The sequence below is a fragment of the Temnothorax americanus genome, unplaced genomic scaffold (assembly GCF_048541705.1).
Source record: "Temnothorax americanus isolate GAGA-0224 unplaced genomic scaffold, ASM4854170v1 Scaffold25, whole genome shotgun sequence".
NCBI lineage: Eukaryota > Metazoa > Arthropoda > Insecta > Hymenoptera > Formicidae > Temnothorax > Temnothorax americanus.
This window is the reverse complement of record NW_027509391.1, coordinates 13,814-157,992: the sequence shown is the minus strand read 5'-3', so window position 1 is coordinate 157,992 and position 144,179 is coordinate 13,814. Positions and strand designations below refer to the sequence as shown.

Genomic DNA, 144,179 nt, shown 5'->3' with positions numbered 1-144,179 from the left:
AAAATAGCATGATGATTTATGTGCCGAGAACGAATTACTGGTTAAATGTACTTATACTACACGCGATACGTACGAATATTTTGATCGATGAGATCAGTAAAAGTCGAAGAATTCAAATATTCAATCGATATTTGATCGAGATTTTTTTTTAACCTTTTTATATGAGATTACTTACCGCCGTTGGTGCCATTATCGGAATTTTTGATCGGCGTCGAGGCGTCGACTTCTGGCTGATGTTATTCCGCTCCAACTTCATTTAACAGACGCCAAAGGAAAAGAAAAATGTTCTAAAAAGACTTGAGTACTCGGAAGGAAATCGTTATTAATTACGACCGCGCGTGTTTAATTAACATGTTAGAACGGTAGCCTGAGCACTTTGTTCGATGTTCGAGCACTTATTTTCGCGTTTGGTTCACTTTTGCATAAAAAACAAAAAAACGCGGAGCGATCTCGACTCGACCGCAACACGAATTCAGTAATAATGCCGGCCTGGCGCCACCTGGCGCGGAGTGCGGACCGCAGCCGCGCGTCGCCGCGGGGCGCGAACTGAAAACTGAAACAGATATGGCGGCGCATGCACATACCTGAAATAATTTGAATAAAAATTACAAAATATAAATCTATGTTAAAGATATTAGGCTTTTTTTTATAAAAAGAGAATATACACACAGAGTAACTCGTTACTACTGTATTAAAAATCGATTCTTTAGAAAATCAGAGAAAAATGAAATTTTTCCATGTCTATTTCTAAATACGCAAATTTTTTAATCACTATAATTCAGTCAACTTTCGAATTATAGATAAAAGATTCTTTTAAATGTCACTGTAGCCATAACGTTTTGATATATTAAAAACTTTATCTTCAAATAATCTAATAAAAATCTTTAGATCTGCTTTAAATGCTGACTGGGGATATTTGTATTTTATAGATTCCACGATAGAGTGTCTCTTTTATACATTATTTGATGAGAAAGCGATCTTTGCTTTTATTTCTATATTGATGTATAGCGTTTATCGTAGATATTATTGCACAAATTAGTAAAATCACGAACTAATTTCAGAGCAAGAGGCGTCATCCGATGATAAAAAATCATCGCGATGGCACTTCCACGCGTTCCATAAAGTTATTCGTAGTAATCACTTGCACAGTATCTTATTGTTTGTGTTTTCTGTTTTGTTAAACTGTAGCTACTCGACGAAGCTGCCTCTGGGACTGCTCAGCCTCACGCCAACGGCACAGAGTATGTTGTTTTCTTTTTCCCTTTTTTGTGACGATATCTGTCCATTAGCTTCTTCATGATAGAACTTTATTTAAAGTTCTGTCGTTTGTAAGAAAATGTTGGCTCTCGCGCCACGATCGACGAGACAATCTCATTTAATATTCCATTACTATCTGTTGCAGTGGTGACGAAAGAGACCGGACGGTAGCGGCACGTGGTTATCGCTTCTTAGGACGAGTTCTACGAGTTTCTCTCCCAATCCAAGCGCTGATGCTGATACTGCTTGGCGTCGCATCGCTGGTGCCGTCTGCAGAGGAAGACTACAGTTGTATGCTCTCTAACAATCTCGCGAGGAGCTTCACGCCGATAGCCTCCTATCCGAATGGACCGCCACCGGTGTAACAGTGAACGACGACGTCGACGACATCCTCGTTACGCCGCGTGTCACCTTGCCAAGATTTGAAATTGATACTTCACACGAAACGTTGGCGAGGCAAGCCGATACAAAGCCGATCAAAATTCTTTACTTTTACCCTGCGCAATTAGCATTGAAAGATATGAAATTCAAACTGCCCTGGTGCTTGCTTCGCCAATGTTTCCATTTACTGCAGCCGCTGGAGTGCGCGTATCGCAGGAATCTTTATATAATATACATATATTGTAATTTTACATACGACGAATTTGTACGTAAGTTATGTAACGGACCAAACGGTGACTGAGAATATGTAGCCGACGAGAAAACACACATTCTTTAATTTATTATATAATATATATATATATACATATATATATATAAAATATTGTATATTTCGCTCTATATTCAGCGCGTGCAATATCATTTTTTTTCGCGAAACGTGCACGGTTAAGTGTCTCAATATTATGATGGATAATATCTTGACAAAGTATTTGTTGTAAAAGTGTTGACTGATTCGAAACGTTCGAATGTGTGTACCGACCTTGTATATTAACCCTTCAGTTGCAAGAGACGTATACATACGTCTTGAGAAAGTTGCCTTTCATTTGCGAGGAAAGCATATATATATGTTTGTAGTTGAAGTTTGGAGCATTGGAGCGAAAATTAAAAAATTGCCCAAATTCAACAGGCTTATATAAAAATTAATATATATAACTAAAATAAAACAATAAAATTATATAAAACAAAAAACAAATTTCAAATAAATAAACAATAAAAAAAATATCGCAGAACAAAAATTTATTCGCACGTACTTGCTTATTGTATATACATTTTCTCTCGCTACTTTTATCGCCAATTCTGGTAAGATATGGCTACGGTAAAAGCGACCATTTGGAAGCAGCTCGAGCATCATGATCATATCAGTCAGACTGTCGACAATTTTAAAAATTTTGGTGAGGAGAAAATGTTAGAATTCTACTGAGAAAAGTTCCAATCATCGTCCGGAGCATTAATAGTCGCACAAACGGAAGAATTCAAGTCACTCGATTATCTCGCTAAATGCAAGAAGGCATATTATGATCAAAAAAGAGATGTTACAATAACTTCGGCTATAATCGGCTATTCGAACTCTCAGGTAGCGAGGACGAGCGATCTTTAAATATCTTGGAAAATTCCAATAAAAAATGAAACTGAAAACAATGTATATAACTTCTGAATGTATATTTATTTTTATTTTTTATATAACTTATCGAACACATTATCTAATCAAATAATATACAAATTATAATTTGATATTAGCAATCTACTTCAGTTTTATCCGAAAATATTTGTATGTATGTAGGAAATAATAGAGATGATATCGTATTCTAATCATTTCTATTTCTCTCTCTCTCTCTCTTACATAAAATACAATGTGACTTTTAAGCCAAGGAGTAAATTAATAATTATTGATAAAGACTTTATTGAACATATCAGATAAATAATCTGATATTCGTAAACCAAAATTATGATTAAATTATGCCTTCGACCTTTTATAATTCTATTGAACGGGGATAAGAAAGAACAGGCGACGTCTGTAACGGAAGGATATCGACGCTACTATTAGCAACTCAGTGTGGTCCTGCAAAAAAGGATGGACGTCTTTCTCGCCTACACGCCTAGCAGAGACCTGTCGGATGTCGAAAGTGCATTTGCATTAGATCGGAGTGTCCCTGGCTAGTAACTGAACGGCTGCAACGCGTTCGCGGACGGTCCTTGCACTCCACGAACGTGTGAGTGCTCGCCAAGAACATCGCGCGTTAATATATTAAGAAATAAAAATATGTTATAATATAAGAAACACGATATGTGTTTTTCAGAAAATAATTTTTATATATAGAATTAGTATCTATTTTATAATTTTATTACGTTGAATTTTAAACATTTGTTTTAAAAAAGTAAAATATATATTTATATACATATATTCTATAGAAAAAAAACATTTATTTTACAGAAATTAATTTTGGCCATGTCAAGTTAAATTTTGTTATATAAAACTAATTTATAATACTTACCATAATCATATAATACATAAAAATATATTCTTGTGTATACACGTTTATTATCTTTTTAAAATATTTATACTATTTTTTTTTTATATATATATATATATATAACATTTTATATTTTAAGTATATTTTTATATCTCACATATAATATTCATCCATAATCTTTTCATATAAGTTTGAATGTGATCTTGAAAAAAATGCATGCGCATGTATTGCCCACGCGTTCGATAAAAACATGCAACGAGATGTTACGGCCACGTAAAGCATATAATATTGGTCATGCACAAGTGCGTGAGAACTGCAACTTTTTCCACGCATTGTTCGTAGATCATTGATGTGTATTTAAAAAGTATCCGCAACAAAATTTGTAACTAACAATTAAAGTTAAGCTCATTATAAATGCAAAATATGTCCACTTTTATTTCAATTCGTATTATAAATATTCCATTATATACCTAACTATAAAACAGTAACATTATGTATTAAAAAAATGGCATGATGTTATTCATCTATTTTTTGTAATTTAAAATTCTTTAAGAGAAATTTCTCGTCGAGGATTCTACTACGTCTGCTTTATCCGACGCAATAGCGCAGTCATAATTTCTTTAAATAGATCGTGGTTGCACCGGTTTATCCTTCGTATTAATGGCGCTTGACAACTTGTTTGAGATTTTTTAGCGACTTTAACCGACGAGACGCAGTCCATTTAATTATCGTGCAAGATAATCGTCGTTCTACACGGTACACCGGTGCCAAATAGCAAATGGTGCGGACTGTATCACGATTATATATGCATGTAATTTCGACGTGGCGATTAAATTTTTTTTTTTTAGATCGAGATATCAAGAAAGCCATGAGTCAGAAGAGTATGTGGAATCGTGATTCGCGTAAATTATTCTCAGAAGATCGACATTTTGAAGGAGTCACAACACGTATACGTACTCGCATTTTAGCATAAAACGCGATCGAGCTACACGGGCATTCCAATCCCACGCACATCGCCATTTCTCTCTAAGTCTGCACATAAAACGTTAAGTATTCGCGAGAACGCCAAACGCGGCGATAGTTTTAACGTTCACAAATCGACATATATATATGTATGCTTTTCATAATATCCTTCCAAAATTTTCTTAGCGATTGTATATTATTTAAGAATTATTAATAAAAATATGAACTTGGATCTTCCCTTGACAAATTTAATATTATATAAACTGCTATTCATTTATTAATTTTATGTGTTTAATCTTTTATATTTACTTTCAAATATTTTTTCTCGTCAAATTATCACAGTTTTCAATCATAAGCTCAGGGAATTGCAATAATTACGACTTGTTAAATTTTATATATAAATATATAAAATTTTATTCTGAATTTTATCACAAATCTAAAGGAGATTTTCTTCTATGAATGGAATTGTGTGTTCTGATCTTAAATATTTAGATTTGCCCGTCAAATTATTCTGTTAGTGCGTAATTGTCTAAAAAACGAAAATTATACTTCTCCGATATATATGTATATATATATACACATGTGCGTGTATTCAAAGTACTTCGACTAGGCGTCGGTATTAGTTCAATCTGCGGCACACTTGCACAATTTACAATCCCTCGAGCGATGCGAAATGACCGATTAGGTTTGCGCAAGCATCGAATAAATTCGACGTGTGATTTACAGGATTAGGTATTCCAGGGAACACAAGGCCTATGACTTAACCCATTATCGTGGTATGGGACGTGGGCGTCGAATGGAGGATTCGAGGCGCGAGACATTTACAATTACGTTGCATTGTGGGGAGATACAAAAGAATGTTAATGCGAGTGTGATGAGATACCGCTATATACGCGCTATTTATAAATCATCGGCCTCATGACAGCTATGTATAATTTTTAAATGCTCGTTTTATTTTCATTCGTTTGTTCTTGACATCGATCAAACTTAATTTTTTTTTTACGTGAAATCTGGTTAGCTTATTACCTGCTTTATTTATTTATACCCACGTTAAAGGAAACGTGTACGATTCCGGTAACTTTCAACAACCGCATAATATTTTGTCACCCCGAATTATCGTTATAAAAAGTAATATATGCGTCTTTGTCCACGTTTCAATCTTTCATAATGAGTATATTTTTATTCGTCTGTTTTATTATGGTATGAATCGAGCCATCCATTGGCTCAATCTCCAATGTGACACGATTAGATATTGCATCATCCGTTTATTTCACAAGCCGAATTCTTTTATTCTACTCTCTTGTTATGTTAATAAGATAATAGATTGGATTTAAACTGGAAAGTATACATCTGTCAAAAAAAAAAAATGACAGTGCATAAAACGTATATTTTAAAAACATAAAGACATTACGAAAAGATACGGAAACTACTTTTCTGAGACAATCTCGTAGACTGAGCGTCACCGCGCTCGCGGATTAACAGACTGCGTACAAGAGGATCCAAGATTATTATCCCCGTTCGCCGTCCTCACGGAAGAAAGAGGATACGCGTTTCCGTTTGCGCTCCGGCAGGAAATCTAATGCGACTGAAATGCAATAATGTACGCGTGCACGCGATATTACCCGGCCAGACTCATCTCTACTACCATGCGATCGTTACGTACCTTGATCCTCTTTTCGCATTATGCGGAGGGCCTTCCATGTCGCAAATGCAGTCATAATACATGGAACTATATCCTATATCGCGTTGCTACATGGGCACGTGCTTACGCGCAAGCCGCTTGGAATGGGTCGTGATTTTTGTATCTGCGACAAACATATATAGATGCAAACTGTTTCATATCGCGCGAGTACAAAAAAATCAGTAATAGATTATCACAAATATCATATAGATTAGGTAAAAATAAATATCATTAATATATTATATATAAACAAATAAAAGAAAATATTGTGCAGGAATGATTAATTATTTATATAAAAAAACAATTTTTGTTTTACACATAATATTTATAAGAAAAGAGCAATCTTTAGTGAAAATTTTCTTTTTGACACTTATATATAGCCTTTTTTATGTCAAGTCCTCACAAATGTTTTCGTCGCTTTCTCCCGATTCTCTTAAGCGTGTCAAATCTTCGAATGAACGGGTGAAACGCCGCGGTCTCTTCGCCCACGCACTAGGTTCTCTAAACCGATATGCCACTTCAGACACGTTGTTCGCGACGTAAGTATTCATTTTCCTTGCGATATGCGTCGTGCAAAGAAGATTCGCGATTCCGTCTGCAGCCGGCGGTCACTTCAATCGTGACCTTTTTGCGGGCGCATGACTCGAGAGGAAAAAACGTTCTAGCGCGGCGAAAAGAAGAAGAATGCGAAAGGAGCACCGGTATATTGGAGCGAGCAACAGGTGTGACTCGTGAACCTGCTGCATTTATACGCGAATAATCTGGCTGTGTTGACGTACGTTAGCACGAGAAACGATGAGGGATGGTGAAAGGAGGACGGTGGTAAATAATATGAATTATCACCGCTTGCGTGTTGTTATTTCATTATACGTGATGTTCAGTGATCAGCCCGTATAAACTGTGAATTTTCGTAGATTTCACCGCGGAAACATCATATTTTCCATAGAAAAATGTTTCTTTATCTCTATGGAAATGTGTCACGACGTGATAAACGTTTTTAATTCTTTCATTATAGCTACGACTATATAAGTACGTATTTAAAATTGTGAAATAAAATATCGCCGCTATTACCATAAAGATTTTGGACTTGTATAGAAAGCGTATACTTCTAAAAAAAGATATTATCTTTTATTTATTACAGTTTAGTAATAGTTATTACAGATAAAAGAGCAAACATTTTATTATGTATAATAACTTTGCAAATTATTATAGGACCATATCATTTTAATTACGTTTCTCCTAAATTACAATTAAGAGCATTTGTGAAATCACGATGTCAAAGATCGGAATCCTATCGATTATCCGTTGAAGAATTATCATTCTTCAGTTAAGCATACAGTCCTTTCTAAGTAAGAATTCGCTTTCGACTGAAGAGCGTCTGCTATTTCCATAATTTTCTCTCGAAATCCTCTACGAGTTTAAAACCTGCTACAGAGAATTTAGAACTTGCTCCATCGTCGGAAATTACATTCGAGTTTCAAGAACGACTGTGGAGAATCCGCTCTTCTAACACAAACGCTCGTTTTATCATTCTATTGCATATCTGCTAGGTAGAGAAGACAGGATATAGACGATAAGAGAAGAAAGAGAAAATTGAGCTAAAGTTGCCGGACGCAAGCGATTTTTCGTGGTCTTTTAATCGAGATCAAGGAATTGCGTAGCGACGTAACGTGCGTAATGAATAATGACATCTGGTCGGCAAAGGGCGGGGCCAACAGGTCTCACATGATCTCCTCGTAGTTGCACGCGTGCACAGCTGCACGCACGGTCCGATCATGGACCATCGACTCGCTTCTGCACATTTAAGCATGCGCATATACACGATTTAATTAAATTGACTGACGTCGATTTTTATATAAAACGAGTTATTTATGGGAATTTGCATTCTAAAAATAATAATCACATACAAATATACACGACGTACGATACGTTTGTGCATTTACATAGTTATTATTATTACTATAAATTTGTAAAAATTATGTACCAAACGATAAGCATTTGGACCATTGCAACGCCAATAATGATCGTTTTTATAGCTTAAAATTCCTCTTACTGAAACACAAGTTCGGATAATCTTAACATCCTATAACGCTGATTGTGAGTCGAAAATATTCTTTATGTTTCTTAAGAGCTAAGAGCGGAGGAATGTCATTCAGTACGGGAACAAGTGCGGCGGCGGATCGTTGATTGCACAACGATAAAAACGCGGAAGTGCCATGGGAGAGGGGACGGTGTACAATAAAATTATAAATTCACTTCGTTCGTTAACAGCGGTAAACAGACGCGCGCATATCGCGTTTACGATTTACGATACGCTTGCATTACGGCATCAGCCAAATATGGAATAAACGTATCTCACGATCATAGGAGCGAACGAACGAGCGAGCGCGCGGCGAGTTTTGTCGCTGACGTCTGAATCGTAATTGCGCACGAAATATTATAGCGTGCGTTCGGGCGAGAGTATGCCTTCTAAGAGAACGATAAACCGACGTTTAGAACGTCTAACGTCTAACGTCTGCTTACAGAAATGAGATCGTTGTGTAACGGTTTAATACGCGCCGATATATATGTATGTAGACTCGGCAACGATGCGATCAAATTTGTTTTTGTGGTTTAAGAACTACCGATTACTATCGCGTGTCTGCAATCCACGTGCACGAAGGATTGCAAGTTGATGTCGATATTGAGATAAAATATCAAATATGAATATATATTTATCAATTTAGAAAGTATTCATATGGATATCGAATAAGTGTATATTAAATAATTTCTAATAAAAAGTAAGAAAAAGACTTCATTATAACGAAGCTCCAAGAATACGAGGGTACAAAAATAATACCATGACATTTATAAGCCTAATATGTTTGCACACGCATTCATACTTTTTCCTTTTCGATTTTGTATCGAATATAGAAAAAAATATCAAATATCGGAATACATTTCCGCATGAGAAATTGCGTTTGCAAAATCGCTGTTATCTTATCGCAGATTTTGCATTTTTACAACAAAAGCGACACGTCAACCCACGTAAAATTACGATTAGTGATGGAAATGCTACATCGCCACAAGCGGTATCTATCTATGCTTCATTGTTTTATTCGGCGGAACGCGCTGTGCCAGTCCGATGTCCGCGATATTTCGTGTGGTAGACGTGGTAGTTTTGCAGTAACCCCCGAGGGGTTATACGCGAACGTCTAGTCGAACAACAGTTCTAACATTTCTCGCACACAGACGGGACAAATCCACGCTTCGGTTGTGGCCTTCTTTGGTGCGACGACGTGGGCGCATTTACCTCGCACGGAATTGCAGTCCACGCTTACTTATTACTTATCTTAAGTCGATCGTTTTGGCGTGAGCAAAACACTATCGCGAACCATCTGGTTTATGTAATTACGCACACGTCGACGGATCTCCGACCGATGCGATGTAATGCGACCGGAAGTGCTACGAAGGATTTACCACTTGGCAACTCGTGACGAGAACTGTCGCTTTCCAGAAAATTACTCGAGATGTAATTTTCTATGAATCAGACGTGTGAAATATACATATATGCTGAAAATACATTGCATAATTCCAAATATTATAAGTAGATAGAAATATACATTACAGGGCTTAAAATAAACACAGCAAAATCTTAACTTTTTAACTGCAAGTATCATATATGTATTCTCTTAAGCAAAATCGATGAAAATTTTACTGATTTCACTGTGACCGGTGAGCGTTTCACTTAACTTCAGCAAACACTTATATTTCGCTTTTCCGTCTTATATCTGACTGATTATGGTCAGTAAATAAGATTTCACTGCAAGATTTCACTATGAAATCAATGGCAATCGTATTTGCAAGGTATGTCTATCGAAATTGTTTATATTTATAGAATTGCTATTTTTTGATGGAGAGATTTCCATTTCTATGCAGTTTATCCACTTAATTAATATTCAAATTTATAGAATTATGTATTAAAATTTGTTGTCGCAACGAAACTATCGCTGCTAGTACACATTCAATGTGAAAGTAACCAAACTTCGTTATTATAAGCAATTCAATATTATTCAATATTATATAGCGGAACCTGTTTCGTTGGCGAAATAGAAAAATCTTGTTAAATAGTTATTCGTGGAAATAACCGTGAATTTTCTATGAAAGCCAATTTTTAACTTTCTGCTGAAGCAAGATAGCGTCACAGTATATAACTGTGATAGCGTAATTCTGGTAATCTTGTTACAGCGAAATAACTCTTGCATCAGATTTTATCAAATCGTTTACAGTAAATAGAAGCAGTATTTTCGACCATCTTTTCATTATTCGTACAATAATTAACAAAATTTGCCTCATTTATGTATTATAAAATATGTGGTACCAATCTGTTTTCTTTTTTTGTATATAATTCAATTATATTTTATATGAAAAATGTACTTCTCTTTGAATCTAATCATTGTGGCTGATCGTTTTGCGATTCCTTAAAATTCCGAAAAATCATTAATATTGCAAATGCGGAGAACGCGGCATGGCATAAGAACAGGTGAGCAGTTTGGCGATCAGACTGGGCGCGGTGCGCATAGTAACTCTTTTGCAATCAATCATACTTTTGATTACATTATCCGTGAATCGAAAGTAGGTTGTGTCTCAGGAAGCCGCGGTATTAACCGCTGCACGTCATTGCTACATTCGAAGGATATAATTGCAGCCTTGCTGATTTATGCTACGTATCGAGCGACGACCAGCGGGTACGCCGATTAACTCATTATCGAGCACTTTTGCGAAACGCGTCTGGAGAACCGGACGAATGCAGCGGCCGCTAATAGCCCGCAAAAAGTTGCGTAAAATACTACTGTTTATGTCTTATTTTTATCTCGATAATTTTTATAGATCCGATACATATGTATTTCTTTGGATTCGACGAGCGACGGAAAAATTCATTCTCTTTCTTGAATTTTCTTAAGGTAGGCGTCTCGCTACGTGCTAGTCACGTGACTGTTTGTAGGTTTTACGTTCAGAAATATATTTCAGGCAATCTTTGCTAAGGGAAAAATAATTTTATGACGTATGGTGTAAAATTTCATACGTGACAAAGTATGTTACTTTTTCCAAATTATGTGATTTTTTTCATATGACTCCGTTTTGATCGGCTGATCGTGCGAGTCGTCGAGAAAGGTTACAAGTGAGAAAAATACTTTTCGATTAAATTTTGACAATTACTGGAAAAGGGTTTCAAAACGCATGACGGGGTGTCAATCACTGTCCAATTCGGCTAAGAAAGACGAGCCCCATAACCTGCAACTACAGTGATTAGCCAGCGGCGTTGCCAAGTCTTTCCAACCTCACCTCGACCAAAAAATGTTTGCCCGATTACCGCATTTTCACTAAAATAAACTAAAAAATTAGCAGCGAAATCTCCGGTAAACTGTATATTTTATGGTTGCATCGGATTCTTCGAAATCTAATGTACAAAAAGCAATGTTTTTTTCTCACTTCATCTAATCAAAAAATGCGAAAATATGTGATTGAAACCGTGATAGAGCCTTCTTTTTCTGGCCGTCTGCGTCTGTAATGTCTGTATGAAGTAATGCCAAATTTGTGATTTTCAAGATCGATTTTCTAGAGTAAATAGTCGGTAAGGAGCCACAGAAAAAATCGACTCCAAAGCTGATCATATAATTTGATATAAAATCCGAAATCGAAAACTTTATCTAATACATGCCCTGACGAGACGACTACCTTAAGTCCGTATTTTAAAAAAATTAAATCCGCGCGTTACAATGCTGTTATATCTCCATGCAAAGTTTTTTATTGTTATTTTTATTATTAGATAGTACTTGTTAAATTCCAGCAATACATACACGTACGAAAATAAAAATATATAACGTGAATAAATTAACATCTACAAACAAAATGGACATCAGAAGTATGGCTTTCTATATGTATTATTATATATCTAATCTCTTATATTTAATTCCTTGTTTTGTAAATCGCGGGGGAAATCGCGAATGGATCGATTGTCATCAATGTTTTTGTTGATTTAGTTTTTCGACATCTCTCAGTAGCCAATGCAAAGTGAAAACGCGTGGAACTGCGGGACGCAGAGAATATCAACCACGTACCTACCACGTCAGGCACGCGAGACGACTCAACTTTCGCCGTAAGTGCATCTCCACGATTTGTGATCGGCAGCATCCGCCAACATCCCGATCCGCCCGCGCACTGGACCCTGGACCGAGCTGCGAGCGTCCCCGGCGTCCCGAGCGAGAGTCGAGACGCGACGCGACGCGACGCGCGACGCGCCGACTGGGCCCGAAAGCCGGCGGAGGCGCACGAGTAATCCGTTCGAACCACGCATCGGCTCGGACGCTCGGCGCGCTCGGCACGACCCGCGTTTCGTTTGCGCGCGCGCTGCGAGATACGTCGTCGAGATCCCATCGGCACAAACCGCATCGCTCCGCCGATCGCGAGCGCGTCGTCTTGGGAATCGATAAGCACGCGATCGTCATCCTCGAGCCGGCTGCGACTGCGCGCGGTCGAAGGGCGCGTTTTCGAAAATACGCGTCCGACTCATCGAGTCGTCGCCGCCGCGCGCGAGCGCGTTTTCAAAAATACGCGCGCTGTCGCGGTTCATCAACGCGAGACGAATCGCGCCGCGATCAGTGAGCAACTTCAAGAGAGTACCATCGAGGCCGGACGTCATCTCGTTGTGTGGAAGAAGGTGTCGCGCGTAAAACCGCTAGAGTGCAAAGTGTTCGCGATTATTAACTATCGAGCGAGCTGTCGCATGAACGGCGCGCGATTTATCGATATTTAAGAGAGCCGGCTGTGTGGGAAGATCCTCGTCGATCCTCGTGCCCGAGGCATCGGATGGACCGACCGCGGGGAAGCGCAAACCCGGGCGCGCAGCATCCCTCGAGAGAGTGTAGGCGCGCGTCGCGACGTCGAGGCTGCACGTCGACGACGACCGAGCCGCCCGTTGAGGACATCAGCTGAAGACAGAGAAGCGCGGACGAGCGGCCTCCGTTCGCAGCCGAGGAATACCTTGACGAAGCTCGTTATGGATTTCCACCCGATGGTGAGCGCTTATTAATATATAAGAATATAATAAACGTCGCGCTCCTCGATTAAGTGTAAACCGCGCGCTCGGTAAACGCGCGTTCACTACATGAGAAGATATTAATTTTCCGGATCTGCATGTGTGCATTAGTATTGCGGTGAGAAACGTGTCGCTGAGAAGTCACTGATTGTGAGTCATAACTCGATCGCGTGGTTCATTCCGCGAAACTCGATCGCGTCGCGGCGTCGGCGTCGGATATCGCGCGAACGCAACGCCGAAAATGTTTCTCGTAAATCGACTTAGATCCATCCACCGCGTCCATTTACTTGGAACAAGTGACGTAGATGATTGAATTATCGCTGTCCGAGAGAACAATATAACATACTAGTCTCAAGTATCGTTAGTAAAGAATTGTCAAATTCAAATACCCGATTCGTTTGCGGGCATCGCCGAAAATTGGTACACAAATTCTGAACCTCGAATCGCCGTGGCTTTACAAAAGACATCGATTATTTTATGAGCTATAGCAATGAAGACATTTGTCATTATCGCGGGCAAGAATTCGATTGAGTCTGTGCAGACGCTATTATGTCATCAAGACTAATACGTACAATGGATACGCAAGTATCAGCCGACGCGCGACGCCGCGCGCCGCCCCGGGTATATCTGTGTGGCTCCCGGTATACTCTCGTCTCTCGTCTCTCGTATAACCGCGGACAGAATGATAATGGCCGCCAGTAATTTACGATCCCTGGAAAAGATCATTGCAGACGGCGCACGAACGCCGCGTTCGTGCGCCGTCTATCGCGATCGATCGACGTTATACGCAAAAACAGCTCGACTCTCGAAAAATTGCCTGTCGGCAGTCTAATCAAACGTGCCACGTTCTTTAATTATTGCGCCGAGACAGAGAGGGAAACGTGAAACAAGACATCGAGAAGATCTCATTGCGTCAGGCTGTTCGAACAGGAAAACGTTGTGTCTCAATTTACTGATTTTAATGTTAAATATATTTTTATAATTAATTCATGACGTAAAAGAAGATTGACACGAGAGGTGATAAATTCTTCTTTCTTATATCTTCTTCAAGTGATTTTTAAAAATATGAACTTTATACTTATTATCTGTGTAATATATTATATATTATATTATAATTTTATAAATATATAAAAAGCAGAAGAACAAAATTCTTACATTGAGATTCACGTCTTTAATTATTTATCTATTTTCCGTGCAGGTGCAAGAAAATAAAGTTGAAGTTTTAGAGTTTGAAAACTCGCAAATATTTGTTAAGACCTATAATCGAGGAATTAATTATGATCCTAAATTATAAATTTATTTAAATAAAGATCTCCATTTTTGAGATTAATTCAAGAATTACCATCGATATCTTTATCGATTGTCTTTTTTCTAAAAATAATTATTACACAATAATTAATCGCACTAGTTTTTTAAATCGTGTCTTTAGCTCGAACGATCTTGAAGATTTATATCGCATTTCTCTCCGTAATAATCGCAAAACGGAACAGGAGAAACGTTCTCAATGATAAATAAATTCGCTCATTATTGCACGATCCACACGCACGAATCATCTTGTAATATACATTCGTTGTATGCAGACAAGATCGTAGCCTATAACGAAGGAACAGCCATCGAGACGGGTGGAAGGTCAAGATCGAGCTTATTCACTTCGAAAATGGAAACTCGCGCTCGTGCAACGCCGCAATTAATCGCTGGGGCTCTGTGGTAACGTCCGCGGGATGGAGCGACGCTCATAATCGCGCAGAAATAACCCGCAGGAATTTAACGCGCGCGCGCGCCGTCCCGGCGCGGCGCGGCGCGGCGGCGTCCGTCCGAGAGACCGCAGCCGAGAGTCGACGATGAGGTCTTTGGGTTAAATATCGCGGATAGTGATCTCTCGACCGTGAGCATTAGCATAATCTTTTAACGCGCGCGCGTTCGTCTCTCGAAGAGGAACTCGCTTGAGCGTTACAGAGTGCCCGCGTCTTCGCAGTTACATATATGTACGTATTCGCATTAACGTGCACCGTCGTCGTCGCTATTATTTCCACCTTACCTTACCGCGCATTCCTCGCCGCGATTACTACCTGGTTTTTGCTCTCTTCTCGCGGCAAAGTCCTTGAAATCGAGGATGAAGTCATTTCGAGGAGGGGAAAAGTGGTACCGGCGAAATCGTTCGCTTTTTTCGACCGTCGATTGCACGCCGTTACTCGGTGCGCGATATGAGTTGTCTCGCACGTATTATACGAACGTAACGATAATCGTAAAGCTCGCGTCAGATCGCGCGTTAAAAATTGAGGTCTTGTAATGTTTTGTATACGTCTTCCCTTTCCTTTTTCTAATTTTTATTTGTATCGATCTCATTTAATATGGATTTATAAAAATATCACAGCATTTTACAAAGCATTAGAATATCTTCTAATTACTTCATTTTTGCCTAATATTTATTGCCTGATATTAATTGTATTGTTTTTATTATTATGCGAATAAAAGTTAGCATAATATTGATTAATAGAGACTGGAGATTAAAAACTTTTAATCTCTCGGACTTTATTTATTTTGTTCTCGTGAATCCAATTTTAATTTTAAAATTGTTTTTGCCATTCTCGATTTAATTTTCAATGCGTATGTTTAATAACTGTTTGAACATGATTCGACGTAAATATCTTCTTTCTTGGACTTCTCAGAAAACACTTAATAATGCGTTTTACGCGCGTATAACTCTTCCACATAAGTTAACGCGGATATATTCTAATTTCCGTGCGTGGGTGGTCAATTATCACTGCATTCTCATTCGTCGCTCCCCGTTGGCGTCGTCTCTCGAAAGCGGGATTCGTTTCTTCGAGCGACGCACGACGCTTGTAGCTGAAAACTTACAACTTACGCTATACGGGACATGTCCAAGTCCCGGGAATAATTTATGATTGCTTTCTTAAAACGATGATCCCGAACGCTGAAGCGTGCGCATAAATGAGAATTGATTATGGCCTCGCGCGCGCGCGCGTAAACACCTGAGAGGAACGAGATTGTTTAAAGTCAGTTTCGCCGGTTGATTGCCGGTCCCGAGATCGCATCCTCGGTATACACGCGACGTCCTCTAAAGATTATACACATAAATACAGACACGCAATGTGATACCTCGCGTGTAGCACCTCGCAGATTTACGACGATCAAAATGACAAGTGGACACGCCAGTGTAATGAGGCTTAAAGTGTCGTTCGATGTAGCCTGACTTTTTAATGAGTGTAATGACCCGAACGAAGATACTTGACTGACAATGAGAAAATGCTTCATGAGAAAATTCTGCAATAAGAATGCGCAATATCACACCTTTAATATTAAATGAAACATTTACGTGATGAGTCAATAATGAAACATTATTGAAATTGAAATTATAAAATGTGTATCGGTTTGTACATTAATTTATTGAATATCTATTAAATCCGTATTTTATCGTTAAAAAATAATTCTTATCTTACGGTACGTTTCTATCGAAACCGCATAGATCTTTATTGATACGAAGAAATTTTAAGTTTTAATACAAATGATAACTTTCTGTTTTGCAATAAAGTATCGATAAAATAATGCAATAAATTTGAATGAACGAAAACAGATATGAACTCTGCTAAATCTTGCATTTGTCCTCCTTTGAAAAGCATATACAATTTCGTGATTGTCACAATCAATTAATCAACTGGAATAAATATGAGTTAACGAAGCAACGATTGGTTTGCGATTTGTGATGCAAAGAATAATATATAAATCGCAAGATCTCCTCATGAACATACAGTCGAATATATTGATCGCTTTAGAAAGTGTAATGTTTCAAAAGGAGGACGGAGGAACAGCGCGGGATAATTGGTGCTGATAAATCAGACTTGGCTCGTGATTGCCCGCGCGCAATCTCGAGTAAACTTGTTAATTTACGAACTTTAACACCTGGAGGAATGTACAAAGTGTTCCTTAATTAAGCCGCGAATCATAATACGCGTTTTAATATGTACATAAAAGTATCGGTCACGTAACCAGTATACCATCTCATTTTCAACGTATTTATGTATACAATTATATTTCACGAATTAAAAATACAAAAATCCTAATAACATTAATAGTAGATTAATTGATTCTATAAATAGAGGATGCAAATTGGTTTTCTTCCCGATTGTCACAAATTATATCCAGATATATGTAATATCTGGATATTTTTAAGGTAAATGGGAATTAAAAATTAATTTTATTTAATAGTAAATTCACTGTAATGACGAGCCGTAACAATAAAGCGCGTGGCAAGCTGATTTAAAACGATGCCACTTCGCTGGCGTTATTCCTCCCGCGAAAAAACGAGTCTTTTTATTGCCCGTCCGGACGCTATACCTTTCCGGCTAGCTTTTTGCTATATTTGAAATTCTCCGGCGATCCTAGACCTAGTCGTACGTGACGGGACTGCAATGGAAATCCTTCGATGAATGAGTCTTTTTTCTGCCGCGACTGACCGTTTCCAATGTGTATTCTACAAGAATTGTATCATAACTGTCATGATAGTGTTACTACACAAGAGAATAGTATGCCAATATCATTGCCGCATGTTTTATTACTTTGATAAAATTTTAAAAATACACAGCTAATTATACTAATATCGAATATGTAGGTACAATCATGAAAAAATATTTGCATTACAAATTGATCGATAATAATAATGCGAGGCAAGAAATAGTATTTAATTCATTAATTTTTTTCGCTATTTACTTAAACTGCATTTCTTTTCGCGATAATTTACACTACGAGAGGGTAATACACATACAAGGAAAAAAATTAAGTCGGAGGTCGATGCGACATTTTTTTAGTAAATTTGTTTAAGAAATGTTAAAAATATTTAATGCATCCGATGTGTGGATCCGTTCAATTCGAAATGAATAAGTGGCATGGTGTGTGAGCGCACTCCTAGACTTATGTCGCGGAACGGATGAATGAGAGCGACTCGTGGGGTTCGTGGGGAGCGCACGTATACGGAGCGCATTGCGCGCATTGCGCGTATACGGTTCCCGGGACGCGCGCGCGACTGGTCGACGCGACGAGCGGCGCAAAAAATGCGGAAGATAAAGCACAGCAGCATCCACCGCAAAGCCGACGGCGAACGTCTTCGCGAGACGATCGACAATGGCGATCACGTGTGCGACGGCGCTTATACACGACACGATACGTATATACGTGCGTGGACGTGTGCGTAACTCTTGTCGCCCGTGTTCCGTGCAGGCGTTCTGTGAACAGTGGCGAGGGGGTTGAAGAGAGCGGGCCCGTATGAATGGGGGCTTCATTCACGTGGCCGCTTCTCGCAACATGATCACGCAGCGCGTCTCGCCTTCCGACTTTATTCGCGTATCTCCCGCGCGAACAATGGCCCGGACTTTACAAAGGGCCGACGCGTCGACATGATCGGGTAATTGGTTTGCACAATCTATAGCGCCTCGAAATAAGCTCGCTATTAGTTGCGTTTAACTTTTTCGCCCGGAATCCTGTAATTCTTGTGAAACAAAATAATAAACGAAACAAAATAAACCAAACTAATATATTTATAAAATCTTTTCAGTATTAAAAAAATACAGTATTTTTACTGTAAATTTTCTAATAATAAATTTATAAAAAAGAGGATTTTTTTCGACAATCTAATATTACAGCCTTGTAGATTTTATATTTTTAGCCCTATTTTTCACATTTTTCTACACGTTTCTTTCCTGCCGAGAGTTTTCGTGCGAGCTACGCTCTCCGCTCAAATCAGGCGATCGATACGGTAGATAAAATCATCGCGGTCTCTTTTCCGCGATGGCGAGGATGTACCACGATATGGCGTACCATCAGACATAACATAAATACTCGATCGCGGGCCCTCGATTTTATATCGGATCTCGATCCGTCCGTCCGGTCGTTATTCCTCGCTCGAAGGCTCGTCTTTATAAGGAGTAAGGGCAGTTTACGCGCCGGCATGTAACGCAGGTATTCATATCGGATCGTTTTCTCTCTAGCATTTATCTCGACCGACCGGTCGTTGGGCGAGACCTAAGTACCGGATCGGTTTGATGAATAGCTCGCACGACGTACGTAAGCCACGTGGGTGGAATTACGGGCGATTTGCCGCATCGATTTCTTGCAATGTACGATACAGGAAACGCGCGCGTGTGATCCACATTTTACGATTTGCCCTTTTCCCGTCCCTTTCTCTCGGTCTATAAGATGGAGAATTCTACATTGGCTCGAACAAATCCATTTAACGAAATCCGAGTCCGATCGAGAGATCCAACGATCGTTCGGCCGATTGTTCGACGGATCCGTCTAGACTTATATATGCCGATCTATAAATTTAGGTTTCAGGTGATAAAAACTCGTGAACATCGCGTCGTAGATAAAGAAAGTTATGCTGTATTTCATTGTGAATTTGGTTTTGTGTTCGGCAAAGGGAGTAACTCAATTCAAGATAACGTGCATACCTCATGAAAGATCACGTAAAAGGTATGTTTTGCGTAGAGTTAAGAAATTGTAGAGAAATTACAACGATTCCGTCAGATTTAACGTAACGTAAAGAGAAAAAAGTTATCAGACATATAAGTTTAAACGGAGTAAACTTTGTATGAGTTGCCATTTCTTTTAACGATTGCGCAACGATATCCTTATTCCATTAATTCCATACACTTTCTTGTGTTTTTTTTTTTGAAAAAAATTAGTTTAGTTTGTTAACGTAAAGGATGTGAGACTATATGAGTTAATGATATCGCGCAATTATCGTCCGTTTTATTTAAAAATTACAAAATTCTTCGAAATTTTAAAGCGTTTGGCACGTTGGTACCTGATGAATGAACGCGAAAAAGATACAAGAGATCAGCGAAGCAAGACGAGAAGTAGCTCCCCCTCAATGGGACCAGTTCATCCAGTGTCTTTCGAAGGCGGGTCTCGTATCGGCTCGAGTAATTCATTTTAGCACTCAGATCCGTATATGGACTAGCAACAGGCTCGACCACTCGTATCAATTCGTTCTTCTCCACCGTCCGAGTGTAATTCCGCCACTAGTGCTCCGTAATCCGTCGAAGACGGCGAATGTCGAAAATGAGCTGTTCCATTGCAAGCATGGGCGGTATAACGCGATAATTTGGGGAAAATATTTAAACATTATATAAAAAACTCATCACGCATGTAAGAAATCAATAAATATTATCTATATAAAACAAAATAATAAACTAATATATGAAAAAAATTACAAATATTATATTAACATTATTAAATATTGATAACAATTGATTACGTGTTACATCATATTTATAATAATTGTAGTAATATAATATATGTAAAATGCACCATCAGAATAACGTTATCGAAAATGTATCGTAATAAGATATCTTTTGAAATCCTGAACCGGAAATCTTCGAATAACGAGTGTTAGTCCCTCACTTTGTAGACGCAAACGGCATCTTGTTACGTCTACGTGTGAACAACACGACGGGTTTGCTCCCGAAAATAAAGCTAAAATAGGTGTGGTCAACTTAGAAATAGAATAGACAAGTTCGCGGATTGGCGTGAGACAACGCCCGGTTTCGTAATTCCCGACAGTTCATGGAAAACGTTTCGAGCCAAGCGGAATGCACATAGCCGATATGTAATTTTATCGGATTTGCATGCATGGAAATCGATTTACAAAGATCGCTATTTTACTAGATCTTGAAAATTCTTCCCGATATATATCTTTGATCGGGGAACAATGGTTTAATTCAGTTTGAAATAAATTTTCTGATCTGAAAATAATGACATGATCACAGAGTATCACGAGAGTGTGTTAGTTGATATCGTTACATATATGTGTGACTTGAAAAATTGAACGACAGTGTATCGACCGCGGGTGGGCGAACACGTTACGTCGACCCATTAGTCATCGCCGGAGAAAAATCAGTTGGTCGTTGTCGAATCGGGAACCAGGAGGGAATTTCGTCTTTCCCAATGTCTCGTCGAAACAGCCGTAAGTTTACTCGCTTCGCCTCGCCTCGTCTTGCCTCGATTCGCGGTTACGTAAAGTCGTTTCGGCTGGTTTAACGACAGGCCCGCGCGCCAGGAAGAAACGGCGATGTTTAATCATAATAATTATTTCATCGGTCTCGTCGATATCGTCGATATCGCTGTATCGAGATCACCCGCGATGCTAATTGATCCCCCTATCAGTTTTGCGCAAACGGCACACCATTTGATGGATAATAATTCGGTTAATAATTCGGTAAGCGCTCGGTGGCCGTCCACAAATTGTTTTCTGCCTCTCGTTTTGATTAATGGCACGGCCAATTCGCCCCCTCTTGTCCGCAATATCGTCGCTAATTGCGACCGTTCTTCCCAAGCGGGCTTCGAGTACAAAATAATGAGATACGGCGAGAGCGTCGAAAGTCGTTTACAGATCCAATGATCGATGACATCGGTGCACGCTTATCCGCGCGCTTGTCTTAAGGCCCCCGCTCCATCATTTTTAATTAAGAGAGCCGAGCTTATTTGCTTATCGCCAAGGCGTCTTACGGGGAGGTGGAATTCGTAATTACGTCGACGAGTCATTAATCTCTCTCTTTCTCTCCCCCCCTTATTTCTCCCCTTCCCCTTGTTGTCTGTGTTTTGTAAAACGTGCAGCGAACTTAGAAATCTGCTGCTACAATTATTTCATACGATAAGAAAACGTACTGTCGTACATATTTTTGATACAAGTTTTAGTGCAAACAAAGGATTTGAATTTGGATTTCATTTCTTATGTAACGCTTCCAACGCAAGCGTGAACGCTAAGACGGGTAAGAATTCAGCAATAAATGAATATAAAAAATATACACGGAGACCGGAGAGCGTCATCGACGTGGGTGCAGGTATTTTCGTTCCAACCTAATTCAGTAGTTCTAGAATTACATCCCATGGTACCGGCCTAAATATAAAATCTAGCGCGCGCCTGCCTGTAATGCTGTAACGCCTCGGTTAGTCGATACACAGCCGATACACGCAGTCATTAGTAATCGTCTGATCGCGATGATTGACAAGGAATGATATTTTAATCGAACGTGGGTTCCAAGACGCTTTTGCCCATCGAAAGAATTAATTAAATCTGATATCTGCGAGCGCGATTGATCAGGATCGATCTCGCTATCGTTGCATCAGATGATGGCGCGGTCGGACATGATCCAATCGGCTAACGATCCAGACAGCCATATTTTCTCGAATTAGCGAATATGGCAATCGGAGGAGGGTTTTCTGCTCGATCTCGATCGGTGCAGGTCAGCACGAGGAAAGAGGGGATCGCCACGCACCGCACACGCGAGAAAACGAAAGAGAGGAGGTCTTCGTTGCCGAGTGGGAGAATTTTCACATCAGCAAAACTGCCAATCGCGATTGTCGTACATTACCCGCGAATGTGATTACTGGCACGAGCAATTAAATCATATGATTAAATTGTTAAATTAATAACTGACAGCGATTAGATTTTCAGAATATTTATACGTTTAATCTATCAATTTACAGGATGTTTATACATTTAATCGTTCATTTTAACTTTATGTTAGTTAAACCTGAAATGGAATTTTTTTTATCAAACCTACTTCAGCTATAAATTGAATTATTTAGCGAAGTAAACTGAGTAATAAGATAAAAAAATTTTCACGTCTTAGCGGTAACGTACTGCCAATCACGATTGCCGGTTGTTGTAGCGATGGCGATGGCGATGGCGATGGCAGGATAGGAGGGGAATAACGGGCGAGCGTGTTCTCCATTACGGTAAAGCGCGCTGTTTCGTATTCGGACGCATTAGCTGAGAAAAGTTTTATGACTAGTCGGTCCTCGACCAATCAAAGTTCCAGAGAGACGATTGACGAGAGAGAAAAACGTAATATGTATACGCGCCGTGTTTGTTGAACTGCTTCTTGCGAGCATTTCTTCGGTGCGAGATTATTATTGGCGTCCGACCGAGCGATTCGCTTTCAATTAACGATCTTCTTTTTCACTCTCGGATTCGTGAGCTAGAAAAATATGTAACCGCGCGCAAAAGGCGCCACGTTCTCATTACACATGCACGCGATTGCGCAGCATCTTTGACTCGCACGGGTAACTTCTTCTACTCACTTGTAATCGTGCGCTCGTTGCATGCAGGTGGTGTTGCGAAACGACTGCCAGGTGTCATTGAGAATTTTAATTTATGCAGGGTGTTTTGTTAGATATCTTTTTATTCATAATCTCTACGATCAGTTGGAAAATAACTTTTTGTTAGCAAAAATATCAAAAAAGTTATTTGTTGCACTCTTTGGATTTAATATCGAAGATTGCAAACATCTATATAATTAATTATAATTTAAATTAAAATTTTATTGTAACTTGCTTGAAATTAATTGTAAGTGAAAAATAAAATCTTTCTCAATTTTCTGTTTTTAATATTAGTTTTTCTCAAAACATCTTTTATATATTTCTTATATATATATATATATATATAATATATAATATATATTAGTTAATTAAATTTTTTTATATTATATATTATATTAAAAACTATGAGTCTATCTTGATATTTTATCTTTTAGGAAAAAGATTGGTCCATGTTTACAAATCTGTAGCTACAGAGACATTAGGTTGACACAAGATACGAGAACACGTGTCACTAAAACTGTTGAACTTTACGTTTGTCAATTCTTAATCGGTAGAAAGCAAAAGACATTTAGGAATGAATTTAAACGCATCTCTCTCTCTCTCTCTCTCTCTCTCTCTCTCTCTCGATGAAAAACGCCCACGGAGCTACTTAAAAAATTGTGAGTTGCTCTATTGCCAAATTAAAGGCGACGTACATCAAATAATTCGTATGTAAAAGAACATTAGGCAATTTAACGTTATCAGCGGACAGCCTTATATACCTCCTTTCAGATTTCTACCACGTGGGCGATCCAATTGGACTAGCTGTAAGGTGGCCCATCATCGCCTCGAGAAATCTTTCTCGTTTTCTCTTCTTCAGATGCCTCCACGAGGACTGCACTAGTCTTCAGTTTTAGCTGAATCACATTACTTTGCGTTCATATTTCGAAAGCGAACAACGTATGCTCCGTCGAAGGCTCTCACAGGTGTCGGAGCTCTCACATTATGCAGCGAGATCGCGAGCTGCGTATTTTGTAATTATTTATCGCCTACTACGGGCGCAACGACAGTGATTAACGACCCTATAAAAGCAACGATGTTAACGATGCTGCGGTTGCTGGATGAAAATGAATTTCGAAGTGGATCAGGTTTCGGATAAACCGGGAAAAAGTCATTATCGTTGGACATTCAAGTACCAATAAGCGTTCGGTCAAATTGTGATTTTGTTTCTTTCTCAACCTTGTTAAGTGCTGATAATCAATTCGCTTTTGGTTTTATTGTCGATTTTACCATCACGGTGATATTCCACGAGTAGGGCTTACATCTACGTACGATCAGGCGTCAACGACTAATCGTTCTATTATATATTCGCGAGATACACAAACGCGACTTTTAGTATTTCGTGCTTGTTCTATCTGGCAAATATCTTTCGGATTCGCTATACGGTCTTGCATGGAGCTCGCTCTCGACGTCTAAGGTAACTAACGCTCAGCACCAAAATTGTCACCCACGCGCGGCAGCACGTTTCGTCAGCATCGTCGAAGCGTACTTCCGCTCGCGCCTGGTTTGAGAATCAGGTGGCTGTTCCCAGACATACATATCTAGGTCGCGTTACGCAAGACGTACAGCTGGCATTTGCACTGTTGATGATTGTACGTAAATCGACAAAAGCCAATGTACAAACGTTAGGTTTTAAATAACGAACAAAGTTGGGTAATCGGAGCTGCTGTACGGCCCATTGTGTCGAAATTCTCTCTGCGTGAGTGCGTGGACGACACGTTGATATTTTATACGACTGTCATCTCCGGCGTCGATTCTGTGGAGGTGTATATTATATTCCGTATAGGTTAAACTACCCCGCCTACTTGCCCGATGTGTCCCAATACCTGGCAGCGATATGTCAACAACTACTTTCAACTCCGCGTTCCATCAGCTCGCGTATTTTACCCGGCGCGTTCGTGGAATAGCATTTAAATCCCGACGATCGGACCGCGCGCTCGCCAACAATACATTGTTTTTACTACACGGCAATAATGACATTTTCAGTAACGCTAATAATTCCCCAGATCAATCGTAAAATGTTTAATTTAATGTTTAATTTTAATACGAAAAAATTCAAAGGTTCCATGTTTTTCGTCTAAAATTGATTCACCTAACCCACGGCCGATTATCTTACAGAATAATTATAATTTAAATCTTTGAAAGCGTACGCATTAAAAAGAGAGACGTGTAATCAGTTCCGGGAAAAAGTGCCAAATAACCTCTCGTTATAATATAATATCAACTTTTCGCTCCGCAATCTCATTAATGTAGTCCGCGCCTGAATCCCAGGTTCCAGTACATACACACATCCTTCGAGTCGCGTTGAATCGCATCGGGATGTATATATATGGTGCAATGATCCGGCCGGCGCGGCGGCGGCGGTCGAAATGCGTTTGCCATTTTGTGCAACGCAGACCGGCAGACGCGTAATAAATTACGTACATTACGAGATGGACGGGGAGGCCCCGGGCACCGGACGTCATCCTGCATGCCACTGTGGGAAACCTGAAGCCTCCTCCGGTAACAGAGAGGAGCCTTCAAGGCTCATTAACCGAGAGATAACGCGTTATTCCAGATTACGATGTCTCTTCGTTAGCTCACTTATTGGTCTGGTGCCGTTGGCCGCGTGAATGTCGCATGTATCAGTTCTGCCAGCTGTTATTCGGAATGCACGTGTGATAAGCGATTCGATGTAACTGGTTAATATCACAAGATGTCTCGGAGACGATTTCTTTTGGGCTTGTATTCGATTAATAAAGCCATTTATTTCAAACTCTATCAGTAAAACGGAAAACAATGCACTCCGAAGAATATTGTAGAATAACCATACCGCTAGGATTATATCATCACGTCATACTATTCATGAGTACAAACAAAAACAATTTTGTTGGATTATCAAGATAATTATGTAGAACACTCCAACTAATTTCTAGAATGTCAATATTTTTTGCAGTATTGTCATCATACTTGAGCATCCTACTATAATTATTTTAAGATGTGGCAACAAAATTATTTTTAGATCTGTATCTATAGCTAAATTTTTCAATACTTTAGCGTTTAGCAAAAGGGTTTTTTCCATACACAAATAAAAAATACACCTAGGAGAAAGATCGTGAAATTGATTAGATTAGAATGTCATTTGTCTAATAATACTTAATTGTACTCGATACCATTTATGGCACCTATATGCATCATCATGAAACGAAATTTAATTTAGGATCCACTAGTGTGAAGAGAGGGGACATCACTCCGTTAGTCGAAATGTCTTAAAGTAAGCCCAAAGTAAAGCTTTTCTTTTCCATTTAATTTTTTGAATAAAATAATTCTTGTTAATTCTCCGAAGAGCCATAACACTTTAAATTTGTTAATTAAGCGGAAAAATATATTTCTGAAATAATAAGAAAGAGTTTAGTAACTATCAAAAGAAGTTTCTTCGATTATTCGACAACGAAGAATAAAAAGAGAAGGACCAAGTACGAGAAGTGGCTTGTGCGCGGCTCGATTCCTCGTTGGTAGTTCGCGGGGTTAAATATACCCTCGTTGTGGTCTCATCATACAGAGAGAGGGAAGAAAGAGGAGGAACGAGAAAGAGAAAATGGAGCGAGAAAGATAAAGACAGTCGCTCGGGCATGCATACACACATTTATACGTCAAAGTGAGAACGGGAGGGAATACGAAAGAGGGAGAAGAAGAAGAAGAAGAAGAAGTTACAGAAGAAGGGAAGGAAGAAGAAGAGAGAAGCTGAGGGGCGAGAAAGAGAGGGAAGAACTCGAGTTCTGCTATTACAGAGCACCTCCGTGGCGCACAGCCCAATATGGAGCAATCTCAGATTTCCATCCGCCCAAATCGAGAATATACGCCCGCGCCTCCGCTCGCTTTTCTTGGCCTGCGGAGGGTTGGTCGTTGTCGCGGTTGTCGTCTTCGTCGTCGTCGTCGTCGTCGCTAACGTTTCTCCCCTCGTCCTCCTTTGACGGAGGTGTAGACGTTGCTCTCGGTAGAGTTGTCGCTTGTCCACTTCACTCTCGCTCGTAACAGTGCCAAAAGTGCTTCAAAACACTCCGCTTCGTTCTGTCGATCCCATTTTCTTTTCTTTGCTCCTTTTCTTTCTCCTTATTTACTTGCCATTTTCCTATTTTTCTCGTGATCAATACAGTTCCTCTTTTTATCTTTTTATCCAAGTGGAAGTTTATCCACGTGTTATCACGTTTTCTTTTTTCTTTTATATCTTATTCTTTCCTTGGAAATATCTCTCGATATCTCACTCTGTGCCTGCCAAGGGATCGTACGAGGCAGAGCCGATCGCGTGGGCGACCACGATGCATTGAAAGGCTCGGGCGAAGGTGATTAATCGCGGCTTGTGATTTGTGCGATTGATCGTGTTCAACCGACAATGACCATCGCGTCATTTAGTTTGGCGGGAAATCAATCGTGCGTGAAAATTAAGTAACGTGTATCGTAGTAACGTAGAAACGTCTGCGGCGCGCGCGAAGCTATAGTTGCCGGTCGTGGTTTTTCAAGAAGAAGATTCGACGAGAACGATACGTTCATGTTGCCAGAAAGCAACTTTCCCGTTACAGGTAATCGGCAGCGTGATTTCGAGTGATCGTGGGTCTTTTTTTAGTTTCTACCAAGTCTACAAGTCTATTTTGAAGAGTTTATCGCTGCTACGCCATAGAATAAAGCGATAATCTCAAATCATCGAAATTCTATGTCTTTGATTCGTAAAGTAGATCGACAACCGACAACCGACAACCGACAACCGACGGAAAATGAAGGATTATTCTGATCGAACAGCCACATAATGAGTTACTGTTCTCCATGTGGGATGTCGTCGCTGCGCTGCGCGGTTTGCGCGGGTGTTACGCGTAATTACGGATCCATAACGGCGTCGTAATCAGGCCAATGGATCACGGTCTGTCCTACTAGTGGGTCACAATATGTGAGCAAATCGATCTTTGTGACTTTAAAGACATTTTGACGATCGGTTATCGCATGTGAAAAGGAATCTTTTCCAAAAGATTTCTTTTTTCCGGCCGTTGCATCACCTTGACATGTTCGCGAGCACCACGGCTGACTTTCCGTTTTTAACCTAGTTGCGCTTCTGCCATTAGTGCGGAAGACCACATGTTTTCTCGCGGAACAAACGTCTGCTCCGATTCGTCCACTTGTTGCCTGTGAATAAATCAAATTTGACGTCCATCGTAATATTATTGAAGAATTGAGAAAAAAACGAAAATAATCATTATGTTTATGTTTATTTCCTCACCTATCATGAATATCGAGTTATAAAAGAGAAAATTGGATGAAGTATGATATATTCTTGAAATATCTTTTATAGACAGTTAGTTGCGTCTATAATTTTTTAGAGCGAGGTCGTCATTTATTATGATCTTTTAATCATTTACATAAACATTTTGAATAAAATTAGACATGCAACGGTATAATATGTACGCTTTAGCAATCATAAATGCCTAGTGCGGCGCGATACCATCAGCCATAATCCTAAATATGGAGTGAGAAATTTGAGAGAACCGAAAATAGTGGCGCTACGCCAAACACTAAAAATAGCCAAAAAATAAATTGTAGTTACGCGCCCGCCCCTGCATCATTCTATAACTGGTCTTCAATGAAAACGAGCCACCTCCTCCCGCATATATCGATATTAATATCTTCCACTGATCTCGCTTTTTGGCGCACGTTTATATATACAATTTTGTACATCTTAAAATTATTAAAAATTGAAGTAACAATACTTAAAAACTTGGGATATTTGATATTTTACAAATTAAAGTCTAAAGAAATTTGGAACTTTGTTGAATCTTGAAATTTTAATTATATAATTTCAGAATCCTAAATTTTTGAAGTTTGTAGAAAACTTGAAGTGTTGATTCTTTCACATTTTAAAACTTATATTGATAAAAGAAGAGATCTTTTATTTCCAATTTTGTATTTGTCATATCTATATCTATATTTTTGCTGGAACTTTGTTCTAAAATGTTACGCTTACGATAGCTTAAATACGTCTCAATTGTGTTTCCGATTGTTTTCGAGATCTTAATGGCTTAGCTTTGTATCGAGATCTTATCCCGAAGTACCCAAATGACAGTCGACACATATTCGATATAGGCGGATTCTCGCGAGACGTTGAAACCCGATCAAGTAGGCCAAATATGGCTCAGGAATTGCGGGTTTTCGGTGGGCTGTGCCGGCTGTGACTGTTGTCGGTTCTATTTTCGCGCAGGAATATTTTTATCCGACGGTGCTGCGCAAAGTCACAGTATGTATAATACGCTTCTTCGTCTTTTGCGCGTCTGCTCTTTCTCCGTTTTAGCCTCTTTCGTGCGCGTCGTATTCCGACATCACCGTGCCGCGCCGGTCGCTGACACTTTTGCTTCTCTCGTCGATCCTTCATTAAATTTTTCTCTCTCTTTCTCTCTCTCTCTCTCTCTCTCTCTCTCTCTCTCTCTCTCTTTCTCTCTTTTTATATTAGTAAAAGTATGAACTGATTTAATGTAAAACTTAGAAAAATATTTGTTATTAATATATTTCATTAAACTTATATATTTCATTAAAGTTAAAACATATACATTTTTACATATACATTTTATTAATTGTAAGATGTCATTGTATTTCATAAATGTTGTTATTATGAATATCAGATTAATAAATAAAAACTCGATATATTTATTATATTGTGGCTTACGTATACATACATGAAAATTAAAGTGACAATGTCTTATAAAAATTTAAAAGCCGGCTCCAGAATTCGACAATGAATTACTTGCCTCTAACAAGTGACTGTCGTGAATATGGTGAACTGTCTCACACGAGATGTTTCCAAGCGGATCTTTAACTTCTAACGTGTAACGTTGACGATGCTCGCAGTTCACCATTGTGCGATTTCGAAGCCTTGAACGGACCGCGGTCGCCTACGCGGTTCGCTCGATGGTGCAACGATGGCAATAGGTGCGCTTGATCGTTTATCCATTTGCGTGTCGGACATTCGTTTAATTTCTGCCATTTCTCACGCCCGTCAAATCCACGCAACGCAACTCACCGCGCTGCGCGCAGCATTAATCAGCTCGTTAATACGGTGGTTATGAATATTCCGCAATTCGCACACCGGCAACGGATCTCCGGCTTCGACGGCTCACAACGGCCCACGCTCGACCTTTCGCGCGGCTCTCGCGCACACCGAAATAAGAAAGTGGAAGCTGTTTGTATGGTGGCTACTTCCGACCTTGTTTTTTTTTTTTTTTATTAATTGAGAGTGGCCGAATGTTACGGTTATCCAATAACTAATGACTAATTAGATGAATGCTTAACATGGAGCGGCCTTTAAAACTTGAGTCAAATTGAGTAAACATCAGCTTTCGAATTACAATACACTTTAGGCGTGTCTAGTTCTTTTTCGGCTATCAATTGAAAACAGTCATATATACACAGCATTGTTAATGCCTTAACATACACAAATTTATGCACAATATCGAAACCTTCAGTGAAAATTGAATTAGTGTTTAGCTGTTAGCTAGAAAGATTATACAGGATTCCAGACCTTTGATGATAATCGTTAATGGCATATTCCTACGGTCATTTTGAGATGAAAAAAACTGTAATAATTTTTGAATGCAAAATATTTAAAATTGACCAGTCAAATTGTTCAATATTTGGTCAGATGTATAATAGAGCACAATAAGATTTACGTTTCTGCGTTTGAAATCTTGTTATCTAAAAAGTATAGTATAATATATTGAAAGGATGTAATGATACGAGGAGGAATCAACTTTATAATAGCAATCCGTGATGTTTAAATTTCTAGGGGGCACTATGCAGACCGAGGAAGTCGTGCCGCGTACACAGTCTATTGGCATAGACAGTGGTCTCATCGACGGCGCTGGTTTACAGCATCATTTGCATCATTCGGCACATTTACGTTGCCCGCTATCACCTCTAATCCACATGGCCGTCAAGCAGGAGCCTCAGGAGGAAGAAGAGCAAAGTCGCGATGTTGGCACATTGAGGTGAGTTATGAATATCTCTTAATTTGAACCTTGTGAGATACGCACGAAGAAAAAAGTTTTGCTGACACTGCATATTTTACGTTGATGTAACAAATGTCATCAATTAATATTTCTTATGTTAATTACTATTATATATAAGACAGCAAACGGATTTATTAAAAATATTAATTTTAAAATTAGCATTAATAAATAAATTATAAAAATAATTTTGCTCTACAATCTACAAATTGTTCTACCGCAGCGGAAAGATATATTTCTTATGAATAGATTTTCTTTCGTTTTAGCAGCAAATTAAATTTACTTTAATAAGAAATCCATATTTTTGTAGACAAATTTGTTTGACAAAAGAATTTTTACAAAAACAAGGTAATGTAAAACAATTAATTATGATGACAAAATTTTTACATTGAATCTATAATAATCACACTAGCAAAATCTTTTTTTTTCCTAGTGCATCTATATCATCTATATCATTAATTGTCAAAGTCAATAAATCGAGTTATATCACTCAAGGAATTTTTTTCCGTCTATTAATCGTTAAATAATATAATTTTGGATGTACCATATCTTTTTCCGTAGTTGGAAATTGATAGAGAAAAGATATATATCAGAACTGACGCAAGCACCGGTGAACGAAAGTCTCTTTTGTCGCTTTTGATAGCCCGCAAGTGGACGTAGGCAACGTGGCGGGTTCGGTGGACAGCAAGCATGGACAACAGGTTGATAATCAAATTCAAGGATTGGAGGAAAATCCAGTACTAACTGCTCCGGATTCTAGCAACCGAGGACGAACCAGGTAATATATTTGTCTTTCTTCGATGTATTTTATGCGCAAGGTTCTATCAGTAATTAAATAGAATACAGCGATAAAAAATTTGAAGCTTTTTTTATATACAAACATATATATATTTTCTTAAGTGATTTTCGCATTAATCTATTTAAATTAAATAGTTTTGCAACGAGAGAAAAATAGATACAACATTTTTGTCAAATAAAACGCTATCTTCTTAAATTGGATAAATCTCGTATCATTTGAAGCGTTTGAAGAGTGTGATGAGTATGTCTCGCGACGGTTTACATTGTCAGGTAGCGCGATCCGCGGCAGCAACGCGACTCGGGTTATCTCTCTTATCTTTTTTTGTCATGTCTCTAACGATGTCTTTAACGTAAAACCGGCCGATGTCCAGGAAAGTGCTTTAAGTGCGGTCGTCGCGTCGACAAGAAAGATAGGCGCCAGGAAACTGGTTCGTGCCGAGCGAGTCTTCTAAAGCGATGCGTGCGCGCGCACGAGTACGTGAAGAAAAAAAAATTGCAGATATATACGTCAGCGAAACGCGCGTCGCAAGAGAGTCGATTACCGTTATTATTGAATTTCATTAAAGGCCCGGTCGCGACTAGAGAAGAAGAAGCGCGACACACGTTCTCTGCATACGAGCGAAGGCGCCATACCGCGCGGCACAAAACGCTATTAAGGTGTGGCTCGGAATGCAGTTACTGGCGTTAATGAAAGAGCGATATCACCGACATAAGAGCTACAACTGCACGCTAGTTCAAATACTTTTCTTCCCAGATAATATGTTAATGTAACATCGGTCTACGAACAAAGAAACCGCCAATAAGAGTACATTCTTTATTTCCTCCCCTTACTTTAACGGATAATTAACTAGGTAACAAATTTTCTTTTGTTGGAAAATTATTTTTCTCTTATTTTATTTTAATTTCTTATTTATTTCAATTCTGTAAATAATTTTGGATTAAAATCAAAAATTTTTTTTTCAATAAGCAATCGAATAATTTAACAAACAAAGAAATATAAAGAGAGAAAAAAAGAATAATTATTTTTTGTAATTTTCTTGATGCTCAGTCAGTATAACTTTTGTCATAAAAATGCTCTATCATGGAAAAAAAACGTGTGGTCTACCAGTCTAAGTATTGTCGAACTATGAAATCTCGTATATTCCAGTCGTGGCCGCAGGAAATCACGATGGAAGCTCAAATTCCATCATCAAGCATTACCACCGGAATATTTGGATCACTACGAAGCATCCCTGGCCCAGGAAAATCTGAATTCGTCGCCGCCGCGTATCATTGAGCCAGCAGCATCCAGTCCAGCACCGACAAACTCGACGTCTACCCCAAGTCCCGTCGCTGACGTTCATGGCTGGCTGCAACGAATCGCGGCGATGCAACAGGAGCTCTGTCCACAGATCGCGCCGCCTCAATGCCCAACGACCCTTGGCCATAATCAAGTTACCGGTACTAGAAGATCCGTCATCACGTCTGTATCTTCGCAGACTTATCCTAATCATCATATCCAGCAGACACAGTCGCAGACATCTAGCAGGCCCCCCATGAAATATTCCGATCTGCCATACATGGGTGAAATCACTCTGGACAACAGTAAACCTAGACGTGGCCGGAAACCGAAGAAGGCCGACATATGTCATTTGATCTACAAGAATTATGGCACGATATTACCGGGCACGCCTAGTCACGAGGAGAGGAGACTGTCGCCTCGGGATAAGCAGGATCATCGGGAACGTGTGTCACCTCAAGTACCTTTCCAAAGGACTGATGTTCAGAACAGAATCAGCAGTTTATTGGAAAAACGGCTGACTCAGGAGACCCGGCGGAGCTTTGCCTTATCTGAGAATTCGCGGGAGCAGGACGAGCCATTGAATCTCTGCATCAGGGATCTCAATCAGCTGAAAATTCGATTATTGCGTAAACACGGGAACGTGTACGAGTCTGGCCAGGTGAAGAGCGAAACGTCTAGCGACGGTGAAGAAGTAGAGTGTCTGGGAACGAACTTTTTGTCGGAACCAGTGAATTACTCGGAAGCAGTTGGTCATCGGTCAAATAACAGTTTCGTCAATCATAATAATAATGTGATCGATCCTATGGTCGGTCACAACAACTCTGGCTTCGTGTACTGGCCGAATGCTGGCGTGTTTATTCACCCAATGGCGTTGCAATCCCAGTTGCTATATTATCAAAAAGTCGCCCAAGGTGACAAGTGCCCACCGCCGACAACGGATCAACCACCGAGAGAGCAAAAGATCGTGCCCAAATCGATATACTCAATGATGGAGACAAAGAATGCGGCCCAAGTGTCGCCGATATCTACAGCTCAAGCGATACCAGTGTCGACTGCCACGTCCACTTCGCCAAGACCGAAGAGAAATGCGCCCCTAGGCCAGCAGCAGAGTCAACCAACCAAACGGAAACGCTCCGCCATATTTATACCGCCGATGCCAACCGAAAATAATAATAATCCGGCGACAGAAGTGAGCATATGTAAGTTCAAATTTACCGGTGGCGCCAAGCCCAGTTTACAAGAGAAGAAGAGCCTCTCTGTGGACTCAGGTGGTAATTTTCGCTATTACAGCGGTACCGGTGATAAGAGCATGCGCGGTTACGAGTTCTTTCCCAGAGAGGCTCTCCAGCAACCGGCGTGTCAATCTGGTAGCACTTCCGCCGCCGGGGCCTTTCTGAATGCCGCCGGTGAAAGGATTCAACCGCCGATGGCGTGTCAGAGAAGTCCGACCGGTCAGGATGACGGCCGGCGAAAGAGAAAAACCAGAAAATCACTGCAACGCGAAAAGTTGGAGCAGACTTTCAAGGAAAAGGGTTTCCTCATTCAGACGCAACAGTTAGAATCTGCGGAGGGTGCTACCTATTGCAAGTTCCGGCAGCTCAGAAAATTCACCAGATATCTGTTCAGAAGCTGGAAAGACTATTTGCCCGGTAACGTACGCGAATTGAGCGGCTGTGGCAGTGGTGCTCCCGTTGCGATAGATAGCGACGTGGCTGATGTTGAAGTCGATGGTGACGCCGCTCTCGTTCCCTCGCCGCTTCCTCGCAGCAATTTGTTAGACGTGCCGAACAGCTTCGTGGAGGATCATCGGACTTTACCTCTCACGTGAGGCCCAGCATTCGCGATGAACGAAAGTCATGACACGATACGATTCAATTTGTTGTTAACAACTTTTCGGCTGTTAATTTCCTGTTTTACGGAAATCTATATCGCCTGCATTGATAAAATCAACAAAAATTTTTTTATGTGCAAATTAAAGATCTATCCCCTAAATCCATATTTTAAAACAGCAAAAATCATGCTTGGAGCTATAGATAGTAATGGATAGTATGAAAAAGTTGATTTCTATTTAATTTTTCCATTTATTTTAAGTATTTTAGTATTTTATTAATTTTCAATAATTTTCATTTTTAATTCTAGATTTAAAGCTGGAGACAAAGCTATCATATGAAATGTATCGTACACAAATAAGTTCTTTCAAACGCTTCTCATTAAAAAAAAATTATTACAGCATCGAAATTTTTGATATTAGAATCATCTCCAAATGACCTCAGACGTCTGGCATTAAGAATTATCACGGGAGATTTAGGATGTGTGTGCGTGCACATGCGTATGCGTATGTGTGTGTAAAATCATTACCAGTATATTTATTATTATGATAAAAATACATTTTAATCACAACAGTATCGTGTCATGACGTGCCTCACAAGAATAAGATAATAAACTCGATCATAGCTTAGTGCCAAAGATGAGAGACTGGAATGTACATGAAATCACAATGGAGAACGGGTTAACCAAAGAGGGATTTTGCTCTCGCCATACTGGAAATAGAATTGTGCAGTGGTTTTTAGCTATCGGACTACGATGCATTTGGGATGGTATCAGAGTGAGACTTGTAACGATACCGTCTTTCTAAGCAAAATATTATTTAACGAAATCTAGTCTTATTTATACTCTTTTTAAATTGTAAATACGTTTTTTTTGTTTTACGTCTGATGGATATTTATATGGAGCTACTGTGCGCCATAATTTGGATAAGGTATGGAAAAGAAACGCAAATATCTTGACGCATTTGTGCCATCAATCTTATAAAAACGTGACCTGTTTGTATATTAAAGTGCAATAATGGAATTAAAAGTAAGACATTTATTTTTACAGATTATGGAATCTTCCATCTTATTTTCAATTAACGCAATTGCTATTTAATTCAATTCCTGACCCCCAAGTGCTAAAACATGCGATTCTTTTGTCGAACTGAATATCTCGTCATATCTATACCTAATATGCTCCATTAAGCGGAACAACTGCAAGTTGAAAACCGTCCTATATTCGTGCTGTTATCTTTCTTCATGCGGCGACAAATAAAATTATTTTATACCTATATGCTCATTGTAACGAAAAATCTTTATATAGTCTGTAATAATAAAAAAATAAATTGTTTGTGATGTTTGCGCATGGTACAGAGATTCAGCGAGATAGTTTTTCACATTGATTTTGATAGCATCAATAAAAAGTATAACTGCGTTTTTTATATATATTATATACATATGTATTTTAAATATATTTACATACGTACAAAATAGAAAAATCTATACGAGTATACATGTATATAAACACTTTAATGAGATAATAAAAACTTCGAGATAATTTTCAACTTAATGAGATAATAAAATTTTATGCTTATATTAGGTTGGTGAAAAAATAATCCATTATTTTTAAGCCTTAAAATAAACGAAAAAATAATGGATTACTTTTTCCCCAACCTAATATATTAATTAGAATTAAATTCCGGATTCTCACACAAATCTATTTTTAGGAAAAAAACTGTACATAAAATTGTACATAACTCCAAAAAATTTCACAGTTACAATACTTTCTGTTGATGCGATCGATTTGATTTTTTCTTCTCATCAAAGTAACCTTTTGTGAAAGCTGTATATTGCAGGAAATCATAAGCCGCGCAGTCATAAAGGGACGCGCCGTCGAAATGATATTCAACATGCGCAAGATGAATTTTATTGAACGACTTCGGCTGTGCCCAGACACGTCGTTCATTAACGAGCACCATGCTCGTGAATATTGCATTTGTGATTTTTTACCAAATTCGCGTTTTATTAAAAAAAAGCCGCTTTATGAGGAATCTTAATTAAAACCTTTGAGAGGTACTTCTTCCCGTTCGGCTTCATTGATGCGATACCAGCGGCGCGCGGGACGTTGCGATCGCGGATCACGTTTGTGAGCTCGCTGCACGGGACGGAAAAAGAGACGCACGTAGGCCACATAATACAACATACACACGTATACGTACGTACAAGGTGTCGCACAACTGACGATTATAATTCAAACTTTAAATAAGGTAGATGCCTTATTTAAAAATTAATTTTTCGTTAACGAAAATGTTGAAAAAAGTTTACATTTAATTACTAATCAAACAAGCAAACTAGTAAAAGGCACAGCTAATTAATAATTAGATTTCTGCGCGGATTTTGGTTGATCTAATGATTATCGAGAATTTTTTTCATTTAATTTTGTTTGTACTAATTTTATATTACAAGATATGTAGCAATTCGTACAAACATAATCAATGAGAGAATCTGTCGTTAAAATTAAGTTGTGGGACACCCAGTATATATGCACTAGCCGAACACATAACAAGCACAGCATCCACCGGTTAGTCCCTCCGGAGTGCGTACAGCCACCCATTCATGCATACGGCCATTCATATGTCGGCCCGGCTCACCTTGAAAGCTTTTTATCATCGATCGATGTATCTGTGCGATGCACGCACAGGCACACGCATTTACACGCGTGCGTGCATTCACGTATGCTTGAAAAAAAAAAAAAAAATTACTCACGTTGTTCGCGAAGGCGTTTATTGTCACATCGAAAATTCGCTGATCCTTTTTGCGCCTGTTTAAAAAATCTTTCTTTGTTTGCGTTTAACATATATAAAAGTTGGATTTATTAAGAAAATATGCGGTACCGTTCTTATACTCTAAAACAGAAAAATATATTCGGCGAAAAAAAATCATACGGAATCAAGATTTTCATATTTTGTCAGTTTTACAATTGCATTGTTGCTACCAATTGCAAAAAGCGAAAGGGGAGGAGGGAACAGAGCGCTCATTGCTTCGTCGTCATCGTTGTTCGTTCGTTGTCGGGAGAGTCAGACACAATCGACACAATGTGCCTGCAAGTTTCCTAATACGGGCACAGGCGCGATGCATGCCGAAAAAAAGAGGAATTTTGGCAAGCACGAGGAGAAGCCTGAGAAGAAACGGGAAGGATGTGCGTTAGATTCGATACAATTTAATAGCCGCATACGGCAGGATTGATTGTAATCGAAATTTATGGGAAAAGATAATTATATCACCCGCAAATGTACTTAATATCTCAATACAATTTGAATCCGCGAGATTCGTATCGAATTTTCGTTTCTTTTTTGCTCTCTCGCGCGCCTACGCGCTCTATCTTCTCTTACCACGTGACTGCAAGTTTCCTAATATAGTCTCAGCATATGCTTCGATGAAAAAAGACGATGTTCACCACCGAGCGTCCGGCAAACTGGTTGCCATCTCGTATCCGGAAAAGACAGGCGAACTACGTGTGTAATGCTAAAATCACGAAACACTGACGATCTTTGGATGAGAAGACGCTATAATAATCTTGACGAAGGCAAATTTACTGAAATCATTGGTATACGTTGCGGTCTCTATCAAAAATTGATCATTTTAGCATTCAGGAGAAAAATATATAATAACTTCAGAAAAATGAGCTTTATATTTAAGGATGAGATAATTTTCTCAAATATATTGTGTGTCACATAATTTCTATTAACACTTTAACGTATAGATATAGATTTCATCTAATTTCTCACCGTGATTCAAAACTAAAAGTATCGCAATTTGATACTTTTTATAATAAAATTGCGAACTCTGTTATGCTCTGCTCTTTATTAGTCCCTTTGTTAACGCAAGAATTATTTTTTCGCAGAAAGAAGAAATTGTTAGTAATTAAAAAACTAAGATTGACAGAGGGATATCAAGTTTTTCCTTATCAATTGGCAATTCTTTTCATGTAAGAGATTAAATTGCATTTGCTATTTGCTACAAAGCACGAGGTGAGTAAACAGGATCGAGTGGTCCCCGTCGTTTCTACATATATATAGGAGCCACTTAAAGCGAAGGAAGACGGGTTCGCGGTGGTCTACGGACAGGTTCGTTCGCGAAAAACTTCAATTTGTCTCGCGCGAGCCTGTATCGCGTCAGGATCTGCTTGCGTCGGATAATCCTTGCGCGGACTAAACTTGTACCCGTCGAGAATTATATATTTCACGAAACAGTCACTAAAACAACTAAAATTGGCGCTTAATTCCTTTCGTATAGGAGCCATACAATTAATACGAGCGATTACACAATTGATATAATTAACGGCATTCCTGATCGTTCGTTGCCTTCCGTCTGACCGCAGGTAGAGCGGTTCTTTCATCAGACGTGCAATTTCGCGCAAGAACGACTTCATGAATGAACCGCGACGCGATCCCGGTAAGATCTCCTTCGGACGAAGTCTGGACAATGCAGATGAAATACCCGATTGTTTCTAAGCAGCCCGTAACCGTTTCAATTTCAATGTTAGAGATAAAAAAGAAACGCCACTGGAAATCAATATTCTCGGTGAGAATTCTAATGAAAAGAAAACCGAAGTGCAGTCGTTTATGGACAAATAATTAATTAAACTAGAAATCCATGGCATTTTAATGTGCACATACAGGTACTAAAATGCATATAATGTATATTTCGAAACCCCACCGAATATTCTTGTTATCCCAGAGTCCTCGACCAATTCAAGATCAATTTTTTTCAAAAATTTGTTTCCTAGGTAGGTAATATAAAACTTTTGATGTATTAAACCTCAAAGAAGAAAATAGAAACCAAAATTATATATTGTATATAGCATGTATATATTCAATCGACTTAAAGAAAATGGCTATAAAAATCTGTTTGGAATATTGTTGCTAAAAATTCTAAATTAAGTTAAACAAATACAATTAAAAAAAGCATTGGGCTATTTCAAATTTTTGTATATTCTATATATACACATACACCTAAGTTAAAAGAAATAGAAAATTAAGTTTCTAATTTTTAAGTGTTCAGCCTTCAGACTCAAACATGTCCACAATTTATCGCATCAACATCTATATTACAATTGCAACTCGATGTTAAGAGATAAAACGTGGACATGAAATATCCCAAATATTCCAAAGCTCAATAGACATTTAAACAGAAAATTTGAATTTTGAAAACGTCGAGTATTAATCCAATATCGTGAATCTGATCGTTCTCGATACGTTTCATTGTATTGCGCTCGGCACCAGCTGGTCCAGGTTTCTTGTTCACCGCCAACAGCTGCGACGAAGACGAAAAATCTGATTTGGACAAGAGTAAGAACCAGCGAGCAAAAGAGCGGCGCATTGGACGGAAGGATAAAAGATAAAAGAGAGGAAAGAGAGATCGCGAGCGTGGAGTGGACGAGCGGCTGACCGGATGTTAGACGCAAGAAACGCATAACTATCTCATGAACATCTTTTCTCGTTCCATCAATCTGTTTGTCAGTCTTTTAAACAGTTTTTGAAAGTTTGAAACTGCAGTCTTTCAGATTTAAACTAATCGAAATATTGCTTATTGCAACAAAAGATTGAAATAATTTACACAAAAGTTTAACCAACAATAGATTTAAAGCAGTAAAGCTTAATGAAAATCAAATCTTGTTTAATTAAAATATTTAACGAAGCGATCAAGACCTCATGGCAACAATGTATAAATGTCTTAAATGTCTCTGAAATAATTATATTTTATTGTTCCTGCGATACAATTTCTGCATTTTTTAGTTTTAAATTTTTGAGATAAAATCTTTTAAATAAAAAGTGAATTCTCTACCAAATTTAAATACGTATTATTCATAGTAGTTTTTATACTCTTGTTGCATTCTTATTTTATTAGATATTCTATTCTTTTTATACCTTCTAGGCCAGTCATATTAGACATCAAACCTTCCAATTACTCTTTTCAGGTTGCAACCACCATGAATCGCTTTGATTTAAGGTGCTGTAAGTGGGATTAATTTTGCTTTGCATAATTAATGCACATTAAAAAGTTATTAACAATATTATCAACAAAAAACGCGATTTTTCTTATTTTTTATCAAATATCTCGAAAAATAAGCAAGATAGGGTAACTAACTATACGTACCTTTTTTGTAGAACGTAAAATTATCTACAATAATGATCTGAGCAACATTTATCGTCAAGTCAGTCGTTTAGCTTGCACACGCCGTCAAAGTCCGAGACTCGGATCTCGAAAACCCTAGATTTCATCGTTTTTTTGATGTTGCGTCGATGATTTTTTTCAGTCATTTAAAATAGAATTAAAAATTCCCAAAAAATCACACATCATCTGAGAACTACAAAAAATACTTTTCAGGGTGTAACCGATTTTTTAGACCCTTTTTCTTTAGTTTGTAGCTATGTAAGCAAAAAATTTTGATTTTTTGGACTACTCTTAGTTTTTCGCTGTTTTCAGACCTTAGAATTTATTTGAGATAAATTTTATTGTATGCATCTTGTTGTGGACAAAATTTGCAACAAAAAAGGACTTTTGTATTTTCTTCGTACGACGAACGCTGATTTTGTTATTGACACGCAAAGTTATCTAATATTGCGCATAGGTCGGATAACGCTTGTTTTACACTAAAATAATTATTTTTTATTAAAATTTACGTAATTTTTCGCATTATTATTGAACCATATTGCAACCTGAAAAGAGTAATTGGAAGGTTACCCCCCTAAATTAGTCTAATATGACTGGCCTATTCTCTCTCTTTTTTATTGCAGCTTTGTGGTCAGATGTCATCGAATTTAAATATAGTCAGATATTCAAATTTAGATATTTTTTATACCAAATCCAAATCCACGTCCATTCTTAGACTTCTCTCTGCCTTCTACCTGAAGAACCTGAACTTATATATTCATCTGAAGATAAGGTAGGACTCGTTAAGCAAAGTATAAATTACAAGATTTGGTCAGAGAGAAACCTGAGAGAGGCCATTCCGATCCCGGCCTTTTTCGTGGGACCATATCGAAAGCCCCATGTATACACTACCGCCAGTACATCCATTTTCGGAATTGGTACTACGTATAGCCACTGCCGATAAAACATCATTTTGGTGCGCGTCCGGTAGTGTCGGAAAGAGAAGAAGTATAATAATTATAAGATAACATTGTGCTGTCTGGGAAGCGTGAAGGTGAAAAAAGAGAAAAAGTGAGAGATGAGGGAGAGAAGGGCTATTAGAGATATATATATATATATTTAACATATAATATAAATATATAAAATAAGTTAATATTTATCGATACATGTAAGATATAAATATTAAACTGATCCTCAACCAATTTTACAATTGAGAATATTTATATCTTACATGTATCGATAAATATTAACTTATTTTACATATTTATATTATATATAAAATATTAATATAAATATTTTTAATATTTATATTTTTTATATTTGTAATATTTATATTAATATAATATATATATATATATATATATATATTAATATATAAATATATAATATTTAATATAAATATTAAACTGATCCTCAACCAATTTTATAATTGAAAATATTTATACCTTACATATATCGATAAATATTATTAACAATACATATATTAACTTATTTTATATATTTATATTATATGTTAAATATATATATCTCTAAAATAACTCTTCTCTCCCTCATCTCTCACTTTTTCTCTTTTTTCACCTTCACGCTTCCCAGACAGCACAAATATGTCCCGCTTTTGGACATGTGTGTTGTCTAGGTTATTTCAAATAAAAAATATGTATCTATTGTCAATTTAAAAATCCGAATACGAGACAATAGGCCGTTATAAAAAATTTTGTAAGCAAAATGAATAATATTTGAAGAACAAGCAACGGAGAACGTTTTATAATTTTTAAGTATCTTGACAACGACGGTTTATTGTCTTTTAATTATGATATGCGCGATCACCGCGCTGCAAAAACGATCGCGACGAAATTTTTACAAACGATACAATTTAATGTTAATTTTCTATAAAGTAAAGATTAGGAGGAATAAAAAAGCATGCATACAAATAAGTTTAAAATATTTGTAAACGTAACGAACTACGTGTGTTTTTGAACGAAAAACGGAATTGTATTTGTGGATGCATATTTCAGCTTATTCGCACTCTCGATATTCATACGCATTTCGAAGCAAAAGCTTGCTCCCGCCTCGTTCGCAATCGCGACAAGCAAAGTGCAAAACATCAAACGCGTGATCGTTCTCTTCAATAACTTAATTAAACTTGAAAATGTTTAGAGAAATCTGTATTAGGTATTTCTTTTAAAATATTTTTGATAATTTTCAGCTGCAAGTTCCAAAAAAAATAACGAAAATGTCTTAAACAAGAAGAGGCACGAGAACTGCGCTTGTTTGTATATTTTTAAATTTTTATGCGTTTAAGTTTAGGTAAAGGTAAAGGTAACCAAACGGCCGGCCCCGAGAATCGCTAGATTTCGCTGCAAGATTGTATTTGAATCGTCAACGGTTGTGCGAGATGCGGTATTACGCAAACAACTTCTATATAAACGCTAAGAAGAGTTGCGGAATAAATATACGCGGTTACGAGATACATACATATATCATTGATGGATCTATACGAATTAACGATAAGTTTATTCTGACATATATGTGTCTAACGTGTTTATGTGTACATGAGAAAATACGCTGTATCGAATAAATGAGCTGAATAATCTCCAAACTGTTTTTTTCCCCAACAATTAACGGCTTTGCTAATTAAATTTTGTGGATTGGCCTGATGAAATATTTAGCAATCAATGACAAGTCACGATAGAAAAAAAGTTACTCACCGACCGATGCGCAACGGGCGGAGTTAGTCAGCCACGTAGCTCCGATGATTCTGTAACACAAAAATGAAAGATTCATATTAAATAGACGCTCAAAATAATCAATGTTTCAAAAAATAATTTTTACACACACGTCGTCTTTTAATTAGATTTACTAATATATAATTTACTTATTTCCTGAGAAAAACCTTTATAAGAATAAACTTTTATAAACTTTTAAATAAAATTTCGGTTTCTCAAATTATTTCTTGCTTATCCGAGATAAATCTACGCGAATAAATAGAAAAAAACTATTAATTTTAAAAATAAGAAATAACACTTACCCCAAGGATTCTGTTTGTAGAGATTTGGGTACGTTCCTCAGAAAAAAAAACGTTTTGTAAACCCTACGGGGATAGACAATAAACCAATACAATACAATATACACTTACCCCAATAGTAGAGGAGCCCAGAGGGCTAAATGGCGATTTACTCGAGCGTCGTAGGAACCTATTGGATTTTGAAGATTAGATGGTAGAAAGAAAAAATGTTATATAATGTACACTCTTTCACCGGTGGGGGAAGCGTCTACAGGTTTTCAAAAATGTAAAAAAAAAAAATAGTCACATGAAAATACTCGAGCGCGTCAGATATTGATAGTGTATATGCCCCACGTGTCTCTGATATTGGAGGTATGTTAATCTGCCGGTTTGCATGATGAGAGTGACTGTACGGAACGGTTAAAAACGGGAAAAAAAATTTATTCGAGCGCGTCAGATATTCGGAGGGGATGTTAAGTGAACCCGAAAGAAGCTCCCATTCAAAAGACTGACGATTCAGACATGACGCAAGCTCATGGCGGCTTCTTGATAATGCAAAAAAAAATCGCTATTTTGAAATACTCGACCGCGTCAGATTATTATACAGGTGATTCAGCTTGATGTCCTAGTCGCGCTGACCCATAATCTGACGATTATTTGGAGGAATTTTCTTAATCTGACAAATTAAAAAAGAAATTTTTTAATTAAAAAAAAAAATTTTTTTTTAAATTACTAAGTGTGACAAGTAAAATGCATGGAAAATAGAATGCAAATAAAAAAAATCTATTTCTTTTAATTATAATATATAGGTACAGAAAAAAATAGTAAAATAAAAAAAAAACTTTAAAAATATTTTTTTAAATCTTCATCTTCATCTTCTTCTTTCGTGGAATTATCGTCGTACTGCAAGTCTGGTTCGATTTGTTCATCAATTTCATCTTCAGCTTGCATATCTGTAACAAGAAATCGTTATAATACTTAATATTTTATTTATTTCTGAAAAGCGTGTTATCAAAGTTTTGAAAAGAAAATATACCTGAATCTGGAGTATCTCCTAGAATATCAGGTGTTGACTACATCGTCGTACGCTTCTAGTAATTGATTACCAACGAACCAAGTCATTTCCAATTTGCCTTTTACATCAGTCCATCCGTAATCTGTTGGTGACATGTCGATGCTGTTTGGATTATGTGCATTCCTCCACAAGCATGCAATATATCTTGTTCGTAATAATTGCTGCAGTAACTCCGATTGACATGGTGGCAAGCAACAAGCATCGTAATTACGAACATTCAACAAGAAAGGCTGTGATGTATCTGATACCTTGTATGTCGTATTGAAGATTTCAATTCTAGCTCTGTTGACATCATCTAATTTTTTTAAGCCATACAAGTGGCAGATAAAAGATTGTATGATGTTAAAAGATTCATTTATATTATAATCTTTAGATCCCAAATCTGCAAATTCTTTTTAAAAAATTTCGGAATTCATATTAGAATATCTAGAGGTTTTTTCTTGCCTCGTCTATAAAGTGCCGGGTTGAAATCACATCCTGTTAGCGCATGAAGAGCTGGTAGCGCTCACGAAACTATTGGGCCTAGCTTAATAAAGAGTGCGGAAACGTCGATATATCGGCGTGCATTACTTACTTCGAGATCCATCCATATTTTCACTGATGCTTGAAGATGTTCCATATTGGCCAACATGATAACAACAATATCTGTATCAGAAGTTCTGATTGTAACAGTGGAATCTTCTTTTAGCTGACATGCAAGAAATACTGTTTTTGTATCCGCTTCTTCGTGATCAGGACATGACAGTTCATGATCGATGGTTCGCATTACTTTATTATTGGTAACTGAATATACGTAACACAAATCATGACTCAGATATATTGTTTTGTTACCGATAATCGTAGCCATTTCCTGATCAGCCCAATGATCGATAAAAAACTTGACAAGAGCTTCTTTAAACTTGATGTTTTTCAATTCTTTCGCAAAATCTGCTGTTCTCCTTTGTTGAGGGCCGGAGATGTAGAAATTCTTGTCATCCACATTACTTCGAAGAGTGTGCTCATAATCTTTGATAGAAGGTGTGAAGTAGCGATCAAATACAATGGCTACTCGACTTGCTGAGTTATTAACAAGACATTGCAAAATCTTCTTTGAAACATCCCAAAAACTGCGGCGCGGCATTTCTTTGAAAGTAGGTAAAAAGAAGAAGCCATCTACAATTACAAAATCTACATTAGATGGCAGTAGTTCCATTTCTTCAATTTTTTTTCCAACTCTTTAATCAGTGCCGATTTAACAGTCTTGTTAAGAGAACCATCTATATGGCACAGTGATAGCGGAACTGGAGTTATTGGAGAAAACAGAGTATCTTTTTTCAAGATCTATATTTGTGTCTAGCGATAAAGCCAATAACCAACCAAACAAATCCCGCTGCAATTTAACTTCATGTACTTTCTGGCCAATTTTCATTTTCTTTTTCTTCTTCAAACTTGCAAAAGTTAGCACCGAATTTTTTTTTATGGTTGGTGAAATCTATCTGAGTTTATATTACATTCCGTTATGAATTGATCTCGCAGAAATATTCCGGCTGACACTGCGTTCAACAAGCTATTTGCTATTTCTGGAGTGGTAGCCTGCCCAGTTGAAATATTGTACAGTTGATTTTTATCTATTGAAAAAGAGAATGGGTTGATGGTCTGTTGGATACTGTCCAAGAAAGCTTCAATTTGTTTACAATGTTTTTTTATTCGATCAGAGTGTAGGTCAGCGGCGATGTCTTAGTGGCTCCTGTTAACGAGCCTGTCCTGTACGAGTTAACACATGTGATATTATTCGCGTTCTGGCCCCATGATTTCTTGCCCAACGTTGTCTAGCGGCGATGGAGTTTGTCAGATTAACGATTCCAGTGAATCGACGTGCTGCATCACCATTTATCGTCTGCTCTAACGTTAAATCTACCGGAATCCGCAAAAAAGGTTTAACCGTTCTTCTAATACCAAACGAGCCCTTAGCAATTTCGGCTCGGAGGCCCGGATGTGTCTTGTCTACGTGTTGCAGTTGATTTATATAGTATACCAGCCATCGACTGTAGTTTTGCTGGTTGTAGTAGAAAAATAAATTGACGATTTTTTCAAGTGCATTCAAGTATAAATCTAAATCTCCTACTCTAATACTTTTAATAAATATGTGATAAAGATTTATAAAATCGATATAGATCGTGTAAAATTGCGTCGTTTTTCCGTGCTTGCCTTCCAAATAAGTGTCTGCTGATGTATATTGATCATAAGATTGAATTAGATGTTGTGTTTCTGTATGCTGTACTTGTGGAGAAATATCTTTATGCTGCATAAATGTGGTAAGATATTCTAATACTGATTCTTGGATAGTCAAATGTTTGTTTTCCAAAAATGATTTAAAGTGTAATTGCTGCAGTACTAATGCTATTTGAGAATGTAACCGTTTGCACTTGTTATAATTTTTTCCGGCAATAAAACCTGCAATTGAACCGTTAGCAATTAGGTTACAATCGGACATAATATAGCATACTCCACATTCATCAATGAAGGTGCCAACTGCTTTGAAAAAAGCCATCTCGATATGAAAGGCCCCCAAGTGAATAAAAATGTTGTCAAATTTCGGGGATTCTTGAGCTTGAATACAATAACTTATTCGAGCGATAGCTAGATCATACGTGATCTAGATGTATATAGAGTTTGACATTCACTTGCAACAGCTTGACTCAATTCTAGAGTTTTTAAAACAGTCGAATTATTGGTGGGAGAATCGTTTATTGGTGTAAGATAAGAAACTTTTTGGACTGGTGAATCGTCAATCAAAATCTTACTATGATATCCTACCCACATTGGAACTTCTGATATTCTATGCATATGCAACAACATCCACGCAACATCCAATTGTTTTGACATCATCAAACTGTCTGGAGTTTGATTGAGTTCGGAGATGTCTAGCTGATTCCAGGTTGTAATTTTTAATTTTTTTGTAAATGGATGCATGTCGAAAGTTATTTCATTGAAGGATCGACGTTTTTGCTTTCTCTTTGTAGTGATCATAGATGATTCCGAAAAATTGCCATGTACAGTCTCATTGGTAGTTGAATTTTCATTTTCACAGACATTTAAAGATACTACAGACATCGTATCTTCATTCTGAATAACATCTTGATAAATTATCCCCACCGTGTCGTGTAGAGTGTCTTTACCATTCAGTGTTTCAACAAAGCGATCGAAATTGTCAAAAGCTACTCCAGTATTCAAATCCGGGCGACGTAAAATATCTTCAGGACACACGTATGTACTGTTTGCCGTCGAAAATGTCATTTCAGTCTCTAACTCTTCCAATGTAGTATAAGAGCAACAGTGTCCATATTTGGACAGTATATTGATGATTTTCTTGCTGTTACACAAGTTCTTCACTGCCAAACCCAGAGTAATATGTTTTGATATTTTAATTTTGTGGCTGGAAGCAGCGTAGATCAGATCTTGTCTAAGGAAAAAAATTGCAAGTTCTTTATTCAATTTTTTTTTCACGTTCTTTTTTTGATCGATGAGAAACATCACCCCAAATTAATGTTTCTAAGAAGCATGTTTCTAAGAAGCTCTGGCACGTAAATCGCACTCTCCTGTAATCAAATCTTCAGCAGTACAGTTTTCAGCCAATTTTTTTCGGGTGAAGTTAAGAATTTCTTCTCGGAGTTGTATTGCAACTGAACGAATTGTTTCTTTCATTGCCATTGTTTTGAACAAATCTTTGTAGTTTAAAATACAGGCGGAAAATGGAGTAAGAAACTTTTTCTTTTCAGAAATGTATGTAACTCTAAACATAACAGCTATATTTCTATTATTATTATTGTCTTAATATCTGTATATGTGTGGTAATATTACTATATATTTTAATAAGTTTGCGACAAATTTTATTATTAAGCATATTTGGATATTTGCATAGTATTAAAATATAATGCTGTATTAATAACATAACTTTGTTTTTTCATTAGATACTATTTAGTTGTAAAAATATGCTGTGCAAGAAAATAACTATGTTAGATACATGATATATATATAATTTTAACTTATGGTTAAAATAAATTATTATAAGTACTATCATATTACTGTGTTCACAGTACTTATTATATGTCAGAAAAAAGTGTATGCACAAACAATTAATCTATACTCAATATATATCCAATTGTTTACTAAATATATTGGGTAGATTAATTTCTTTTTCCACGTTGAAATTAAATTAATGTAATATCTGACACAAAAAATTTCTCTTTTCTTCACTTTCAGCTCTATCTGCTCTATCATTATTTCTATAACTTTCTTCAAAATTGTTCTCAATATTTTGAAACTGTTTATCCACTTCCTCAAATAAATCATCTATAGTTTATCGTTATGAAGAATACATAAATTATGTAATGCACAACAAGCTATAATAAATTTACAGCAACGTTGAACAGTATGAAAGTCTAATCTAATCAGTTGTCTGAATCGTGCTTTTAATAAGCCAAAGGCATTTTCAATTTTTACTCGACAAACAGAAAATTTGTAATTAAAATTTCGTTGCTTTTCTGTTAAATTCCCATAATCTCTATAAGAAGTAATGAAATATTTTTTAAGAGGATAGGCAGCATCGCCTAATATATGCCATTCATCCCCACATATACCTGGCAACATAGTATTTATAAAAGATAATTTGAAAATACGTGCATCATGAATTTTACTAAATGGCCCTGTAAAAACATCAAGAAATCTCTTCTTCGCATCACATATTGCTTGCAACGTCAAAGAAGGCATATCATGTCGATTTACGTATGTAGATTTTATTTTGTGAGCAGGTGTACGTATCATAATGTAAATACCATCGATACATCCTAGAATTTCATGAAAAATATTAATCTGTAAAAGTACACATCTACGAATTACCTTATTAATATTAAAGTAATTGAGAAAGCATTATTAATTTGTTTTAATTTTACTTAAATATTTTTTAATCAAACATTGAGCATCTATCTACTAGCTGTTTAACGAATAACAATTAAATAGGAAAATATCTTTTTAAAACATGTATTGCAACTAGAAGAAATCAAGGATTCAGGGGATCCATTATATATCTTGAAACGAGATAAAAATTACAAAAGTAAGGAAATTCACTAGATACTCATACGATTTTATTTGTCATTTAGTAAATCTGCTCACTTTCGGAATTTTCATCTTGTTTCAAGATGAAATCGACCGTCCAGTGGTATGTCTTATAAGTCTAGCAAGTTTATCTTGCTTAAAATACTGCATTTAATATATAATTCATAAAAGTGTTTGTTTCTTATTTACATTTTCAAATTGTCTCGAAACCTCTGTCTTTTCTTCAATTGTGTCAGGAAATTTTATTATGGACTTTGCTAAGTTATTTAGAAAATCCATAATATTATCACAAACTGCCTGAAATGTAGATTCTGCCATATCAAATCTGTCTGCTACATCTCTAATAGTACTTTTGTTACCTGCAAATCTTTAATAAAAATACTAATAAATAAGTATAGGTACATATATACGTTTAATAAATATATATTTCTCTGTTGTACTTATTATATATAAACAGAATAATAAATTTATTTCGCCAGTATATAGAATAACAATTAAAATAATTTAAATCGACCTGATTGGCAATATATATAACGTCTTTCCGATATGAACATTGAAAAACTGTGAGCCAACTTGATTTGTCGGATTCACACAGCACTTTTTTCAGATCAATATCGAGACATTATTAATTTTGACCATGGTTTTGGTCAGTTGATGTAATTTCTAAATTAAATAGTTTTTAATTTTATTGCGAAAAATATTACCCCAGCCAGGGTTTGAACCTGGAACCTCCCGTATACCGTGCGGGTGTCGTGCCAATTCGACCACTGGGGCTGTGGTAATATTTATCGCAATAACAACTGTAAGATGGAGCACCGATTACTAGGTCGACGGTGTATAATAAACAGAATAATAAATTTCTTTCGCCAGTATATAGAATCTTGTAAAAAAACTTGGCGCTGTTAGACCTCGAAATTTTAAATAAATAAGGACAACAGTAAATAAAAATAATTCAGAGAAAAATGCGATGGGAGTAATATTAAATGATTATCAGCGTGGATGTGGGAGTGAATGATATGGGTGTGCGTGACGACGCGGACGGCGGATAATGCGGCTTATAATTAAGTATAGAATAAATTTATTTATTTATTTATTTAAAATTTCGAGGTCTAACAGCGCCAAGTTTTTTTACAAGAAAAATTTATGTATTTTAATAAAATATTTTTATTTTGTACTGTTACCTTTGTAATTCTTTGTGATTAAATATTTTATTCTATTGAAAAATACATATATAAATTTTATATTTAAATACAAATTGTATTCCCTCGTTGGATTAAATATTTTAATAAAATATTGTATTTTGTACTGTTACCTCTGTAATTCTTTGTGACCAATAAAAAATACACATGTAAACTTTGTATTTAAATATCTTGTATTCCCTTGTTAAATTTAAATAAAATTTTTTAATCTTATAAAATTGTTATCTTACATTCTTTTCTAATTGACACAATGTAAAGATTTTTCAAAGTAATGCAACAATTATTTTTTGAGGCAATATACATGTTCTCTCTGTAATTGGCGCTCTAATTTAAAGATATATCATTTCTTTTTTGTAATTGTAATAGATCACTTGAAGCGCGACTTTTCTTTTTGATAAGGAAACATAATTTTGTGACGTGTATCACTTGAGTTATAATTTTTCGGAAATAAAGATACTACTGCTTAGATTTTTTCGAGATTTTTCGAGATATAAAAGTCTACCACTTGTTATTTAAGTTTTTTCGAGGTATAATACTACCACTTTCATTTTTTTTTAGGTAACAACATATACACTACTATACGTGTACTTGGCGCCTTTTTTTACCTTTTTTTAAAAAAGGTAATTTTGTGCGGATATCACGCCTTTTTGTAGTATATTACGCATTTTATAAACAGTATGTACAGGATAAAGCTATTTGGAGGTATAATACTACCACTTTGTTTTTTTCGAGGTAACAACATAACAGGGTAACAACATAATACATATACACTACTATGCGTGTACTTGGCGCTCTTTTTTACCTTTTTTTTAAAAAGGTAATTTTGTACGGATATCACGCCATTTTGTAGTGTTACGCATCTTAATCTTATAAACAATATATCTTATAATCTTATAAACAGTATATAATACAAGGTATGAAGCTAAAATTGTTACGGACTATTATTTCTAAAGAAAACAACAATTTAATATTTTGCTTAGTTTTTTTAAAATAATAATCTGTAACCCTTTTAGTTGTACACCTTGTATATATTTTTCAATTTCAACATAAAACATAATCGCAATAAAGCATGATTAATGTTAATAAGTCGTTAACTGTAAAATTCTTTATTTATTTTTATTTGCGTGTCTTACTGAATGTTGTTCGCAACTGTATATGTACCGATATCTTCAGGTATCGATATTTTTGATAATTATTTTTACGTCAGACATAATTTTAATTCATCCAATTTTTATTATGTCTAGACATAATTTTTGTCCAATTTTTATTATGTCTAGACATAATTTTAATTTAGCAATTTTTATTATCTTATGACATAATTCTAATTCTGCCGCTAAGGAAATTTTAAGTCGATTCTTATGAATTAAGCTTGAATTCAATGTCTAGGTGTCCCAGGTTGCCAATGACGAGGTCCACATAGTGCGCTCTATAGTTTTCGGTGTACAGGTGTATTAATACCTTGAATTCGACGGCCACGTGTTCCAAGTTGCCGATGACGAGGTCCACATAGTGCGCTTCGTAGTTTTCAGTGTCTACATGTATTAATACCTCGAATTCGATATCTACGTGTCCTACATTGGGTGCGTTCAGCCGATACTCCGCTAGCCTAGCAATCGTGAGCAGACGCTCGTTTTCGCTCGTTTCCTCTCTTTTGACCTAATGGATTAAAAGGAGAGGAAACGAGCGAAAACGAGCGACTGCTCACAATTGCTAGGCTAGCGGAGTATCGGCTGAACGCACCCATTCAGATTTAAAGTTATTAATACACCTAGACACCAAAAACTATGAAGCGCATTATGTGGACCTCGTCATCGGCAACCTGGAACACGTAGACATCGAATTCGAAGTATTATTACACCTAGACACCAAAAACTACCGAGCGCGCTATCTGGACCTCGTCATCAGCAACCTGGGACACCTAAACATCGAATTCAAGGTATTAATACACGTAGACACCGAAAACTACGGAGCTCACTATCTAGACATCGTCATCGGCAACCTGGAACACTTAGACATCGCATTCAACGTATTATTACACCTGGACACCGAAAACTACGAAGCGCACTATGTGGACCTCGTCATCGGCAACCTGAGACACGTAGACATTGAATTCAACGTATTCTTACAGCTGGACACCGAAAACTACGAAGCGCACTATGTGGACCTCGTCATCGGCAACCTGGGACACCTAGACATCGAATTCCACGTACGATTACATCTGGACACCGAAAACTATGAAGCGCACTATCTGGGTCCCGTCATCGGCAACCTGGGACACGTGGACATCGAATTCAAGGTATTAATACACGTAGACACCGAAAACTACGGAGCGCACTATGTGGACCTTGTCATCGGCAACCTGGGACACCTAGACATCGAATTCAACGTACGATTACACCTGGACACCAAAAACTATGAAGCGCACTATTTGGATCCCGTCATCGGCAACCTGTGACACTAGACATCGAATTCAAGGTATTAATACACGTAGACACCGAAAACTACGGAGCGCACTATGAGGACCTCGTCATCGGCAACCTGGGATACGTAGACATCGAATTCAACGTGTTATTACACCTGGACACCGAAAACTATGAAGCGCACTATCTGGACCTCGTCATCGGCAACCTGGGATACCTAGACATCGAATTCAAGCTTAATTCATAAGAATCGACTTAAAAATTCGCTAGCGGCATTTTCTGCCAAGCGTAGAGAATCTTCTTTTCCGTTAACTCAATATATTTTATTTATATATATATATACCTAATTTACCTAAATAGAAATCTTCTTTCTGACCGATAAGTCTATCGACTTAATTTCGAAATACGCGCGCGATATCGAAACTGGCGATACCTGCGCCGCCAGCGTCGAAAAAGTGAAAGTGACGTTTCTGATTATGACGTCATCATATAAAAAATTTTCACATTTGGACTTTGCGTCGCAATATCTCCGCTCGTAGGGCACGTAGCGGAATATTATGAGAGAAACCCCCCCCCCCCTAATTAAACCCCAAGCTATCGATCAAGCCTACTTAGAACTTGATCCGTTCACTCGTTATCGAGATCTCAACATCTCGGGTACTCGCAACCCGTCGCGTCGCGTAAAAGAGTCACGGTCGGTCTCGCTCCGCGTGTACTTGGCGCGAGACACTACCGTGTCTCTTGATAACAATTAAAGTAATTTAAAATTAAAAACTATTTAATTTAGAAATTACATCAACTGACCAAAACCATGGTCAAAATTAATAATGTCTCGATATTGATCTGAAAAAAGTGCTGTGTGAATCCGACAAATCAAGTTGGCTCACAGTTTTTCAATGTTCATATCGGAAAGACGTTATATATATTGCCAGTCAGGTCGATTTAAATTACTTTAATTGTTATTCTATATACTGGCGAAAGAAATTTATTATTCTGTTTATTATACACCGTCGACCTAGTAATCGGTGCTCCATCTTACAGTTGTTATTGCGATAAATATTACCACAGCCCCAGTGGTCGAATTGGCACGACACCCGCACGGTATACGGGAGGTTCCAGGTTCAAACCCTGGCTGGGGTAATATTTTTCGCAATAAAATTAAAAACTATTTAATTTAGAAATTACATCAACTGACCAAAACCATGGTCAAAATTAATAATGTCTCGATATTGATCTGAAAAAAGTGCTGTGTGAATCCGACAAATCAAGTTGGCTCACAGTTTTTCAATGTTCATATCGGAAAGACGTTATATATATTGCCAGTCAGGTCGATTTAAATTACTTTAATTCTTATTATATATGTTTATGTATACTCTCTTCTGTGGAATATATAATATTTTATTACTACAAAAATGCCAGCAATTTTGCATCATTTGATATAATAAGATTATCGTTTGTAGTATTTTGGCAAAAATCTGATTTTTCATATAAATCTTTTTAACTTTATGTATGTATACCGTTGCAAACGAAAGTTTCTCTGAAACTGAATATTATATACAATTATAGTGTAGAAGTATAAAGTCATCTATGTGCACAATACATATACATACATACATACATATATACATATATATCTCTCAAAAATATTTATTATTACATAATTTACCTCTTTATCTAAATATTCATTTATAATATTTATATATTTCTTTATTTTCGGCCTTTCTTCAGTTTTTAAAACTCGTATAACAATATTTATTTTTTCCTCATCGTCACTACTACTAGTTTCTAAAATTTCATTTAGAAACATAAATCGCTTCATTTCATCATCAGAATTTATTATTTCTAATGTCCCGCAACTTTTCGCTTGTAATAGCAAACTGCCATGCACTGACAAAGGCCGTGCAATAAACTTTGCACTCCGTTCAGTTTATTTTGTGTGTCCGAATACAAAATCAGTGCTACACGAGGTCAGTGCAACACTCATCGAATATGCGATAAAGTATGTAAATAGTGCAATGTAACCGAATATGATGAGTGCAGTGCACTGAGACGGAGGGCATTGATCGAATGCGTTGCACTGGAAACGTTTGCACTCAGTGTACACTAATGTACATTAGTGCAAGCGCCCGAATTCGCTATAAGTCTGTTTCTTTTAGCTGCACTGGCTGAACTGGTGCACACTAGTGCAGTAAGTTGGAGTGAATTAACTCAGTCAGTGCAGCTAAAAGAAACAGACCCAGTAAGAGATCGATAAAAAGTAAAAGGGAAATAGAGACGCGGAGTGGGGAATACATGCTTCACTGCAGCTGCACGCACTAAACTTTTCTGACGATTTGTGCTACTTCGGCTTGTAGAAATCGGCGGATTATATATTTTCCGTTATTCTTGAATTATTTCCTTCAAAATAAAAAAAAATTCGACCGCGCTCGAGAATGTCAAGGTGACGTTTTTTTTGCAAGTTTGTGACCCTTCCACTCTCTTACGTCACGCTCAAATCGTCTGATTATTGAAATGCACACTTTTCAGCATGTTATTAACCCACCTTACCTTAATCTGACGCGCTCGAGTATTTCTAACAATCAATTTTTTTTTACTATTCTGATCGGCTGCCCTAGACGCGCGATCCTAGGCCCAGTTCAACAGTGGCCAGTTAGCTTAACTACTAGTTAAGCTAACTGGCCACTGTTGAACTGGGCCTATAAGGGCTTATATATAGTGGAGGTACTCAACAGCAGGGTGCAAGGTATCCCCCTATATATTAATCTGTCGCGCCCGAGTAAATCACCAAATCCCCCATTGGGCTCCCCTACTACAAGGTTGCTCCGTCGGTCGAGGCCCGATGCCTTTGCCAGGCCTCCTCTTCTCCATGATTCGCCAGGATCTTCTCCGTTGCAGCGTTGGTCCGTTGGCCGGTTGGCGCACTCCGCACTCACTCACGACGTTCACGAAAATCGACGATAAGATCGCGTAACTTTTATGATCGCGCGATATTTTCGACACTTTGCATGATACTCCCATTAATCTCGCGAAGCGGCGTGTACTTATTGTTGGTTACACGGCAACGGAAAAATTACGGCGGAGAAGCTATACGAACGAAACTATACGATTTGCTCGACGCCCGTCGCGTCGCGCGTCGACCCGTGCCGCGATGTTCCGCAGGGAGACGACAACATATCGCGCGGCCAACTTCATTGTAAATCGCGCGGCCAACTTCACTCGCCAGGAGCAAGGAGCAACCGTCGGCGTCGGCGTCAGCGTCGGCGTTCGAGGACGCTACACTTGCTGCTTGTCAGGCGTTTTTTGTCAACTACAATTAAATCATCGATTTATGAACAGTGTACATACGTCTGTCACCCGCGATCGCCAGATATCGAGGCACGATCAAATATACGAAGGTAAAATGTACGACGTTAATAGACACTGCGATAGTTAATTAAACACGTCGCGGCGCCACTCGATTTAACGTCGATTCTTATCGTTAATGAAATGAAATTCTTTATCCGCGGCGTGTTCCGAAAACGATGTCCAATCAACTTTGTTCCGAATTTCGAAGTTGCGCGACACAACGCGAGACGCGGAGTCATTATTGGTAAAAGCGAGATTGATCGTCCGAAAGAATGTAATCAATAATATATTATTATACTATCGAATATATTCGTGTATTATTCCGCGATGCGGTCTGATTGTGATGTGAGAGCGCCGCGGCCGCGGTAAACACGAGTAGTAGGGGAGAGAAGTGGTATCGAGGCGTGCTGACGTCACGCATACCGACCGCGCAGTGCCGCGCACCGTGCCAGTCAATTGTAGCCCCCACTTCGTCCCTACCAATCGTCCAATCGTGTTGAGAACCCGCGGCGCCCGCGACCCGCGCTACATCATTTACAATCAGTCGTAATTTTTCCGTTGCCGTGTAACTAAAAAGGCCGGTTTTCACACGCAATGATTGGTGGCGCCAGGCCGCGCCAGTCGACTAATGTCAGTAAAAATGCAAGTGTAAACACTTGATGCAAACTGGCGCTAGTAATGTGGCGTTTACTGGCGGTTATTGGCCAAAGCATATAACCTCAAAATTTGAGGTTATATGGTTGTTGTCAATTACTGTGTGTTTAATAAATGTTAAATATTTTCCATATTATACGCCAATCACTGTGTAAACACTTGTGAGTTAGCCAGTTGGTTCTGGCGCCAATGAATGCCAGTCAGTTGGCGCCACCAATCATTGCGTGTGATATAAGTACGCGCCGCGTCGCGAGATTAATGCCGGGAGTGTCGTGCAAAGTGTCGAAAATATCGCGCGATCATAAAAGCGACGTGATCTTATCGTCGATTTTCGTGAACGTCGTGGCGAATCGTGGAGAAGAGGAGGGGCCTGGGGAGGCATCGGGCGACGGCGGAGCGACCGTGGGGTGTGTGAGTAGTTGTTAATTTTCTTATATAATTATTTTCTGTCCTGTCAATTCTGTGGTGGATTGTGGATTTCACCGCTTTCGAGGTTTAACTTCGGTGTAATTTCGGGCCGAGTCCGCGATCTCCGGCGTATGCGAGATATGTGAGAAGAGATATTACGTCGCGAACATCGCGTCGTAATTTCTCTCTCTTATTTGCACGGTCGCAATATTATTTGCGCTGCAATTTTTCGCGAATTAATTATGCGAACAATAATAGTTAACGTGGAAATATCCAGCCGCTTGCAACGCCGGCGGCCGCCGCGATTGTTTTTTGCATTTTAAAATCAGATATTTGTTAAAATGACGTTTTAAAAACGGGTGCGATAATTATATAAGTATCGATTATCTTGGACTGTGCTGTAATATAAAAATATTTCTTTTGTTACAGATCTACGCAGAATTACAACTCCGCTGTTGCGCATCGGCCGGAGAGTTATTTTTGAGTTTAATAACCAGTCTACAATGAGTCGTTAGTCGTTAGTCAGATGTCGGAAGAGAGTCGGAAGAAATAGTCATAAGCGTATCGTAAATGGCGATCGGAAGTCTGTAATCGGTGATCGTAAGAGCCAATCGCTTACGATCGCCGATTACAGACTTCCGATCGCTTTACGATACGCTAAGACTTTTTTCGACTCTCTTCCGACATCTGACTAACGACTCGGCTCATTGTAGACTGGCTATAATGTTTTATTACGCAAATCAGTTTTTTTCCGGTTCCGGTTTATTAAAATTTTTTTATTTGAAAGTATTAAATTAAATTATTTACATATTATCAGCTTTTTATTTAATGATTTACTTTTAATACGTAATTATGATAATAATTGTATTAATAATTGTATGTGCAAAGCATTAATGGACTTTAATTTAAAATTATCTATTTTTCACATATATTTGTAAGATTAAACGAACTTACCAAGTGAAGTTCGATCTTAATTATGTCGGGGCCTCGTCCGGATGAACAATATAATAATGTAGTCGCGCCTCTGCGCGCGCATGCCAACAAGGTTCATATCCTGCACCAATGAAAAACGCGCCACTGATCGGGCGGGCCAATCCCGCGCGTCCCCCGGCGCGTGCCTCTCATATTTCAAAGCTGGGGCAAATCGTTCCAGAATATCCGGTCTGAACTGAGGTGAATCCAGATCAGAGGGAGGCGAGAGGATTTTGTTATCTCTAGGGTGGGAAGTTCATCCGGACGAGGCCCCGACATAATTAAGATCGAACTTCACTTGGTAAGTTCGTTTAATCTTACAATTATGTCTAGGGGCCTCGTCCGGATGAACAATATAATAATGTAGATGTTCAAAGCGTACGATTTGCCGGTTGCCTATTAGGGCAGGAAAGTGTACAAAAGTTTCGGTTAAAGTAATTTTGTCACTTATAATCGGACAAAGTTTGTACATAAGGTGTGGTACAATATGTATAACATAAAGTTAAGACTCATACGAACTAATCAGAGCGGAAATCAAGCGGACAAAACACTGTTCGCAAACTCATCCGGGTTCACCATAGGCCTATTGTAAAAATCGGCAAATACCCGAGAAGCCCCCGACCAGATGGCCGCTCTGTAAATATTATCCACTGCGACACCTCTACGCGCCGCCTGCGAGGTAGACGCGTGACGCGTGCTATGGGCCGTAAACGAATCGCTGATTCCATAGCTATGCAAAGATTCGCGAAACCATTTACTAATTGTTTGTACTGAATCGGGACCATGAGGGCGTTTATATGAAATAAACAAAGAATCGCAACCCTCGGAGCGAAGGACTGAAGTTTGCGTAATATAATGCTCTAAGAGCTTGAACAAGCAAAGATTGTCGTGGTCTACGAAACGTGGAAAAATTAAAAGAAGCTGATATCTCCCTGGTGCCGACGTTTTTATCCGATCCGGGACCCGTAGGAAAACTCTTTCCGCATGAAAGGAGATTTGAGAAACTTTTAGGAGAGCCAAAGTCTGGCAATGTTGACCGGACGCTAGGGCCGCGAGTAATACCAACTTCTTGGAAACTGTTTCCAGATTCAAATCTTCATGCGGAAATTGCCTTCCCAATTCAGCGATGACCGGTGAAGGGTCCCAAATGAAATTATACCGAGGGCGCGGCGGTTTAATGACGCTGGCTCCCTTGCAAAAACGCTTTATCAAAGGATTGTCTCCGACGCTATTCATCGATATAAGAGAAACGGCCGACCGTGCGGTATTCAATGTAGAATACGAGCCAGCCGAAGCCAGTTCCGTCGCCAGAAAGTCGAGAACCTGGTTTGGCAGTGGGGCGAATGGCGAGAAGTTATGCCGGTGGCAAAACTGCCACCACGAACGAAGTGGACGGGCGTATTGCTTCAATGTCGCAGGAGCCAATGAGGCCATGAGCGTTACTATTGCCGTCTCCGAGACCTGCTGCGGCCTAAATGCTTCCCGGATAATCTGGCGACCCCCAGGGATAGAGTCTTGTAAGCCGGATGCCTGGTCCTAAGAGGAGAAAACAGCAAATTATCAGCGGGTTCTAGAATGAGTGGGTCAGATACAAGTAATTGACGAAAGAGCGGGAACCAGGGTTGAGATGGCCACCAGGGAACCACTAATACTCCCTCCGCTTCATCCTCCACGATCCTTCTAAGGGCTCGAGGAATTAGAATAAACGGAGGAAATACATAGAAATAAAAATCTTTCCAAGAGAAAGTAAAGGCGTCTACTGCCACTGAGCCTGGATCGGGATGTCAAGAAACATATTGATCACATTTTGCATTTAAGATAGACGCAAAAAGGTCAACATCAAATGGACCAAAAGTCCTGAGAATTGCATCAAAGGCCTCCTCCGATAAGGACCACTCGGAATCGCCTTTTAAGCAGCGAGATTCTTCGTCGGCAATCTTATTGTCAATAGACGCGATATAAGATGCGAATAGAAAGATGTTTCTTTGCTCGCACCAATGCCATATCCCTCTGGCAATGGCTGAAAGACGCGGATGCTTTATTGATCCATATCGGTTGACGTATGAGAGTGCTGTGGCGTTATCTAGACGCAACAAGATCTCGCAATTGCGCAAGTTAGAGGCGAAGCATCTCAAGCCGTAATATGCTGCCAAGAGTTCCAGCTCGTTAATGTGTCGAGTGCCGTCCTCTCTGGATCACCATCCGTGAGTCCGCTCGAGACCACAGTAGGCGCCCCAACCGGTCAGGGAGGCGTCTGTGAATATCTCGCAAGCGTATTGGCCAAAGCAAAATTTGTTAGCGTGGTCGCGGTCCGAGAGGGCCCTGCGCCACCAAGAAGAATCTTCCTGCAAGCTGAGCGGAATATCCATGGTTGCGTCGTAGGATCCACCTGCCGAAATAAGAGCGTTAAATTTTGCTGCTTCAAGGCGCTTCGTATAAATCAGGCTATAACGAAAAGCCGGACAAACTGAAATCAAAGATCCTATTAAAGTTGCAAATTCCCGTATGGAGCTTCGTCGCTTTTTTGAAAAAGCCAGCACCACACGCAGAAGCTTCTCCCGGCGGACGTCGGGGATCGACATGGCTTGCCGAATCGAATCAAAATTAAATCCAAGATATTTCTTTAATGTCGAGGGCTCCAAATCTGATTTCTTAAAGTTGACGATAAAACCTAGGGATGAAAGCAGTTCTATGTGCGTATGCACGTTATCCAGACAATCCTCTGGAGAAGAACCGAGTATAAGAAAGTCGTCCAGGTAAAGTACGGAAGAGAATCCCCGACGTCGCAAGTGAGTCGTAACCGGGCGAAGAATCTTGGTAAAAATATAGGGTGCCGTAGAAAGCCCGAAGGGGAGAGCGGCAAAAGCATAAACCAAACCTCTCCACTAAAAACAAAGGAATTTTCTGTCATCTGGATGAATCGGGACCAGCAGGTAGGTATCCTCCAAATCTAAGGTCGCTATATATGTTCCTGGAAGCAAAAGCTGAACCACAGTTCTCCAATCTTTTAAGTTTAACACAAGTCTTACGCTCCCGGAAGATTTTTCGACTAAAAAAAAGGACCAAAGGAACTGAACTGCGGCTGGCTCAACTACCGTAATTGCGCCTTTAGACAATAGACGAGCGATCTCCTCGTCGCAACGAGATGCAGTCAAGCGCGAAAACTTAGGTTCTGTAATTAAGGGCCTACACGGTGGGGGGGAGGCGAAGGGAATTCTGTAATTCCAAATCGCGTCCAGAACTACGGGATCCGACGTGATGGCCTCCCACTGGTCTGCGAAATAATTTAGCCGCCCAGCAGTCCTTACCGGGTCTAGTGCCGACGAGAGCGGGAACGAGAGCGGGAACGAGATCTCCGCGGTCGCCTGTTCGAGCGCTGAGCCCCTGCCTGGCGCGTCGGCTTCGAGGTTCGAGCCGCAGGGGCTCTCCTGTTTCCCTGATGTTTTACGGGCTGGTTTTTTCCCTGAGGCTTGGCGCACCGGTTGAATAACGGGCTTAGGAGCCGGGGCAGTCCCTTTCTTTAAATCTTTGGCAGCTTTCTCACCAGTCTGAGCATCCTTTAGATCTTCTGTGAAGGAAGAGCCGAAAAGCCATTCGTCAATCGGAGCCGAATCCGCAATGGTCTTCTCCATCATGCTCAGAATCGGTTTAATGAAGGCTCTCCTAGCCAGGGAGAGGTTATGTTGGTGATCCGAAAGGAGACGAATTCCAACAGCCACCTGTAACAAAGAATCTCGGCTTCCTTCTAGAAGGAGAGATGTTATGTCGGGCTTCAAGAGCTCCGAGACTCCTGATCCTAAAGCTCTCAAACAAGCCGCGACTTGTCTCTGCTCCTGCATTTGGTAGTCATCACGCTTTGTTGAGCTTTGGCTGGCACAACGCCGCCAATTCAGCTTTGGCTTCGTATTTCTCGAGAAGTTGAGTACGCAAAGTCTCGCCAATACCTTCCCGAACAGCTTTTCTGGTGAATTCGAAAAGCGCAGGTTCCCAGGACGAGTTGACTGGAGGCTGCGTAGGTACCGCAAAGAGTTCGTCCGCCAAGGACGGGGGAACCGGAGGCGGGATGCTATCATCCGGCTCGACTTTGCCCTCGAAAGTGACGACAGGAACTTCTGGCGCTGCGTCCCGAGATCAGGAAGTGAGAGATACAGCGCAGAGCAAGGGACAATCGGTTATGTCCCCTCTTTGCCAAATTACTTTCGTAGAAAAGTAATGAGGGTCAACAAGGGGACATACCTGGATCAATGCCCCGGTCCTCAGGGACCGTTTGTCCTTGCTTCTCTGGTATCTGGCCTGAAACGGGCGTTCTAACCTCCAAGGCATCGAGACGCTTGCTCTGCGTCTCAAGGAGCGTGAGAATCCTCTGCATCGTGGTATCGTCTGCGGGAATCGTACTCAGATTCGGAGACGGGGTGCGGTGAGGTGATAGAGAGCCTTTCGGATCGCGAGATCTGTAGCTATGCGAGCGGTCCGAACTTCGAGAACAATCGCGAGAGCGGGAACGCCCGCGGGATCGCGAAAGCTCGCGGGACCGCGACCGTTCACGGGACCGCGAACGATCGCGCCGATATTTATGGCGCCTCGAGGATCGACGATGTTTTTCCCTTACTGCAATTCTCCTACACACCGAAAACCGAAACTTTATTGAGGAACCTGTTGACTTCACGGCAACAGAAAACACAATGAGAGGCACGCGCCGGGGGACGCGCGGGATTGGCCCGCCCGATCAGTGGCGCGATTTTTCATTGGTGCAGGATATGAACCTTGTTGGCAAGCGCGCGCAGAGGCGCGACTACATTATTATATTGTTCATCCGGACGAGGCCCCTAGACATAATTTGTATTTTGACAATTAGTAGTCTTGAGTAATGAGGAGGGGAGGAAAGTGGCTGACCACTTTTATTTACATAAATTACAAAAATATTTTCGAGGCTCTAGAATCTATCCATTTCCGAGCCTATCCTTTTCAAGGCAATAAATTATAGCAACTTACAGTTTTTTTTCGGTTCTGTTTTGTTACAATTTTTATTAAATTAAATTATTTACATATGCATACTGCGTGTGCCACTGTAAAGTTGGCACCTCATTTTTCAAAAATTGTCTGAATGTATCTTCCAAAAGAAATTTTTCTTAATTGAATTAGTGTTGCTTGCCCTAAGTCAAGCCTCAGCTCCTCCCGTCCCATGTACTCCCATCGTTTCCAGAAACAAATCAATATATGATTCAAATGAATGTTACGCGCCAGTTAACGAATTTGTGGACATTATGCATTACCTGTTGAAAATATTCGTGGACATGTTTACGTAGTTCACTCTCTAAAAGAGAATCAGTGTATTTTTACTGGGAAACAGTAAATAGTCACTGATTGAAGCAGTTATGAGTATACCACTGAGAATCAGTGACATTTTATTGAAAGAATTAGTATTAATATTTGTTGAGATGTGCAATTTAGCCTTAAGCATTATGATTTAGCCTTTAGCATTTTTTTCTTTCAGTTGGCAATCGTACATTCCTTTTTTTTTCCTTTTCTGTACGTTGTCAGGCAGTCCATAGCTAAGCGTCGACGAGGAAACACGTGTGAATAAATCTTTCTTAATACTTAATACTTAGTGTATTAAATTCACGCCCGCTATCCGTATCCCAAAGCGCTACTCAACAGGTTATGGGCCCAGTGCTTTGATCGGGCGCGCCGCGGAAATTAATTCGAAAGACTCACGCGTTCTCAACTCCAAAATCGTGTGCCAAACACGTGCTCAAGATGTCGGACGACAAGAATAAAGTACCGCCGTTCGACGGCACTAACTACAGCAATTGGAAATTTTGAATGGAGACACTTCTCGACGAATTGGACCTACTGGAAGTAATCCAGGAACCATTGAACAATTCAATACAGGAAATTCGAAACTCAGCAGGGGCACCTGAAGTCAAGGTAAAAAAGGAAGAGACCATACGCAAAAAGGATAAACGCTGCAAATCGCAAATCGTGCAACGTGTCGCTGACACGCATCTTGAATATATCAAGGACAAAGACACCGCGTATGAGATCTGGACAGAATTGAGGGATACCTTTGAAAGAAAGGGAATGGCAGGTCAGTTACTGCATAGGAAAGAACTCCTCACTCTAAAATTCAATCCGGGCAAAGAAACACTGGAGTCTCACTTTCAACGTTTCGACCGTCTCATACGCGATCTTAAATCAACGGGCGCTACATTGGATGAGACTGATGTGGTGTGCCATTTGCTACTCACGATGCCGAGTGAGTATGACACCATAGTCACGGCATTGGAAACGCTTACCGCAGAAGCACTCACGACGAATTTTGTCAAAGCTCGTCTCAGGGACGAGGAAATGAAGCGGCTATCCAAACAAAGAAAGAGCAAGAACGAAGCATCGCAACCTTCAACCGCCTTCTCGACAAATCAAGGCAAACGGAATTATAAGTGCCACAACTGCGGGAAAGTCGGCCATTTTCGTTCGCAGTGCAAACGACCTCCAAAGTCGGAACAGAAAACAAAAACAGCAAACGTAGCAACAGACAGCAAGGCACGTGATGTCGAAGAAACTGAGGCATACAGTTTTTCTGCTCGTATCACGGAAGGTAAATCAACCTCTACTTGGTGTTTAGACTCTGGCGCATCAGAACACTTGGTAAGAACTCCTAAAAATATAAATAATGTGCGTAAACTGAAATGCCCTGTAAACATAAAGGTTGCCAAGTCAGGTGTGACTTTGAAAGCGGAAAAGATCGGAGATCTGCGCGTTAAATCGAAAGTGGGAGACAAGTATAACAGCATTGTCATTACGAATGTGCTGATTGTTCCCGGACTGGAAATGAATCTCTTGTCTGTTCGTAGGCTTGAAATAAATGGACTTTCAGTGACCTTCAAGGACGGCCAAGGTGTCATCCAAAAGGGCGGCACGGTCGTCGCCGTCGCTCAACGACGAAACAAGCTCTATGAGCTAAATTTGATGCATGATACTGAGACGGCCAACCTCAGCGCAGCTGAACAAAACTTTAAACTTTGGCACTTGCGCTTCGGACACATCAGCGATGGAAGACTACGGAAGCTCACCAACATCGCCGAAGGAATCAACCTACACTCTGAAGAGAAGTCATCTAAAATATGTGAGATCTGCGTTCGAGGGAAACAGACAAAACTTCCACATAAGAAGGAACGACGACGGGCCACACGACCACTCCAGCTGATCCACAGCGACCTATTTGGCCCTGTGACCCCTACGTCACACGACGGAAAGCGATACCTTCTAACATTCATTGATGACTTTACGCATTTCACGGTTGCGTATCCGATCGAGGCGAAGTCAGAAGTCTACAGATACTTTAAGCTTTATGAGTCTATGGTAACCGCACATTTCAATTATAAGATCTCTCGTTTTAGGTGCGACAATGGGCGAGAGTACATCTCCAAACAGATCAGGGACCACTTCGAGGAACACGGAATTCAGTTTGAATACACAGTCCCGTATACGCCCGAGCAAAATGGCGTAGCGGAACGTCTGAATCGAACCATCGTGGAAAAGGCTCGATGCATGTTACTGAACTCAAACTTGACAAAGTCCTTTTGGTCTGAAGCTGCACTCACTGCAATATATCTGCTAAACAGATCGCCCACGGAAGCACTCCGAGAGAAGACGCCAGCGGAAATGTGGTTTGGCGAAAAGCCCTGTCTAAGAAAAATCCGCATATTCGGATGCTTGGCATACCTACACATACCAAAGCAGCAACATGCACGAAAATTTGACTCCAAATCGAATCACTGCATCATGGTGGGGTACGCTCCAAATGGCTACAGACTCTGGTTACCGGAAAAGAGAAAAATCGTGCATGGTCGAGATGTAATCTTTGACGAGACCAAATTTCCAACTCCCTACGATACAGACCTTGTAATGAGATGGGAGGTAAGTTACCCAGAGGAAGAAAACGAGGAAGAAAACGAGGAAGAAAACGAGGAAGAAAACGAGGAAGAAGACCACATGGAGGACGAAGAGGAAGACACGGACGACGCATCTGACTCGGAAACAACTGAGAAAGAGAAACTCTTACCGCCTCTAAAACACTCGACTCCTTCAGGGGACCTACCGAGACGAAGCAAACGAGAAAGAAGGCCACCTACACCCTTACAGTACACGGTACTGGCTCTGATCTGAATGCCGAAACTTACGTTGATGATGTGCCAAATGACTTCCAAGACATCGAAGGGAGAGACGATAGTAAAAACTGGTACCAAGCTGTATCAGAGGAAGTACAAGCACTCAAGCAAAACAATACATGGACAATGACAAAGCTACCTTCGGGACGACGTGCCATATCCAGTCGTTGGATTTTTCGTCTGAAACGGGACGAAGATGGAAATCCAGAACGATATAAAGCGAGACTAGTCGTTAAAGGATGCTCGCAGAAAAAGGGACTAGACTATGATGAAGTATACGCCCCGGTAGCCAGGCTCACAACAGTCAGGACACTCCTCTCCGTCGTAAACCAGGAAGAATTACACGCAATTCAAATGGATGTGAAGAATGCGTTTCTTCACGGAAATCTACAGGAGGAGATATATGTAAAGATACCAGATGGAATCAAAGGCAAACCCGATCACGTACTAAAACTAAATAAATCAATTTATGGACTCAAACAAGCTCCAAGAGTTTGGAACGAGAGATTTGATGAGTTTGCAAAACGAATTGGCTTCAAACAATCACCTCATGACAGATGTTTATATGTAAAAGTGTCTAAATCTTTAAAAATTTATCTCTTATTATATGTAGATGACATCATCCTGGCCGGCAGTGACTTAAGGGAGCTTGAAAGGGTCAAATGTTCGCTCAAAGGAGAATTCAAGATGACTGATCTCGGACACCTTCACAGCTTTCTCGGCATCAAAATTGTTCGGAGAAACAACGAGATGCACCTCACACAAGCCGCATACATCAAGAAACTGCTCACGCGTTTTTACATGGAAGATTGCAAGGGTTCGAACACTCCTATGGAAGCAAAACCCGATTTTAATACCGACGAAACAACGGAAATCATCATTGAGCAGAAGCCATACAAGGAACTCGTGGGCTGCCTTATGTATGTAATGCTAAATACCAGGCCTGATCTGAGCGCAGCGGTAAATTACTATAGCAGTTTTTCAAAGCAATGCAACACAACAACACTGGAAGGGACTGAAGAGAATTCTTCGATATTTAAAGGATACGATGCACTACGGTCTCATATATCGCAAACAACAGTCTGCTGCACTCGCAACATACGCTGATTCCGACTGGGCTGGATCCAAGGACAGGAAGTCCACCACCGGTTTCCTGCTGGAAGTTTATGGAAACGACGTGTCGTGGACGACAAGGAAACAGACGACGGTAGCACTCTCTTCTACGGAAGCTGAGTATGTTGCACTGGCCAGTGCAGCTGCGGAACTGATCTGGCTGAAAAACCTACTCAATGACCTACTTGTCACCTGTGAAACTCCGGTGACACTCTATGAAGATAACCAGTCAAGTATTCACCTACTAAATAAATGGGAACACCGGCGACTAAAACATTTGGATGTTAAATACCACTTCGTAAGGGACTTGGTGCTGCAGAAGATCATCGAAGTGAAATACGTGCCATCCACAAGCCAAAAGGCGGACATTCTAACAAAAAGTCTGAGTAAAAACTTGTTTGAGAAATTCAAACCTCTAATCGGAGTTGAACATTGTTAAATGGAATCAAAGCTTAATATTTAATTCTATTCCATTTTTTGTTTGTTCAGCTACTCAACATCTTTCACTCGAGTCATTGCTCACGTTCACAATATCAGTTGTAAATTCATTTTGATTTATATAAAGACTCTAAATTGAGAGGGGGTGTTGAGATGTGCAATTTAGCCTTAAGCATTATGATTTAGCCTTTAGCATTTTTTTCTTTCAGTTGGCAATCGTACATTCCTTTTTTTTCCTTTTCTGTACGTTGTCAGCATGATGTAAAAAGAAAGGTGTTTCATTCCCGAGATGCGCAGTGGTCTAAAATAATGACTGCCTTCTGACCAATCAAAAAGCCTCCCCAAATGTAAAAAGCAACATGGCTACTTCCATGATATGTAAGAGGTTAGATTGTTAGCCGCCGCATGAGCGGATTCTCGCTTAAATCCAACCGGCGAGTTTTGCTTATCTGACGTCTAGTTCCTGGTTGTTCCTGTCATACTTACGGAAGTAGTAGGAGAAAGAATAAAAAATACACAGGACTCAATGTCTCTGCTAGACAGAGAGAAGGTGGATCATTACCGTCGAATGTAAATGCATCGCATAACCTTGCTTCTTTAATTGACTAATTTAGATCTAACATTCGATAAGAAGGTATTTATCATTAGAATTAATAATAATATTTATAAATATAAATGTTTTTGTTTTATTAGTGCATGTAATGAATTATATAAAAAATTTCTTTGAAAGACATTTCATCATCATAATATTGTAACTTTGATGAGAATATAAGCAACATATTAGCAATCTTCTTATCTGTTTGTGAAGAAGAGCTTCTATGAGGAACGGTCAGCTTATGATTGGACCAATAAGGAAAAATCGAAGTCTCTAGACAAACCATCGTACACCAGTTTACAGCGCAGTTTCTTGGGCCGGTCCAACGAATCTACTACTACGTTTACGCGAGCGTTACTTCTGTAGTAACTTATGATAATTCCTTCGCGTAAACGGGATTTTGTAGTAACTTACGATAATTTACTCCGCGTAAACGAGTGATATATCGTAAGTTACTACAGAAGTAACGCTCGCGTAAACGTAGTATACCTACGGCTACTACGATAAGAAGTTTGTCCTGGCCATCTTTAAATGTGCCAATTTATTATTAGTAAACTACATATTATATTTTGTTTACAGAAACAATGCCATCGTGTTCCATAAAAAATTGCAAAAATCGAACATGCGACGGAGATGCAAGAGGAATAACCTTTTTTAGATTTCCGAAAGAAACTCCAATTCGTCAGCAATGGCTTAATGCTTGTCAACAAACTGAGACAAGTTTGAAAGTTAATAAGACTGAGAAAACTAAACAGAGAGATAATAGAAAATAACATACGTAAGAAAAAATAAAAAAATATATATAAACTGTCTAATAAAGAAAATGTTGATAAAAATAAAATAACGTTATAAAATATAAATGCATTTATTTATTTGTTATTATTATACTAGCATGCCCCGCCGGGCTTCGCCCCGGCCCCGGTATTTGGTGTATTTGGATATCTTTCTAGATTTTTTTGATTTTTTTTTTTTTTTTTTAAGTTAATCCAACAAGCCATAGATTATTAAAATCTGTCCAGCCGTTCTTGAGTTATAAATGGTGTAACTAACCCCCCCGACTTTGTTTTATATATATAAATTATACTAACTTTTATACACTTATTTTTTATGAATAGCACGGCTTCTAAAACTTAAAGCGGTCTACATAGTCCGATCTTATTATATTTAATATTATCATAGGTTTATATATATATATATTTATATATATATATATAAATAAAGCATTGCAACGGCCATTGTATCAATGACAGCATTTTATAACGTAACTAATGGTTCAATGAAGAAAATTTGTTTTCGAAAAAGAAATTCTTATTTCGTCGGCTGCGTTTCGGCATCCATACAACTGATTGTAGAACCGGCCTAATCAATCTAGGTTAATAATTTTATCATTTCAAATTATATTACGTATTTTTATTTTTATGTAGTCTTTTATTACTTTAAAAATTTTTAATTTTGTTTGTATTTTTTTTACATTTACAACTTTTCTTTACATTTTTACCAATACTGCATTAGAATTTTGCGCTACATTTGGGGAGTGAATTTGATTGGCTGCTCCGTATTTGGCCGCCATTATGCGCAATGAAACACCTTTCTTTTTACATCATGGTTGTCAGGCAGTCCATAGCTAAGCGTCGACGAGGAAACACGTGTGAATAAATCTTTCTTAATACTTAATACTTAGTGTATTAAATTCACGCCCGCTATCCGTATCCCAAAGCGCTACTCAACAATATTGACTGTTTTAATCAGTAATATTGGACTACTAGAAACAGGGACTTAAAGCAGCAAAATCAGTAATGTGAGCTGATTAAATCAGTAATATTGACTATTTCAATCAGTAATATTATACTACTAAAACAGTGACTTTGAGCAGCAAAATCAGTAATGTGAGCTGATTAAATCAGTAATATTGACTGTTTTACTCAGTAATATTGGACTACTGGAAACAGTGACTTTGAACAGCAAAATCAGTAATGCAAGCTGATTAAATCAGTAAATGTCTCAGCAAACAGTAACAAAGAGTAATAACCTTAATACATATTATAACTTTTTATTCAACAATGTAATTGTTACGTACAAAATGTTTACAGAATGAAGTAAATTAAAAATTAAGTAAGTAAACAATAATAACCAATATTCGACGCGTGTTAAATATATTGAGCTTTGCGCAAAGAATCCTGTTTTTTACACAATTTTTACCGCGTCTCTCCAAGCTAATAACAATGTTGCAAAGGAAAACGATCCAGGAAGCGGTAGACAAGGGTGAATCTTTACCACCTTCCATCGACAGAACGAAAAAAGCTCGGAAAAAAGCGAAAGATAAAGCCGAAGATTATCAAATAAATATCGCAATAAAAAAATCTCTAGAAAATGATTTCAAGATAATATCCTGTAGCTTTTTTCGCTAGGTTACATTCCCTAGTGCTTGGAGAAGGCGTTTACAGAATACGATTATAAGCAGCGGTGCTCACGAGAGAGAACGATACAGAAGGACTTACGTAATAATTAGAAATAATATTATTTTATTCAAGATAGTAACCGAAAATATATAAAACGCGCATTGATTAATATGAATTAGATATAGATATTATGCAATATTATCCAGTGTAATATTAGAAATATTAATATGAGTAGAAGACACCAAAGCATGGTGTCTTCTAAGCACTTTATACCCGATATTTTAAAACAATAGTTTTCTAAGAAATCAAAAAAATATATTAGTGTTTCTGGATACTTAACGTCAAAAACATAATATGTTTTGACCAATAAATCGAATGCCATGATAAGCGAGTTCAAAGTTTTGTTGTCCAAAGTTAAAGTTTGATTGCCAGCTTGAATGAAATACTGTGCTGCAGATTGTCCCTTGATTAGAATAATATAGGGCTGAATTAGATTATTAGATTCATTCCTTAGCTTACGAGCTTGTGCCTCTATGTTTGTTCCTTCCTAAAAAAAAGGATTTTTCTGTGTGTTAGCAAGTATTAATATATAACTTTTAAATGCACTAACCGAACTTACAGGCCATATCTGTATTAACGAAGAATTTGGAAAAATAGGAGGATAAATTTCATCATGTTGTCCCTTATCAATGTTCTTCTGAAATTAAATATCCAAATATTTGAATCGTGTTTTAACAATCATATTTATATCAATTTATACTAAGAAATTATAAGAATAAGAAATAAAAGACTTACTTCTTTTGATAAGTTTCCAACGATAACCGAGATTAATAATCTTATTCTGTTTGATGTTCAGTTCTCTGGTTCAATACGCCGTGGTTTATGCTGAAAATGAAAAGGAAGAAACAATCTCTAGTTTATCGCGCTTTAGTATGGGTCCGTTGGGCCTCCATCTTTGCCCCGTTGGCAAACTATAACCTCGCCCCGTTGGGCCACCGTACTCGTCAGTACCCGCGGTAAATGAACCACGGCTCAAGAAGCTTTCGTACTTACTTTTAACCTCACCGTTTTAGCAAGCACGCTTAACTTAGTACCGCAGCTTCTCTCGTTCTTCGTAATGTACATTTAGCACCGCTTCGTCCTTCGTCATTGCACGTATACTTTGTTCTCGTCTTCTGTTTCACACATCACTGACATCACAATCCTGTTCCGCTTCCTCGCACCATCATTCAGGATCCAACAGATAATAATCTAAGAGCTGGCAACGGAAAAAGCAACATGCCTCGGTCCATGAAATATCTTACCTGGAAAAGGTTCGATTGCTGCCGGCAAAGAGAAAGCCCGACCGTCAGAAGGCGGACTGGAAGCTATGTGGGTGGGCTTGCGATCAAACGTGTAAATTTTTCAACAAAAAAACTATCGGCACGGCTGAAAATTTGCATAGGTATCGAGGAGTATGAAAAAAAGCAGGAAAAAAATTGTCAGAAGAGTAAGTAGAAGCTAAAGGGTTGTCAGAAGCTGCCAAAGTTGCGAAAAATTTCAGAAAATTTACATATTAAGAGGCACTTCTGACAATTTGCATTTGTATTGTTTACGTATAGAATAAACTAAGTGCAAAGTGTCAGAAGGCAAAGTGGAAGCGATCATGAGAAAATCGGGTGCAAAGTGCGAGAGCGTCTTTCGGCGCGCGGCGCAGCGCCCAGTGGACCGATAGCTTTTCTCTTGATTTTCACACCGTACTTACATATTTCATAGCACTACTGACAATTTATCTGAATATTCATAAAGGACTAAAATATTCATAAAGAACTATTATTAAAATTTCAGAAGTCAATTGAGAAAAATTAATAAATTTAATTAATTTTGTATCGTAACTTTAGTAACATATTTTGCGTGATTTTTATTATCTTTAATAAAAGCATATTGAAATGTTGAAATATAAGTGAAAAATAAATTTCTGAATGTTCAAGTTTGAAAAGTATGAAATAGACAAAGTTTTATGAGGGGATTATAGATGAATATCTCTGAATGTCGTTTAGCCGTTGACCTGCGTTTCAGGTACACGAAGCGCGCGGGTTCTTGCGAACATCTGCTCGTTTGTTTGCTGTCTCCCTTCTTCCCTCTCTCTTTCGATCTTTTGCTCTGAAATGACCGTTTGTCATTTGAAAGCAGAAACCAAGGGGAAAGACGTTTTCGGAGGAGATCGAGAAGGTAGTTTGGCTTGTAACTCAGACGCTGCAACACGGTTAGCCCCGAGATTTAATTTTTCTTTTTTATTTTGTATTTGCAAACGACAAAATGAGTTCTAAGTTATCTTGTGTTTTTAATTGTGAAGCTGTTTCCGATAAAATTATAAAATTTACCGAAGAAAATTTACAACAGTGCCGCGAAAAACTTCGTATTCGTGTTGCATTAAAGATGAAATACAACGATATCGTTTTTCCTGACTGTGTGAACGATGTTCATGGATATCACTCCACTTGCCGAAAAAATTTCTTGGCAATCCCGAAAAAATACATTGATAAATACGAAGAACTTCAAAACAAATCTACCGAAATAAATGTTAATCCCACTGTAGTTGCTGCAGCCTCGACGTCATTTGCAAGTGTCTCAGGTAATTTAGATATTTACAGTAACAGTTTATAGCATGTCTAAACAATTTTGTATAAAAATTAATTAATTTATTTATATTTTTTATAACACTTTAAATTATTCTCAGATATTTATATTTTGTCAATACTGTGTAGAAGTATTAATAACGGTTCTTTTATTACCACGATACGTAAAAAAATTCATATTTTATTTAAACATTATAATTTATACATTTTCAGACAGCGCCAATATTGAGAAACAAACGGAATCAACGCAAGCTACGTCTATGCCCGTTGGGCAACAATACGATGAACATCAAAACAAATCCAAAGTAAACAATAATCCTGCTTTAGTTGTAGACGCTTCGACATCATTTGCAAGTGTCTCAGGTAATTTAAATATTTACAGTAATAATTTATATTATGCGTAACAGTTTTGTATACAAATTAATTGTGAAATAACACTGTTTAAATTATTCAAATATTTATATTTCGGTAATAATGTAGAAGTATTAATAACGTTTTTTTTTACAATCACGATACGTAAAAAAATTCATATTTTAAATTACCTATCTATTTACAGACAGCGGCAGTATTGAACAAGGAATGAAATCACCGCAAGCTACGTCCATGACTGTTGATCTTGAAGAGGATAAAGCAAGTGGCAAGCAGGGACCAAGTGTCGAGGAGGAAGCGAGTGACGACGAGGAAGCGAGTAGCGATAATATTGTAAATCAGGAAAGTGGTGAAAAAATTTGTTTTTTTTGCGATAAAAACCGAAAAGTATATAATTATCGTGCATTACCCCTTCACTCATCGGTAGTCGAAAAATTTCAAAACGATATTTTTGCAATTGCGAATGCTTGTAGGGATCGCAAAATCGAGAGCAAATTAGGCGCTTTAAATATAAATAGTAAAGTTTATTATCATAACCCATGCAAAAAAACCTATATTAGAAAAAACGTTATCGATCCAGTAACTCCTGATACTGATTGGCATAAAAAAAAAATTCCATGAATCGACATACGCGGATATTTGCGGAGATTTGTTGAGGAACATATAATAAATAAGAAAGAATGTCATTTATTACATTTTCTCACAGAATGTTACAATGAAATTCTTGAAAAATTGTATGTTCGAGAATTTAAATCTTTCGACGTGAAATATACTTCTCAACATCTTCTAGAAAAGTTGCACAAAACTTTTGGCGACAAAATTCAAGTCATTTTAATGCACAATAAAAAATTAATTGCTCCTAGAGATGGCGGCGTTATTACTGAGGAAATTTTATCTGATTTTTATGATTTTGAATTACTATCTCGCGCTGCGTTGATGTTGAAAAAAAAAGTTTTATTAATAGCGAAACAAACACTTCCAAAAAATTTGAAAGTCAGCGACATTATTGCAGGAGAATGTGAAATTCCAAAAGATCTCGCAGATTTCATGCGAAATCTTGTATGTGGCATCGATTCGAGGAAAAAAAGCTCTGAATGCGCGCGTAAAGTAGATAGCATTATACCTCGAAAAAACCTAAGTAACAAGTGGTAGATCTTTATATCTCGAAAAATCTCGAAAAAATCTAAGCAGTAGTATCTTTATTTCCGAAAAATTATAACCCAAGTGATACACGTCACAAAATTATGTTACCTTATCAAAAAGAAGAGTCGCGTTTCAAGTGATCTATTACAATTACAAAAAAGAAATGATATCTCTTTAAGTTAGAGCGCCAATTACAGAGAGAACATGTATATTGCCTCAAAAAATAATTGTTGCACTACATTGAAAAATCTTTACATTGTGTCAATTAGAAAAGAATGTATAATAACAATTTTATAAAATTAAAAAATTTTATTTAAATTTAACAAGGGAATACAAGATATTTAAATACAAAGTTATTTACATGTGTATTTTTTAATGGCCACAAAGAATTACAGAAGTAACAGTACAAAATAAAAATATTTTATTAAAATACATAAATTTTTCTTGTAAAAAAACTTGGCGCTGCTAGACCTTTTAAATAAATAAAAACAACAATAAATAAAAATAATTCAGAGAAGAATACAATGGGAGTAATATTAAATGATTATCAGCGTGGATGTGGGAGTGAGTGATATGGGTGTGCGTGACTACGCGGACGGCGGATAATGCGGCTTATAATTAAGTATAGAATAAGTTTATTTATTTATTTAAAATTTCGAGGTCTAACAGCGCCAAGTTTTTTTACAAGAAAAATTTATGTATTTTAATAAAATATTTTTATTTTGTACTGTTACTTCTGTAATTCTTTGTGGCCATTAAAAAATACACATGTAAATAACTTTGTATTTAAATATCTTGTATTCCCTTGTTAAATTTAAATAAAATTTTTTAATTTTATAAAATTGTTATTATACATTCTTTTCTAATTGACACAATGTAAAGATTTTTCAATGTAGTGCAACAATTATTTTTTGAGGCAATATACATGTTCTCTCTGTAATTGGCGCTCTAACTTAAAGAGATATCATTTCTTTTTTGTAATTGTAATAGATCACTTGAAACGCGACTCTTCTTTTTGATAAGGTAACATAATTTTGTGACGTGTATCACTTGGGTTATAATTTTTCGGAAATAAAGATACTACTGCTTAGATTTTTTCGAGATTTTTCGAGATATAAAGATCTACCACTTGTTACTTAGGTTTTTTCGAGGTATAATGCTACCACTTTCTTTTTTTTTTTAGGTAACAACATATACACTACTATACGTGTACTTGGCGCCTTTTTTTACCTTTTTTTAAAAAAGGTAATTTTGTGCGGATATCACGCCTTTTTGTAGTATATTACGCATTGTATAAACAGTATGTACAGGATAAAGCTATTTGGAGGTATAATACTACCACTTTGTTTTTTTCGAGGTAACAACATAACAGGGTAACAACATAATACATATACACTATTATGCGTGTACTTGGCGCTCATTTTACTTTTTTTTAAAAAAGGTAATTTTGTACGGATATCACGCCTTTTTGTAGTGTTACGCAACTTAATCTTATAAACAATATATCTTATAATTTCATAAACCGTATATAATACAAGGTATGAAGCTAAAAGTGTTACGGACTATTATTTCTAAAGAAAACAACAATTTAATATTTTGCTCAGTTTTTTAAAAATAATAATCTGTAACACTTTTAGTTGTACACCTTGTATATATTTTTCAATTTCAACATAAAACATAATCGCAATAAAGCATGATTAATGTTAATAAGTCGTTAACTGTAAAATTCTTTATTTATTTTTATTTGCGTGTCTTACTGAATGTTGTTCGCAACTGTATATGTACCGATATCTTCAGGTATCGATATTTTTGATAATTATTTTACGTCAGACATAATTTTAATTCATCCAATTTTTATTATGTCTAAACATAATTTTTGTCCAATTTTTATTATGTCTAGACATAATTTTAATTCAGCGATTTTTATTATGTCATGACATAATTTTAATTCTGCCGCTAGGGAAATTTTAAGTCGATTTTTATGAATCAAGCTTGAATTCAATGTTTAGGTGTCCCAGGTTGCCGATGACGAGGTCCACATAGCGCGCTCTATAGTTTTCGGTATCCAGGTGTATTAATACCTTGAATTTGATGGCCACGTGTTCCAAGTTGCCGATGACGAGGTCCACATAGTGCGCTTCGTAGTTTTCGGTGTCTACATGTATTAATACCTCGAATTCGATATCTACGTGTCCTACATTGGGTGCGTTCAGCCGATACTTTGCTAGCCTAGCAATCGTGAGCAGTCGCTCGTTTTCGCTCGTTTCCTCTTTTTTGACTTACTGGATTAAAAAGAGAAGAAACGAGCAAAAACGAGCAACTGCTCACGATTGCTAGGCTAGCGGAGTATCGGCTGAACGCACCCATTCAGATTTAAAGTTATTAATACACCTAGACACCAAAAACTATGAAGCGCATTATGTGGACCTCGTCATCAGCAACCTGGGACACCTAGACATCAATTTCAAGGTATTAATACACGTAGACACCGAAAACTACGGAGCGCAATATGTGGACCTTGTCATCGGCAACCTGGGACACCTAAACATTGAATTCAACATATTATTACACCTGGACACCGAAAACTACGAAGCGCACTATGTGGACCTCGTCATCGGCAACCTGGGACACGTAGACATCAAATTCAACGTACGATTACACCTGGACACCGGAAACTATGAAGCGCACTATCTGGATCCCGTCATCGGCAACCTGGGATACGTGGACATCGAATTCAAAATATTAATACACGTAGACACCGAAAACTACGGAGCGCATTATCTGGATCCCGTCATCGGCAACCTGGGACTCGTGGACATCAAATTCAAGATATTAATACACGTAGACACCAAAAACTACGGAGCGCACTATGTGGACCTCGTCATCGGCAACCTGGGACACGTAGACATCGAATTCAACGTATTATTACACCTGGACACCGAAATCTATGAAGCGCATTATCTGGATCCCGTCATCGGCAACCTGAGACACGTGGACATCGAATTCAAGATATTAATACACGTAGACACCAAAAACTACGGAGCGCACTGTGTGGACCTCGTCATCGGCAACCTGGGACACGTAGACATCGCATTCAACGTATTATTACACCTGGACACCGAAAACTACGAAGCGCATTGTGTGGACCTCGTCATCGGCAACCTGGGACACGTGGACATCGAATTCAAGGTATTAATACACGTAGACACCGAAAACTACGGAGCGCACTATGTGGACCTCGTCATCGGCAACCTGGGACACCTAGACATCGAATTCAACGTACGATTACACCTGGACACCGAAAACTATGAAGCGCACTATCTGGATCTTGTCATCGGCAACCTGGGACACGTGAACATTGAATTCAAGGTATTAATACACGTAGACACCAAAACTACGGAGCGCACTATGTGGACCTTGTCATCGGCAACCTGGGACACCTAGACATCGCATTCAACGTACGATTACACCTGGACACCAAAAACTATGAAGCGCATTATCTGGATCCCGTCATCGGCAACCTGGGACACGTGGACATCGAATTCAAGATATTAATACACGTAGACACCAAAAACTACGGAGCGCACTATGTGGACCTCGTCATCGGCAACCTGGGACACGTAGACATCGCATTCAACATATTATTACACCTGGACACCGAAAACTACGAAGCGCACTGTGTGGACCTCGTCATCGGCAACCTGGGACACCTAGACATCGAATTCAACGTACGATTACACCTGGACACCGAAAACTATGAAGCGCATTATCTGGATCCCGTTATCGGCAACCTGGGACACGTGGACATCGAATTCAAGATATTAATACACGTAGACACCAAAAACTACGGAGCGCACTATGTGGACCTCGTCATCGGCAACCTGGGACACGTAGACATCGAATTCAACGTATTATTACACCTGGACACCGAAAACTATAAAGCGCACTATCTGGACCTTGTCATCGGCAACCTGGGATACATAGACATCAAATTCAAGCTTGATTCATAAGAATCGACTTAAAAATTCCCTAGCGGCACTTTCTGCCAAGCATAGAGAACCTACTTTTCCGTTGACTCAATATTTATTATATATATACCTAATTTTTACTTAAATAGAAATCTTCCTCCTGACCGATAAGTTTATCGACCTAATTTTGAAATACGCGCGCGATATCGAAACTGGCGATACCTGCGCCGCCAGCGTCGAAAAAGTGAAAGTGACGTTTCTCTGATAGATCGCGGCGTTAGGAGGAGGAGGAGGAGGAGGAGGAGGAGGAGGAGGAGTATCTTAAAAATAAATTTTTACATTTGCACTTTGCGTCGCAATATCTCCGCTCGTAGGGCACGTAGCGGAATATTATGAGAGAAACCCCCTCCTAATTGGACCCCAAGCTATCGATCAAGCCTACTTAGAACTTGATCCGTTCACTCGTTATCGAGATCTCAACATCTCGGGTACTCGCAACCCGTCGCGTCGCGTAAAAGAGTCACGGTCGGTCTCGCTCCGCGTGTACTTGGCGCGAGACACTACCGTGTCTCTTGATTCTATTTCCCAAGATATAATTTATGCAATACATAACGGAAGAATGAAAACCTCGAAACATATATGACTCTAGGAATGACACTTTAGGTTTCAAATGTTCCTCCGAAATTACAAAATTAAAAATACTGACGAAGCTTTTTTGAAAAAAAATTTAAAAAACTTCGACGCTTCCTGCTTGCCACCTTGCTACACCGAGCTTCTGCAGCAAATGAGAAGAGCACACTATATATTGCACACTTGTGGAATAATGCAACATTATCGGATCCAATCAAATTCGAGCCCGATACTTCAGGATGGACATGCACCGAAAACAAATATGACTTTCTATGGTTTGAAGGCCTACAGTTGCCATCATCAGTAAAAGATGTCATTTTGGATAATGAGGATTCGGAAGGTAAGTTTCAATTCGCGACTCTTGATTGTATACATGATTTATTTAATTTATTTAACTATTTATATTATTTTTTTTTTTCAGTTGATGACGAGGAGTCCGAATATAATATAGCGATGAAGACCCTGAATCTGAAGAAAATGTGCAAGATACGGAATATGAAACCGATTGATTTTTTCAAAATGTACTGTATTACAAATAAAATTTATTTTTTTTTAATTTTTTATAAAAATGTATAACTACTCAATTGACTTCTAAAATTTTAATAATAGTTCCTTTAGTCCTTTATGAATATTCAGATAAATTGTCAGTAGTGCTATGAAATATGTAAGTACGGTGTGAAAATCAAAGAGAAAAGCGACCGGTCCACTGGGCGCTGCGCCGCGCGCCGAAAGACGCTCTCGCACTTTGCACCCGATTTTCTCATGATCGCTTCCACTTTGCCTTCTGACACTTTGCACTTAGTTTATTCTATACGTAAACAATACAAATGCAAATTGTCAGAAGTGCCTCTTAATATGTAAATTTTCCGAAATTTTTCGCAACTTTGGCAGCTTCTGACAACCCTTTAGCTTCTACTTACTCTTCTGACAATTTTTTTCCTGCTTTTTTTCATACTCCAAGATACCTATGCAAATTTTCAGCCGTGCCGATCGATAGTTTTTTTTGTTGAAAAATTTACACGTTTGATCGCCCGCCCACCCACATAGCTTCCAGTCCGCCTTCTGACGGTCGGGCTTTCGCTTTGCCGGCAGCAATCGAACCTTTTCCAGGTAAGATATTTCATGGACCGAGGCATGTTGCTTTTTCCGTTACCAGCTCTCCGGCTATAACTGATTTTACAGTGACATCTTACTTTCACTGACCATAATCAGTGAAATATAAGATAAAGAAACAAAAAGTAAACGTTCTACTGAAGTTCAGTGAAATACTCACTGATTCTCAGTGAAATCCTATTTTACTGTTACAATTAGTGATATTTTCACTGATTCTACTTTAGAGAGTATATAAAAAAAATTTAGTGAGAAAATAAACATTTGTTTTACACTAGCAATGAGATAAAAATTTAATAAATTTTAGTGTAATTAATGGAAAATTTGTTGCTTAACTGTGCGAAACATAATAATAAACATTATTGTGGCTCACGACAATTTTTAATAAATATTCGAAGAAAATTAATGTTTTTACAATTGTCTCTCAATATACCTTTATAGGCCATTACAAAATAAAAAATCGTCATCTTGTGAAAAATAAATTAGGAGTAAAGAGCCAATAAAGATGAAAATTTCATAAATTTTATTAATCTTTTTAAAAGTTTTTATAAAAATGTTCTTTCTGATATTCTCACTATTAAGGAAACTAAATCTGTAAAATTAATGGGAAACGGGGTGTTAAAAGACAACAAAATATTTTCAAGAGAATAGTTAGATATGATATATTCAACTTTTACTAATATTTGATAATAATAATTATGCATATCTTTATATTTATAGTTACATAGGTAATAATACTGTTGCAAATGTACAATATTTGACAGATCGGATATTACGCGCGATTCTTGAAAATATCATCAGCATTTATCTATACGTGCGTGTACGCATCTTGTTTTATACATACACATATACATACATACATTTATATAGATTTAGTACGCCTATGTATGTATACGTAGATGCGTATGTATATCCAGTACAAAATGCGTGACACATTTAGTATTTAGTCCATCCAGACATTTGCATCGTCTATAAATTGTTCCATTGCATTTTATGTTATACATTTTTACATACGTTTCTATTCATATTGATCGCGTCCATATCGCGTTGATGCGATGTCGCAGTTCATGAATGGACCACTGTAATGTACAATAGTAAGCTCGCCTAAATCTAAGACTTTTGAGAGCGCACTACCCATATTCACAATTGGAAGGACACTTGCAAAATATTTTTGCCACAGAAAGTTGTACGCGTTTTATCAGAGTTATTATAATCTCGTCCGTTGTTGCGTTGCACGCTGCGGCCTCGGCACGTCTCCGGACGCATGATATCTTAAGATGTCGTTAAAAAAAAGAAGAAGATCGATATAGCATTGCAAATGCAAATCTTACATAAAAAAAAGTAATTCGTAAAAAAAGTGCATTGCAGTCGAAATCACTGAAGTAGTATCTCACATTCAGTGATAATATTCACAAGATCTTATCTATTTTTCACTAATCTTCGGACATCAAAAAATGGATCGGATTTTTAACCCATATGTTTATTTAAGATTAAATTAAAACATGTTTCATGTTTATCGTTAATTCTTATTTTATTCAATTTATATATTTTCTTATTTTTTTTATTAATTATGACAAGAAATTTTGTTAATTACTTTTTCAAATGATTCAAATAACTTTTATTAAAGAACACCAGAGTTTTTACTTGCAAATGTCAAAGGGCACAAGAGAATATGCTGGACCAAGATGACCTATTTTTGCCATTCATGTTATTCCCGTTATGAGGATTAATTACCGGTGAGAGCGATTGATAAAACAACCTACGTAAGACTCATACAGTATCGAAAGTACTATATTACAAGAGTTGCTAGTTGCTACTGAATATGTTGGATATTAATCTAGAAATATTACAACATAGAGGACACTCTGTCGCATACATCTTTCTTTTGACGTTTTTTATTTACTACATCATGTTATATACATATATCTCGCGTCGTCAGCATTAATAAATAGTCAAATAAATTGCGGAGTATTAAGTATTCTTTGTAACACGAAGTACGATCGCAAATCCAATCGCCAACTGTTTACAATAAACAATATTTTTTCCATCAAGAAGCGTGTCTGTGAAGTTGGCACCTTATTTTTAAAAATCGGAAAATTTATTAAGAGTTCCATTTGCACCCACAATAGTTCTACAGTTCCTGATGTATTTTAGAAATATTTTCGTCGATTTAGATAAAAATATAACGATTTAAAAAAAATGAGGTGCTAACTTCCCGTGACACCTCAAATTTCGAAAATATTTATTTTTATCACGAAATTCTATAGTTTTTGAAGAGTTCTATAGTTAGTTTCTGATAGGTTTTAGCAATAGTTCTGGTCTTTAAGTATTTTTAAATAATTTTTTAATCTAACCGCTGGCACCTCAAGTTAAAAAAAAATTGATTTTTATCATGGAATTCTATAGTTCTCGAAGAGTTCTACAGTTCCTGATAGGTTTTAGCAACAGTTTCGGCCTCTAAATATTTTTAAAACAATTTTTTACTGTTACCGCTGGCACTGCATACAAGAGTAAAGACATGAATCGCAGGCAGTTTCCATTGACTTTTTGACAGTTCTCGACAGTTCTCGCATAGTTCCAACAGTTTTTATAGGTTTTAGCAACAGTTCAGGCCTCTAAATATTTTTTTAACAATTTTTTACTGTTACCGCTGGCACCGCACACAAGAGTAAAGTCATGAATCGCAGGCAGTTTTGATCGACTTTTTGACAGTTCTCGATAGTTCTCGCATAGTTCCAACAGTTTTTATAGGTTTTAGCAACAGTTCCGGCCTTTAAATATTTTTTTAGCAATTTTTTACTGTTACCGCTGGCACCGCACACAAGAGTAAACACGGAGGTGCAGGCAGACAGTTCTGGCCGACTTTTCGGCATTTTCGTACAGTTCTGCGATAGTTCTGAAGACCCCGGTAGGTATCGATCACAGTTCCGGCTTTTAAATATTTTTGAACACTTTTTTATTCTCAGAGTTGGCGCCTCACCTTCAAGAGAACTAAGGAGTGCCAGCTTGTTTCGCGGTTTTTTTTGACACTCCCCGACAGCTCTTGCATAGTTCCAACAATTTTGATATAAGTTTTAGCCACAGTTCCGATATTTAACCTGTAGAGGGCCGCCAGCATTTTTCCATTGAAAATCTTGGATTTTTTTTACGTAAAATTTATGCATATATACAACCAACCATGTTCCGAAAAGTTTCCGTTTCTGGTCTCTTTAGAGGCTACTACGGCCCAGAACGATACGGCAAATATTGAAAATTTTTAAAATTTGAACTTTAGTGTTTTTGATATCGCTAATCACGATTCTGAGGTCAAATTATCGAAATTTTGCACAGGAACAGTGTTACCAACCTAAATAAGCCTAAATGAGTAACAGCAGTTACATTCGTGTGTAAAGCTTTCTTTTGGCGTTACCCATGCAGAGCTAACTATGTGAAAGTAGAAAGTTTTGTAGCTCTTTCTTTGCTTTTTGTTTTTTTTTGTTTTTTTTTGTTTTTTTAAGTATTTTTTCGTTATTTTTGTATTTTGAGCTACTCCGGCCCTCTAAAGGTTAATATTTATTTTTTTTGGTTTTTAAAAGTTTTTTAATAAGTACTGTTAAATCTTACATTTTAAGCTTATATAATATATAATTTTGAAATATAATTTTAGAGAGAAAGTAGTATTAAATTTTCTTGTAGAAATAAAATTATAGGAAATTAAAAAGTAAAAATAATGTTAGAAGTAATCATAAAATGCTAGAAATAAAATTTAAAAAATCTGAAAGTATAATAATCTTAAAATAACTAATTTCAAGTTGTTAGAAATATAATTGTAGGAAATAAAAAGTTGAGAATAAAAACATAGCGATGTCAGAACTAATTTCAAAATGTTAGAAATAAAATTTAGGACAATAAAAAGAATTAACAATTTTTTATAATCATTGAAAAAAAATTCTTAAAATCTTGGAAATATATATATATATTTGTAAAATTATTAATCTTGGAAATATATATATATTTCCAAGAATTAAAAATTTTTTTTTCAATGATTATAAAATTGTTAACCTATAAAAACCTATAAAAACTGTTGGAACTATGCGAGAACTGTCGAGAACTGTCAAAAAGTCGATGGAAACTGCCTGCGATTCATGACTTTACTCTTGTGTGCGGTGCCAGCGGTAACAGTAAAAAATTGTTAAAAAAATATTTAGAGGCCGGAACTGTTGCTAAAACCTATCAGGAACTGTAGAACTCTTCGAGAACTATAGAATTCCATGATAAAAATCAATTTTTTTTAAACTTGAGGTGCCAGCGGTCAGATTAAAAAATTATTTAAAAATACTTAAAGACCAGAACTATTGCTAAAACCTATCAGGAACTATAGAACTCTTCAAGAACTATAGAATTCCGTGATAAAAATAAATATTTTTGAAACTTGAGGTGTCACGGGAAGTTAGCACCTCATTTTTTTAAATCGTTATATTTTTATCTAAATCGACGGAACAATTTCTAAAATACATCAGGAACTGTAGAACTATTGTGGGTGCAAATAGAACTCTTAATAAATTTTCCGATTTTTAAAAATGAAGTGCCAACTTCACAGACACTCAAGAAGCACATGTCTTCTTCATGGACAAATATCTATAATTTTTTTATGCTACTTGTCAAAGACAGAAACTTGTCAAAACAGAACGAGTTAGCGACATGCGTTTGTGTTTAATCGATAATTTTGAGAATATATGGCATCCAATAAAGAAACAAGATATATGTAAGAATAAATTTATTTGTTTGTATTACAATTAAATTAAAAATTGTTCTATTTTTGCAAAACAATTTTTTGTTAATTATTGCATAATTGTACTAACAACAGTAATCATAAATTTATAATAATCGATATTATATATGTATATGTAGCATGTTGAATAGTACGTTAAGAACTCTGTATTTCTGTCTCATTTGTTTCTCATACTGAAAATTAATTATTGTGTAAAGAATGGTTGTCGTTTTGGGTTTGCCCGTACTTGGCGAATTTTTTACAAGCGCACATAGGAAGCCTGTTATCATGTTAATTTCAAATTAATTTTCGATCTTTAAATTCCCAACGAGAAAAGGAGGGAAATATTTAATCTTAATCAATTAATTATTATTTAAATTCTTGATTATGCGTGCAATCGTCTTTTTTCTTTATTTTTTTACAACTATTTACATATGCGACGATCATATCTACTGTGCTGCGTTATTTTTAATAAAGTTTAGTAAAATAGATGAATATAATATATTTTTTCTTACTTATTTAAATTATGCAAAGAAGAGAGAGAAGACTTATTATTGATCCTACATTAAGGAACTGCATAAAAGAAGACCAGAGAAAAAAGTTTGTATTGTAAAAAGTTTACGCATTATATTTAATTTTGTAGTAAATTTTGTCAGTTATTGGACAGCAAATGTAAAAATATTAAAATTTTACTTGGAGATAATTTTGGTAGGTATCTAAAAATTATTTTGTTACCAAAATAGTAATGATTATGCTGCAATAGCAGAATGTATAATCCTTCACCCGTAAGTGAAGAATTATTTTAATTTAGTAGCAATTTTTTCTCCGTATGTAAAGATTGAGAATCTAAGGATCAATTCCGGCGCAAATCACGAACGTTGGTTTCACTTATTGAATTTGTTTGTCAGACAAATCGTTAATGCTGTTAGTAAATTTAAGAATTTGATCGTTTCTGTGCGAAGAGTTTATATAGAACGCATACAAAAGTGAGTGGGTAACACGTTCTCATTACTTCGTTGCGAAACTTTGAGATAATTTTGAGAGTGATTTGGGATTGCCGTTCGCAAAAGAAACGCGTCGCACACTTCCATTTATTTCACGCAAACCACTCGATGTAATATCATGGGTACGTCGTATGCTGTATTTGCTCTTTAGAAACCAGCATATCCTCCACGCGCGGGAGGAGTAGATCTCACTAAATAGATAAAATCTTAAAATCTAAATAAATATCTTAATAATAACCAATAACAGTGTATCTTATACAATAATCGAATTGTAACGTTATTGTTATCTATCTGTATGTTATTACGCATTCGAATCACAGGAAAGTATAACAAAAATTTCATCTGGATAAAGATTGCGACAAGTGTTCTCTAACAGCAGCGCGTCGCACACGTGTACGAGAATCCGACGTTATCATCCTGCGTTCGAGAGCGTATACGATTTATCGCTTCACTATAGTTTTTCCGCTAGTTTTTCCGCTAATTATCAAAAGCACGATCGTGCTCTATACGAATTATATAGATTCTTTATTTATCTTACTTTATTTATTTATTATAATATCGGCGTGATTGTGGCCGGATTCGAATAGATTAAATAGATGGAGCATAGAAAACTGTTTACAATAGATAGTTAGAAGGCAGAAACAAACTTCAGTTGCACGGTCCCACTTTTTACACATTTATACGAACTAGCATCGGCACGCTGGGCGTCTACGTGTAAAACGTTATTTTTCAATAATCTATGCATATGACCGAATTAATCCTCACGTGTTTCTTTCTCATGCATTATCATTATATTACATGCTAAGGTGCAAAAAAAAATAACGTCGCTATTTTATTCTTCGGCCATTTAATCGCGGACTTGATTAACCAGGAGCTTGTCAGCTTGCGAAAATAGTGCAATTTCAAACGTGTGTCAAGTTTCTTGTTTTATGTATTAGTAGGTTTCCTATAACTGTTATAACTCGCGAAGTTGTAGGATAGATTTATTATATTTTACACGTAAAAGAATATATATACATAGGTGTCCAGCACTGATTAGTGACTCGAGGGAGAGAGACCCGTAAAAACGTTCCGTCAAAAAGGAAAGAGATAAAAAGAGAGACAACGGAGAGATTTGATTTTGATGTATCTCCTAAATTCATTTTTACTCTAGGGCATACTATGTAGTATATAGGCACATGATCCACGAAAACGCGCGCGTTTAGAAAAGATTCGCCGATTGTTCAGATCCACCCGAGACCGTTTAGAGTTCTAGACGAGATTTGCGGGAGTTATAGTGGTGCTGCTTTATACCATTAGCGCAATGTGTCCACTAAATTAGACTAGTCCGTTGGACGTGTCGGCGATAAGAGAATGTATATCGACGTGTCGGTCTAAATTAGAGCGGAGGGATCTGAAGTTTTACGACAGGCAGAAAGAGAGAGAGAGAGAGAAAGAAAGAAAAAGAGAGAGAGGGAGAAAGAGAGAGAGAGGCGATCCCCCGGACACGGTTTTCTAACTTTCCACTAAAGTAGATTGCGTGTTATCACATTTTAAGCCGCGAGAGAGGAGCGAATTTCTCGTTCGATTCGATCGTATAACCTTCTACGTTATTACTAGTTTAATATTGATATACGCATTAATTAAATTTATTGTAGGAAAAGAGAACTCATTATTTGTATGCAATAAGTCTAGGTTGTCGCCTTAAACGATTTCTAAGTGTATATATATATTAACCCGATTGCGTGCACGGGGTTTACGTATTTATTATATATAATGTATACATGCGTTTAATGATAAAAATTATATTACATACTTTTTCGGCCGATTCACGAACACTACTTGCATTTTGAGATCCTTTAAGGGAGTATTTTGTGATATAATATTAGATATCTCTACATATTCGTATCTACAATTATATATTTCTTTTCAAATTTTTTTTAATAATTAATTATCATGATTCTCGAAGAAGAGTAATTAACGTTTTTGGCCAATCATAATTTAACCATCTTTAGACAAATCGCAGATATTTTTTTAAAAAAGGCAAAAGCTTCAATAGCCTTTATACATTAAAAATCTAACATTCTTTTCTCCAATTTATAGAATAAAAAATAAAGTTCTTAATTAATATAATATATTTGAGCTTTTTTTTAACAAAAAATATATTTCACACAAAATAATTAGATAGTTATTGCTGATACAACTGGGAAGAGAAGTCATTCCGCATACAAAAATAAATCTAAAATATACAAAAGAATTTTATTAAAATATCTTGTAACATTTTCGATTTATACATCGTATGAGATCACCTTTTCTCCAGTTGTATGAACAATAACGAACCGATACAATAATTATCGGAATAATAATTTATATGTATACAACGAAATAACGATGTGCTTAAAGCGCGAGGTCACTGAATATCTTTTATCTCTACATACTTATAAATGAAATTTATTAACTTATTTTACGTACTTCGTTGACTAAATCGTTTACATCGAGAATGTCATTCGGTAGGTCGCAAAAGGAAATTCGATTTTCATATAGCGCTACGTTAATGACGTTTATTGATTGTCTCTACTTCTATAATGATAACCATCTCTATCTACTCATAATTGTATAGTACCTAAATTTCGTTCATCGAGCACGTGCGTTCTTTCTCACCGATGTTTGTCGAGGTCTCTTTACGCGGGCGCTGTGCAAAGAATTTCCCATTATCTATTTAAGTCGCTCAAAAAGGTGAAACTTTCGAAGATGCATGACGAAATTAAAATTATCGACAAATCGACATGTGACAAGTGACAAGTGACAATTGTAAAAAAAAAAAAAAAAAAAAAAATCGTTGCACCGCGTCACGCCACGTCATCACGTATCGCAAGAGCTATAAGTTGCATTACCATTAATCATTTATGATCTATACGTTATCGTAAGTTTTATTACTCGATCGTATTAAAGTGGAGTAAATTAAGTGAGAGGCACCATAGAGTGTGTGCTCATACGCACGTTTAGGCTAAAGCGTGTTTCATAGAGTATTTTGCTTACTTTTTCCAGTGCACTTTCTTCACATATTTCGATGAGATACACACTTATAATAAACTGATAGTCAAGCATCGCGAGATTTATAATAATAAAAAGTAGTCGGGCTGGCACGGAGCGCCATGTAAAATTGTCAAAACTGTCAAAAGTGTGCTGATTATTTGACGATTATTATCAAAATCGGAGGGTTTCTTGAGTATTCATTATGCTCTCTTATCAAAAACTAAAAGTCGGCAACGCGTTTGGTCGAGAAAGGAAAAAATTTAATAGCAGCACTTTATTTTTTAAAAGGTATCTGTCCTCGAGGATGACTGTTAAATTCTGTTTTCTCAACGATATAATATTGATTCTTGACAACCATTTTATTATAATCGATAGAGGTTGTGCTTGATTCAAGAACAATTGAGCATTCGACATAAATAATAAATTATTTTGTACAACTCTTATACATATATCTTACACATATGTATATATGTATATATTCAGCATGGAAAATACGAAGAAAACTAGTACAATACAAAAAATATTATGGTATAAAAATAAGTGTAGAGTTGTAGAGACAAGGTTTGTAACTTCGTTCACACGCGTAAAACAAAGTAGACACAACGCATATAATATCAAGTGTGCTCCATCGGCGATATATGTATAGTCCACTGATGCAACGAATTGATCGGCTCGAATCAAGCACCACGTCCATTGCAGCAGTAAAGTGTGGTGTTTTGGTTCACGAGAAAGTCTTGTAAAATGTGTATAATTTTGGACCCTACACCTATATATATATATTGATAGGTATATATATATATATATATATATATATATATATATATATATTGATATATATGTATGTATATATACATATAATATGTCTCTCTGTGTGATTAAAAATATTCTTAGAAGCCGCTTGGTTTGAGAAAGTTGCTAAATCTATCCTCCGTGTATATATGTACATAATAATATATAAATAAGAGGTAATAGATATATAAAGTGTGATAGATCTCCACCTGATAAAGAACACTCTCCCGCCCGCGAAAGACTGGTCGCTAATCGATCAACGCAAAACCGCAAGTCACGAGGCGACGCGAATCCATCTATCTGAACTTATTAACGTCGTATTGCTTGTCTCTCATTTAGATCTAGATTTGGCAGTCAAAAAATCATAAGAACTGCAGCTATCCTTCTTATCGGTTCAGTCAGTCATTCGATCGTCCTTTCTCAAGTCGTTCGATCAATCTAATTTAACGAAAAATTGTTAGATTGCTCGTCTGCTCGTCTGAGAGTTCCGTGCCGCGTTGCGGTTCGCGGCTTTGATCTTAAAATAAAAAAGCTTTGTAACATTGCGAGTCGCGCGCGGGATTCAAGATTATAATGGTGCATCTCCGATTTTAAAATGTTCCATAAGTAATGTAGGTACAAAATATAAATTGTAATATTGTTTATATGCGAGAGTGACACGCCTCCACACGAATATATATACACTTCTTTTTCGCCTTATCTCCTTATAATTCGTTAAAACATTCTCACGCGTGTATCGAAGACTAAATATTATGGATACGTACATACATATTGCATATCGCGAATTCAGCACGGAGCAGCACGCAGTATCTAAATTCTACGTAGACGTATTGCTCTTTAGGAACAAGCGCTGTAGGCAAGTGCGATCGGGCAATGCCGTAAAAAAGGAAAAGAAGATGGAGAATTCGTAATATGTGAGCTCGACAAGCGGGCTTATCTCAAAATATCTATATTTGTGCTAGGCCGAATAATTAAATCGAAATATAAATAAATCGAGAGAGCTCGCGCTCGCGAAATCAAAATTGGAAACTGGAAACTGGAGACACTCCGCGAGCGACAGTCCTGAACTGGGGTTCTACTTTTGCGGGACTTCCGTGTCGGGAATCGAAAACAAAACGGAACCACAACTCGAAATCATAAACCCTGCAGAACCGTTGAAATCGCTTTGAGACCGATAAGCGGTTCCGCCGCTTCTCACGAACGGTCAGCCGACCGGCAGAACGATCGGCAGTCTATGAGTTTAATTAAAATCTGCTCTAGGAAGTTCATTGTTGCTTATTGTTCCTTCTTATTACTTCTAGTTGGCCCAAGTAATGTTCCCATTGGCGTTTATCCATTTCGAACTGAAAAGATGGAACAGAGTCGATGATCTTTTCTTTCTTCCTGACGACAAAACCAATCTTGGCGGGATCAACCCTCGCGCTGTCAATGAATAATGTATTTCTTCGCGCCCTTCCTTAATAACCGCGCGATTACCTCGTGACATTTTCATCCTTGTTTGACGAAATATCATTTCGCGCGCACAGCAACCGCGGTAACGCGGTATGCTTTCTATGCCCTGGCTCCTCGTTGATTCGATTATCCATCCTGTGCGTTTGACTTCGTCGTTTGCGTTTACACTTGAGGACTCATCTCAGCCTCGAGTAAACAACGTATTCCTCTCAAGGAGATATCGTTCTTAAGATCGAGGATATAAGAATGGCCACAATGGAGTTACAAAGATCGCCTATATTGCCAATATCAATACCGATCTCTTCGACGCCGAACACGGTTTCCAGCGTCTTCCGATTGCGCTCTCTCGAGAGTCGAATGGAATCGAATAGCATTCGCTATAATATTTGTACTTTCCGGACATGCTCGGGACAACACAATCGAGCGCGTGCCATCTTCCACGTTAAGAGCTCTCGCTGAACATATTTGGCGTCACTGTGGTTATAGTAACGCGAGGCAAGATCCGTGGAACCATGGGCGATTGTAAAACGGATTGCACGAGTTTGCCGGGGGCTTTCTGTTACACATCGTCCTCTATACTACGCAAAGGTATTTGCTGTTTCTGCGCTAGCGCATTTAACACATGCACCAATTGATCCAACTTCTTATCCATCACCGACAGCTGAAAACAGAAAATTTCGTACCGATGCACTCGACCGTAAATTCTTGTCGAGAGAAAGCTTACGCTTCGATTTATGCGAGGTGTTTTATTCGCAATTATACATAATGAAAAAAAATTCTTTAAAAATTCTTAAATTGATTTCCTAAGCATTTTTATTCAGACATCAAAGCATTTTAAAATGCACGTTTAAAATAAATTTTAATTTAATTATTATCTAAAACAAAACATTTTTTACTTCCTTCTCCTTCCTATACACGATTATGAGAAAAAATAAAAAAATTACTCGTTTTAAAACAAAATAAAGAACTTTCATAAATATTTAAATAAAATAAAACTCATCTAAAATTCTATTTAAATTATTTATAAACTTGTAAAAATATCAAAATTTATATAGTATTTTGTTATTAAAAATATAGTGCTTTAATAAAATAAAAATAAAACTTTCGAAGAATTTAGTTTCGTAAAAAGGAAAGTTTCTTATCTCGAGAAACTTCCTCGAAAAATCTGATTTCTTCAGACATAAAAAGATTCTCTTGAATATTTTAAATCTTCCAGATTTCCAAATAATAGATACCTACTTGTACTAAAAATTTTGCTCAATTATTTATACAAAAACTAATCCAATAGTATAAAAGCAAAAAATATATGCATAATTTTTATAATCGTCTATTTTATGCTTTCAATGGGACTATATGATATTTTAAATAATTAATTCTATTATCAGTTTTTCTCGTACGGGGGATTAGTTAACGACGCGCGAATGTAATCCCAATCATATTCTTCGCCATTTTGTGCATTTTTTCTTTTGGCTTAGGGAAATCTGTGAGTCGAAAGAATAATTAATAGGGAAGGATCTGCATTGTGTGCATGCAAATTTTCTGTAAAGGAAGGAGGAGGACGAAAAAATCCGAGCAAATAATTTGATAAAGATTATGCAAATGTGAATATAATTCTATTGTGATTCCATCGCAAATCAATGAGAGCTATTTTGCATTTTTTTAAATATGTGTTAAAAAAATTTATATTACGTAGTTCAACAAAAAATACGTGAGTTTCTTTACAAACTCTATAACGAGATTAATTAGTTTCCGTACTTTTTAATGCAAAAAATAATTTCGGTCTTCAAAAATTTATTAAAATTTTCAGAGATTTAATATTAAAGTTGAAGAAAAGCTATTTTAGCATACTTTATTTTATTACAGCTATGGTATGTGTTTGTGTGTGGAAAAGTTTTACTCTATTTTAACAAAGTCAGGTATATCATTAGAACTTTTATTTCTCAAAAAGAGTTGTAAAGATGAAGATTAATATTCTTGATTGAATATCGAGTTTGCTAGTAAAAAAATTGACAATTAAGCTATTGAGCTAACAATAAGAGACGTAGATAATTTATCGAATATTTTCCAGTCAGTTTTTTTTATTCAAATGAGATTCTTAATGATTCTTAATGAGATTTTTTAAGTCGCTGAATACACGTCTAATTCAAATCTAATAATTTGTTTCAATATGATAAAACTGAAATAGCAAAAAAAATTTTTTTTTTAATTTTTCCAAAAATTTATATTATAAAAGGTTTTCAAGTTATGAAATACGAGTCCAAAATCAACGAATATCATGTGACAGAACCAAATGTTCAATAAATTGTCTGTGTTCATTGAAACGGCTTCTTGATATAATAAATTCAATATTGATCATGAGAAATCTTATTATTTCTAATCTTTACAATGAATTTCTGTTGAAGGTTAAAAATTCTAATAATAATAGTTAATTTTGAAAGAAATAAAATTTTTCTAGCATGCCGCTATAGCGATAGTATAGAAAATTTTAAAAAAATTGCGACACGCGATATTTCCGCGATCAAATTCATGTGAAACATCAAAAGAGCTACATATATTTCTTTTTTCTTTGGGACTTGGTATTTTCTTGAACTATATTATTTGCATTCTTTTTAATACTAAAAGCTGTGGAAAGCTTGTAAGTATAATTTTTGAAAAATATGGATTTGGAAGTAGGTTATTCAATTATGCATCACTCTCCTGCAATACGTAGATAGATTCACACACATGCTAGGCTATACGAAATTAAGACAGTTACATATTCATAAAAGAAACATTACGGTAATTAAAATGAAAAACGCACCTGCTGCTCCACTCGGTATAAACGCGCGCCAATCGTCATGGGTTTCACGTTGCCTGCCCGGTCGATTCCCGCCAGGTAGCTCCCCGGTTTACCCAGGGTCTGATCCAATCTCCTCTGCAACTCCTGCGGACAAATCGAACGTGCAATCAACCACTCGTAAATCTATAACCCAGACTACGCCGAAAAACGCGATGGTCGACGAGCGGCGCAGACATGAAAAAGAGAAATCTTTATTCGCCGTTAAGATTTCATATTGTTAATTAATATCGCTTTACGCCATTGTCCTTCAGCTTTTCGTTTCCTAGTCGTTTCTGCAACCTGATGCAATTTTATGATTAAAATAAAACGGAGCGAATACGCGAGATTATAGTAATTCTTGCAATATGAAATAGACATATCGAGATTATAGAATCTATACGCGGCGCTATAATTAAGTAATACGTAAATGAGCTCTCGTTTTGCTGTTAGCAGTTTGAAATTTTGTCATTAGGACTCGCTGCGAAACTCCGAGCTCGAGGATGTTATCGATCTCCTAGATACATATAATAGAACCCTATATTCGCTCGTCGCGAAGTACCGAAGCTTCTTCGGCAAACAAAAGACAGTGTACTCACAGAAGTTTAGTTTACTGTGATTGACGTTTTGTCTTTGCTTGCTTTTTAATGTCGCGTTGTCATTCTTCCCGCAGCAATCATCGAACGATAAAAATCGATCTATTGTTCAGGCACAAATGAATATCAGCGACAAACATCATTTAATGCAATTTAATATTAATTGATGAATATATTATATACATTATATAATATATTATATATATTATAAATATATTATATATATAAATAAATGGATAAAATTGTTAATATAGTATAATATACTGAACCGTTACAAATCACAAATGTATTTTTGCTTAAAGTTTCACATTAAAATTATTGCATACAAAAGATGAGAAGAAAATATACATAAAAATTTATTTAAAACGAGCATTATGAAAAATACAATACGACAGAAAACGAGCAAAAACGATATTTTAAATTTATTTTATTTTAAAAATAAACAATTTCGTAACTTATTTTATTATATTATAAAAAAGATAAGTAATTTTGCCTTTTGATTTTGTACCTGCCACCTTTCCTTTTACTCTTACGAACATACAGAGTATTTCTCATATAAAGCGTCACCGAAAGCGCCCTGAATGAGCGCCGCGAAAATTCATGTGTTAAAGCATTAATGATCCCACGCGTATGTGAGATCGATCGATTTGGCGCCTGATGAGCGTGTAGATGTGTGTAGATGTGAGCCGCGACCATTCCCCGAGCCTGACGGCTGTTTTGCGCCGTGTAGCGACGGTTACATTTTCCTGTGAACCGACACGAACTTGGCGCGACATACCCTTCGATATTGCGTGTCGGACTCTAATCTTTGACGATCGCGCACGGTCGATTAAACACGGGACCGGGATTCGCTATTGCCGCTATTGGTGGATCGCTCAGTAATCTGTCAAATAAGAGCAATTACTGCTTATTACACGGGGGACAGATTTATCCTATCGCGTGTCATTAACTCATTATATACGACAAATGATTTGGTATGATTTGTCGAGAGCCACCGCGATTCGTCTCGCGAACGCTGTTAGAGAGACGATGTTCTCTAAAATAACCGGCTGTCTCTTCAAAGTGGTAGATGTATATTCCGGATGGAGGATCGACTCACCTTAATCCGCACCATCATATTTAGGTGACCTTGGCTGTATTGCTCGATGACGTCACGGACGTCGTACGGTTTCCGAGCCTGTTGAAACTTTCTGCGAGCCACGAAGTACTTGATCTTCCTGATCGCCCGAATAGCATTCCGGTGCGCCTCTGTCAACCTAAAAAGAGAGAAAAGGCGAAATTCAGACTGGCAAATTGCAACAGAGAAAGGATACATTACTCATCTTTCTCTTTTTGTTTTATGCGTGTAATTGTAAAATATCATTAAAGATAAAAATATGCTCCGGAGCGAAAGCTTTACCGTAATTGAAATATCATTTTGACAACATTTTGACAACTTCCGATCGCGAGCTACTTTGATGTTATAAGTGGTTCAAATTCTCTCGATTCAATTGAGGAGAGAAATTGATTCCTCCTCGAGTTGCAATCTTCGCTAACTTAATTTTCTTAGTCGATCACGTCGTGGCAAGAGGCAAGACGCAACTTGATACACCTCGTTTCCCTTTCATCGTTAGAAATAACCGCCGGTTATTTTAGTGCAACGCTGAACCCCGTTAACGTAAAATTGTATCAAGTATCCTACGTTCACAGCTACTTCTAAAGGCACTAACGTTTTAACAGTCTCTATTAGGATAACCATGTAACCTACCTCGGAAATAAATAAGTTTGTTTTCGAGATAAAGTAACGACGTAACGTCTATATCCTTTTCGTAATCCGTAGCGCGCGAAATAATTGTTATATACGAGTTGGAAAATTGATTTGTGTCAAACGCACTATTACACGTCAATATTCAATAACTCGGATCACAAGCTATCACACGTATATTGACCAAAATATTGGTTTTCTTCTCTCTCGACTTTGCGCGAGTCATCCGTTGGCTCTCGACATCTCGTTCCCACGGCGCAGCGCGGCGCTTCACCGAAGAAAGCGGGAGAATATGCTCTTGAGAAGAGCGCCCATATTCTTCAGGTATTTACGTCTCCGAGAACGCTTAGCTCCTTCACCAGATGCTTTTGTCATAAGTGTAAACGTGAGATAGAGTGCTTTATACAATGGCAAAACGTTGTGAGAAGCATTTATGAAGCGTCATGATAGAACATTTGATCGTTACTAAGAAAAGCCAGTAATAAACAGACGGATAAATAGATGGCTTTATTTTATACTTTGAAATATAAATAAGATTTGAGATATAAATCACTTCATCTTTTAATAATATCATATATATATTATACTACTTACATATATTACTATATTTAGTGCATGCAAATATATTACTTCATGTTTCAAAGACAACTTTTGCATTTATCTCTATTTGGAGAATGTATTATAGAAAATATTATCAATTTTTATTTAATTCAAAAATATCAAAGAAAACAATGAAAATTGACATATATGTAATATATCTCGTCCGCGCGAGTAAAATATGTTGTAAAAGAAACCATGGCACCCGAGTAGGTTTAACGTCACAAAACTTTTGTGCTCTTATATTTAATCCTATTGAGATAAAAAATCAAATATAAAATAAAATTCTATTATTCTTGTTTCTATAAACAAATGAAAAAGAATAGGTCTAATGTTATTAAATAAAAAGTAAGAACATATTCAGTGTAACTCGTACAATATAACCGAACAATAAAAAACAAAAATACAGCAAATAATATATAGGATGAAAAAGACGGGAATGTGTGTGTGTGAAAGAAAGAAGAGGGAAAAGAGACTGAAGGATCTGATTTCACGTAGCGAGACGCATAAAATGATGTTTTTAAACAAAATCGAGCGGATGTAGTCGATGATGAATAGCTGAAAGATACCCAAACGAGATGCTCTCTAGTTGGCGAGTATAAAGCTTCAGGCGGAAGTAGGTGAACCGAGAGCGAAAGGGGTTGAGTGAAGCTGGAAGAGAAAAATCTGGCAAGTGTGTCTTTATGTACCTACAAGTTTCGAGCGTATACGTAAACGGGCGAGGCGAGCACATCCATTCGACGCCGCGAAATCTGGGTCATTCCGTACAGGCGCGAAGTAATGGCGCGGTAGAAAAAGCACTCACGAGAGTCACGAGCCCGTGCGAATGTACGAAAAGGGCCTTTTGTGCGGAATATCGTGCGTTCCATTCGCGCCCGCAGAACCGACTTTCTTCGAAATGTCAATGATGCCGCCGAAAGGCCTCCCTTCTTCAACCCTCATCGCCTTTCTTTTACGGACTTTAATGCGACGTGCAATTAAAATGTAAAAAAATATTTTTAGCCCGAGGGATTCCGATTACACACACACGCAAACGCATATATGTATATATGTATATTCCGGTGTCTAATTATTTCAAAGATGCTGTTAATACTTAACGAATGGAAGTCGAGCAGATTTTATTATATATATCAGAAAATGTTGCTCCGCTACATTGAAACGTATAGATAGATTGCACCGGTCCGATTCAAATATACACATAATAGCCAGATGTGGTATTGAATTGAATTATTAAACTATCAAATTCAAAGGTAATATTCAATACCCTCTATTTTTATTTCTCACTTGGCTATCATTCAGTTGGAAGTGATTGATAATAGATGATAAAAATTGAAAAATGCGCGAGTGTAAATGCAAAAGTGCGATGAAAATGACGATCAGATTACGCGGCTGCAGATTACATCACCAAGTTGCAAGCAACTTTCTTCGACGATATTACAGACCGAGCTCACGTATGCTCGGTTCTCCTTTCAAAGGACCGGAATTCGAGCCTTAGTAGTTCGAGTGGATGCATGAAGGGAAACTAATACAGGATTTTGGCGAAATTAAATTTCGTTGAGGAATAAAGGCATATTCTATTCTACTTGTAACGGAGTCCGCGTTGATGCGCGCGTATAACGATCTGTGTGCAATATTTATCCGCGTATATTATGATACGGAGTATGCATTAATGCACGAGGTACAGGAAAATTCCTCGCGGTGTTATCGATTCCGCATACAAAGTAGAAGTAATTTGCATGGAGATATATGTTCCTCGGCTTCCTATACTCTGATTTCGGTCGGCGCGATCTAACTCGACGTATACACGCGAAACGGGCGTTTAATAACTTGACGATCGACTACCACGAAGACGGCAATGGATTCGAGAGTTGCTTCAGAAGTTACCAAACAAATCGTACATTTTTGCAACGTGTTCCACTTAACCAAACAAACAAAGAGGCTTTAATAATTAATTATTGTTCCGAAGATTAACGGAATTTTTCGGATTATGAGGTTTCATTTATTAAACTGTTACCTTAAAATTTATAGTAAAACATTTATATAGATAATAAATAATTTATAATTAGTCGATTGTTTGTTTTTCAATACGCGCTTAAGCATGTTTGTCCATTGCCAATGTTATATTAAAAAATCTTAGATTTCTTGTATATCTGATAGTGGAGTTTCAAATTCGCTATATAATGTGCCACAACAAGTATCAATTGCTATATTTTTTTAAATAGACTCATAAATGAGATTTTTGATGTGTATTTCTTTTGTATTTTTTAAATCTGCTAAAATATGTATCGGAATGAACGATGAATGCGCTCGAAAACGTTATAACTAGCACGTGTATGCTGTAGGCAATGTAACATTTACTATATAATTCAGAAACAAATAATTTTCAGACCCCATGTTCCTTTTGTTTTTATGTGATTACAGCATGCTCTTATATTAAAGTTTCACTCTTAATGATTAATGACTTCTTAACGCAATTTCTGTCGTAAATGCGCATTGACAGATATGACAGGACTTGATAATAAAATTAGAAATCAATGGATACTTACATAGTTACTCTCTGCGGTTCTTCGATATCGATGTCAATTTCATCACTCGTTGCCTCCGTCACCGAGCTAGTCTGCGAGGTGAAGAGGCTTCCCCTGCCAACCGGAAACACGCTAATCAAACCACGGGCTCGCGGATCTCGTTCTTTTGATATGACGAGATTGCTCCAGAGAAGACTCTCTTTAAGCAGATGCTGACGTATGTCTGTCAGAGTAACTTTTGTAAATCGTTGCTTGTATGTACGATTTCATAAGAATTACTTAAATATAACAACGATCACATATTTAAATTGTGAATTTTACCAAAGTCTTACATTAATCACGCACACAGCGCTCGCATGATATTACAACTTTTCGAAAATACATTGCGCTTGACAAGTATATATTAAATAATTAATTTTTAATATTTATCATGACGCATTCTCCTCGAAATTATTATTAAATGTGTCTAGTGATTATTTGGCACTTTCGATGCTTAATGCACCTCAGAACTTTCGGCTTCTATATACGCAGCGCATGACTTCTGAGAGTCTTTCTCCAGAGCAATTTGCTAAATATGCATCCCTTGACAACAAAGAGAAATACCGTTGAGAGTTATGTCAGTACAAATAAGAAATAGCTAAACCAAGAATTTACATTCTGTTTCGAAGCTGTGTACATTAGAACGGTACCGCAGGTATAAATTCCGAACTCAAATCGATCAAATGCAGATTACAGAGAATACTTTGTTTTACGCAATATATTGCGATTTATAAAGATCTTATGTGCGCAAGAGTTTCTAGTTACGTTTAATTTAGATAATGATGAGTTAATAGGACATATAATGTAGCAGTCAATAGTTTCAATTGTTTCTTCAACAGATCGCCAATTGCAGATATGTTTCCGAAATTTGTGATGCTTCATGGACAAATTATGTATGAATACCATCTGTGATACCTTCCATCAACTTTCGAACACATGGATAATTGATGCGCTCGAAAACTAATGAAATATCATTTGATATCTTCCATCCATACATATCAATATGTAATATGTCGATAATATGTCTCGTTAAATTACCGTTATTGTCAGTGTTATTTGAAATATCGCGAGATAAATTTTTAATCTGATATCTTCAATTAATTCTCGAACATTGATGTCGACATAACTAATGATATACAAACACACATATTTGTATATTAATATACAAAGTGATATTTACCTACATATAATCTGTGAATATGAAGAATCGCAAATTTTCACTTTATGAATGATCTATACTAGCATCGAATCGTTTATATTGCGAGTGTGGTGTAGATTAAAATTTTCAACATATCGAAGGTAGGATGATACATATTGAAACGTAATGTATAAAATAAACCAAAGCAAATTTTATTTTGCTCGAAATTTAATTATATATTAGATTTATAATACTTTCTGCTAAAACCGTTAGTATCCAAATAAATATTGATTTTAGCGGAAGATCAATTAGTTTTTAAATTATCGAATAAGAAACAAGCAAGCAATTTTTAGGAAAGATTAACTGTTTGAATGCTGTTCGATTGAAATGATGCGTCACTTGAAAAAGTTTACGTAAGTTTCAAACGATAATCGTATAATAAAAAATCCCCGACGCATCAACGAATATATCCTCTTTGAGGAGCAATTACTCGCACACCGCATTTAGGCAGTCACCGGGAGACCTCGATAAACTTTTCACTCGATGCCATTCGACGGGCACTCAGAAATAAACTCGCTAATTTCATGGTACCCAGTTTCGTGTCCTCACCGTCGCATTTATCGAGTTGAAAGGCGAATCTTCCACTCGAAGAAATGGGCAGAGATTCATTCGTTAAAGGTGACGATGTGAAACTCCTCGCGCTATTACGATGCGAACTTTGTACACGAAATTAATACATTGTAGTGCAATGTAACGCGAACGAGGCTGATTGGATTGAAATAATTTTCTTTGAAGTTATTTTGGATATTATAATTTTCTCCACCGACAATATTTGAGAGGCAGGAATACCATATGTATTAACTTTATACACAAATTATTTTAATTTCATTACGCGCAAAAATTTTTCTATTTCTTATTTATTTTTCTGGAAATTATTTTATTTTTAGTTGTGTCACAAATGTAGAGGGTACTTCACTTCTCTTATATTTCTTCACAAATTGTTTTTTTTTTTTTTGGAGTTGATTTTTCGTTAACGAAATGTTGAGCTACTAAATTAAAGAAAAAAACTTTTTATAAGCTCAACTTTAACGAATAATTTTTGCTAAAGAAAAATCGACTCTAAATTAGTCAAAGTATCTGTTAAACATATAATATGCGAGAAGTGACATCCTTACAATTACGGATTTGTATATCTGCAATGATTGTTCCCAGTATTAATCATAAAATAATATCCCAACACATCTCTCTCTCTCTCTCTCTCTCTCTCTCTCTCTCTCTCTCTCTCTCTCTCTCTCTATTCTGATTAAACGTACAAATTTATTATCACTCACCGATTGTCGCGTCTGGCGCGATTCGGCGTGCCCATCTTGGGCTCCTCCATATAAAAAACTACGTCCCCCTCGTTTTCGAGACGCTGATTGTCGTTCTGGCCGGTCCCGGCACCGGCCGATATACCGCCCGATATTGTAACGGGCGGCAGGGCCGATTGTGGTTGCTGCTGGACGTCCATCCGGTTCCGTGACTTCCGCCTCTTCAGCACACTCGCCTTCTTTGCCACCTGGATCATCAGAGACTGAACCCCCGGTGCCCTCCCATTACAACACACATCGAACACAACATGCACTATCCCTACTGGCCAGACATTCGGCCCCTTTCTCTCTCTCTCTCTCACTCTCTCTTTCTCTCTCTCTCTCTCTTTCTATCTCTCTTAAAACGATGAGCCCCATCGTCGTCATCATCGACATCATTCGGAAGACGTGATGCAAAAGCAACGATCTCTCCCGTGGGACGTTCGGAACGAAAGCTTTCTGCGAGAAATTACGTTGATCGCGAGATGACGTCGTTTATAGCATTCTCTCAATGCGAAAACGAGTCGATATGATCTACACATCGTGAAATTCCCGGAGGTATAGATATATCGAGCATGTTACACACAAAGTGCACATCAAACTTCTTCTTTCGTTCTTGGGACATTACTTTGTAAACACAAGACGTTCTTCGGTCAAACTATGCTAATAGTATAAATGAAAATGTTTTACCCGGACAAAATACACATTTTACTCGGGGGAAAATGTGTGTTTTTTTTTAATATATTCGTGTAAACATTCTAAAATTTATTATTTTCTTGACGTTAAAAGAATTTTAAGCGTCTCTTGACCTTCCAAGATCTTTGTTTTAATACCGTACATCTTTCGTACAGAGAGAGAATTGTCAAGCCGCACGACCGACGTAAATTCTCATTTTTGTGTCACGAATTTGCGAGCGAGATTTCAAGTCCTCCTGAAAGCTAACAATAAGATGCGGAGACAAGGAGTAACGTGTAGACGTACACAACATACATTATGCAGCTAGAAACGTTGTATGTAATTCAGGCTCATGCAGGCTACAAAATATCTCTTAAGTAAGATAAAGTTGCTTTTATATCACGTGACACTAATCGCTATCTTTAGAGAGAAAGAATACATAGAGTGCAAGAATATATAAGCTAGAAATATAAAGACGCAAACATGATCAAATAGACGATACTGGTTATACTGTTTATAAGCAAGCTTTAAAAAGCTTACGCAAAGCTTCGTTCGTTCGAAAAGAAATAACTTGTATGTACGAACGCACAGATAGATCGTTTCGTTCGTTAAAAAAAGGAAAAAAACAAAAAATTCAGTAGTATCTTGTTCGTCTTAGTTGTTATTTGTAGTTTCGACATTAAAAAGGAAACATCGAGCAAAAGGAAATGTCTCGAATAAATAAAAGATCGTGTAATATTGCAGTTAAAAAGGCGTAATGGTTTCATAAAAGTTATTCTTATTATTCTTTTCTCGCTTGATAATCCGAAAATCTTCGGCAATGACGAATATTCAGATCCATACTCTCGGCGTAAATTTAAACCTCGAGACATAACACAATTTTCTCATTTTTTTTTAGTAATAACGAAATTTGATGGATTGCCGCATCAGTTCCTTTTCAGCTGTTGCTCATAAAGAAACGGTAAAAAGTTTTGATCCTAAACTTTTTTGTGATCCTGTCCGGAGTAATGTATATAACAAATGAAAATAAAGTAAAAATATTCTTTAATAAATAATTTGTTGATAAAGATAAGAAAAGTAAGAGTTATTTTTGAATATTATTTGAATAACAATTTCGTTAAATTCATGCTACATTCTGAGAGTTAAACGTAACCACGGTGGATATAATTGTTCAAAGGCTCATTGTCAGACTTAAAATTGACCATCTTCGTCAGAACTAAACATGCGGCGAGAGAATAGGGTTCTTGTGATAGCGTTGAATATATCTTTCAATATGCGTATATTTTACATTCAGCAGACACGGTGAGTACAGTGATCCCGACTTACATAATATAAAAGATAGGACGTTTTACATCGTGTAACAGAACCGTGTAAAGAAATGTGATAAAAAGTTTAGAAAAAAATAAACATGCAAAAGAGAGTACAAATGAAAATAAATATAAACCATTTACATACCATCTTCTTTACACAAATCAACTGAAATATATTTAAGATATATTTTATCATCGTGTGTTAAATCATCACTGAACGTTCTTACTATCTCAAATATTGTAAAATCGGGGCTTGCGCGTGTTACGCGGTACCTGCGCGGTTTTGAGAGAAATGGAGTTTGAAAATTTTGGCAGCAGATGCAAAATGGAGATACCGTTCCTACGAATATGTGACCGCTTCGTGTTAATCGAGCGTACGCGAAATGTGCCGATATATAGACTAATTTATCCCGTTCAATTTTTTTGCAAACCTTCTTGTTAAAGATTTGAATTTACCATCAAAATGACGCTGTAATAGTTATGAAAATATGTTTCAAACGTGTACTTTGTACATACATTTCCCATTAACCGAGCAATTATTATGACGTTTGGATACTTGATATATAAGGTCATGGATACAAAAATACAATAGATATACCGACGATAATAATCACAAGCAAAATGAAAATCAAACACATCCCCGAAAAATCGAGCGCTATTCTAAAAATACCGGCAAAACGTTATTTGATCCGTGTTCAAAAGCAATTTATTTAAGGATGACAACTATTGGAGTTTTCAAGCGATAATGTTTGAAATATAAATTTAATTTAAAAAAAAAGGAATATTACGAAGATAGAAACGCTACTGATAAAATTCGTTGACTGACTTTTCATGGAATTGTATCTACGTAACACGATGAGCCAGTCAATACTATTCAAACGACAACGTTTGCAATTTACATATATGGTAACCGTAAAAAATAAAGAAACATAAAGTTATAAAGCCCGAATGCGTGACTATACAAATGCAAAAAGTTTGCTGACTGGCATTTCATGGAACGACGATAATTTCATGTTAAAAAAGACTACATTTAAAAAGAAATGTAACATAAATGTGTAACATATCCTAATGGATATCTGCATACATTTCATGTGCTCAGCATTCCAACTAATAAACGATATACTATTAAAACTATAGGGTATATACATATTCAAAGGGTAAAACCAATCCAATAACAAACATTTTGTTAAAAATGAATTGTCTGCGATACGAACTATAATGAAACCAAATTGAACTAACGAAAAACGAAAGCGCAACTTTCATTATCTCATATGTAAGGGGGGATAATGTACAGAAGCCTCTAGCGCAATTTAATTGCATAAACACACGTATGTGACTAGCAACAAACAAAATCGTTCGGATTTCGGCAATAAATAACGGCACATTAAGAACATCGAGCAAAAGATTCGCATTCTCCCCTTGCATCCATCCACTGCCAAATTATCATCGGATAAATAAGAATATAAAAGTACACGGCCGTTATAATTATCGCTATTACACGATACTAGGATTTACTAGAGTGTTAATAATTAGCGAAAAATAATATTATACGGCGGAACTCCCTCGCGAATCTCATTATTATGCGTTCTCTTGGGTCTTATACTGTGTAAAGGTAAATATTTATCTTTAATTTTATTTGGTAAAAATAATAATCTAATTTTTTTAACAACCTGGTATATTTCAGTATATTTAAGATAATTTATAAATACTAATATATTATTTACTTATATGAATTAAAATATTAATTAAAAACGTATATATACCAATTATAACAAATTAAAGAAGTTTCGTATTTTTGATCAAGAATGAAAGATCTCTATCGCATTGAGATTCGCTTACTTATCAAATTTTGATTTGAGAAACGTAAGCCCAATATATTTGCTATATATTCACTTTTAATGAAATGTTCAATAATTTATAGCCTATTGGTTATTAGTTTTAAGGAATAATTTTATCGCCTTGTGTGCTATTATTTTTTCGAGTTGTTTCATACTTATTTGCGTGGCAGATCGACACCAGGCAAATTTGATTTCTCGTAATCCGCTTAGAGCACAACGATTAAGTCAACCCTTGCGACTCGACGGTATTAGTCGACAATCTGGTCGCGCGTGGAAATGCAATCGCGTAAAAGGTAAAAGACGAGAGATCTTGGTAGCAATTAACTTGGATATGATATCACGGGTAATTCCAGATCCATTAGCGTGCTCGGCTGCGCCTCGGATCGACCGAATCGCAGACAAAATTACATGGGAGGGGGGAGAGGAGGAAAGGGAAAGAGATACGCGCGCGCGTTTTTCATTACAATTACGAGATTCGCGACGGATTAGCGCGGCACAGTAATCGCTCGCGGCACGGTTAAAACGTCCAAAAACATTGTGTAAGCAGCTAAGAACATCAACAGTCAACAGCTAAATACGTCAACGGCTATACTGCGCTCCGATCTTCGTTAAACCCGCAAACGGAAAACGTTACCTTGCCCAGAGGTGTCGAGGGTTGGCCAGCCGGCGCCGGGTCCTTGATGTAGATATTCCACGTAGCGACACTGTTGATGGCCTTATCGGAGGCATAACACCTCCACAGACACTGTATCAACATTGCGGCAGCTGGTATTTGCCGATTAAAGTGCTTCTGCCGTTGCTTCTGCTGTACTTTCAGCGCGAAGCCAGAACCTAGAATACCCTGTAAAAGAAATGGGAAAACACTTACGAGGCATGATAACAGTCACGCGCTTAATTGTTTGGATTTCTTATCGAGGGACAGACGCAGACGGTCCACCACAAATACAAAAATTCAAGTCCGGATTCTTTGGTCAATATTTCCCTTACAAAAATGTTATGGAACTTGCTTACGAGTTACAAATAAGTCCAAAATAGTTTTCTTGACAATTAAAATTTAGAAAGAAACAAATAGAGATAATATTTAGATAATATTATTATAGATTTAAAATAAATTTAGAGATTTTTTTTTAGAATAAACAAATGTGTGTGTGTGCGTGTGTGTGTGTGTGTGTGTGTGTGTGTGTGTGTGTGTGTGTGTGTGTGTGTGTGTGTGTGTGTGTGTGTGTGTGTGTGTGTGTGTGTGTGTGTGTGTGTGTGTGTGTGTGTGTGTGTGTGTGTGTGTGTGTGTGTGTGTGTGTGTGTGTGTGTGTGTGTGTGTGTGGGAGTGTGTGTGTGTGTGTGTGTGTGTGGATTATATTTCTTATAATTACTTGAGTTTAAATAAATTTTGATAAAATTCATTCGAGATTTGATTACAAAGATGTACAAAATGAAATAGCATATTGTAAATGTCATCTTCTAAAAATGTGATTAAATGTCCTTTTTATATTGATCGCTTAATCTTATTAATCTGTATATAAAAGTATTAAAATAATCTAAAAAGTTAACATCTTTTTTACCGAAATGTCAGAATAAAATATAACTTATCTTATAAGCTTTTGCTTTTTTGATTATTTTAGTTTGATATTTTTATATGCAAAATGATTAGAGAAATCGAATTATGTAAAAAGAGCATATAATTCCATTTTTTTTTAAATATTTATATTAATTTCTCATAAAAACGTTTAGAAAAGAATTGATTGTATGTTATATTTCTCCAAAAACGTGAAATTTTTATTTAAAAAATGCTTTTTTCTAAAATAAAAAGTGATGTTAATAATAAACTGCAATTTTTGGAATGGCATATTAAAATAATCCATTCTATATAATATTGACAGTTGAAAACTTATGATGAATGACTTATGTCTTCGTGTAAATATCTTTGTTCGGGAAAAAAATTTATTCAATATATTAATTAAAGAATCTACAAACTATAGGGAAAATAACTATAATAATAAGTATGAGATATTCTGTATGTTACAAAACAAGAGGAAAAATATTTTTTATGATAACATACTCACAGCTGGAAGTGCGAAAAAGGATATGGCGAACACACTGAAACACGAGGCTACTATTTTTCCCATCCATGTTTGCGGGACTGTATCACCGTAACCTATCGTCGTTACTGTGATCTGCAATACCAAAAAGCATCAAATACTCCTGATGTGCACGGGATTATTTTGTACGCACAATGTCGCATTCCTAATGATACTGAGTCTAGCCCGAAAAATTTTGCCGTACAAACTGTCGACATTTACTTTACTATAAAGAGTTTAACTCACGAAATACAATTAGTTAATTCTATTAATTAGCACATATTACACTCCAATATGTAAGTAATTTGTGTGCTGTCTGCGTGAACGATGCTGCAGTTCCAACTTATGCAATGCAAACATCGGTACCTATCGATATTTGTTGAAATATACCTACTGTTATCACAATAATTTATGAATCGATTGTTTCCGCGATCATTATCGTACTTGAATTTTTTCATAATTTTTCGATGTTATCGCCAATTAATTACCGTATCCGTTTTTTAAGTTGTATCCGCTTTCTTTCACAGAATTAATTTAATTGATTGCATTTTATTCCCACTTTTAAATTCTCTAATTGTTAAATTGTGTATATTTTTTTAATACTTGTGATGATTTGGAAAGAATTAGTTCCAAAATCTGTCCAGATATAAAAACATTTTGTTTATCTTTATCATGGACATAAATACACATGTATAACAAATGATTCAAGTTTGACGAAAGATGATCAACGGTGTTAATAATTAGAGAATATAGTTCGTTAAAATAATTAAAGATAAACTCACCACTCCCCACCAAAGCGCATCGGCGTAACTCGAGAAATCCGTCTTGCCGTCGGGTCCAACTTCATCTTTCTCGGCAAGGTATACGAAATAGCTGCTGAAAATAAGGCCTAGGAACCCAATGTACAGCGTTGTAATCAGCTCCTGTTAAATAAGAAAAATAAAAATATATTTTGCAATTATTAACACCAAAATTTCCTAAATGTATGTAATGTATATGTTAGAGTCCCCCTCTAATAAGAGTCGCGACATCTTGAGTTTCGGCGGTAAATATGCATATTAGGTCAAACCTCACCGATGACCTTGACCTTGACATATGTTGTCAAGGTCACCCTCCTGAGTGACCTTCAGAAGGTTTTAGCCGGCGGTCATTGTTTATTAAAAAGTTATAAACAAAAAAAGTTTGAAAAATATAGCAGATATTTTGAGTATTGGAAAGTATAAATGACTAATATTACGTTTTTTTTTAAAGCAGAGAATACTTTATTTCACGAGAAAGTCGCTGCTTTACCAAAACACAACATTTAAAGCAGTAAATTGTTGATAAATTGAAATTTTTTTGTTAAAGCAGAGAATACTATATTTTGCGAAAAAATCGCTGCTTTACCAAAACACAACATTTAAAGCAGTAAATCGTACCTATGTAGGTTAGTGACGCGCTTTAAAAGGATTTAAGTATTTAAAGCGCGTCAACTAACCTATATATGCACCTATATATGCTATATTTTCCAAATTTTTTTTGTTAATAACTTTTTAACGAATAGCGAATAGCGAGCGACGGCTAAAACCTTCTGAAGGTCACTCGTGGTCATGACCTTGACAACATATATCAAGGTCATTGAAATCGGTGAGGTCGCCAAACTTTTTTTTGTTAATAACTTTTTAATAAACAATGACCGCCGGCTAAAACCTTCTGAAGGTCACTCAGGAGGGTGACCTTGACAACATATGTCAAGGTCAAAGTCATCGGTGAGGTTTGACCTAATATGCATATTTACCGACTCTTTTATTAAAGGGACTCTAATATATGTTATAAATATAAAAATATAGAAATTGTTATTTCCATCACGGTTGCGTGCACAGATACACTTGCTTAGAGATGGTTAAAATCACTGCTAAAGAGTCTATTTCTTGTACTACAATTGGTCGATATACCTGACGATGTATGTAAACCACCGAACCCAGAAGCCGCCACGTGCCGCCTTGACGATCGACATGAAGCATTCGTAGAATTTGCAAAAACCGAATGCCTCTGATGGCAGAAGTGGCAAATACCTGACCGTTGCTTCCTACCGACAGGACTACCATGGACGCTACTACGACGATTAAATCTTAAAAAAAGAAATGAGACAAGTGCGATCAATACAAGAGAGTACATATAATCGCGCTAGATTCGAACGTAATACATGTTGATGTTATAAACGGGGCGTAATTTGCCCACATCGCATCGATCAGAATACATACACGCGCGCGCGCGCGCGCGAGCGTGCGTGTGTGTATATGTATAAAATAAATGATACACTCACTCATACTCACACTCTTACATAAAATATATACACACACACACACATTTATTCTAATATATAAGTATATTAAAAAAATATTTTTGGATATTGATTAAGTATGTATTAGGTGTGGATTAAGTACGTATATATAATCGGCTGCAGACGATAAAAGCAAAGTGCGTAATCCGATTAATGCCTCGTTCGACGTTACCATTTATCTACAAAATTCGTCGACGATGCACACACACACACACACACGTTGTTGTCGATTAAAAACAGTTCTCTTTCCATCCGCGCTCTACGAAATTGCCGGAATAATAGATGTAATTCCAGTCGCATTTCCTGGTCTGTTAATAATAATGGTCCACTTCCTACGTTGCTACATTACTTTTATGGGCAAAATGAAATGAAATAGAGTATATTAATAATCGAGAATACAGGGAAATAACCCATGTTCTCGATTATTTGAGACAACTTTTGGAGAAGAGGAATGCGTGGATAATCAAAAAACATAGATAGAAGATCTAGTCAGTACTATTTACCACGCGGTTTGCAATAAACACGTAAAATCGGCTCGAAAATACAACTGCTTTACTCAAATTGCAAATGTACACGAATACGCGACTGTTAGACTACGGAGAAATTTACATGGTAAAAATCTTGTTCTAACAATTGTTCTGCATAATCTGCGAGCAATTGAACACGTACATTATACAATATGCATGTAGAAATTTTGAAATTTAATAATTTGAGCAGTAATCTATAGTTTTCAGATAATATTAAAAAAAATACGCTCGGTTTTTGTTTTCGCTGTTAAGCTTCCAATCGCGTATTTGCCATCAAGTAGGTAATTACAAAGTTTGCAAAATAGATGCCAGGTAATCAATTTTAGGCGAGTCTTCAATTAAGGAAGGAATTTTCTCGCGAACCGTTCGCATGTATTTTATTTATAGAACGCGTCCAACAGAACGATGGCTGCGACACAAAACGCTCGCAACCTTGATTTTAGCAAAATGGATTCGCTATTAGGGGATCAGAGCTTAATATTATATATAATTGGCCGATATTAGCGGCAGTCACAAACGATCCTATGCAAGCGATCCGAAACAAAGAGATGATTGTCACGATCCTATTTTGCGCCGATCGATCAGACAATGCAAATATCAGATTAATTTTGGCTGTGTCGCGTTTTAGTCATGTCGCGACTTGCCGTTAGGAGAAAACAAACTCACCTATGATACAAATCGGTTTCCGTATGAATCGCAGCCGTCCACAGCAGCCCATATACTTTGATCTGCAGCCTGCGCTCCATAGTCGAACCAGGTATTCGACTCCAAAGAATACCACGAGACATATTTCCTGAACAATAATGAAGTGTAATTGATTTCTTGGTCTTTTAACTTGATACTTTGAATGCATAGGACCCTAGTACAAGCTAGACCTGATACAATCAATAATTTTTTGAAAAAAGATTAAAATTAAAATTACAAAATAAAGTTCTTACATGCATGTACGAGGTTTAATTTTCGAGAAAAATATCTTTAAAAATTAAAAAATTAATGACATACTCCAGAATTAATAATATGGCCTGAAAACTTTTTGAAATATAGATGGCGTTAATGAACTTTGTATCAAGCATAACGTAACATACATATATGTATAACAGAGAGAGAGAGAGAGAGAGAGAGAGAGAGAGAGAGAGAGAGAGAGAGAGAGAGAGAGAGAGAGAGAGAGATTTTAAAATTTTTCTTTCTATTTATGTATATCCATTTATCTTTTTCTCTTTATAAATTAAAGACACATTCTATTATTATTATTATTAACGATAAATCTATATTTTATATAAAAATATATCTAGAATAAGGTTTATACGTGATTTCGACCGGAAGGGATTGAATGGCGCTAGTATGGTCGATAATTTGACGGTTTAATTATCCAACCTCGATGGGAGGAAAATGTGGCGGAATAGTTCTATAGATTAATATGGACATTAGCAAATCATCTTTAAAATAAATATCAAGAGACACGGTAGTGTCTCGCGCCAAGTACGCGCGAAGCGAGACGCACCGTGACTCTTTTACGCGAACGCATGAGTTGCGAGTATCCGAGATTTTGAGATCTCAATAACGAGTGAACGGATCAACTTCTAAGTAGGTTCGATCGATAGCTTGGGGTTTGATTTATAAATAAGAGTCTTTTTTTTTGTTACGTGCCCTACGAGCGAAGATATTGCAATGCAAAAACCAAATGTGGAAAATTTTTTTTTAAGAAACGTCCACGTCGGACAAAAATGGCGGCTGGTGTGTCACTTTCCCATTTTTGACACGAGAGTGCACTCGTGCACTGTCGCAGTGCGTGACAGTTTTTTACAACCTAGAAAAGGATAAGTGTAAGTGTGTGATAGTCGTGACCGTTGCCCCGTCGTGACAGATAGTGAAATATATATAAGTATTGACCGTAAAGAGCTGATGCCGAGAGATCTTTAAGAAGGAAGGTGTATCTACAAAATCGTACAAACACGTACGTATATGCTGCCTTGTAAAAGTTGTCAAACTGTATGTTTACGCGAGCGTTACTTCTGTAGTAACTTACGATAATTTATGCCGGGATTACGATGAATTTAACGTAACGGGACGCGACGGACGCGAAGTAACGTAACGTGAACTTAAGAAATTACGATCGCCGTAATTTAAAGATAACCTTAATCTTAACCTTCTATTCATACCAAGCTGTCAAATCATTTCTGAAATGCACGCTGCTTCACGTTACGGCGATCGTAATTTCTTAAGTTCACGTTACGTTACTTCGCGTCCGTCGCGTCCCGTTACGTTAAATTCATCGTAATCCCGGCATTACTCGTTTACGCGGGATGAATTATCATAAGTTGCTACAGAATCTCCATTTACGTGGAGGAATTATCGTATAAGTTACTACGGAAGTAAAACGCTCGCGCAAACATAGTATACGTGACAGATTGTGTGTGTGTGTGTGTGTGTGTGTGTGTGTGTGTGTGTGTGTGTGTGTGTGTGTGTGTGTGTGTGTGTGTGTGTGTGTGTGTGTGTGTGTGTGTGTGTGTGTGTGTGTGTGTGTGTGTGTGTATGTGTGTGTGTGTTACTTCTGTAGTAACTTACGATAATTTACTCGTTTACGCGGAGTAAATTATCGTAAGTTACTACAAAATCCCGTTTACGCGAAGGAATTATCGTAAGTTACTACAGAAGTAACGTTCGCGTAAACGTAGTGTGTGTGTGTGTGTGTGTGTGTGTGTGTGTGTGTGTGTGTGTGTGTAATTAAAATTATTTATATTTATATTATACATGTATATAATTTATTTAGTATTTATAGGATGATCTCTCGGCAGCAGGACGAGAAAAGCGGAAAAGCGACAACAATATTTCGATAGATTCGATAGATCGTATGGATGACATGCCCTTTTTAGAAGAGGATGTAGGCCAGTCATATTAGACATCGAACCTTCCAATTACTCTTTTCAGGTTCCAACTACCATGAATCGCTTTAATTTAAGGTGCTGTAAGTGGGATTAATTTTGCTTCGCATAATTAATGCGCATTAAAATGTTATTAACAATATTATCAACAAAAAACGCAATTTTTTTTATTTTTTCTCAAATATCTCGAAAACTAAGCAAGATAGGGTAATTAATTATACGTACCTTTTTTGTAGAGCGTAAAATTATCTACAATAATGATCTGAACAACATTTATCGTCAAGTCAGTCGTTTAGCTTGCACGCGCCGTCAAAGTCCGAGACTCGGATCTCGAAAACCCTCGATTTCATCGTTTTTTTGATGTTGCGTCGGTGATTTTTTTCAGTCATTTAAAATGGAATTAAAAATTTCCAAAAAATCACACATTATCTGAGAACTACAAAGAATACTTTTCAGGGTGTAACCGATTTTTTAGACCCTTTTTCTTTAGTTTGTTCTATGTAAGCAAAAAATTTTGATTTTTTGGATTACTCTTAATTTTTTGCTGTTTTCAGACCTTAGAATTTATTTGAGACAAATTTTATCGTATGCATCTTGTTGTGGACGAAATTTGCAAGAAAAAAGGACCCTTGTATTTTCTTCGTACGACGAACGCTGATTTTTTTATTCACGCGCAAAGTTATCTAATATTGCGCATAGGTCGGATAACGCTTGTTTTACACTAAAATAATTATTTTTTATTAAAATTTACGTAATTTTTCGCATTATTATTGAACCATATTGCAAAGCCGTTTTCAACACATTTTCTCATGTTTACTTATTTATTAACAAATTGTTTATTTAAAAATTATTATAAACAATTAGAAAAACATGTTATAATCGTTGTACTCGTCGTCTCATATCAACTCGAAAAATGTTTTTGAAAAATTTATTTATATTATTTATAACATTTTTATTCAAACATACAGGCAGTGCACCTTTGACTATTTTCCACACCACCTCTGAGGTAAAGTCAATGGTGCGTTTTTTTCCTTAAAAAAAACCCCCCGAATTTACTGAAAAACGTACGACTTTTTGACGATCTTGAGGCAAATGTTAATATTCATCAACATCTGCGTGTTGGATAATTTTAGTATCCAAGAAATGTCAAAATAATTATCACATAGAAAGGACATATATTCAATGCTTGTGGATTAGGCCTACAGGGAAAACCACAAAAAACGCACCATTGCATTGGCTCAGAGATGGTGCGAAAAATAATCAAAAGATGCACTGCATGTTTGAATAAAAATGTTATAAATAACATGAATAAATTTTTTAAAAACATTTTTTGAGTTGAAATAAGACGACGAGTACAACAAATATAACATGTTTTTCTAATTGTTTATAATAATTTTTAAATAAACAATTTGTTAATAATTAAGTAAACATGAGAGACGGTGTTAAAAACGGCTTTGCACGATGGTTCAATAATAATGCGAAAAATTACGTAAATTTTAATAAAAAATAATTATTTTATTGTAAAACAAGCGTTATCCGACCTATGCGCAATATTAGATAACTTTGCGCGTGAATAAAAAAATCAGCGTTCGTCGTACGAAGAAAATACAAGGGTCCTTTTTTGTTGCAAATTTCGTCCACAACAAGATGCATACGATAAAATTCGTCTCAAATAAATTTTAAGGCCTGAAAACAGCGAAAAACTAAGAGTAGTCCAAAAAATCAAAATTTTTTGCTTACATAGCTACAAACTAAAGAAAAAAGGTCTAAAAAATCGGTTACACCCTGAAAAGTATTCTTTGTAGTTCTCAGATGATGTGTGTTTTTTGGGGAATTTTTAATTTTATTTTAAATGACTGAAAAAAATCACCGACGCAACATCAAAAACTGATGAAATCGAGGGTTTTCGAGATCCGAGTCTCGGACTTTGACGGCGCGTGCAAGCTATACGACTGACTTGACAATAAATGTTGTTCAGATCATTATTGTAGATAATTTTACGCTCTACAAAAAGGTACGTATAGTTAGTTACCCTATCTTGCTTAGTTTTCGAGATATTTGAATAAAAAAATAAAAAAAAAAAATAAAAAAAATCGCGTTTTTTGTTGATAATATTGTTAATAACTTTTTAATGCGCATTAATTATGCGAAGCAAAATTTACTTACAACACTTACAACACCTTAAATCAAAGCGATTCATGGTGGTTGCAACCTGAAAAGAGTGATTGGAAGGTTACCCCTCTAAATTAGTCTAATATGACTGGCCTAATGCGTAACACTACAAAACGCATGATATCAGTACAAAATTACCTTTTTCAAAAAAGGTAAAAAAAGGGCGCCAAGTACACGCGTGGTTGTTACCTCGAAAAAAAACCCAAGTGGTAGTATTATTAATTTTATTCAAAAATAAATAAAATCTATTCTAACCTATAGGTGGTAGTAGCTTTAATTTTTTTAAACAAAATTATTAAATTACAAAATTGTTACTTTATTTAATCCAAGTGATATCTACTTCAAAAAAGCCTAAATAACAAGTAGTATCTATTAAAAAAAAAAAAAAAAAAAAAAAATGTGAAATCTTTTAATACTGCGCCAATTACAATTACAAAGAGAATATATACCTAAAATAAAAACCAAGTGGTATGTATCTTTGTATTCCTGAGAGTCTTTCTATCAACCCAAGTGGTAATATAATAGTTTTAATTCTCCTTGATAAAATTATAATATTACAAAGAATTATTTTAATCACAAAAAATTAAAGAGGTAACATTATAAAATAAAAATATTTAATTAAAATAAAATAAATAAATTTTTCTTGTAAAAAACTTGGCGCTGCTTTGTCCAAGGTCAACCTAGACAAACTTGCATTGGTGCATATAAGCATATGCATAAAGAGATGGATTGGTCTATTTCCTTTTGCACATATACATATAAACCAATTAATTTCTTATGTTTATGCGCTATGCAAATTTGTCTGGATAAGAGCCTCCGCACAAGACTCTCGTATGATATCGTAGCGTAACGTAACGTGGATTAACGCACAAGAAACGTATCGGTTAGAGCCTCCGCACAAAATTTTTGTATGGTAACGTAACGTAGATCAACGCACAAGAAACGTATTGACGTATAAAGCGTCATGTGCGTTTCTTGTGCGTTGACCCACGTTTAGTTACACTACGTTGCCATACGAAAGTCTTGTGCAAAGGTTCTAAACCTTAAAAAAGCAGCGCCAAGTTTTTTACAAGAAAAATTTATTTATTTTATTTTAATTAAATATTTTTATTTTATAATGTTACCTCTTTAATTTTTTGTGATTAAAATAATTCTTTGTAATATTATAATTTTATCAAGGAGAATTAAAACTATTATATTACCACTTGGGTTGATAGAAAGACTCTCAGGAATACAAAGATACATACCACTTGGTTTTTATTTTAGGTATATATTCTCTTTGTAATTGTAATTGGCGCAGTATTAAAAGATTTCACATTTTTTTTTTTTTTTTTTTTTTTTTAATAGATACTACTTGTTATTTAGGCTTTTTTGAAGTAGATATCACTTGGATTAAATAAAGTAACAATTTTGTAATTTAATAATTTTGTTTAAAAAAATTAAAGCTACTACCACCTATAGGTTAGAATAGATTTTATTTATTTTTGAATAAAATTAATAATACTACCACTTGGGTTTTTTTTCGAGGTAACAACCACGCGTGTACTTGGCGCCCTTTTTTTACCTTTTTTGAAAAAGGTAATTTTGTACTGTGTAACAAACGCGATAGAATATTGATGGAGGTTGCTATTGTATCGATTATACTAACGCCGTTACATGAAAGGGATACCTTAGTCAGAAAAACGAGGACGTTAGAACAAAATGAGCGAGCGTGTTGAGAACGAGCTTGTACTGTATTCCTTTATGATCCAGGACACATTGACGAGTTTCGTATTTTACGCGTGCTTACTTTCTTCGCGTTCACGTGGGAAAAGGTGACAAAGAAATCTCGAGCGGAAGTTCTTACAATATGGAATACCGATTCACGAACGACATTGACTTTATATCGATGATAATCTGCGCACTTCATGGAAGAGTCGAATAGAAATATAAAAGAGCGCATTAAGAACTTATAATATAAAAATACACACATTTATATAGAAAACCCTATAACGATATAGAAATTAACGATTTATTATGTATTACGACGCTACACGCAAAAGTTATAGAAAAACAAATAGAAATGAGCGCTCTCGCGAAATCGCAGCGCTTTGCCACCGTGCCTTTTGCAGATTATTTATCAATCCTAGTGGTAGTCGGGTTGCGGTGCGTGCAAGTGCATCGTGATCTGACACAGATCACACAGATCCGCCACAAGCGAAAGAATTAATTTTATTTATGTGCAGCGCTTCGACGCGCGGTGATGAAAGAAGAGAAAAAGTTCTTCCTTGTGAAAACTGTTGTAAAGTCTATTCTCGGACGAACCAACAAATCTAAAGTGTTCTTTTCAAAGACTAATTAAATAAAGTTTGCTTTAACTTTCTTACTGAACGTTATAAAACTCTTGTTTACGAATTCCTGACCATTGTCAGTGCTTAACATTTCATGCTTTGCAATCAATGGCATTCTGTCAGAAATGTACTTAATTCTTCCGTCAAAACAAAACTTAAGTTTGAGTTTTAAATTTGAATATAAAAACACATGGAATAAGCAAAAAATATACAAATGTAAGCAGATGTAATTAAAATTCTATTACAAAAATAAACAAAAAATAATAATTTGCAGAATTTGCTTAAACCGAGATTTTTACCAAACTAATTCTAATAAGCACAAAGATTATAGAAATATTAAATATATATAAACAATTGCAACAAATGATGACCCGCCTCGATATATTAAAAAAAGATTCCAAAAAAAGATTCTTGGTCAAATAACTTCTATAGATAAAAGGTAGTTCGCTAGATCTGTATACTCTTTGTACACATCAAAGGTATGTCTTTTCCTTTGCATATATAATCGATGCAGTTGCGACAAAATATTCTTAATCTAGCAGTTCTGCAGTACTTCTTTAAATAGTATTATTGACATTATTTGACCTAGAGATGCATTTAATATTCTGTCCAGTTATGGACTATACGTTTATGCACTTAATAAAGAACACGGGCTACTCACCATCCAAAACAGAGTTTCGTTTGCGAAGTTACTGTATTGGTCTATTGTTGACAAAACGCTAAATATGAGGCACACCAATACCACCATGAACCTGAAAACATAAATACATTACGATATATATATATATATATATATATATATATATATATATATGGCCAATATACCAATTTGATCGAGAGAGAGAGAGAGAGAGAGAGAGAGAGAGAGAGAGAGAGAGAGAGAGAGAGAGAGAGAGAGAGAAAGAGAAGTTCTACTATAAAATTCTAGTCAGATAAATAATTGATTTATTAAAATCAGATTTATATCTAAAACGACTTCAAAATCTCAATTTAACTCTATATCACATGGTAAATATATAGATTAAAGCTTGATTCTATAAACGTTCGCCTGGAACGAGCGATTTGATTCATCAAAGCGTGGGCTATCATATTCATATACACATTCACACTTAAAATGATTTTAGATTCGTTGAATTCATGCTCTATTTTTTTTAACTTTTAGAGAGCTCAATCATTCTCATACTGTTAAAAACGTTTCGTGATACGTTTGTAATAATCATTAAAGAAAGAAGTTGATGCTGCCGAACTCGTGCATTTTTCCTTAGTTTTAGATCTTTACATAAATGTGGAATCTGATTTCTGACGCGAAAATATGAAATGTGATTACGATGACATATGATATTGGAGATACTCTCAACAAAGTAAGAAATAAATATGAAAGAGATACGATGGTTTTGGATCACATTATGTGACGTATAATGTAAATTTCGTATTATTATTAATAAACTTTCATTAATAATAATCCAAATCAGTATTAAACCTCTACGTACAAACGCTTAAACCACCGATATTAAACAGCAAACTTAACATATTACATCGCAACGAATACTGAATACTCAATGATGTGACGTGAAACATAAATTACATTATTATTAACTATGTATTATATATATTGCATATTGGCTATGTATAATATTTCAGTTTGCGCGTCAGCTAAAACTTTGTTTTAATTCCAATACTCGGAATAATAAAAGTGCTGCTATAAGCTTACCTGTTCTTCCACTACGTGTTAGAAGAAATGGAAACAAACTTTTTCATACAAAATCTTGATAGCGGCAGAAGGACCAATCGGAGACCAATTGTAGCCCATTACGATGTCATACTTTATGATGCCCCATTATGTCATTAGTGTTATCTTTATTTGTCTAGTGCTCTAATCATTAACTTGGCCGATTTCCTTGGATTTTTATATTTTTCTTACATCATATAAGTACACATTTTATAGAGAAATAGTTCTAGGATATTAATAACAGCATTACATATACATTTATTATGCTTCGATCTCATGTCCTGCAAAGAAAGGTATATAATACATCGCGATCGACCGAAGTACATACATCTACTACTCCAGCGGGGATCATTCATTGAAAAACTTTGAGGATTCGTGCATTATTCAATAGGCTGTTTTTCATTTCTTTCAAACTGTCGCCAAGCACCGCAACCTTTTAAATAATTCATTATCAAAACAAAACGCGGCAACGTATCCGCGAAACAAATCGATCGTTGTGAATATACGTAAGGTCTCTTGCTTTGCTTTTTTCATTTCGCCGACGCTTTATATTTTCATTTGATTTTGGACGAGTGATCGAATAAGCGAGAAACTAAAACCGTTAAAATTTTATAAGATCTTTTTTTTGTTTTATATTTTATACACATTATATTGTACAATACTCTTCTGTTATCAATGCCTTAACATATCTTGTGCACTTCTCGCGTATTATCTTTTAACGTCACATTCTTCGGCCAACTTAAATTCTTTTTTTTTTTAGTAAGAATCAAAATAATAATAAATCAAAGATATAATGTGCGAGGAAAATGAAATATTTTGTATGCTTATATAAGTAAACGAAAAATTTTTTTATCAGAGTTACGTGGTGTTATATTTTTTGCTGTACATCTGAAATTGAATCCGAGATATTTCTACATTGTGGAATAGTTGTACGTGTGATTAGTAAGGAGATACATCAAGTTAGCTAATACAAATTTTTCGAAATTAACCGAGTTTGCCCAATATGCGAATAACAGATAACTATATGCTATGCTAAAATTTTTTTGTGCATCTTGTTGCAATACATAAGATTTTTTGACAATATGCCGCGCTATCGAACTGCTGCTTTTGACGACTCGAAAGTTAAAACGCTACAGTCGGACATTGCTATACGGTAGTGTCTTTCATTTTGCGCCCGATGCGTACTCTGCCGTCATATCGAACATGCCATTCATTTCCGGAAACCTATATCTATTTTTCTTGTATACTGAAAACATCTACATAATCTGTTTTTACAACCATTTCCCGGACAGCTGTATATTTTTCCATCTGTACTCCCTTCGCATGTTTTAACGCCTTAACTTTAAGAGCAACAACGTTTTAATCTAAAAGCATGGTTGCGAGTTCTAGTGGTTACTTTACATATTTACGCCGTACATATGTATATCTATGATTTTCATTTTTTTTTTTTTTTTTTTTTTTTTAAATTAGTTTGCTTTAAAATGTGCATGCTTGTAGAGTCTATCAATATTTGAAAATAGTTTTACAGAGTATCGCTACATTTTAGATACCAGTTTCTTACAAAATAATCCTGGAACCTGGAACTTGTATAATAATTTTTCTCTAAAAGCCGTCAGTATAAAGCAAATTTTCAAATTTTTCGTAAACTCCCCTTCAACCTGCAACCATGTATAATATGTACGACTGTTGCATGATCGTATGTTGAATAATGTGATTCTTCGTGCGGCTTTAATGCCGCATCGTTCATACAATCGTTAGACGGCCGACTAATGAAGTCGCGCTGCACGAAACGCCACTGTAAATATTTAATTGCTCGAGTAATCCTATTGATCGGCGTTACAGTGCCTGTTATTTATATCTATTATCGTACTATTACTAACCCAATGTTAATGTGATCGGGAAGGAAGGATAAGAGCGAGAGGGATAAGAGTCATTCAATCTCGAAAGCGAAGGAATTTGTGGAGGAATCCGCCCGTTTACTGCATATCAAATTGAAGCTCAAGATATAGCAAATGCAACTCCCAGCCAATAAATTTCTCTTCAAAGAATTCCTTTCTCTTTTGCATCATTTATAATTGTAATTATATTATATAGATTATTATTATTATATTATAATTTTTCTTTGTTTCAACTATATGTAATAAAACAATATTGAATTTTCAGAAATTAAATCAAGAGAAAATGAGAGAATATGTCATTAAAATGATATCAAAACAGTTTTACATTACAACTTCACTTAAATCTGAAAGCTTTAATTTAGCTTTTTGTTGCAATTTTGAATGAAATAATTGTTTTTCGGAAAATACAATTATCGTGATTTTTAACTGTGTCGCTGGTTAACAGTGACACATAAGTGTATTGTCCTGTGCGTAGTGACGTTAAAAGATAAAAGAAATTTGTCCTGTTAACGGAGGTAATTCTAATTCGACTGGCCTACTTTCGAGCGGGCGTAAATAGCAGCATGTTGTTAGGCCCAATGCATATGCAAGCTATTTGCGTGCGGCCTGTTATTTTTAGATGAGAATCGCACGTGCACGTGCGCGCGCGCGTGAGCTGATATATTGATATCGCGCATATAATGATGCCCATGAAGATTATACATATCGTGCCGTGCAAGGTTGTTGCTAAATTTTTCAGTAATTCAAACGCGATCAGAAGGCGCGAATCTGACCAATGAGAGTAAAATCAATCCGATTGAAAAATCACGACCGATTTGCACGTAGTTTAGTAAACGGAATGTTGGACATGAGCAACACTCGCGATCTATTTACAATAATATAAAATACGGAGCATGGGCGTAAAGCGTAATATTACAAAGTTGCATAAATAACAGACGTACACGGATTGATTTTCAGCGAGGCATCTTTGATCTTTTCATTTTTCCAATTTGTCGGGAGCGACAAGGAAATTGCATTCATCAATCACGCGCAGTAATACTGTATATATTATTTGTTCTCTTCATCAATTAATTACAATTACATTATTTGTCAGTTAATTTGTTGATTCCGCGGGAATCGGGATTCAGTGCAGCACGCGTAAGGACAAATTCAATTTTCTAGAGAATGATTAATGCGCAGATATACTTATTTGCACATATCGAACGATCTCGCGCGATCGGAGTATCGAGAAGTTTATGTTATTTCGAGCCCTCGGGGAGAGATCCCTTTGTAATTAAACCGCGATGAGTATGAATAAATGATGCGACACACAACGTGACATTATTGCTGTAGGAACCACACACGCACATTCTATCTCCCCTCGATCGCATGTAGGTTAATTGATATGCAGGGGATGCAGAATGGATCTACACACTCAATCATTTTATACAAGCCACATATCGAGCCATCCGTTGACGTGCGCAAGTGTTAATATTGATAATTAGATTTCATTGTTTTATTGTTTTTCAATTAAATTCTACAAAATGTTCTATATATAATATATAATAAACTCTGTATTTTCCAAGATATTAAATCCTTCATATATATCCCTCCTCACCACTCGTATATATATCTCCTCACCACTAAATACACACGATGTCCACTATATATACAAAATGTATATAAAAAATGTAAAATTCTCAGAGTCTCTTTCTACCTGGAGAATTGGGCACGCTCAGGGAAATTTTGTTATTCGGAGATTTTAATCTTTAAATTGTCTCTTCAAAAATTTTATTTTTTCTTCTTGCAAATAGTGCTAGATCTTGTTAATCTTTAAAATTTTAAATTGTTAGGTATAAGTTTAGCTTAGGCTATAATGAGAAGTAAGACCATTACACGAGCATTAATAGATGTTACGGAAAATTCATATCAAATTTTTATATGTATTATTGTAACACATATATATTCCAACTATTCACTGTGCTCCGATCACAGCCGGACTTAAAACACAGTTATCATTAGAACGTAAAAACTGTAAAGAATTTATTGCGAAAAAACAGTTTTTTAATAATTAAATCGTGTCGATTTAATTGTGGGGGGATGGAAGGATTTTTTAACGTTCTAATGATAACTGTGTTTTAAGTCCGGCTGTGATCGGAGCACAGTGAATAGTTGGAATATATATGTGTTACAATAATACATATAAAAATTCGATATGAATTTTCCGTAACATCTTTTAATGCTCGTGTAATGGTCTTACTTCTCATTATAGCGTTTGCTTCAAACGAGCGAAAAATAAGTTTTTTAAGTTTAGCTTAGATTTATGAATAAGTTTTGTATCATTTTTAAAGATTTCTCTTCAATATTTAACAGCTTTTTTTTGTTTGTAGAAAATGTTATTTTCTTGTTCTATCTTTTAGAAGTTAAAAGGTGAAAATTTTATACGCGCTGTAAAGCCTAATTATTACTTTCTCTTTACTATTTTCAGTATAACTTTTTCAAGTTTGGAATAAATAGCAGCTCTTAATTTTTTGCCTTAAAATTTTTTACGAGTAAGTAGAAAAGTTTGACTAAAAAATCTAGATGATAATTAAAGCTATTTTAAATTGACGTAAAAAAATGCTCCAATTTATTCCTAAAAAACTTGAACAAAGATACCTGGAAATTAAGAAATTCTCGGAGGAAAAGATTCGTTGCATAAAAAAAAAACAGGAGTTCTCCAAGACCAGATGATAGATACGTTGGATTGTTATTTTGCGTTTTATTCAACGGACATTTTCGTGACTTTGGCATTTCCACGGTCAAACAAAAAGTATGCTTATATTTGCGAGTATAGCGAGGTGTTTGTCCAACGCCTGGCGGAAGATGGATGAGTTCCTAGCGATGCTCGGGGAAAAAAGGAGGAATATGTTAGACAATTATCATAGTAGGTCGATGAAGGTGACCCGTGCAACCACGAAGCGTTGTACATACGTCGGAATTATAGGCTCTCGACACGCCACCTTAAAGAGCTACTACACGGCGCGGAGACCGCGCGCTTTCGTTAATGCCGCACGCTCGTCCCGTTGCTTAACGAGGTAACGCTCAATAATAAATTACTTGTACAAACAACGAAAACGCCGCTGCGATCGATCGTTAGATCGTAGCAATTATCGTTCATGCCCTCGTATACGCAGGGTTTGCTTTGCTATCTCATGTCGTTTTTTTTTCTTTTTCTTTTTCTTTTTTTTACGTCATTAGTTCGCGCGATGCACTGCATCGATAAAGCGGTCGATTAAGATTAACAATAAGAATTTGAAAAATTAGCCGAGAAGATGAGAAGCGAATTTCTGCGCACTAAGAGGTAGCGTGCAGGTGAATCTCAAATGTATACATGGATATCGTAATTCTTCTCACGAACACATTCGCGAGACTATATTTGCAATCGGAATTCGATATTATGCACGACCTCAAATCTTGTTGCACGGAGATTATATTTTATTATAAAATACACAACATTATAGTGAATGCACGTTTGTGCATATGCATTGCAGCGAAATACATCAAAGAACATTTGACATTTAAAAATATGGATCTCTAGGGATTCATAGTTAACGGTCACGAAAAATTTGTAAAAGATATAGAATTCATTGCTCACATGGAAATTATTCATTCAAAGGATTTTTTTAAATTTAACGTTTTAACGTTAACTTTAACTTTTTATTAAACCGATATATCCAATATGTATCCAATATATGTCCAATATGTATTTCTATACGTACTTCGATGAAATTACGTTTACTTTTACGTTTATTTTTACGGAAAGTTCTTTTGATACGGTATTTATATTAATTTATAATTGTACGAAACTTTTAGGTCTTTTGCGCTATCGAAAAATCATATAATAATATAATTTTAAAAATAACAAAACAAGCAATAATATAATTGATTTAGTAGATTACATTTCTCTAATAAAAATTTAATATACAGTGAATTTATATTATAATCTACGTTGAAAAGTATAGATGTGTTATATCAAAACAATATTAGAAAATCTCAGACGTAATTTTTTCTCTCTTTCTGTGTGCATGCATGTATAGCATCTATAATATAAAATTTCCAATAAATTTTTTAGTATTTTGCTGGAACATTGATGGCTTTCACAGCTTTTACAGTAAATTTATTCACTAGATAAGATCGTAGGAAGATTATCGCACACAACTGTCTATGAATATTTTTACATTTAATCGTCTCGGAATATACGCGAAATATACGCGACCTTGATCGATAGGCATGATGGTCGGTTGTATGTTATTATATATATACATCCTAATAATGTTCTCATACAAATTTAAGTATAAAGCTACTAAGTATATAAAGCTTTACAACAACGGCAATCAGTAGAGTATACGTCTAGTGTATCACGCCTGTGTAGTTTGTCAAGTAATTTCTCAGTTGGATTAGATTCAGGTGACATAATAGCTTAACAAACAGTTTGTCTTAAAGGGGAGGTAGAGTGCTCTCACCGATTTAAATAAATTTTTAATATGTTGTAGGGTTAAAAAACTCCCCACTAATTAATGGTAAAGTAGCACGATGCAATACTCGAGCATTCGCAAGATATTTGCATCAAAAGTTTTCGTTTAAGGGGCTTCCCTAGTGTGACAGAGCCTAAAATGAATGATTTTTAAAAGGAAAACGACAAAGCCGATTGATGAAGCCCCTTAAACGAAAACTTTCGATGCAAATATCTTGCAAATGCTCGAACTGTATTGCATCGTGCTACTTTACCATTAATTAGTGGGAGGTTTTTTAACCCTACAACATATTAAAAATTTATTTAAATCGGTGAGGGCACTACCTGGTCCTCCCCTTTAAGATATAATACGAACTTTATAGCAATCATATCATCATTTTATGAGACAATGATGGGACAAAAATTTCTGCGAATATATGTATAATAAATGAGGATGTTATCGAGGCAACATAAATATTCTTAAAGCATAGAAATTGAGGCGTAAATATTAATTTCAAGGAGAACTTTATGATAAAATTAATCGGTTTTATCGTTTTATCGCAGCGTCACAATGAAAACACATTTTCATATACAGTAACGAATGTGTTTATTCCCATAAAATTATCTGCGTATGTACGTTCTCCGCATATTCAAATGCAAAATACCATATGTAGGAGAAGAGTTATTCTTTCTGTCATGTTTTGCGTTTCAAGAAATTTCAAATTGATTTGTTCGCGTTTTTCAATGAAATATAAGAATAAAAATATGCGTATCACGATTGAATTATATTATTTAAAGTATAGGTACTATAGAGAGAAGAATACGAAGGATAAAGTAATCTATTCGATCTATGGGTTTTCTTGTGACACACAGTAGGTAAGCCTGTTATGATATGACATATAAATAATAAACTATCAGACATTAAAATATTTGTAAAATTATAAAAAGTTAATATCGTATTTATAGTCAAAATTTGAAAATTACAGCAGCTTTTTTATTGAATTGATAAAAATTAAATGCTTTTCGTTCATTATACGTAACATTCCATCCAATTGTTACAATTCTGTAAGATACAATAGAGTAAATTATGAGATCTAGTCGCTTAGTATTTAATAAAATATATGAATTCCTTGTGAAACGACGAAAATATAAGATATCAGCAATCTCTCTCTCTCTCTCTCTCTCTCTCTCTCTCTCTCTCTCTCTCTCTCTCTCTTCCTTTCTCTCGCGAAGAATATACAAAATTCTTTTATCTTGACTTTTTCAAAATCGAATATTCTCAAGGTATATTCGACTGTCGATGCTTGATGTTATATCGTTTATCGAATCAGTGATGAGCAATAAAGTCCTATGCGGGATCTGTTTCTCCGATCAAAAATCAAAGATTGTCCGATAGACAGACTGAATCGAGCGAATGTTCGATTGCAGACAGAGGAAGCCCTCGACGTAGTTGACGAGGATTTGGGGCACGCCAGGTGTCAAAGGCCACGACGCCAAAATCGATGCCCGCACGACGAACGGAAACCGGAGGAGCCTCTGACGTGGCATTTTCTATTCGTGTCTTCTAACGTTTAGCTCTTGTTTAGCTCATTGTCAGTGAGCAAGGGATACATACACTGCTGAAGTCTTAGCAGTGTACATAAATATGTGTTTTTGCAAATCGTTTATAATTATAAGAAATGTCGAAAAACGTGTTAGTTGCAGAACGTAAAAAATGACATCAGTCATTATTCTCGGTTGAAACGGAAGTGAATACTCACACAGTGCAATGATAGATGAAGCACAGCCAGCCGCCGGGATGTTCGAGGAACACATAGAGGCGCTCCTGAAAGGTCTTGCCCCTCTTGTGATGGAACACGTACTTAGCCTTGAAGGCCTGATCGATCGGCAGGTAGATCGGATAGTAAGGATCGGGCACGCCGGTCTGTTCGGGATCAGGACTCGGCGGTTGCTCCTCGGCGCCGGTCACGTCATTGTCAATGATGTCCTCCTTGCTCTTCTTGTGCCGATATTTCCGCTTCATGGGCGTCGGCACCCGCTTGTGGTGCGCCTCGCCGAAGCGCGGCGAGCGGAAGCGACGTAGGAAAGTGAAACGGCGCGCGGGTGATGGTGGTTCCTCCGCGTTCGCGCCGTTATCCTCGGTGTCCTCGGTCTCGCTACCGGGCGTTTTCAACGCGGCGTTTTCCGTCTCGAAACCCTGCTCAGCCACGAGCTCGTCCTCGCTGCCCCGGAGGGCAGCGTAGGCGGTCGCGGCACCGTATCGCTTTTCAGCGTGTCTAGAGCATTGGTCCTTGCTTCGTGGAAGACTCTCGTTGTCACCTGGGCATTTCCAGGATTGACATTGGGGCCAATTTTGGGAGTCAGAGATTGCGCCGCGATCGCGATGCCGATTTTCATATGTCGTTGCTCGATCCTTGAGGCTCGTGAGAGTAACGCGATATAAGATACTTCTTTTTCCTCATTCAATTTGATGAGGATTGTTTCATTAAATTCTCGCGCATCGCAAACTGCAGAAACCCCAGTTTTAACCGTTACACGTAATATGATAATATAATAGATATCAATCGCGTCATGTTTCGCGAACGCAAAGATAATTCGATTTCGTGATTTTACGTTTTCGAGGGCCGCCAATGAGAGGATTCAATTGATGAACCTCGGATGAGTCGTCGACGGTAAATAGATAGATCAGTCATCGTGCGGAGATTATTCAAATATTTGACGCGGCCAGACTGAGGCATTTGCAATTCTAACCACTAGAGAACCGCGGAATAATATATCCCATCATATAATACGCGCGCGCGAAAACCCGGTTGCGATCGAGAAGCTTATTTACGAAATGGGATCGATAATAACATCTGTTATTAAATACACTCCTTTGAATAAAACATTTTAGAGAACGACGTGAAAATTAACAAAGAGATTTAAACGGAACTATGGTTAAAATTCTTTGTTCTGCGCTCATTATTCAGTCAATTTTTTTTACTTTGGCTTTTATTAGAAAAAATAACTTTTTTCATATCTACAAGAATATGAATTAAGTAATAGTAATTATTCTCAACATTTATTTTTATGTTAAATTCAATTCCAACTTTCAAAATGTTCTATCATGTCAAAATTTTGAAAAATTTGAACTGAAATGATTACACATTACACATCATATATACTTCATCATAGAGATATGGAATGTTATATATTGAAAAAGTTTTATTCCATTAAAAATTAAGTGTACTATTAAAACTTCAGAGCCTCGTAAAAATTCTATTGTCAGATTAAGGTTAATAAGACTTTCGTAATGAAATATTGATGGTTCCACTATACTGCGAGGAAGTTACAAATTAAGCTATTGAGGATCATAAATAATTTATCTTTTTAATTTTGTTTAATCCGATTTTTCATTTAGTGCAAAGCAAAAAACGCACAAAAATATGTCGAATATTGTCAGCGCGATAGGTAGATGATACCGACAAATATTTATAATCTTTGATATACAGGGTGTATCATTTTAAGTGATTCAACTGAATATCTCTTAAAGTAAAAGAGATTGGAAAAATTGTTTCAGACAAAAGTTGTTTGGTTCGAAGGGGGACATAAGATGGTGTCCGTGGTTTGACCATGAATGGTCGTTTAAAGCTCACGTGAACGACACCTTTAATTTCTTAAATAGAAACCCATATTTTCCAATGCATATTCTTGTAGCTAATCTCGAGAACTTTTCAAAACACTATAATAAAGTATTTTTTCGTTAAAAACTTTTGGAATTATGAGGCTTGAAAGTTCTAGTATTTGATATAAAATACAAAATATCTTGTAAAACATTAATTTTTCGGTAATGTTACTTCAAAACTTTTATGCACAGAATAATGAGACGAATCAATTGATATGAAAAAAAGACATAGTTGCTTTTAAGAAAAAGTATGCAGATGCGTGTTGCAAATTACATATTACAAATTACACATCGTCCCGAAAAGGGACCTGTATACCATATGGTTACCGTGTCTCGCACAAAAATAGAAAAGATGCATTTAATAAATAAGAGAATGCCAGCCGCGAATAACATTGATGTCTACAAGGTGGAGTAACGAAATATCAATGTTGTACATACATGTTGTGCTTTTCTCACGTTTTGCCACATTATACGATTGTCGTACTGTATTGGCGACTGTATAAGCAGCCTCTGTATAAAGGTCAATGGCGCATATACTTTAATCGATCTCGTAAATTTTAAAATACTTCAATACAGTAAAAATGTTTACATTCAGAAAATATTTATATTATTAATTATTCAGTCCTGAATAAAATGTCAATCTTATCTATTGTCAAAAAAAGCCAGACGTGAATTTATTTTTCCGAGAAGTTTGACTATTAAAAAATCTTCGGTTATTTTCGGTTTTTGTAAAGATCGTTAAAAGTTCAACACATTGCGAAGAATTAATGATGATTACACGTAAAATATCACCGCGCAATGGTGTAGCGTTATAACATAATATCTATCCCGATGTGTAGGACAGGACGCAGGAGAGCGGAATTATCGGGAAGGCGGAACAATGGAAACCACAAATCCGACTCGCGCGCTTGTACATTAACACGAATGAATTATCCGCAGAGCTCTATTTATAAAAGCGTCCACTTCCCTCGCCGTTTCTCTCTTCCTCTCAAACGACGAGACATTAAAACTCCGTCACATGAACGGATCCAACCGCGTCGCGAATCGAGCCTCGAGTATCGAGCGAAAAGACACTTCTCTCTCTCTCTCTCTCTCTCTCTCTCTCTCTCTCTCTCTCTCTCTCTTTCTGATCAAGCAGAAATCGGGCTTCGCAATTCTGCCTCTCCGCTGTTAAGCCGCGCGGATCCATGAGCTATACAAATTTTTTGCTTCCAGCCAGAAGGGATATATCTAATATTCCGTCATGCGCAAAAATATATGCATACGTCGTCACTGTCATTTTAGTTAGCATGTTTTTTTCATTTAGCACAGAAAGTAAAATACATTTAAAATGCAACAAACGTTTCGTTCATGTTGCTACATGCAACGTTTTCATTATAATTGAGAATGCATAAATTGACACCGTGGAATGCGTGCGAGTTCTCTTTGGCGGAAAGCTTTTAAAAGAGATGTGATTTTGAATTAATACGATTTTACACGACCCCCAAATTGCTTCTATTAACGGGAAAAGACGGTAATATACTAGAAAATGCACAAAAATAGTTACATTTAAATGCATAATTACATAAATGTATATAGCAAACGTACATTTCTTATTTTATAGCAAATTTAAACTTTGGGTTTTTCTTTTAACGAGAGAGAAAAAATTTAAAACTCCGATTTATGCCCCATCTCTATTAATTCTATAGTAATTTTGTCAATTATTCTGTATTCGATTAACTCTAAACTCTAAACTAACTTGAACTGATTTTTTATTTTCTTCGCAAAACTAATTAAATTTAAACAGAGAGAGCTTTGGTTAGTCACGGTATGAATATTCCATGACGTGCAACGAATGCAACGTGACCCAGTACAACGGTTATCCACGTCACGCTCGTTCGTGAAATTACTTAAGGCTCGCGCGATAACAATATATGTGTGTAATGAACGCGAATCACGAGGATCACCGAGGATTACGAGAACAATGTTTCAGTCTCGTATACCTGAATGACTGCACTTCTTATTATTTGGATGACCTTGGCAGTTAAAGTGACCGTGAGGGTTCGACTGATACGGATGTCGACACTGCTGTCGTTGTTGTCGTTGTTGTTGTTGTTGTTGCTGCTGCTGCTGCTGTTGCTGCTGTTGCTGCTGCTGCTGCTGCTGCTGCTGCTGCTGCTGATTGATTGGCGACTTGAGGACACTCAATACAAGGTCCTCACGGGAAGGTACAATCCGCGTGATCTGACGGCTTTGCCGGAAGAGAGTTTCCTGTTCGCCGCGATTCATCTTACAGGCAAGACGACGACGTTGGAGATAAAATCCTGGATACCACTCGCGTCTCCCCCGTCCTGGACCGCTACCTAACATAACGGCGTGCAGCATTCCGGCACCAACTTTCCGGTTACGGTTGATGAGCGGCTCCTTGTCTGCCGGACAATCGTCCGAGCACGCGACTTGTCCATGGTCTCCGAAATCCGCGTTCACGCGACAACGATCGTCCTGGGACTGCAAACCACTATAAAATATCGCGTAGCACTGTCGGAAGTTTAATAGTCCGATCTGCAACACGTCGTTCCCTTGTGGATTACCGGAATTATTATTTTGGGACAATAGTGGGGTTTATTTTGCACGTCCTATCGTATTAGGATTTTCGTCGCCGTCCGAACGATGCGAGAGAAAAAGTGAAATATTCAGCCCGTCGTGATCTTATCACCTTTTCTTTCGCGAGAGATTATTCCCTCACGGCACACGGCACGGGTATCGTCGATAGGATTATCCGACCTGGCCGTCGTCGCCAGAATTGCTGATCGCGTCTAATTGTAAGACGTAACGCGACATATGCTTCCGAATTTGTGTCTTAACGTTTGTCATCGTTAATTGTCGTTCTTCGAGGCGTTCGTTAAAGTTCTTGATATTTCAAAGAATGACACCAACGAGTTTTCGTTCAGCGGACATTGAATTGTCCTCGCCTTTTCCACGTTCGTCCTCTCATTGTCGCCTATCATACGATTCTACTGTAACGAATTCGTGTCTTTCTATCTTTCTAACCGAACAACGCGACGTCTCGGTCTTTCCGTAGGATCACCGTGCTTCCCTCGTTGATTTCACTCAACTTCGCAGGCTAAACCAACCCTCAGAATTATCCACGTTTGCCAAAGCTGTTACTTTCACGAGACGTAAAACGATCGTGAACGTCAGATGCGAGCAACTGAAACTTGTCAGGCAACTCAAATCGGAGAGGGGAATTTGGATATGCACTACAGGCGAGAGGAAAGAAGAGACAGTAGCGGAGAAAGAGAAAGAGATAGTGAGAGAAAGCTGCAGGGAAGAGACGCAGACGGAAGATTGAGAGATTCGGAAATACCCTCGTTCTGGTCCCCCGGAGGATAGATGTTGAATGCGAGCAGACTTCTGGGACCTTGCGATCGATCTTACCTAAGAAAATCCTTCGAGTATTTATTCGGACTAATGCGGTAATGAAATTCCGTCCCGTGATTCCCTCGAGTCTCCTTTCCATTCGAAAAACGTCTCTCTTTCTCCGCTCTGTACACGGATAATCGTTATTTAAGCTACGTTGCAAAATGTATCTGTCGTATCGCCCTTCCTCTCAGTACAGCGTCTCCGCAATGGTTTCTTTCCCTCGGCGTTCGTCGCTCGTTATCGTTAATCGCCGAGGTCTTTTCCTTTCACCCACTCGTGGCAAAAGATTTTCTTTCATGCTTCTCTAAAACGTTCCAAACAATAGTGCAACCGCAGCAAGGCCTCTCTTGTTATTTATTCACGTCGAATCTTGATCATCTTCTTAACAGAAAATGGGAGCTTCCAACGGCCAATAATTTATCAGTCCTGAAATTATTATGAATACGCTTCGTCGATTCTTCCCAAGGAAACAAAATGATTTTTGTCGCAGAATAATGCTGCATGCTTTCCTTAATGTACATACTTTATGATTGCTTCGTTATTGCTGTTGGGGTTTAACGCGAAATCACAGAGGATTGTTGATGTGTGTGCACTGTGCACAGGGGAATTCGCGCGCAGCAGTAGACAAGCCTTAATCCTTCTTAACGCCACTAAAGCTGCGTCGGGAAGACCCTTAGCTATCTATACGGCCGCGAAAACAGAATCAATAACGTTTAACAATGTTTTCCGACGCTTTGTATGTACAATTAAATTGCCGTGAGATCCGACAACTCTAACAACGAACGCGAACTTTGACATGGCCGTGCCATGTCATTCAAGCGCGATACCATCCGTCGCGCGTTTTATACACGCGTGCGCCGTGTATAGTCTCGATTATCAAGTCCGACGCGTCATCCGATCGCGACATTATAAACCTGTCGAATTTGCAAACCGGAACTATCGCGCGTCGAGCGGACGAGATGGCGGGAACATCTTTTGGCCTTTCGCGACCTCGCACGACGAAGATTGATCGCGTTCGGTTTTTCACATCAGGTTCCTCGCTCTCCCCTCGGATCACCCGCGGATCACCCACCGATCACCCACCGATAACCTGCCCGGCACTCGTGTCCGTTGCGATTAACAATGAAATCATTTTTCGCACGCCGCATTCGTGACGTCGTCGGTTTATTTTATTGTTAGCTCGAATTAAAGCTCCTTGCTAAAGAGCGATTAACTAGAATGACTTACTTGCGCACACTTAACGAAATTGTTCGGAAGCTCGCTTGGGTATATACACGTGCATATATGTATATATATGTATACTGCTAAATTTGTCGAGTTAGAAAAAAAAGTAATTTCGTTATTTCGCGGACTCAAAAAGATCGCTTCGTTTGCAGTGTTCGCGCGCGAAGCGCCGGCATCTCAGCGTTCCTCTTCTTCGCGCGATATGACGATCCATCTGAACGGTGGTTTCGCTTACTCTTCTCCATAATGACTAGATCGCGTGTCCGTTGAATCTTTGTCAGATCCCTCTTCCGCGCATCACTTCCGTAAACTTTTGGTTATTGTTTAATTGTTTAATATTTCAAGATTTTTTTAAATTGCCTGTAATGCCTAATGTCACACAATATACGCGTTCACCAATACGTATATAAGGTTTCACAGTCTTTCTCGATTTCCTCTCTGATAAACTCGCGAGATCCGCTCGATTTCTCTCCCTCTCCCTCCTTCTCTGTCTCCCCCCTTCCCCCTCTCTCTCCCTCTCTCTTCCTTGCCGAGATAATGAATTATCAACGTATGATATTTAAACACAATGAAAACATGAACACAATCGCACGATTCAATTTACCGCACCCATCCGGAGCAAGCGATTGTCACGTAGCATATTCGCGTCCCACTCACGATTCATTTTACCGAGATTTCCACCGTTTACACGCCGAAGAGCCGTGCGCGCAAAGAGAAACGCAAACTATAATCAACACAAAAACTATCAACGCGCTGTCAGAAATAAATCAGTAGCTGATCAAAAATCAAAGCGACGCTGGGATATACATGAAATGTCGCTGATCGTCGTCACTGTCATACGACGTGCCGTGTATTGTTGCGTGTTCACGAGACCTTGGCGGACTGACCATCGTTCGTCGTCCCGGTCGTCCGTCGTCCGCGACGATCGCCTGGTCGGCACCGATCCGCTCGATATGCGACGCGCGCGATTTCGTTACGCGCGATCACGCGATCACGAGGGTCGCGTGCCGTGACCCGGGACGCGGAAGCGCGCGTGCTTGCTTTCAGGGCGACAGCCCGCAACCAACTGTGGCTCCTTGCCCGCCACCTCGTAGTTCTACTACCCTCCGCAGCCCGAGCAGGGGTGGCCTGGCGCTTCTGCACGCGCTTGGCGCGCATAGATTACGAGACGCGTCCTCCTCTCCCATGTCCGCGATTATGGGGATGTTGATCGCTTTCTCTCTCTTTTTCGTCCAGCAGGTGCCCGCGCACCTGCTCGCGACCGGGACCGGGAGAGCAGGTCACCCTCGCAATCTTTTTTCTACCCTACAGCTTGTCGGGATAATCTCCCTCGGAAAGATTAATAATCTTCCACTAAAACACAACAGAGAGAGAGAGAGAGAGAGAGAGAGAGAGAGAGAGAGAGAGAGAGAGAGAGAGAGAGAGAGAGAGAGAGAATCGAATCAAATCAAATCGTTATTTATTACACGCTCTGGGATACATCCCCTAAAGCGTAGAAACATACGTATGTACAGAAAGTAGACGTAGTGTAATAATATATAACACAGATATGACTGTAGTCGCAAAAACAAAAAAGAAAAGATATAAAAGTAAAATAAAATAAGAAAAAATTAAAAATAAGGAAAGAAAAAAAAAACGTTAAGCGCATAATCGGTATCAGCCGTGGGTTCGTCCAGACATTGCAAGTAGGTGGTTGTACAGTATTGATTTAAAGACCGGTATAAAGAAGACGCATTGCGTATGTCCGGAGGTATGTCGTTCCACAGTTCCGCGGCAGAGCTACAGAAAGAACGTTTGTAGAACTCTGTGCGACACTGCGGAAGGATCATGGTACCGAGCGGAGCCCTTATTTCACGCGTGACTCTGTCATGTTTGAACACGAAGTTTGAAAAGATGACCTCGGGATTTTTCTTCGCTAGCACCGAAAAAGTTAGGCTCCCCACGAAGTACAAGCGTCGGAAACTGATCTTAAACCAACCAAGTCTGTCGAAGTAAGGCGTTATATGTTCGTTCCACTTGGCCTGGAAAATAAAACGGACGCATCTATTGTAGGCTCTCTGCAAGCGAAGATTTTGTTCGCCCGTGATGTTAGTTAGGATCGTGCAGCCGTAGTCAAGTATAGGTACAATCAGGGCCGAGACCAGCATGATGCGAAGAGGAAGCGGTAGGAGATGCTTGCAAAGCTTCAGTTGATACAACGCCGAGTTAACTCTCGTTATTGTTTTCGAGATCTGTCTTTCCCACGGCAGCGAACAGGTTAATGTAACACCTAGATATTCAACTGAGTCCGAAAAAGGTATTATGGACCCAAGCAGCATTTTGACGTCCGCCCGACGTTAAGATAAACACACTTAACGTTGGTATCCAACGTTTTCGTTACGTCGGCGTCGTTTCAACCCTCTTTTGCACTAATTTGGGGAATCAAATTTAGGTTGTACCAACGTTGGAATCCGACTTATATAAGTTAAATTGAGGTTACATTTTTTCCACCAGTTTTAACGTTGGTATGTAAACTTTGATTTAGTACACTCTGCTAGACCTGAGGTTATTTTTTCACAACGTACATTTTAGGTGTAGTTTTCGTGCTTCCATTCAAACCATATGACGGCATTGGTGTAATAAATGTATCATAATACGTATTTATCAATTTGGCACAAATAAAATGGCTTTATAGGAAAAATATAGTTTGCGCAGTCTTTGATACTATTGTAATTTTGCCATAAATACACGAACCCAGCACTGAAATTGTATAACAAAACCCACTTTATTGATAAATGTGGAAATGATAGGTCGAAATTAGACGAATCCTTTCTAAAATATTCCAATTTATTAAATATTCTAATAAATAACTAAAATTTTCCAAAGTGTAGATTTTAATTTTTTTTTCATCAAAATTACTTTTAAGATAAATATGTTGTCAAAACCTTAACAACAGATATTATATAAATGCTTTAAATTGTTAATAAAGTGCGTTAAAAAATATAAATCTAAATATACTGGAAAATGGCGGATTATTTGCCTTCCTCTTTGAGGAATGAAAATGGCGAAGTCAGCGTTCCACACTATATCAAACTTTACGTAGTAAAAAGTGCGATAAATTCTACTAAAATTTGTCTTCTCGTATAAAATAATGAACTTTTTCAGACTTTTGCAAACTAAGTAGTATACCACTGTAGGCAAAATTGTACCTATATTGACTAAAAGTTTTAACAAGGTCGCCAAACTGACTTAACATGTCGATAAAGTATCAATTAGTTGAAAATTCTATACTAGATTTGCGAATGAGTCGTATATCTATATGGTGATCTAGAGCATGGTTATGGCAGCCGTGCAGCCGAGCGAACGCGCTCTCGAGCTGTGAACCGCGCGGCGCGCGCGCGTTGTTTCCCGACGACGCGACGATAACCGCGTGAGATGGGATGGACCGGTTCGGCCGTGGATCGTCAACATTCGTCGCATAGTCCTCGTAGCTCACGCACGACGCCGCGAATTGCCGTCAACGATGCCCGCTTGACGCAGCAGTAATCTGCTCTACATTCTTTTAGGCAGAATTTGTTACCATTTCTCGCGATTTCTTAACGTCAGTCAGAAATGACCACAGGCGACGTTTCACAACGTTAACGTTTTACAACGTTTAATAACAAAACGTTGGTTTACGTTGGGAATTACGTATTGATGTCGCTCAAAAAGTGTAGTGCAAAGTATAACGTCAGGCGAACGTTAAATATCTTAACGTCGGGTAATATGACTTAAACTGTTTCGAACTTGACGTTGGGAAAGTGATAAAAAAAGCACGTCGTAATTTTAACGTATAGACAACGTCCAAAAAACGTTAGTAATTATAAGTTACATTTTATAATTTTCTTGAACTGCTTACAACGTTGTGATTAGTAGAAAAGTAGTCCTTAGTCGGAAAGTTAACCGAAAAATGCTGCTTGGGGAGTCATTTACATAGTTGGATGGTAACGCGTCACTCTCCAGACTACTAATATAACGCAGCGTCCCCACAATAATCGCTTGCGTTTTCTTAAGATTAATTTTTGAGCCCATTTTCAGTAGTCCACTGCACGACTCTCTTTATGTCCTTGTTTATCCTAGCAATCGCATCGGCAAAAAGGCCAGGCTGGACATGCAAATAAATTACAAGATCGTCCGCATAAAATTGATATTTACAGTGTTTTAATATCCCGCTGAAGTCGAGTAGGTATAATAAGAAGAGAAGGGGCCCCAGCACAGAGCCCTGGGGTACCCCTTGGTGAACAGGTCGGTCGGAGGACATTCCAGAAGGATCACGAACAACCTGCTCTCTACCCGTCAAATAAGAGCAGAGCCATTTTAACGTTAAGTTTGCGAAGCCCAACCTCCTGAGCTTTTTAATCAGGCGATGAGGACAAACATTGTCGAAGGCCTTGGAAAAATCAAATAGTACCGCGATGGTGACTTTTCTCCTATCAGCGGCCAGTTTTATATCATCCAGAATCCTAATCAAAGCGGTCTGTGTAGAGAAGTCCTTCCTATAGGCGGACTGGAAAGGATCCAGGATATCATTCTCCTCAAGAAAATTTGTGATCTGGTCGGCCACTATGCGCTCCAGGGCCTTAGAAACAGCACATAGTATCGATATTGGCCTGTAATCATGCAGTTCACAAGGGTGATTCACCTTCGGAATAGGGCAGATAACAGCTGATCTCCACACACTAGGATAGACACCGTAAGAGAGACAGTAGTTGAAGATGTGGGTCAATGCAGGAAGGATGCAGGGTAATGCTCTGACGATTAAACTCCGAGGGAGCTCATCTCTCCCGGTAGCCTCTAAATTACTCCTCTGCAAAGCCCTAACTATCTCCCCTGGTTCGATGTTATACCAATAAAACTTTTGGTCACTGTATGCCACCTCTCCCAAGTCGAAGACGATGCTCTCTTCTGGATCAGAGTCCTTCGCGTGACCCGTAAAATAAGCATTCAATTCCTCAGGAGTGAAAACCAGTCTATCGTGCTGCGCTTTAGGTCTCAAAAAGCCAAAGTGCCTGAGTTTTTTCCACAAGATGTTGGGCTCCTTGGCATCGTGAAAAGTCTTATGGAAATATTCCGTCTTTGCCCTTCGTACCTCGAGCTGAACCAAATTTCTGAGTCGCCTATAAGTATCGTAATTTGATTCCGTTTTATTCCGTCTCCAGACTCTTCTCGTCCTGTCCCTGTCCTTCATCAATTTCCTTAAATCCGGCGTGAGCCACGGCGCAGGAAGATGTTTAGGGCATATAACGCGATAAGGCGCGTGTTTATCGTAACAAGTCCTAAGAAAGTCGTTGAGGATCCTCACTTTAACGTCAATATCCGGGGTTAGGGACAGGTCATCCCAGTTCTGCGAACCCAGCTCCGCAAGGAAATCCTCAGGATCGAAAGAACGAAAATCACGGACCCGTACAGTTCGCCTTGGAATACGCTCGATTTTGATGTTGTAAGTGATCTCAATGAGATCATGGGCAGATAAAAAGCCGACATCACGTTGATTATGACGAACAAGCTTCTCCTCCTTGTCAATAATACAGAGATCCAGCCATGTAGAGGCAGTGCGTGTATTATGCGTTGGCAAGTAAGGCACAAGAAAGAAATTAGATGCCTGTACAAACGTCAAAATCTGTTCCGAGTCGTAAGTGTGAGAAGTGAGGTCGGCGTTGAAATCCCCGAACATAATAGAGTGCTTGTAATTAGCAGACAGCTCCGAGAAGGTGGTGAAAAAGTCGGATAAGAAGCCTGTATGTGGTGGTCTGTATACCACGGCTAAGAGGATCTTGGAGTAATTACTGATAGACACTTCCACAACCAGATATTCGGGTTTTCCACAGTAATTGTTCTCTGATGTACATACAACTGATGCATTGAAGGCTTCTGATATATACATAGCAACCCCACCCCCTAGAGAGAGAGAGACAGAGAGAGAGAGACAGAGAGAGAGACAGAGACAGAGACAGAGACAGAAACAGAGAGACAGAGACAGAGAGACAGAGAGACAGAGAGACAGGGAGACAGGGAGACAGGGAAACAGGGAGACAGAGAGACAGAGAGACAGAGAAACAGAGAGACAGAGAGACAGAGAGACAGAGAGACAGAGAAACAGAGACAGAGAGCTGAGAGACAAAGAGACAGAGAGACAGAGAGACAGAAAGACAGAAAGACAGAGAGAGAGAGAGAGAGAGAGAGAGAGAGAGAGAGAGAGAGAGAGAAAGAGTCCAAGCAAATGAAATATGAATTTCGAAAAGTTTATTTAAAAGGTAACCAAACGTGGTTGCTGTAAAAAGTTTGTCATTTTTCGATTAAGAAGAAAAATGCAGTTGCGAAATTATAGGACAAAACCATCTCTACCTTTGTGTTTCTTTTTCTCGTCATAGTGCGTATGTGTGGATCATATAGATGTTATATGTTATATTGGAAAAAAGACAAGTCGTCAATAAAAATTCGGTTCGCAATTAAATGACTCGTCGAAAAGTTTGTGGAAAAACCAATTCAATTAATTTTAGGCTGACGAGTTTTTGCTTGTAATGAATTATGGATTATATTTCCAAGAAGGCTCCAATATTCATAGACGCAAAGAGTCAGTCATAATTCAGTCACCAAAATCTTGCTCGACTATCTTCGCCATCCGCGTTTTATTCGCACTTGCTCCTCTGCTGTCTCCCATAATCTTGTCTGTAATCTTCTTCATTTTTGAAAGGCCGGCCGCTGTGCATCTCCGCTTTCATCGTCTTGCTATACGGATTTCTGGATTACCGATTTATTACCGTCTCGTTACCCGGGAGATCAATTAAGTTGCCTCTCGAGCGAATGGTAGAGCGTGGTACATATACATTGTACCACACTCCGCCAAACTGTACTATGATTCTTATCAGTTTTTCAAATGTTACACCAATTTAAATTAAAAAAGAAAAAGAAAATTATTATAAAATGTAAAGATATTCGCGGTAATCAAGTTTGAGGAAACCAATACCAAAAAATTCTAGAAAATAAAAAATAAAAGTTAGCTAAAAATGCATTATTCTCGTTCAGTTGTCTTTGATTTTTCACTTTTCTGTGTTCTGATACTTTCCACGCCGGCTTATCTCTTTGCGAAGATACAGCGGGTTCAACGGATTTACAAGAGATCGCTGCCAGCAGACGTAGATGTCGTCGGGGTGGAAAAGCGCAGACAAAAGTGTACAGAAGTCGAGACAACTTCATAGAAATGCATATGACTAAGCGACACGGCCGAACTCGTCGCGATTAAAGCCGGAACCCTTTTTCGAGGGCACGAGACTGGAAACTTTACTTCGATAAGGCTCGCCTACGTTCTCTCGGTAGGACATATTTGATAATGTCAGACTTAGTTGGCTTGAAATATTGTGGCATTAATGACGACAGCGCGAATTTCGGGGTCTCGTAAGAAAGTTGCTTCGGAGTTAGTTGGAGATTTATTTCCTTTAAGTTGAAACTTATATTCGCATTAATAGAGATCTAAAATTAACCGAGAT

The 144,179-nt window shown here is 37.3% G+C and overlaps 7 protein-coding genes and 2 long non-coding RNA genes across 36 annotated transcripts in view; 3 read left to right on the top strand and 6 right to left on the bottom strand.

Moving 5' to 3' along the window:
• Positions 1–2,434, top strand: part of Msp300 (Muscle-specific protein 300 kDa) — a 94,542-nt gene extending 92,108 nt beyond the window's left edge. For all 9 annotated transcript variants that reach the window (XM_077409084.1, XM_077409087.1, XM_077409080.1 and 6 more), the window contains 2 exons: positions 1,189–1,241; positions 1,403–2,434. In XM_077409084.1, coding sequence (XP_077265210.1) covers positions 1,189–1,241; positions 1,403–1,622 — 273 coding nt within the window. In that variant the 3' untranslated portion in view covers positions 1,623–2,434. The remainder of the gene's footprint in view (positions 1–1,188; positions 1,242–1,402) is intronic.
• LOC143899097 (uncharacterized) overlaps positions 1–12,584 on the bottom strand; it is a 111,858-nt gene extending 99,274 nt beyond the window's left edge. For 2 of the 5 annotated variants that reach the window (XR_013257371.1, XR_013257368.1), the window contains exon 1: positions 12,414–12,584. This is a non-coding gene — a long non-coding RNA (uncharacterized LOC143899097). Of the gene's footprint in view, positions 1–175; positions 246–12,413 lie in introns of those variants that run through there. The other 3 variants (XR_013257367.1, XR_013257373.1, XR_013257370.1) reach the window with 2 other exon arrangements.
• A 770-nt stretch (positions 12,585–13,354) lies between these two features.
• On the top strand, positions 13,355–36,846 carry LOC143899093 (uncharacterized). 7 transcript variants are annotated; one of them, XM_077409093.1, is made up of 5 exons: positions 27,438–28,107; positions 28,258–28,469; positions 31,350–31,551; positions 32,213–32,347; positions 33,515–36,846. In XM_077409093.1, the coding sequence occupies exons 3-5, from the start codon at positions 31,358–31,360 to the stop codon at positions 35,475–35,477; spliced, it is 2,292 nt and encodes a 763-aa protein (XP_077265219.1). In that variant the 5' UTR covers positions 27,438–28,107; positions 28,258–28,469; positions 31,350–31,357; the 3' UTR covers positions 35,478–36,846. The 7 variants fall into 7 exon arrangements, with proteins under 7 accessions (XP_077265220.1, XP_077265223.1, XP_077265219.1 ...); XM_077409094.1 differs by lacking the exons at positions 27,438–28,107; positions 28,258–28,469 and adding an exon at positions 13,355–13,369; XM_077409097.1 differs by lacking the exons at positions 27,438–28,107; positions 28,258–28,469 and adding an exon at positions 15,228–15,375.
• Positions 36,847–44,607: 7,761 nt separating this feature from the next.
• Positions 44,608–49,463, bottom strand: LOC143899055 (uncharacterized). Of its 2 annotated transcripts, none has more exons than XM_077409007.1 (3): positions 46,267–49,463; positions 45,654–45,774; positions 44,608–45,570 (listed from the first exon to the last, which is right to left on the bottom strand). In XM_077409007.1, the coding sequence occupies exons 1-2, from the start codon at positions 46,882–46,884 to the stop codon at positions 45,754–45,756; spliced, it is 639 nt and encodes a 212-aa protein (XP_077265133.1). In that variant the 5' UTR covers positions 46,885–49,463; the 3' UTR covers positions 44,608–45,570; positions 45,654–45,753. The 2 variants fall into 2 exon arrangements, with proteins under 2 accessions (XP_077265133.1, XP_077265135.1); XM_077409009.1 differs by having other exon boundaries at positions 45,654–46,083; positions 46,267–49,462.
• A 10,299-nt stretch (positions 49,464–59,762) lies between these two features.
• LOC143899054 (uncharacterized) lies at positions 59,763–64,496 on the bottom strand. The gene is made up of 3 exons (XM_077409006.1): positions 64,021–64,496; positions 63,093–63,902; positions 59,763–61,320 (listed from the first exon to the last, which is right to left on the bottom strand). The coding sequence occupies exons 1-3, from the start codon at positions 64,105–64,107 to the stop codon at positions 60,319–60,321; spliced, it is 1,899 nt and encodes a 632-aa protein (XP_077265132.1). The 5' UTR covers positions 64,108–64,496; the 3' UTR covers positions 59,763–60,318.
• Positions 64,497–71,836: 7,340 nt separating this feature from the next.
• LOC143898983 (uncharacterized) lies at positions 71,837–74,216 on the bottom strand. 2 transcript variants are annotated; one of them, XR_013257351.1, is made up of 4 exons: positions 73,554–74,216; positions 73,296–73,385; positions 73,120–73,197; positions 71,837–73,047 (listed from the first exon to the last, which is right to left on the bottom strand). It is a non-coding gene; the product is annotated as an uncharacterized LOC143898983 (long non-coding RNA). The 2 variants fall into 2 exon arrangements; XR_013257350.1 differs by having other exon boundaries at positions 73,296–74,000.
• A 238-nt stretch (positions 74,217–74,454) lies between these two features.
• Positions 74,455–77,294, top strand: LOC143898963 (uncharacterized). Of its 2 annotated transcripts, XM_077408818.1 has the most exons (4): positions 74,455–74,745; positions 74,836–75,114; positions 75,332–75,481; positions 75,675–77,294. In XM_077408818.1, the coding sequence occupies exons 2-4, from the start codon at positions 74,919–74,921 to the stop codon at positions 76,106–76,108; spliced, it is 780 nt and encodes a 259-aa protein (XP_077264944.1). In that variant the 5' UTR covers positions 74,455–74,745; positions 74,836–74,918; the 3' UTR covers positions 76,109–77,294. The 2 variants fall into 2 exon arrangements, with proteins under 2 accessions (XP_077264944.1, XP_077264943.1); XM_077408817.1 differs by having other exon boundaries at positions 74,456–75,114.
• An 8,505-nt stretch (positions 77,295–85,799) lies between these two features.
• Kcnq (KCNQ potassium channel) lies at positions 85,800–138,937 on the bottom strand. Of its 7 annotated transcripts, XM_077408744.1 has the most exons (15): positions 135,974–137,676; positions 134,031–135,876; positions 130,145–130,703; positions 120,945–121,035; positions 113,566–113,692; positions 111,984–112,159; positions 110,832–110,972; positions 110,035–110,145; positions 108,609–108,815; positions 106,282–106,302; positions 104,134–104,375; positions 101,647–101,757; positions 97,859–98,015; positions 96,149–96,271; positions 85,800–94,009 (listed from the first exon to the last, which is right to left on the bottom strand). In XM_077408744.1, the coding sequence occupies exons 2-15, from the start codon at positions 134,410–134,412 to the stop codon at positions 93,908–93,910; spliced, it is 2,550 nt and encodes an 849-aa protein (XP_077264870.1). In that variant the 5' UTR covers positions 134,413–135,876; positions 135,974–137,676; the 3' UTR covers positions 85,800–93,907. The 7 variants fall into 7 exon arrangements, with proteins under 7 accessions (XP_077264870.1, XP_077264877.1, XP_077264869.1 ...); XM_077408751.1 differs by lacking the exon at positions 134,031–135,876 and having other exon boundaries at positions 137,562–138,937; XM_077408743.1 differs by having other exon boundaries at positions 134,031–137,676.
• Positions 138,938–140,707: 1,770 nt separating this feature from the next.
• LOC143899065 (uncharacterized) lies at positions 140,708–142,576 on the bottom strand. The gene has a single exon (XM_077409024.1). The coding sequence runs from the start codon at positions 142,574–142,576 to the stop codon at positions 140,708–140,710; it is 1,869 nt and encodes a 622-aa protein (XP_077265150.1).
• Between the last annotated feature and the right edge of the window lie 1,603 nt (positions 142,577–144,179).

Excerpts from the sequence above, each read along its gene's own strand:
- LOC143899093 (XM_077409091.1), top strand. The coding sequence starts at position 28,077 with ATGTTGCCAGAAAGCAACTTTCCCGTTACAG. Across the intron at positions 31,552-32,212 it reads CGCGATGTTGGCACATTGAG|CCCGCAAGTGGACGTAGGCA; the intron begins GTGAGTTATGAA and ends CGCTTTTGATAG. Across the intron at positions 32,348-33,514 it reads AGCAACCGAGGACGAACCAG|TCGTGGCCGCAGGAAATCAC; the intron begins GTAATATATTTG and ends CGTATATTCCAG.
- LOC143898963 (XM_077408817.1), top strand. The coding sequence starts at position 74,799 with ATGAGTTCTAAGTTATCTTGTGTTTTTAATTGTGAAGCTGTTTCCGAT. Across the intron at positions 75,115-75,331 it reads GTCATTTGCAAGTGTCTCAG|ACAGCGCCAATATTGAGAAA; the intron begins GTAATTTAGATA and ends ATACATTTTCAG. Across the intron at positions 75,482-75,674 it reads ATCATTTGCAAGTGTCTCAG|ACAGCGGCAGTATTGAACAA; the intron begins GTAATTTAAATA and ends ATCTATTTACAG.
- LOC143899065 (XM_077409024.1), bottom strand. The coding sequence starts at position 142,576 with ATGTATATATCAGAAGCCTTCAATGCATCAGTTGTATGTACATCAGAG.
- Kcnq (XM_077408743.1), bottom strand. The coding sequence starts at position 134,412 with ATGCTGCACGCCGTTATGTTAGGTAGCGGTCCAGGACGGGGGAGACGC. Across the intron at positions 112,160-113,565 it reads GAAACCGATTTGTATCATAG|ATTTAATCGTCGTAGTAGCG; the intron begins GTGAGTTTGTTT and ends TCTTTTTTTAAG. Across the intron at positions 110,146-110,831 it reads ATGCGCTTTGGTGGGGAGTG|ATCACAGTAACGACGATAGG; the intron begins GTGAGTTTATCT and ends TTGGTATTGCAG.
- LOC143899054 (XM_077409006.1), bottom strand. The coding sequence starts at position 64,107 with ATGCCTTGGAGGTTAGAACGCCCGTTTCAGGCCAGATACCAGAGAAGC. Across the intron at positions 63,903-64,020 it reads GGACCGGGGCATTGATCCAG|CGCCAGAAGTTCCTGTCGTC; the intron begins GTATGTCCCCTT and ends CTCGGGACGCAG. Across the intron at positions 61,321-63,092 it reads TCTCGTCGGCACTAGACCCG|GACCAGGCATCCGGCTTACA; the intron begins GTAAGGACTGCT and ends TTCTCCTCTTAG.
- LOC143899055 (XM_077409007.1), bottom strand. The coding sequence starts at position 46,884 with ATGGAACTACTGCCATCTAATGTAGATTTTGTAATTGTAGATGGCTTC. Across the intron at positions 45,775-46,266 it reads AAATATGGATGGATCTCGAA|ATTACGGATGGACTGATGTA; the intron begins GTAAGTAATGCA and ends TGTCACCAACAG.